The sequence below is a fragment of the Salminus brasiliensis genome, chromosome 24 (assembly GCF_030463535.1).
Source record: "Salminus brasiliensis chromosome 24, fSalBra1.hap2, whole genome shotgun sequence".
NCBI lineage: Eukaryota > Metazoa > Chordata > Actinopteri > Characiformes > Bryconidae > Salminus > Salminus brasiliensis.
The window spans coordinates 17525225-17667653 of NC_132901.1; the positions used below are offsets into that span (position 1 = coordinate 17525225).

The following is a 142429-nucleotide window of genomic DNA, read 5'->3' on the forward strand; positions in this document are numbered from 1 at the left end:
GATAATGGGGTAAACGTGGATATTTAAACAAGTATTAGCAGCATAATGCACTATTAATGCTAGGTCAATGGCTCTGTAAGTGTTTTAAGTGTGCTGTAATATCAGTGGAAAGTTTGGGCAGTGTCAGGATTTCCTCACCCTCATTACTCCCACGTTTCCTCTTTAAATGGTGGACTTTATGGGATTTGGCTAACTGAACTGTGTGTGTTGAGAGAGAGTGTTATGACCTTGCTTGCTTGCTTCCTTGCTGTACTCTTGGGCTCCCAGGGCTTATTGATGCGTTAGGTCTATCCCATCCCATTGCACAAGTCACTTGTCAGAATGCCCTTGCTAACCACTGTTCACTATTGAAAGCACTGTGGGAAGAAGACAAGCTGGTGGAGGGAATGTGATACCCTGATGAACTGTGGGGCCCTTAAAAACATTATGTGGATGGGCAGTAGCAAGTGACAGTCTCTTTAAGAATGTCCACTGGAGCCATTTCTAAACATCTGCAGATTCCAAGATCATCAGTTCAAATTATTGGGAGGTCTAGCCACTTTTCCAATGTCTGGGAAAAAGCAATCTGGCCCCCCAGAAAATCAGTTTTTAAACCCTTACTCTGCTCCATCCTAAGAAGGTGGGGTTACACTTAGGAATTAATTGATCAAAAGTCTTGGCTGGAAGAGTGCAGTCGTCTGCAGGACCTGCATGGCGTCCTTTCTGTCTATTACATGAAGTAGCTGAGTTGTAGTGGGACGTATCCAGGGGGAAATCTGCTCTGCTTCCTTGCTGTTAGCTCAGTGAGGGCGGTCTGAGACACGCTTGGTCCGGGAGAATGGTGGTGGGTCTATGCATTCCCTCGGATCTCCACTGCACAGGCTGTAGTTTTTAAGATTGAAGAAACATGGCAGACAGTTTTGTCTTCATTTCTATAGAACAGAAGGGAATGCATACACAGCATCCAATTAGGAAAAAAGTATATGTAAGAATGTTTGTTGTAATGTTACCAAATACACTGTAATGCAGTTTTTTGGAATATGAGGAATATTTGAGCTAAGCTTTTACTGCATAACACTGTATTTAAAAGGTACATCTCTTCTTACTTAAGCATTTAAAAAGGGGCATGGGGATGTATTAAACACAGATATGTATATACTGAATTTAAGAACTGACAAGTTTTCATATATACAGTAAGTTGGATCACTGGATCATATATATTTATTTTTTAAACCTTTTTTTTTAATAAAACCTAATATTTACTACTAATATAGTCAGTGGCCAATTTCATACATGACACATTTATGTATAAAATACTTTTTTTTTTTTAAAAACATATATTTATTATATAGCGTTTTGGCCATTTTCATACATTGCAAAAATAAATTAGAAATACATTTACAGGTAATGTTTTCTCATATGGTAATTTTAGCAGTGAAACAACAGGTCAAGCTGTTCTAGCAAGGTCAGGCCAAGAACAGACCCCAACAATTCTAGAAAGTCATCACAGGACCTACAGGTACATCTACCATCAGAAAGAGGTGGCCTGCCTGAACAGACCATATTGGCATCTTCATAACACACGTTCATTTACTAGAAACACGACTCTTATGGCCACTGTTGGAGCATGGCTTTATTAGAATGGACAGAGGAAAGCTTTATATGAAAGGTGTTCAGAGAAGAAACAGTACACACTACTATTTCCATTGTAAGCAGAGTAGGGTTTCTCTTTATTAGGAATACAAACGCAATTCATTAAATAACTACTGTACATTACCAAAGACACACAGGGCTGCCAACATGGAGAGATTCAAAAACCTACTCTCCTGCCATTCATTAAGGATTTTTTCAGTGTCTGTTTTTTTTAAAAAATGAGGTTTTATACTGTCCGAACAGGAACTGAGAAGCTGTGTGTGCTAATTCAGAGGTCTGGAAAAGTTGGCAGCCCTGGATTTGCTTTCTAGAGGTTTGTGGAAAAAAAAAAATACAGTATAAGAAGACAGACCATGCAAGAAGCTCTCATGCAAAAATACTGTAACTTTTGTCGTTAAATCAAGATGGGAGCAGAAAGCAGCTCCTCCTCAACATTCTCTTGTTTTAGTTAAAGGCGTTATTAGATATTCTACATACATACAAGATATTTGGTATGTTGAATAAGCTAAGGCTGGTAATAAGTGAAAATAACGCTGCAGTGAAAATCATTATAGTGGTCAGTGGTTTTAGATAAAAAGGAAGCAGTAAATGTGGCACAAAACCCTGTAACGTCTTCTGTACTTTTATACAAGACAAAAACCTTCCAGTCTATTCTCTACATGAGGGCAAAAACACAGCCGCTATTTGGGGGATGTGGTCAGTGTTTATATTAATGCAGTCACAAAAACCTTGTGTCTCCTTTTTTGACATACTATTTTGACACAATGTGAATTTGGCAGTTGTACTTTACACTGTGTCAAAATGTCATGATAAATAGACCAATAGAAATGCTCCAAAATGAAATAAATAAAATCTTTTTTACATTGACTTCCATTGAAAGTTAAAGTTGCCATTTTGGAGAAGACAGCTACGATTATGCAGAACGTTTGCAAGCTCTTGCAAAATTTTATACCAAAATTGCACCCATATTGCGCGAAAGGCTTTCCTTTGTCATAAAGATGGCCCGGGTCTGCAATATCATAGCACCTCAGCTGGGATTTCTGGTCTCGCTGGTAAGCTAGGGCTGGATTCACAACGCTTGACTAAGAAAAACTTAAGAAAATCGAATGGTCAAACACTTAAGAGCTCACCAATATCTTCTTAAGCATTTTAGTTTTAAACAATTCTACTTAAAAAAAATTTAAATAAAAAAAGGTTTGAGCTATTCAGACCTTTATGAAATTCTTAATGATTTATTTAAAATCTTCCTCCAACACCCTTTGTGGTTTTCTTGTGTAGTCATTTGTAAGGTAGCATACGAGTTTAATAGAAATAACGCAAAATATATATGTTTTGACATTATTCCATTAAATCTGTCAAGTGAAGGAAAACACGATGACGATGAAGGAAACAACCAAAGGGGGAAAAATTCTAGTCTGTCTTACTGTGTTCTTACAGCCTAAAATCAGCGCGAGACCACAATAAGGATAAGAAAATATTTACGTTTTTTTTTAAATAATGCCAATTGTTCCTAGATTTCTTAAGAGAAAAGATAAGAATACACAAGAAAGTTCTTAATATTACTAAAGAACTCAAAAATGTATCCTCAGCCGAGACAGTTCAGCACATCTTCATATTTAATCTTGGTAAATTAGGCATAGTTTCTAGTAATTCAACTATTTAAACTGATCAATGATCTGAGAAATGAATCTTCTGAGCTCTTACAGTCTACAAGACAATTGTGAGGTGATCTTACGGTTAAGAAAATATGTAAGAACACATTTTTTTAGACAATACCAATTGTTCTTAGAAAGACAAGTTATCATGTAATCAGGAAAAAAAGCACATCAAAGAAGAATTTCTGTAGATAGTTTTGGGAATCCAGCCCCGTCTCCCAGATCGCCTTTAACAACTATTCAACTTTTTCCAAATCATTGTAACATGAAGATCACCAGAAGCTGACAGTGAGCCACAATGTTCTGAGAAATGTATGAGTTATGAATGAATAACAATATTTCCCATCTCAAAGCTTTGGTACGTGCTATACACACCTTTTCCAAATGCTCATAAAGTAAAAACATAAAAAATAGAAAATAGAAAAATAGAAAATTCCTTTGACAAAAAAGAAGAAATTAAAGAATTTATGCAAATGTGCCAACAAAGTGGCCCCATAAGAAGCATTTCTCTGATAAACAAAAAAAACAAAAAACAAAAACAAAACACACACACAAAAAACAGTTCAATAGAAAAATATACCTCTAAATCTCTGTTCTCAACCTAATTCTAAAATAGCTACATGCTGGGCAACAAGAAAGACATCACTGAAGAGAAACATTAGCTGTAAATGAAAAAAAGAGAACTATGTTTACCATAATTTGCATAAACCAATCAGCAAGGCAAGTCCAGTGCAATCAAAAATGCAAGCTCAGGGATTCTTTTTCTCTATAATGTGCCATCATTGATAAATCACTGAAAATAAACAAATCTATGATATGAAATTTGCCCTAAATCTATGCAAAATTAAAGTTGCTTAGTGCTACATTCTAACAGTGAGAAGCGTCTTGCCATGAGCACTTTTTATAACAAATCCCAGTTTGGTATAAAACCCATAATATGAATGAGAGACAGTACAGTACTGAAGTATAAAAAATGTCTACATGATGTGCAGTATAAAAACAGCCACATACTTGCAAAGGGAATGGCTTCTCATCTCAGTAGACTTACAGAATTATTAAAATTAGGACAACAACCTTGAATATCAACTTTGAATAAATAAATAACTCAACCAGAAAATAAATGCGTAAGGTCATAGCTTACAAAGCTGAATTGATGTTTGTTTGTAGTAATAAAAAGTAGTTCATGCCAAATACAGTGGTCATAACAATACACTTTAATATATCTATATATATATATCTATTTTTCCATCATTCTGCTATAAAAGGTGCTTTTCTCTGGTTATGTCTAGAAGCAAGTATAAACATTTTGCTTAAAAGGTGCATTTAGAGATTAAAATGAAAATTTAAATTAAATTAATAGATAAATAAATAAATAAAAAGGGCTGACTGACTTCATGCTAGAATAATGGCAACGTTGTCTATTAAGAGAGAAAGCTTACAGTGCTCTAAAACTATTTGCCGCCCTCCCAATTTCCTCTATTTTTGCATATGTGTCACATTTAACTGTATCAGATCGTCCTACTACACTACACAGGCAAAAGCTTTGGGACGACTGCTCATTCTTTGTTTCTTCCAAAATCTAGGAGATTAGAAAGAGTGCATCCTGTTTGTGTTGGAGTAACTGTCTCTACTGTCCAGAGAAGTGTTTCTAGTAGAATTTGGAGGATGGTGATTGCATTCAGCAACAAATGCATTAGTGAGGTCAAGATGTTGGATGATCACCACCACACCTCATCACCCAACTCCTCATCTCCTCATCCCAAACATACTGGATGAAGCAAAGGAAAAACAGGTAAATCTTTATCTTTAATAAACTGAATCTTTTTAAAGCTGCATTGTGTGTTTAGTCGTGTTGCCTTTATATTATATTAAAATGAGTTCCAAAACATGTAAATGTGACAAATGACAAAAGCAAAAAATGAAGAAACTGGGAAGAGGTGCAGCTACATCTTCACAGCACTGTACCTGGATCAGTAGACCAAAATTTACTAAATATGAAAAAATGATACAAAAAACCTAATAATATCTGGTATTAACATTCTTTGGACAAATCCTTACAAAGTGGAAAAGATTACAGTCTGCAGTCAGTGGTGTAAAATAAATGGTGCAATACATGAGAAATAAGCCTATCTAGGCCCACTGGTCATTGTTCTGTATGTAGACATTCTCACAGAGAGGTGTTCGGGCCGTTTCCATGCTCTGCCTGGCCCTGCTGACCTTTTAACAGTGGGCTGGGGAAGACAGTGTTTGTGCTGCAGGTTGGGATTTTGTTTGGTTGAAGAGTTTTACTGTATGTGGACCTCCAGTCTCGTTCAAAGACGGCCTTCGCCTGTTCCACTACAGTGGAGCTCCTCTCGTTCACGTCGTCTGCTTTACTGATGACCAGTCCAACTCCAGCATTGTACATAAATTCGTTCGCCACCCAGTCAAAGTTCCCTGTAGGATGAAAAAGGGAAAAGAACCACAGGAGGACGTCTTTTTATACTAATTTTCAATCAAATCTAATCTACTAGTATAATATTATACTTACTAATATAATAATGACTTACTAATAATATTCCATTCTATCAGCTCCACTTTTCATATAGGAGCACTGTCTAGTTCTATCATTCCAGACTGTAGACCCTCTGTTTCTCTGCATACTTTGTTGCATACTACCTCCTTTCACCCTGTTCTTCAATGCCACAGGACTGACCATCACAGAGCAGGTAGTATTTGGGTGGTGGGTCATTCTCAGCACTGCAATGACACTGCCATGCTGGTGGTGTGTTAGTAGTGTGTGTTGCACTGGTGGTACCAGTGGATCAGCCACAGCAGTGCTGCTGGAGTGTTTAAACACTGTGTTCACTCACTGTGCTCTCTATTAGACACTCCCACCTTGTTGGTCCACCTTGTAAATGTACAGTCAGAGACAGAAGCTCTGCATCTGTTGCTGCACAGTCTGTGTTGGTCATTCTCTAGTCCTTCATCAGCGCTCACAGGACACTGTTAAGTGGATGTTTCTGGTTAATGGACTGTTCTCAGTCCAGCAGTGACACTGAGGTGTTTGAACACTCCAGCAGCACTGGGGTGTCTGATCCTCTCATACCAATGCAATACACACACTAACCATGTCAGTGCCACTGCAGTGCTGAGAATGACCCACCACCCAAATACTACCTGCTCTGTGGTGGTCAGTCTTGTGGGGTCCTGAGCATTGAAGAACAGAAGCTAACAAAGCATTCAGAGAAACAAATTAATACAGTCTGTAATTATAGAACTACAGAGGGCTCCTATATGAGAGGTGGAGAGTATATAAAGAAAAATGAGTGTAAAAACAGTAAAATGGTGTAAATGTGTACGGCCTCAAATTACAAAGCTGGGTTAATGTTTTTTAGTAATAATTACAACTATTTCATGCCAAATACATTAGACTCTACAGTGACCATAACAATACTCTTCTATATATAGGCATGTATATTGCTATACTACAAAAGGATGCCTTTTTCTGGTTGTGCTTAAAAGCTGCATTTAGAGATTAAATAAATGAATAAATAAATAAATATGTTATATTTATTTATTTTAAATAGTGGCAATGTTATCTATTAAGAGTGAAAAACTTACATATATTTTTGAGAACAAATATTATGTACGAAGAACCAACAGTAACAGAGTCCTGTGTGCTGATTTTTCATTATTTGAATATTAGCACATAGACGTTTATGATTTCAATTAAGGCAATGACCTAAACATAAATAAATAAACAAGTCGGTGCACTTCATGCTAGATTAGTGTCCATGTTGTCTATGAAGATGGAAAACTCACATACAGGCCGCCAAATATGATCAGTTTTAAATCAATACAAATTCAGTCACTGGAGAAAGTGATTGATCGCACCTATATACACAGAGTTGTCCGTCACCATGTATCTGTGATGATTGATGCCACTGAGAGATCCATCTTCCAGCAGTCGAGGACTAAAGAACTTCTGCACGAATATTAGAAACAGGCAAAAATGGTGACGTTCAGAGTGATCAACGAGAGTATTGTGTGCTCATTATTATTCGTTTCTTCATATTTGAGACTACAGAAATCTTCTTTTTAAAGGCTGGGCATTTTGTTATACACTATATGGAAAAAAGTATTGGGACACCTGCTCATTCAATGTTTCTTGTAAAAATCAAGGATATTAAATTAAGTTTCTCCAGCATTTGTTGAAGTAACTGTCTCTACTGTCCATGGAAGAAGGCTTTCTTTTAGATTCTGGAGCATTGCTAGGTCCATGTCTATCTGCTCCAGGGTATCTGTATCAGTATCTGTGTGTGTAAGTCTGTGTCAGCAATGGGTGCAGCTTGAAGTAGCTAAATGCATTCATTAGAAGGGGTGTCCGCAAACATTTGGACACGCAAATACAATAAGCCTCAAATATATTTTGACATTTTCGCTTTTGGACTTTTTGATGTGAATCTGGCAGTTGTTCTTTATATTGTGTTGTATTGGTAATAATAATGAATGGACCAATAGGAATGCTCCAAGATGACTGGACGCCATTTCCAGCTTTAATCACTAGTGGCCAGTGCAATGATCAGCCATTACATTAAAACCAGATAAAATGAATATCACTGATTGTTTGGTTACAATTACATAGATCTGTGATGTAAGAATCTGACAGACTTTGATAAATTGCCAAACTGTGGCGGCTAGACGACTGGGTCAGAACATCGTCAAAACATCAGGCAGGTCTTGTGAAGTGTTCCCAGTATGCTGTGGTCAGTACCCACCCATAGTGATATTACCATAAACCATTTGATAGGAAATGATCAGAACTTCTAAAACAAAGGCAGAATCAACAAACTCTTATAAAATAAGTTGAAGGTGGTTTTAATGTTATGGCTACTCAGTGTATGCAATGGCCATAAAGTGGTGGGTTAGCAGATGCACAAGGTAGATAGCTCTAATGAAGTGAGCACTAACAAATTTTGACCAATAGGTGGCACAGTATTCCTAGCTCTTCTAGGTACAGCGAGCACCACACTTATAAGCTTATAGGTGAAAATCTGAGAGACTACTCACCACCTCCATTGAGCAGTTAGACATTTCCATGCACAGGCTTTTCAGAGACCACAAGAAATTGAAAGTGAGGGGGTGCGTCTGCTCCCTGCAGCTTATCAGTAGGCGAATTTTGATGTGCTTCAGGATCAAGGCCTCTCGGAGCATCCCATCAATGCGTGACCAGTATTTTCTAAAGCACACACAGCAAAGAGCCTGAATACCACCTGCATATGAATGCTAGAAAAAACAAAGTCAGTAGAACTGGGTTCTACCTTAGTAAATATAATAAGTGCACTTATGGTGCGCATAAGTGCACCAACAAATAATAATAATAAAATAACAACAATCATAGTAATAATAGTTTAGCTAATTGAACTCTAGGTTAATTACTGACTTATTATTTCTTATGCAGAAACATTTGTTAATTTTATGGAAACAGCTGAGTTTAGCCTATCTTGTGGCGTCCCACTGGGTTCTATATTAGGGCCTATGAAGCTGATGTTAATTACACAGTATGGCCAAAATAATTGGGACACCTGCTCATTTATTGTTTCCTCTAAATTTAAGGATATTAAATAAAAGTTTATCCTACTCCTCCCAAAAGTATTGGATGGAGTACCATCATTCCAGAGAATGCAGTTCCACTGCTCCACAGCTTAATGCTGGGGGGAATTATACCCCTCTAGCCCACGCCTAGCATTAGACATGGTGCCAATAGAATCATGGTTATTTATCTTCTTCAGACAGTCCTATTCTATTGGAAGTACTTCTCTACAAGGACTAGACTAGCTGTGTGTGGGCACTTGGACATCTATGTCAGCAATGGGTGCAATGAATGCATTCTTTAGAAGGGGTGTCCACAAACATTTGGACATATAATGTATTGCAGTACTGTCTATCAGCACCTACAGGGTTTATGTTTTTTGAAATATTTCCTTTCATGCAAATCAGAAAAAATATACGGGACCGGTCAAAAGTTTTAGAACACTCCCAATTTACATGTCTACAACAAGTCTGCATAACCCTTCACCACCCCGTCACATCCTTTAAGACCCTGTCTGTCAAGCACTCCTGGCTTCACATATCAGACGGAGGACTGGCTGCCTACCACAAAGCAGAAGCCGCTCAAATTCCAGCCCAGTCCTCACAATCTTCTCCCAAATCATCATGAGCTGAAGGCATGGTCCGAACTAGCAAATTGACAGTTGGCCGTTCAGGTTTAGAAATTAAACTGTAATAGTATAAAAGTCCAGTGACCTCAAGTTAAGGTAAGGTAACTATCAGGGATTTTGATGGGGAAAAATGTACCTAACGAATGAAAATGTAAAATGTCTAAATTTTATGGAACATGTTATTAGTTGACAACCTTGTGCAAATATTTGTATAAAAGCAGCGTTGGAACCGACTGCGTTACTGCACTCTCTACCACAGTATTTACACAACATCACATTGTTCAGATTGCTGTAGAAAACTGGTACAGGCAGAGGTCTTTCACACTCCAAAAACTCCACAACAGCATTAGAAGACAGCTGTCTGAGTGTCAACAACACCTTGGAGCTCAGCTCAACGCTGGACAAAGTCCAGCAAAGTTTCAACTGTGAAGAGAAGACTTGGTGCAGCAGGACTGACAGGTGGAAAAGCAGTAAGAAAGTGGAAAAATAAGAAAAAAGGCTTGTCTGGGCCCTGCAACACTCCCAATGGATGACTGAAAGATTTGGGGGTGTTCTAAAACATTTGACCGGTAGTGAATATCCATGTTCATTCACATTCAATTAAAAAGCATAGCCCAAAACATTAGTAGCAGCCATCTAATGGCCCTTATTTTATCTGTAAATCCCATGTGCAGTGGTGGCTCTATAGTTAGAACACTGGATTATTGATCACAGGGTTGTGGGTTTAATACCACTGTTGAGCAAGGCCCTTAATCTCTGCTCTAAGGGCACCAGAACACTGAAACCTATCCTGTGCTTTGATTCCAAATTTCTAGTGGATACTTAGACAGACTAGGGCTAGATTCCTCAGCCTGGGCAAGCCCACCATGCTGCACCAATAAGAGCCCTAAAGCTATATTCTTCTATTCTGCTAAAAGCTATACTATAGTAAGAAACATAGGTTACATTTGTTGCTTAAACACACACTCAGATATATAGGATTCTGTGTATGATTGAGTATAGCTGTGCTTCTACTGTGCATTATTGCCGGCCATGTGTGTTAAAAGGACATGATATTTTATGGAGCAGACAGTGAATAGACTCACTTGTGTGAATTATTAATGATGAGAGGCAGATAGTCCGTTATGGATATGTAGATGAACCTCTTGGCCTCCTGAATGACGTGTAAAATAGACTCAATGTCTCGGTTCCTGTCTTTGGGACAGAAGATATCTGGAGAAGTCTGAGAGAATAGAACAATATTATTAATGATGCAGAATTTAACATTGTTACAAAAAAACTAGTGTAAAAAAACCCTGAAAACTTGGAGGTTACTGTTTTTTTACAGCTATTTTCTACCACCTTCCAGAAACTTGTTTTTTTTTTGTTAGTTTTCTTTTTTCTTTTGTCTATGAAAAAACTAAAAGTAATGATAAAAGCATAGATACACTATATTAATATACATATTCATTGTTATAATATATATATTTTTTTACTTTGCAAAAAAACAGAAATGTTTTTTTAAAAATCTGCCATTTTATCATTCAAAAACTATTAATAAACTGATAAATTAATAACCTGTGCATTTACAATTGTACATGAATGCATATTTGTAATTAATTGTACATTTAAGCCGTTCTTTCTTTAAAAACTATAAGCCACCAAAAAAAAGAATTCATATTACAGTAGGTTCCACAACCAGCACTGCTCCCAGCGGACCACATACACACACACTTAAACTACACACACATGTTCAGGGAACAGAGATGCATTCAGGGATCCCTCAATGCAAAAATACTATGTGCAATACCCCCCCCCCCCCCCACGTGCAATTAAGAGTCATTTGCAATAACCTGTAAATAATATTGTTATTGCTTTTTAATTCTTATTTATATTGTGTTTATAGTGCAAATTATTTATCTACATTTTTGTAACTGAGTGTCTTGCTATCCCTTTCTGCTGTGACACTGAGAATTTCCCCACTGCGGGACTAATAACGGATTATTTTATCTTATCTTATCTTATCTTAGTTTTCAATGTATGCTACTGTAATACTCAATAGAACATAAAGCTTTGGCTTTTTAAACAAGTGTAATTGAGAAATACAGTGACATACTATGCAAATACACGTATACATCACATCCAGTCATCTATGTCAAAAACTAAGGTTCCAGAAGCTTCTCCAGTGCCTCTCCTAAAGACCTTCAACCTTCAAGAGTTATGACAGCAAAAGTAAACACCACGGCTTTCTTAAAAAAAATAAATAAAATAAACTCACATATTACACATATTTTACATTTTGAATAAGTAGTATTTGTCAGTTATATTTCAGCATATCAAAAGTTTTTGTTAAATTATGAAACATATTGCTATTATTGTGAAAAGAATATATGTTTTTGTTAGTTTGTTAAAATTGTCATATAAAAACATTTAATTATTTAATTATATAAAACAATTAATTTATTCCATGTATACAGAATTACCTTGTAAAAACACATGACATTCGACACACAGTGTATTCTTGTCACTGTAATAATGTTCCTGGATTTTTTTTATACAGTGCATGTACACTACATGGACAAAAGTATTGGGGAGTAAATTTCCATACTGTCCAGGGAAGCTTTTGGTCGATTGCGTTCAGTGACAAGAGCATAAGTGAGGCCGGGATGTTGGATGATCATCACTCCACCTCATCCCCAACTCCACAGCTCAATGCTGGGACATTTTATACCCCTCCAGCCCACAACCTGGCAATAGGTTCATGTACTACTGTATTGGCAATACAGACAAGCTGTGTGTGTGTACATTTGCACATCAGTGTGAGCATTGGGCACAATTTAAAGTAACTAAATGTGTTAATCAGAAGGGGTGTCTACAAACATTTGTCATATAGTGTGTGGTTCAGAGCCCTTGGTTTAAGAAAAGTTTCAGGTACTTTCTAAGTACTCCAGTCTGAATACTCCTGCAAGTGGCTGTGTACTGCCATGAAGCCTTCAACTCTGACAGGCATACATTAGTCACTCTTTCTGGAAATGGAGAGAAACATTTTCAGTGTCCAAACATATCTCTCAGAAGAGTTCTCAATCATGAGGAGAGCAGCTCTGAATGTGACAAGAACTTTGATTGATTCTCTCTCAGGCTCTTCAGGCTCTTCATAACAGTCATAGCCCTCTCAACACTGTCTGCTCATCTCTAAAGACGTCATCGATCGCAGACAATGAGGTTCACCTACAGCCAAGTCCAGCAGCTTTCCTGAGACTAAGTTTTTTGGCTATGTACACGGGTGCTGGCAATACGCGCATGGAAGCGTTTTTAAAAATGGAACTGAGTAAAATAACAACCACACAAAACTGCACAATTGCCTCCTTCACCAAAATACAGCTAATTTTCACTAGAAATACCTCAACTCTGATACTGATTCCTGAACAATATTTTAATGCTTAATATTTTAAACAATATTTTAAGATCTTCATAAGATCTTAAGTCTTTATTATAATGATATTTTATTTAAAAGTTGTTGCTTAGATTAGAGTCTGCTAACAGTAGGCCACTACTGGGCCCTTAAACGAGACCCTTTACCTCTCTGCTGGAGGGAGGCCGAAGCAATGCTGATATATATATATATATATATATATATATATATATATATATATATATATATATATATATGTGTGTGTGTGTGTGTGTGTGTGCGTGTATGTAGATAGATAGATAAACAGACAGACAGACAGGCAGACAGACAGACAGACAGATAGATAGACAGATAGACAGATAGATAGATAGACAGATAGATAGATAGATAGATAGATAGATATATAGATAGATAGATAGATATAACGTTGGGCAGCAGCAATATATATATATATACATGGCCATTCATTTTGGACATAAGTCTGAAACCTATAAGTTAAGCACCATTTACGCAACCTGTTTGTATCCTACTGTATGATCAAGAGGATATCTTCGGCTTTCCAGTGAGATGTCAATAGTGGGGGTGTGGCAAACAGAGCACATGAACTTTCTCTTCAAAATTGCAGCCATCACAGCTTCCACTTGAGGCATCACTTTCTTATTATGTGTCTGTTGTAAATAATCCAATTGTTTCTTTAAAATTATATTCTTAACCTTTCAGAAATGTACCCACAGCTTTTATTCAATGTCCTCTGTGGACAACACAACATACTGCACCCCCATAATTTGCCTACTTTGAATGAGGCCAAATTGTGAAAGCAGAGATCAGACTTGGAGCAGTCAGGAGATGGAGAAGAGGAGGTGGGCCGGACAGTAGAGCAGGTAGGTCTGAAAAGGACCTATCAGCTTTTTAGGAGCCTGAACAGAAACTTCTAGTCTTCCGGTTACTCCAAACGACCATGTTTTTGGAAATAATTTTGAGCACACAAGCCAGCAGGCTTCATCTCTGGAGGAAGCCTATTAGTGTGCTTTATGTTCATGAAAAAAAACCCAAAATAATATATATTTGTATTTATGGCACCAAACCTGAAAACATCAAACATGGAAATCATCTGAAGCACATCATGTATAAGTGTCAGCAGGTCTTATGAAGATGTGGAGAGAATTTGGAGCCTGCCCATGCCTTTTTGTCCAGGAAACAATGTGTATGAATTAGGATAGTCCTCCTGCAGGGGGCACCGCAAGTTAGCAGGAAATTCTGCAGGATTAGGCAACCAGGTTAGAGAATTTGGATTTAGTTCTTTATGTAAGCTGCTGGATCCAAAGCAATTTTAATGTACCCATTCGCTCCTTCCAGTATGTGATAAATAAGCCAAAAACCAATGAAAATGTGTGAAATTATGATGAGCCAATGTTGCCTGTGTTTGTACTGACTATTGAAGGTCAGTGACAAGGTACTGAGAAATCATCCAGTGTTTATCTTTTCCAGTAAAGTTCTCAGGAGTCTTGAGAAATTGACAGAAAATGATGGACTTTTGTTGATCATGTAAATAAAATCTGTGAACCGAGGCCACCGGTGGCCCGGCTCAATGGGTTAATATCGATTATTGCCATAACTGGTAAACTGTAATTGACATTTGTGCTTACCGAGAAATAGGCTGTGGTGTTGGTGCCATTTAGGTGAAACTTCAGTGTCCTCTCTTTGTTGTAGAGTGCAGCCAGCCGCTTGGACCATATAGCTGGTACGAAATCCCTGTACTGCAGCTGCCTGTACAGACTGAATATCCTGTGTAGGTCGAGGACCAGGCAGCTACAATTATAAATAATGACTCCCAGCTCCTTCCTCTGTTAGGAAGGAAGATGTTTAAAGTAGTTAATAATGATCTATTGGTAATTAATAGACAATTCCCTTAATATCCTCACTTTGTTTATTCCTAATATGTAAAATCATGTAGAGAGCTTGCAAAATCTAAGCAAGAAATGGTGCAAAAATGACCTCTCGTACACATTAATAGAGCATTGAACAGCTTTCAGGTTCCAAATAGTCTCATAAAATCAGGCACTGAAAAAAGTGAAAGTCTCTTAAGATTCTTTAGTCTGGATATCTGACGATTCTCATTTGTACATTATTGTGAGAATACTATAAGATTAGTGGGCATAATTTTACATGTTTCAAGTAATTTTATGTACTGAAATTGTCTTAGTCCACTGGCAGATCGTTGTACTTGTGTCAAGAATGATTTCTTAGACAAAATCAAAATTACCTGTTATTTCTTGAATGAAGCAAAATCATCTGCTAGTAGAAAATCACTCTAGTAAAAATCACTCAAAATAAGCCTAAATAAGTTAAAAAAATAAGTTAATTAAGGTGGCTTCCAGTGGTCGCTGCCACCACCTGAGGATCACTGGTTTGAATCATGAGTCGTGCAGCCTGCCATCAGCAGCCAGAGCCTGGGAAGCATTACACGTGATGGGAGAGTACTAATGAGTGGGCTGGCTAATTGGAGAAAGATTAGGTGAGTAGAAAAAGGAAATAACTGACATATATATTATTACTACAATAATCTAAAAGTGAGAAATACCAGCTATTTAGGCTACATTTACAAGGATTTCACTTGCTAAGCTACCATTTTCTGCAGCGTGGCTGTATGAACATTAGTCTATTGCCCTTTGCCATGGGAATCAAGCATGGAGGGCAGGAGGATTCCCTAGACTGTAGTACTATAACAGGAGCTTAAGTGATCAGAAGGTGTCAGGAATTCATGTGTTTTTCCCTTCATGCCAGCACCCCCCCCCCCACCCCTTCAGCCTTATCCACCTCGCCTGTGGTCTTCTGGCAGCTGGCCCAGGCCTAGTGCACTCAAGGCATTTCCAATTACAAACTCTACGCACCCAACAAAGCTGAGTAGAAGATATTAATCAATGTTGTGAAGGAAACATTAAGCTTGATATATGATAACTCTCTTCGGGGCAATGTCGAGGTTATGGTGCCAGAGCAAAAACTGACACTTCGGTACCATAAATCTGGTGCTCTCTATTACCGTAGACAACGATCTCCAGTCCATGCCAGCACTGCCGATGTACATGTGTTTCCTGTCCACCACCCAGAAGGAGGAATGGAGTTCGCCTCTGGTGAGGGCGGTCATGTTAACATCATGCACTTCTGCACCTGGATGATGAGGCAAGATGTTACGAGAGACATGAGTCACTTATTCCAGTCTTACCTTCAAATAGCACATCAGACCATTTGGGATATATTGATGAACACATGGTTTTATCTGCAGATGAGAACGTTAGCAAAAAATGATATCTTAGCAACTGTAATCCTCTTAAATGTGATTCAAATATCTAGTATTTATGATTTTGAGATCATTATCAACTACATGTGTCTTATTCCTTTGGCAGGTAATTTTGCTTATTTCAAGAAAAAATCAGAAAAGGGCTCTGAGTGGTTCAGCGGACTAAAGCGAAGTCACTGAGATCTGGCACATGCTGCCTGCCATCAGCAGCCGGAGCCCGAGAGAGCACAACTGGCCATACTTTCTCTGAGAGCGTAGATGTCTCTCTTTTTCCCCACATCACTTCAGTGTGAAGTGGGCATCTGCTAGCTGATGCATCAGAGCTGGGTACTTGATGTTGTCCACCGGTGATGTTGCATTGGTGGCAGTTTCCCAGTGTTCCAGTGAGAATTACATGTGATAGAGGGAGAGTACTAATGATTGGGTTGGGTAATTGGCCAATTGGCTAATCTTCAATTGGGGAGGAAAATTGGGTAAAAATGAACACCCCCCCCCCAAAAAAAAACCCCAAAAATATATTTTAGCTTTTGTCAAGAAATGATCTGTCAATGGAATGAACCCCGTTCAGTAGTTGAAATTACTTAAACCCAGTAAAAATAAGTAAGATATAAGTTGCTTAATCCTGTAGTACTTTTTAAACAATCTAAAATGATTGGATATTTAAACTTGATTTACGAGGATTCCACTCCGCTAAGATATCAGTTTATTTTTTACGGTCTTACAGGGACTAGGTTGCACAGGAGGTAGCTATATACAGTAAAGGACTTCTGGTAACTGAAGCCATACTGTATTTCTGCTGATGTTTAAACAGCTAATCAGGATTTGTTTCCCTGGACAAATATTTTTTGGGGAGTTACGAACATGCCTTCAGGATATGATAATGAATGAGGGGACTGGGGTTCAGTTACAGGTGGCTCCCTTTTTAAAATTGAAGGCCAGACACTGACAGTGAGGAAATTGATAGGACGTTGGATTGGGAAGAGTAGAAACTTCAGGCATGTTCCCATAGAATTCTACTTGTGACTGACTGCAGATCACTGAAGATCAGCAGCTATTTTTTCATCACGAGGAGGCTAGACATGACTGAACTGGTGGACATGAGCTGTGGAATCGTCATAAAGGAACATAGACATTGAGGGTAAGAACTTATTGTGAAGATGTTAGATTGAGAGGAGGAGGGAATTCTGGTAAGTTCCTCCTCCCAAAATACATATTTCCACAAAGTGGAAATGATTTATGAACTGGTCGCCTAATTATGTGTATGCAATATTAAAATATGAGCAGGTCTCTCTGAACCATTTTTAGAGAGTGGGAGTGCTGCCTAATTTTCCTTTTTTGTTCATGTCCATCTCTTTTGAACTTGAAACAAATCTCAAGAACTTCAGGAACATACACTACATGGGCAAAAGTATTGGGACACCTGCTCATTCATTGTTTCTTCTGAAATCAAGGCTATTGCTTGAGCAACTGTCTCTACTGTCCAGAAAAGAAGGCTTTCTACTAGATTCTAGATTCTACCAGATAATCACCACCCCAGCACATCCCAAACACCCCAACTCATCCCAAAAGTATTGGGAGGAGCACCACCATCATTCTAGAGAACACAATTTCACTGCTCCACAGCTCAATGCTGGGGGGCTTTATAGCCCTCTAGCCCCCACCTGGCATTAGTCCATGTTTATCTGCTTCTCTTCCCCTGGGTGTCCGAACGGCAGAGTCGCTCGCTCTCTTTAAAAGCAGACTGAAGACCCTCCTCTTCTGAAAATACTTAATATCAGTAATATCAGTAATAGCAGAGTGGTCACCTTACTGACTTGTGTTTAGTAGTGTCTAAACTTAGAGGTATCTTTAAATTTTTTGCCTATTCAAACTAGCTGAGGTTTTTCTTGGGTAAATAGTGAAGCACTTTTGTAAGTCGCTCTGGAAAAGAGCATCTGCTAAAAGCCTTAAATGTAAATGTAAATGCTCCAGAAAGACCTGTTTTATTGGCAATCCTTCTCTAGAGGGACTAGACAAGCTGTGTGTGCGCATTTGCACATCAGTGTCAGCAATGGGTGCAACTTGAAGAAGCTAAATGCATTCATTTGAAGGAGTGTCCACAAACATCATTCCTCATTTAAGGAAAGCGTACATACTGTACACTATGCCTTGGAATGCTTTCCAGTAAGATATTGCACTGACCATACTTTTCGAGAAGTTTGAGCTCTGGCGTTATGTTGTTGTTTTGCATCCCGTAGGCCACCTTCAGAGAAACCTTCAAACCCATCAGCCGCTGGAGTAAGAGTTGACCCTGTGGGCAATATCAGTCATAAAAGAGGAGCCACAAAAAGCAGACAAACACAACATTGCTTTCAGCACAGAAACTCTACTGTTAGAAGAAGGAGGAAGTGTCACTGGTGAAACTACATGTTGATTGTTAATCTGTAATCCATGACTAGCCAGCATTGTTCGTATATATGTCTCAATATTTCAATCACTTTAGCTAAAATATCTAAACCAATGGGCTCCATTCTTCCTTCTGTATCACCTCCTACTATCCAACTCAAGTCTAACACACCCCATTCAGCCAAGAACCTCTGTAGGCAGTAATTTGTTGGATCTGGTGTGGTGGAACAGGATTGGATCCAAAGTTTGCAGGAAGGCAGCTCTCCAGAAGCAGGTTTGAAGACCACATTCTCTCAGACCTGTTCCTGGGGGCATCCTGCCCTGCACAGAGTGCTTTCTCTGCTCCCAACTCACTAAACTCAACTAATCACCTCATCATCAAGCCCTTTCAGAGTTGCAAGGGGGTGTGTTTAAGCAGGGAGTCCACTAAAATGTGCAGGGCAGGACCCTGGTTGAGAAACACAGCCCCGAGAACGTGGCAAGGAACAGTAATGCATTGTCAGAGTGAGATCTAGATGTTCTAGAGCAGAGGTGGGCAATGGGGCAGGACTCAAGCACAGTTTGCTAACGTTCCTGCTCTAACAGACCTAATAACTGGACTGGTCAGTCAACACTGCTGCTCTCTACAAGAAAGGCCAGAGCAGACTCTACCTACTGAGGAGACTGAGGTCCTTTGGGGTGCAGGGAGCACTCCTGTGGACTTTCTTCGACACAGTGGTGGCATCTGCCATCTTTTATGGAGTGGTCTGCTGGAGCAGTAGCACCTTGACGGCAAATAAGAAGAGACTGAACAAACTGATAAAGAGGGCCGGCTCTGTCCTGGGGTGCTTCTTAGACCCAGTGCAGGTGGTGGGAGACAGGAGGATGACAGACAAGCTGGCATCCATGCTGGAGAACAGCTCCCACCCCATGCATGAGACTCTGGCAGCACTGGGCAGCTCCTTTAGTGACAGGCTGCTTCATCCCAAGTGTGTGAAGGAGCGGTATCGCAGGTCCTTCCTTCCTGCTGCAGTCAGACTCCACAACCAGCACTGCTCACAGCGGACTATATACACACACACCTAACTACACACACATGTTCAGGGAACAGAGGTAGGAAAGGCAGGAAAGGCACAAACCTGTGCAGGAACCCAACCCACCCATAATCTAGATGTTTTTCAACCCTGTCACCTGCAATTCTGAAAGGGTTTGTTAATGAGCTAAGCTATTATTAAGTCATTTTGGAGCATTTCTATTGGTCCATTCACCATGAAATATAGAAAACTGACATGCCAAAGAGAGATGCATGTTGTTGTTTTTTGCATGACAGAAATAAAATCTGTGTGTAATGGAAATGTACAAAAGTCTATGATATTTTTTTTATGACAGTTAATACACATCTTGGATTTTCCATGTGTTTAGTGTACCCTCAATATAAATGAGCAGGTATTATCTACAGCCCATATACTGTTAAATATATGCAGTTCTAATATTTTGTTTACTAAAATAGAATGCAAAAATCAATCACATTGCAAATAAACCTGTCCAGAGACTTTATTCATTTTCTTGGACAGCCTTGATTTTTCCTGCTATTTCATTTTAAAACTTGCTGTCTAAATAGAAAAACACACTAGGAGGCACGTGTTATGTTAGGTTTACAAGCAACTGAACACACATGGAGTCCTTTCTGAAAAAGACATTTGTACAAACTTGTAATGAATGGTTCTGGGAGAGTATTTATGGTGAAGCAATTAAGCTTTTTAACTCAGCATCCAAACTACCATCTGACTGTGCTTCTTAATGACACTGTGGAAATGTCGACTGAATGGGAGCTAATTTGTATGTTTTGTACATCAAATGTGATGTAAGCACAAATGTGGTGCTAACATCTTTAGACACAAATTTTCCAGGAGTTATTGGAATTTTCCTGCCAATTTCTGGCAACTAAAACTATACAATCTAATCTAACAAAAGTCTGAATTCGACCAAAATGTTTAATGGTCTAATTTTGCCTGGTTTTCCTTCAGCCCCATTTGATTTTATAACCAGAGGCATACGAGAAACAACTGTATCTCACTGGGGCTATTAGATCTGTGCAACCACCAGCTGCCCAGAGAGCAATTTCCACCCTGCTGAAGAGCTACAGGGGGAGCCATTAGAGAAAACTCATCTTCATTCAGCAGAGCATGGAGCTGGTGCAAAATATGGAGCAATCCCTCCCTATCCCATAGTATGCAATCATTTACACTGTAGACGCTGTCTGTTGTGGAATATTCTGTTTAAGGCTTTTGTACGAGGACAAATGTTGAGATAGACCAGCCACAAATCTAATCGAATTTATACAATCTTATTCCTAATGCAGGCGATCAGACAAGACATGTTAGTGTTGCACTGGAGCTACGAGGCTGAACAGTAATGGAAGATTATATTTCCCAATCAAAATCATCAAACATATTTAAACCGGTGGAGATTTTATCAATATCAATATTTGAAAATATTAAGAGATAGAGGTAAAATAACGAAACGCATATAACTGAAATGTCTAACAAGAAATACGGTTTATAGGAGTTAAAACATTAAAATGCCTAAAATTAGAATCAAGATGGAGCAATCCCTCCCTATTCCACAGTATGCAATCATTTACACTGTAGACGCTGTCTGTTGTGGAATATTCTGTTTAAGGCTTTTGTACGAGGACAAATGTTGAGATAGACCAGCCACAAATCTAATCGAATTTATACAATCTTATTCCCAATGCAGGCTGATGATTTTGATTGGGAAATATAATAGCATTCCCAACAACATGGTTAAAGATGATTCTAGAGGATCATGTCTTATTTAAACCTCAGACTTTTAGTTTGCTTTGCTCCATTGGTAATTTGAGTGGGATTACCATGGCTAAACCGAAATAGCTTTCTGGGAAGGGATTTAGTATGAATCTTGAGTCTTGTTAAGAAATCATTCAAATCATGCAAAATCATAAGCTTGACTTCTATCTTCCTGTGTGGCTGGCTTTGAAAATCTGCACAGTGGTTCAGTTTCCCAGACAGAGCTTAAGCCTAGTCCTGGACTACCTAGCAAGGACCTAGTCCCTAGGCTTAGTCCCTGTCTGAGAAACCAACCCTAGATGTTCATTTAACCTGAAGGTCCTGAAGTCTCTTACTGGCTGAGGGTATGTAAACCAATAATCAGAAGAATAATAAAGAATGGCATGGTTACCTGCTTGCCGTGGGTAAAGTAGGAACTGTGATCTGTAGAATTCAGCTCCCACAAAGGTGACACAATTTCCACTGATCTCTGGCTCAGGCTCAGAAGCCGATGTAGCCCTACGACCAGAGGCACGGTACCCTCATGCGGAATTGAGATGTCTTCTGGAATGTTCTCCACAAGCACTGCCCTGTATTTGCAAAGGAAACAGTAACAGGGTTAGATTTAGGATGACATGTAACATTTACATTTAAGGCACTTAGCAGATGCTCTTATCCAGAGTGACTTACTAGTGCTTTGCTATTTACTTAAGAAAAACCTCAGCTAGTTAGAATAGACTAAAAATGTAAAGATACCTCTAAGTTTAGACATTACTAAACACAAGTCAATAAGGTGAGCATAGTACTCTGCTATTCGCCCAAGTATTCTCAGAAGAGGTGGGTCTTCAGTCTGTGTTTGAAGACAGTGAGCGACTCTGCTGTTCGGACACCCAGGGGAAGCTCGTTCCACCACTTTGGTGCAGGACAGACGCTTGTCTTCATTGGTTTTAAAGGGATGGCGGGTCGAGCCGAGACCTACTTGAAGCTCGAAGGGCTCTTGGTGCAGATCGGCTTTTGAGCATTGCCATCAAGTACGGAGGGGCTGGTCCATTCTTGGCTTTGTAGGCCAGAGTCAGGCTTTTGAATCTGATGTGGGCAGCAGCTACAGGAAGCCAGTGGAGAGAACGCAGCAGTGGAGTGACATGGGTCAGACGTTGAAGACGACCCGTGCCGCTGCATTCTGGATAAGTTACAGGGGCCTGATGGTGTGCAGAGGGAGACCAGCCAGAAGAGAGTTGCAGTAGTCAAGTCTTGAAGTGACGAGAGAGGAGAGGAAGGGTCGAGTTCTCCAGATGACCTTCTGATTTCACGTAAATATACTTTTCAGGAAAGTGCACTTATTCTGTACTGTACTTCTGTACTGCAGTTGGGACATGATCTAATGTGATGGTTTTGTTGGTATGTAAAATGTCTGATTTTTTATTGGGCTTCTAACATCAGGCCTAAGGGATTCGCTCTAGCAATCCTTCTGGGATCTGGAATCTGTTTTAGCAAACCTTAAGAGCATTCCCTCGTGAAGTATCCCAATAGGAACACATTTCACAGCAGATTAAGAACATTTGTAACAGAAGCAATGAAGTGTAGAGTGTATTCATCTGTCTTGCCTGACTGATTCAGTACACTTCACCATGACTATGAGAAAAGAGAAGAAGGAAATGTTTACACTGCAGAAAATGAAATCCTAATAAGTCGAACCCCCTTAAATGTTGTCTAAATACCTACTATTTCTCATTCTGAGATTACTGTGGAAATATTATAAGATTATTTCTGTTTTTAGCTTATTTCTTACTTGTTTTGAGTGATATCTAAGTGTCTTATTCTATCGGTAGATCATTTTGCTTAATTCACCAGATAATTCAGCTTTTGTCAGGAAATACCACCTAAAACAAGCAACACAGTGAAATATCTCTGCTAAAAAAACAGGATGGCTTACTTACAGTTAAAAGTTGTTCTTTATAATGTGTTACATTTTCATGAAATGGTTTAAAGTCTGATCCAAATCCAATGAAGACAAATAATTATCATTTACAGAATTATTGAGAAACTAAATTATCACAATATTTACAGAACAAATGAAACATATCGTTACTGTCGGACAAAAAACTTTTTTTGACTTTTTGACATAATGGGAATCTGGCATCTGTTCTTATGTTCTAATATATATATATATATATATATATATATATATATATATATATATATTGTATCAGAATTTCATGATGAACGGACCAATAGAAATGCTCCAAACAAAACTTGGAATAAATCATTTTAAATTGACTGCCATGGAAAGCTAATGTTTTTCCCTTCTTCTGTAGAGTTTAAAGATACAAGGTTTTTGTCAGAGATGATTTGGACATTGATCTTCATCAATCCCTTGGAACAGTATTGGAAAAATGAGTAATTAGACACATTTATTACTACTTAAAATCTTAAAAAGTAGAATCAGGTGCAGCACATCAGCTGCAGATGATCAGACTATGGTTAAAGAGGATTCTGGAGGAGTCTGTCTTATTCAAACCTCAGATATTTAGTTTGGTTTGCTCTTGATTGTTGAAGTGAGTGAAAACTTAAGATAATGGCGAGATCCGAAAAGCTCTCTGAGGCAAGGAGATGAGTCTGGGAAGGGATTTAAAAAGATCTCAGAACAATTAGAAATCAGCCGTTCCACTGTCCGCTAAATAATTTACAAGTGCAGAGCATTTAAAACAACTGCTAACATGGCCAGATCAGGCCGCCCTATTAGGTTCAACCCAAAGAGCAGACCGCGAGATGCATATAGAAGTCTCCAGCCATCCTAAAATGTCATGATGGGACCTATGAGTAGTTATCACCACAGTTATAGTTAAAGATAAAGTACAGCGCCTACCATCAGAAAGAGACTGCACAAGTTTAATGTTCATGGGATGTTTGCAAGGAGGAAACCCATTGCAAAGGGGAGCAACATCTGGTCTAGATGTTCTTTGGCAAACATTAGTCTTGTCCTGATGTTTTTGAATCAGTGTGAAAAATGGCAAAGGCTTTATGAGGTAAATTCTTTTAAGCTAATAATTTGTACTTAATTTTGGAAGAAGGACCACGCCTTTAACTCCTTCTTTCTCTAGGTCTTCATTCCCTTTATAAACCCAGACTTCACAGTCTATCTCTGTTCAAACAAACTTCGTGCCCACCTCCTCCCCATCTTCTCCCTCTTCGTCGAGTGACCACAGGGGGTGGTCAGGCTTCACACGCAGACAACAAAAAAAGGCCAACCCGGACTCCTGGCCAAAAATAAGCCTGAGTCCGCCCTCCTGCTTCACCTCAAGGTGTGGTCTGCTCCAGCAAATAGAGCAATATATGTCTAAACAAAGGCCATTCATGCACATTACATTCATAATATGCAACTTTAGAGACTGGGAAACAAGACCCTGGGATCAGGAAATTTCCTAGTTTTGAAATTTATTGCATTTGACATCTTTCAGGGTGACCTTTCTAAATTAGACCCTGCTGATTTATAACCGCCAGAGCAGTCAGTGCAGACCATTGCATTGACCTTCATACTGCAGACACATGGGTATGGCGTAGACTTTTTGACACAGTAATATTTTCGGTGGCGAGATGGTCCAGCGAATTCTCCCCTAGGAATGAAGACTTAGGCTGGCTAAGCCGAACAGCCACAGATAGAAATGCTGAGTGAATTATGCTCATGTTCCGTCAAAGGGAATGTTCAATGGAGTCCAAATCTAATTTGTCAAGAGGATTTTTTTCCCTTATCAACCAATTAGTACTTCAAAATGCACTAAACACAATTACCTATACATGAGGAAAAGACTCATTTTGCAATCTGACAGACAGACCAGGCCAATATAATGTTTCAGGGTAGGCATGTTGAGGTGACAGTGGTAACAGAAGCCCTAAAAAACCCTTTTTAAAACCAAATGACCAAGACCGTGTTCAATATTCAGTTACACGCTTCACCATTAAGAAGCCCTGAATCAATATTTCCCTTCACCAATGACATTCAAACCCACAGTTAGGTTAGCTGCTCTGCAGCATTGTCTTTAGTTGGAGCATGTACGGGAACAACAGCATGCCATCTAAGACTATGTAAACAGGCGCAAGTGTGTGATACTGACAATCTTTCGCAGATCTAACATCAAATTTGATATTATACATTATAAAAAATAAAAAGGTGTGCAAAAGCAATCTAATTATAGGTTAGCAATAGGCTTGGGCAGTGTAATAGTAATACTGTATAACGCAGTACTTCAAAATGAGGACGGTATTTCAAAATTACGATGTGTTTGTCGTGTCAGATTTCTATACTGTGCCCACGGCATGGCGACTTTTGCTGAAAACATTATTTTAAGTTTGATTAGCTACAGTGCCTGTGTTTTAATACTTTCCATAGCAACCACAGAGCAGCAACCTAGCAACAGTCTATTATGTCCACATGTTTGTGGACACCCCTTCCAATTTATGCATTCAGCTACTTTAAGCTGCACCCATTGCTGACACAGATGTCCAAATGCACACAAACACACACAGCTTGTGAAGACCCTGTAGAAAAGCACTGCCAATAGACTAGGACCCTCTAGAGCAAATAAACTTGAACCTAATGGCACCATTCTTGATGTCAGGCGTAGTCTAAAGGGGTCCCCCAGCATTGAGCTGTGGAGCAGTGGATATGTTTTCTCTAGAATTATGGTGGGTGCTCCATCCAGTACTTCTGGGATGAGTTGGGAAGTTGGGGATGAGGTAGGGTGCTGATCGTCCCCTCCAACATCCTGACTTCACTAACGCTGCTCTTGTCGCTGAATGCAATCAAATTCCCAGAGCAATGCTCTTGTAGAAAAGTCTTGTAGAAAGCCTTTCCTGGATTCCTTGATTTTTGTAGAAACAAATGACTGAGCAGGTGTCCCAATACTTTTGTCCATATAGTGTAGTAACCATATTCAAACATCATGGCAAACATTTCGGGTAAAAGAAACTACCTGCACAGACCCTCAACAATGAACGTTAACAAAACACTGGCAACCACCTTGAATACCTTAGCAACTGCTAAGCAACACCCTAGAAACCACATAAAATACCATAGCAGCGATCTAGTAATAACCTATCAATACTTAAGAACAGCTTACTCCTTTTTCCAGGACATTTCTAGCCTTTCTAGTTACACTATATTGTTTATTTTTAATTATTTGTGCCCTCAAGCAAGTTGAGATACAAAATAAAAGACCTAACACCAAATGCATATGTTTAAACTTTCATATTTACATAAATTATTATTGTGTATAAATTATTGTGTATGGTACCTAAGAAACACAATTTTACCTCTATATTATTTTGATTACTAACAAACAGGTAGCTGAATATCGCCTTTGTTTGTTTGTTTATTTGTTTACTGCAGTAACTTTCAGCCAATGAAGATCAATGCTGAGGCCTTTAAGCATTGAACCCTATCTGATTGCAACTGACACCTAACTGACAGCTTCCTGCACCCTTATTCCCCAGACTGTAGCGTACAGCGGTAAGTGGAGTGCTCTTAGCCTTCAGGGAGAACCTCACAATACTGTTGCAATACACAGACCGAAATTTCACAGCTAGTTTACAGTTTTCTGAAGCCCACTGTTGTCCTTCCACAGCACCAACAGAGTATACACTACATGGACAAAAGTATTCAGACACTTGCACACAAGTCATTCAGTGATTCTTCCAACATCAAAGGTATTAAAAAGAGTTTGACCTGCTTCTGTTGGAGTGACTGTCTCTACTGTCCAGGGAAGGCTTTCTACTAAATTTTGCAGAATGGCTGTGAGGATTTGACTGCACTCAGCAACAAGAGCAGCATTAGTGTGGTCAGGATGTTGGATGATCACCACCCCAACTTATTAAAAAGTATTGGATGGAGCACCATCATTCCAGAGAACACAGTTCCACTACTCAATGCTGGAGGGGTTGTATACCCCTCTAGCCCATGCCAGGTATTAGGCATGGTGCCAATACTTCTGTGCTGTGTGTGTCGGCAATGGTAGCAACTTAAAGCAGCTGCAAGCATCTTTATCAGAGGGAGTGTCCACACACATTTGGACATGAAGTGTATGAACTACAAACCATGTGTAAGAAATGAAAAACGAAAGCTGAGGACCATAATAGTAGCAGGTCTACACTGAGGATAAAGAGCCTCTTCCTAATGATACCTACATCCTCCATGATGTTCTTTCCAATACTGTCCAATACACTTTTCATGAAATTACACTTCAATGAGCGCTGATTGAGCAGCAGCAAACAAACCAATTTGCAGCTCTGATTTCATTCCTATATGCTAATGCAATCACGGTCGAAGACAATTAGCATCACGAAACATGATGTGGGCACGGGGAGGAGAATAAAGTTGGGTAGAATATTGCATAATGGGCGAGGCCGTCCCTCACCACCTGACATCTCAAAGCGTGGATTAGTTGAGTAGTTACATAAAAGCAAGCTGGGCTTTTCCATTCCTGTGAGTCAGCAGCTCTTCATTTTGTCAGGAGTTACCTCCTGATCACTCTGACAGGGGGCTGTCAAACAACAGCCCTCGCACCTAGCACCTTTTTCCTGGGGCAATTCGGAAGAACATCTACACAAGTCCCTCCCCATTTGAGGCAGGCTGACCAAATGCAGCTAGGAATGGATCTGTGCTTCCAAGTGGAGCTCACATTCGGAGCAAAGGGGAATCAATTTCAACCTCACTGTTCCAAATCGCATTTTCAACACTTATGAGGAGGAAATGGAGGGCAGATTGCTCTGGGGACTGTCGGGAAAAGGCTGAGTCTGGAACGTGTTCTTGGATAACAAGCTATGCACCAAGCACAAAAGTCAAGCACGATAACAGTAGGACGGGAAGGAAGGTAGCCAGTGGGCATTCTCATTTGGCTAGCCAATCCAGCTCTGAGATGAAAAGTGCTGAGTATAGTACTGTATACTGGAGCTTCCAGGGCATGGTTGTCTATATTGGACACTGCTAAAAGCCCTTTAAAGGTAAGAGCTATTGTATAAAGTCAAGTAAAAGGGCTAGAATGTCTGTAAAGCTCGATATCTTCACAAGCATGTTTTTGGTATAATGGTGAACAAAGGCTAAGAAATGCAAAGGCAAGTGCTGATGCTAATTTTAGACTGGCAGCTTACCAGAAATACTCTGTGCTGGGTGCACGTTTGTTGCCAGTGGAGAGTTTTTCAGGATAATTATAGCATCAAAGTCTTGTTCTGTTGTTTTCACATCACTCAGCTTATCTAAGCACTGTTCTTTGACATTATGGCTACATACACACTGATAGGGCTTAAGCATATACACGTTTTGGACAAAACAAGCATTAAACTTAATTTTCGAAAAATAAATAGCTTAAAATACCATATAATGGAAAACTGTATTTTCCTTGGCATAGTTGAATAATGAGAGTTCTCTACATATGTGACATACCCTGAACCTCAAAAAATGGTGGATCCTACTTCAAATGCAAAATTTGCATAAACAAAAGACAGCGGTAAAACAGGTAGACTCCCAGTTACAAACCCTGTTTGTCTTGTAACAGTCTTGTCTTATTTTACTACTGTTACAAATGGAATTTTGCATTTTGCAAGAATTGACAAAAAAGAACAGATTTCTAAATAAAAGTATTTAAATAAACATTTGAATTGTGAAATGAGTGATTGCATAAATATTTACCCCCAATTAGTCAATGTAAATGGTCTCAGCACTGAGCCTTAGTCAGGCTTGTACATCTGGACACTGCAATTTTACTCCATTCCTCTTGGCAAAACTTCTCATGCTCTGTTCTGTCTTTTTAGTTTCTAGAGTGTTAGTTTGCCTTTCTAGTGTATTTGTAGCCAGGAATACTGATTAACCAGAGACTAGGATCTTTATACTACAATCACTGGTGACATGTTCACTGCACTCACTTTACAGGGGGAGAATATTTATGCAGTCACTTTTTATTTTAGATAAAATACATTTATTTAACTGACATTACCTTGACTTTGAAAATATCTCTGGGGTAAATATTTGTAAAACAATTCCATTTATAAAAGGAGAAAATATCAACATTTAATATGCACTGTACGGAATTTACAAACACCAGTGTTCTTGCCCTAGTCCAAGACGGCGGCATGGTAAAAGGCAGTGGTCCATTCCTGAGAATATAGTGCTTTAGTTGCTTTTGTATTTAGATTTTTTGAGACGTTCATTCCCAGTATTTGTATTAGTAAGACTGGAGAGCAGTAGAACATCACCAGACTTTTGAAAATATTTGCAGCTTTTGAACCAGGCCTTGTGACTGCAGTAATTGAGGGGAAGGGACATGCATGAGGAAAAGAAAGTTCATGAGGCAAGTGGTTATCTATTCTAGGCTAACAGCTTACCCTAGCCAAGTAAGATTTCAGATGAGTTCACTCAGCTAGCCAACAGGATATCACGAGACTTAGGAATAATTACAAAAACAGCCTATTACAGCAGAGCTTATCAGACTTTTTCATGTGTGCACCATAAAGAGAATAATGGCCTGTACTATTCTAAGGCCAATAAACAGGGAGGTAAATAAGCTTGAAAAACTACATCTGGGCTTTTGCACCCCACCCAAAGTTCCGTTGGTCCTATGCAGAAATCAGAGCACACTTTAAAATATAAATACCTGTGCTTTATGGTAACTTTCAAGAAATTTGTGAAATAAGAGGTCCTTGTGGACAATCATCAGCCTGAAAATACCTCAAAACTGATTTTTCCCAATATAAATATTCCAGAACGTATAAAATTATCAAACATTTTGCTAAGTTACCAAACACTGGCTAAGACTAAGACTGCAACATGTAGCTGTATGACCACTGTAACACATCATGAGACTCAGATATGCAACATCTCACCTGTGTAGAACAGTCTACAGGCATAAAGCTTTCATGAATGATCAGGTATGCTGGGAAGACGAATGCTTTAGGCCATGTTCTTCTTTCAGTTTCCTAAAATGTAAAAATTCAATGACAGTAGTTCTCCTTACTCGCAATCTCTGCTGCAGTTCTCCTCGTTGATGCCATCTTCATCCTCCCCCAATACGTCCACAGCTGAGAATATCAAAGCCACCAGGACAGCGAAGCAGCACACCAGAGCAAAGATCACAATGCATTTCTGCTGAGACTGCGGAAAACAGGGCAAGAAAACACACACACACACACACACACACACACACACACACAGACACAGACACATTGATTCATAGTTATTTCAGTGCATTATACCTGAGAGACCCACTCGTACCTAAGCTCCACTGAACAGTTCAGTTAATCAAACTATGGGAAAACACGTTCTTGAGAAGCTGTAGGACCAAGTAAAATTGACAAAAAAGGTGCATTCCAACAACTGAACTACAAATCAATTTCCTTCTATCAAATCATCCAGCCAAGCAACATGACGGCCTAGGATTCATTGCCTTGGTTTATTGTGTGTCTCATCCAGATGTGTTCAATCCTGCTCCACAGTGAAACTAAAGAATTCTTAATGCTTGGGTTTAACAGTACAGGCTCTATTTGCACAGGACTCACTGTACATCAAGTCCTCAGCCCAGTTTCCTCTTTTATTATTTTACAGGTGCTATTTAATGATTTTAGTTACATCCAGAGGGAATGTGCTTTACACCCATGAAAAACAATTATGATATTCAGATGAAAAGGTTTTTCACTGTTCAAGCTGTTCTAGCAAACCCATCTCAAACCCTACCTGAATTATGATACACTAGGGGGCTGTGTACACCTGGCTTTACCATGCATTTTGCATCCAGATTATATCTGGATCTACTTTGACCAGATTCTGTTTACACTTGCATCCCCATCATTTCTGCTTTACTTAATGTAAACAATGACTATTCATCAAAATTGTCCTGCTCTGGGAAACTGTGAAGGGTTTAGAGGAACAGTGGGGGTTCTACAACGTGGTGGGACCATAGGTGGTTCTTGCATTCCAGAGACTCTATCAGAAAATATGACGGACCACTATGATCTGAGGACCATAGTGCCATCAGCAGCCGGAGTCTGAGAGAGCACAATTGGCCTTGTTCTCTTAGGGGTGAGTTGATGACACTTTCTCCCCACATCACTCCTAGTGTGATGTTGGTGAGCTAGAGGGGTATAAAGGCCCCCAGCATTGAGCTGTGGAGCAGTGGAACTGTGCTCTCTGGAATGATAATATCTTGGGATGGGATGAGTTGAGAAGTTAGGGATGAGGTGGGGTGGTGAATATCCAATATCCTGATGTCTAACATGATGTTGATGCTGAGTGCAATCAAATCCCCATAGCAATGCTCCAAAATCTAATAGAAAGCCTTCTGTGGACAGTAGAGACTTTAGTAACAAAAGCAAGACAAACTATTTTAGTACCCTTGATTTCAGAAGAAATAATGAATGAGCAGGTGTCCCAATACTTTTGTCTGTATAGAGTAATTCCATTGTTATGCATGGGTGTACTGATATACTCAGTGAGAAGAGCCAGATGTGGCAGATCTTGCAGACCTTTTCTGCACACTAATACAACAGAAGCTCTGCTGTTCTGTGGTAATTGTATCACTGTATGAATGAGATTGAATGAGATGAGTTTTATCACTAAAGAGTCACATAAAGCTTTTGTTACAGGCATCCCCCTGACAAACGAATGCAAGCTAAATAGGCCTCTGGAGCCCCATAAAGCTCTCAAATTCCTAACAAAACACTTTGTGGTTTTTAGCCCTTAAAAGTGAGAGAAGAAGGTAGAAGGTTTCATCACAAGGCAGTGTGATGGACAGGATTAAAGTTCAGTCTTCCCAAACCTGAAACAGTGAACAATAGAGAGTATGCACTGATGTCACGTTCCCGCTGAAACACTCCCCTTGGCAAATCATTCTGCAGCACGGCTGCATTTATTGGGGAAAACGGCCAAACCGGGAATGAATTACCCAAGAAGCAATGGTCCATGGACCATTTGAGGGTAAACCCTCAAATCTGAGAGCACAGAGTTAAGTGAAAGGTCTTAGGGGTGTTTTCCACTGTTGTCAGGCTCATTGAGTAGACTGTTTCATCCAGGTTCACTAGCTTTCCTTCTTACTTACTCAGCATGTCGCTAAATTCACAACTACAGTGGGCTTGATTTCTTCCCCACCTGTTTTCAGACCACTCAGTGAGCTCCCACACGTTTCAGTGCAGACATCCATTCATTTCTCTGCTCTTCTGTAAAGGAGAGCTCCGAATTCCTGCTGAATCTGTTCGTACAGTCAATCTCACAACAGCTCTTTCTAGTTTTTGTGTTTTAGCGGCATTCACACTGAACGCTAACGCTGCCACTCAGAGGGCATGGCGTCAGTGACTCCCACCACCTGTGATACCCTCTATAGAACAGCCTTTCTTTAATTATTGTGATGAGTTTTTTTGATAGACACTTTGTTAAAGCAGAATTATGTGATCATTGGTGTTTTTGCTCCCGGGCTCCCCCTACAGTTGGCAAGTGCAATTCACTTTCTCCCCACTGTTGTAAATACAAATGGCTATGACATGTGCATGTGCTGAATCGCTGAGAGATACAGAACCGGCTGCAGAAGGTAAAAAAGCATGTGAACTGAGGTGGTAGAGTAATATTAAAGGATCTTACACAAATATGACACATTTAGTTCATGCTTTAATTTAGTCCTCATTTCTCATAGCTGTTAGCCACTGTTAGCCACTAGCCTACAGCCCTGGAACCTTAGCTTTAGTTATTTCTTTTTATTCAATTTCTTTTAGTCTTGCTTTAACTCTGTTCTCGTTTCTCAAAAGCTGTTAGCTATCACTGCTAGCCCATGGCTTAGCCCTGCTTCCATTTCCAGTTAATGTGTTGAAGTATTGTAAATAAACCCTGCACTAGTATCTGATACTCACTAGTATCACTCATCAATATGATTTTTATAAAAAAAAAATGCCCATGCTGTTTATCATAACTACGTCACATGTTGGTTTAATGTGAAAGGTGAAGAGACATATTTGTTAAGTGGTTAAAAGACATTTACATAAGGATTATTTCCCAGTGGGTCAAAAGGTACAACACAAGAATTAATGTCAGTAAAAGTAGAGCAGAATGATTTACTGCTATTTTCCTGAAAGTTGTCACTAAATCAATGGAGCAAAGAATAAATCAGTGGCAGTGAATGGATCTCAGCATTCTCAGAAAGAGCACACAGCAGGGCGTAGGAAGCAGACAGATTACAATGGAAATGAAGAGTAATATTCAGCTGCACCAAGCACCAGGGACTGACTCTGCGTAAAACTGGATAAGTAATGATCAGTATCCAACCGTACATTTTAATCAATGGGTATTCTGCTCTGGAAATTTCATGAAGGGAAGCATAATATGTAATTCAATTCTGGCACACAATTCCCCATAACCATGCATCGTGTTCATATCTGTGATGGGAAAAGGAAATTACATTTAGTGGAAATTTACTAGACGAATGCTAAATAAAAGATTAGAATATGCACTCACTGAGCACTTTATTACTGGATAGATACTGGGTAGAGCCTCTTTTTGCTCACAGAACAACCTCATGAAGCCAGTTTGAGAAGACTTTGTGACATGATGCATTATCATGCTGGGAGTAGCCGTTAGAAGACAGAACGGTAAATTGTCTTCACGAAGGGATTTCATCAATCACCAATCAGCTTTAATGCTCAAATGGTGGCATTCAAGTAACGACTGGTATTAAAAGGCCCAAGGTGTGGCCAGAAAACCTTCCCCACACCATTCCAAGACCTCCACCAGCCTGGACTGTTGACACAAGGTAGGTTGGGTCCATGGATTCATGCTGATGGTGTCAGATTTTGACCCTACCGTCTGTAGTGAGGCGTCTCAGCAGAAATCAAGGTTCATCAGATCAGGCTATGTTTGTCCAGTTTTTGTTGTTGCTAGTAATTTTGGTCCCATCGTAATAGCCATTTCCATAAAGAAATAGAATTACAATATGCAGATTGTATTAATAAACAATTGAACAGTGTGTAGGCTGGTATAATTCCTTTTGTGTGAATCATTTATTGTTTACTCTGCTGAATAGTGCCCAGGAGACAGACAACATCAAACCTGAGCATCTGCCAGCACTGTTTAGGGCATGCGTCCAGAATCAATACTTCCAAACAGTCGTACATATCGTACACGTGGCCTTATCCTCTCAGGCTGAAGCACACAAAACCCAGCATAGTCCACCACCATAAATGATTATTACACAGGCTTCTCACCCCTCAATGGGGACCTAAACCACCACTTCTGCAAGCAAATCAATTCAAAAACACTGCTGGTGCAGTGACCACTGCTGGTGCAGCTTAACCACTTCTGTACCCACGGCGGTCCAACCTCACAGACATACTGTATTCACCATAAAACGACCCCACATAACCCAGACTCCAGAACTTGCAGCCTGTTCTCAGCTGGGGAATCCTTATGCCAGGTGAATGCTACTCAGCTTTCAAAATTTCGGAATCAGCACTATACAAAATTTATCACTATTTGCGTTATTTAAAAAAATCTTCGTTCACGGGTTTCCAAAGTGCGACAGGCTTGTTTAGATGTTATTTACAAACTTCTGACATTGGGTTTTGTAGATACAAGGTTTTTCTACTGACTCTTCTGTAAAAGTCATATTTGTTCAGGAGTCACTGCACAGTAGAACAGTGCACCATCATTTCAGAGTCTGCCACATCTTCCTGAGATCTTTTGCAGTCAAGCAGTGGTTTTAGATTATTACCCAACCCACTCATTAGTACTCTCCTCTATCACATATAATGCTCTCAACACTAGGGAGGTGAGGACTGACACATGCCTCCTCTGACACATGTGCAACCTGCCACTGCCTCTTCTAAATATGCCGCCAATTTAATGTCACTGGGTAACCAACACGCTCTGAGGAAAATGCGAGGTACCCAGCTCTGATGCATCGGATAGCAGACGCCCATGCTGATTAGCATTACATTACTCTTTGTGATAGTGTTCTTGCTATTCCAGGCCGTAACTCATCCTGTTAAGTCCCATTTCTTAAGTACTGAGTAACTGCAAATATGGCTACCTGGAACAACTTATGTCGTTTTGACATATAAACATGGCAAAAGAACATAAGAATGACTGATGCCTTGAATCAGTATTTTTATTGTTAGGCAGCTGCTTAAAGGAGCCCATGGCTCTTGATTGTTGGGATAGGGTTTGAGGAATCAGAGCAAACCTTTGAGATTTGTATCGCCTGGCCTTTCTAAATGATGGCTGAACAATGATGACCCTGACAAGCTAATTAAGCTCTGAGACCTTGGTAAAAGTTTTCAGAGAGCTCAAATCTCTTGCCTAAACGTTTGCATGCTCCTTTTTTACAAAATTTACAAAACCCAAATTAATACATGAATCTTGCTTAAATTATTTAAAGAATGTTTTATCTTTATTTTTATGCTTTTTGGAAATGGTTTTACTTTTCTATTCAGAGTATTAGAAATGTAGAACTTTTGCATGCCATGGGAAATCTATCACATGCCAAAAAGGAGCTTAACCTGAGAAATCTGCAGTATTTGATTCTGCACAACAAGAAAGCAAAGAAGGAAAAAAATCTATCATTTTCAAACACGTGTAAGCGCTTTCCATTTCGACAGCCTGGATCCATACATTGTAAATGACCATTACAGAGGAGAAAGCGGCTGCGAATGATCACTCATAGGCTCCAAACCTGTTCAATGGGGAGAAAATCAGGTAGTGTAAACTCAGCATTAAACGTTCCATGGAGGAAAAGCATGAATTGTACTTCATATAAGCTTTGTCGACTCATTCTTCTACATAAAATCCCTTGTCATTTATAGGCAATGCAGTGACATCCACACTGACAAAGTTATATATTTTAGCATTAACAAAATTAACAGAATTACTATGTACTATAATTTATTCATGTGTAAATCCAGATGTCAAGTCTGGCATTAAGTCAATGCAATGCATTGCTATTTTGTTATGTACGTTGTATGTAATGTTTTTTTTACATACAATAAAAGTAAGCTTTAAAAGGTTCCAAAAATGTACAATCAAAAACAGGAAATTCCACTGTTTCAGAAATTAGACAGGCAATGGCATAGTGATGAAGGTAACCAGTAGACTTAAGGAAGCCTCATTAGCACACAGATCAGCACCATGGACAGTAAACACCCATCTGATTTCAGCACCACTGCTGTGGAAAACACAAAAGGCAGCATCTATAAACCGTAGCTAGAGCCGTACACTGAGTTTCAGATGGTACACGTACCTTGTTGCTACACTCCATTTTATTAAGTACACCTACGACACAGGTGCAGTGTGTAGGTATAGAATTACTTACTGTAGTCAGCTCCCTTTACACTGTGAATCAACAGACATGGGCCACCATAGGAACATCTGTGACCAGAGTGGTATTGGACATTGTTAGCAACCTTTTCATTTCCCAGGAGTTTCCATTACTGGAACAATATGTTAAATTCATAGGTTCTCCAGATTTTCTGAAACGCATGGGAACCCTTAGCTCGTTGTTTTTTAAGGACATTCTTAGCCTTGTTTTTTTTCTCAATGGCTGGAAAAATAATCTCTTTCCATGATTTCCTGATTTCCCAGGAATATCACCCAATGCATGATAAGGCACACATGAAGAGAATCACAGAGCAAACAAATATGCCCTCTTAAACCACATCTTATCCAGCTTTCTCATTAGCAGGCGACAGAGCACCCAGTAATTACCTACGGGAACAGCTGTAGCTGTGATTTAGCAACAAGTGGCAAGCGGCACAATAACAAATGCAAATGAGATTTTCTTAACTTTATGGAAGTGAATTATGATGAAACGAATAAATTTAATAATTAGCTCCAGAAAATGCCATGGACCGGTTGTAGACACTGGAGTCTGAGGCCATTGGCTTCCCCAGTCTCCTCTCTCTGAACTCCCTATTTTGTTGCTATTTCCTGTATTCCACATGCTCACATGGCTATTTCCAGCAAGCTAATCCACCACGTCACAAAGCCAAACTAGTCTCATACTGGTTTCATGAACATGACAATGAGTTTAGTGTTCTTCAGAGGCCTTCCCAGTCACCAGATCTGAAACCTGTAGACTAGTTTGGAAAAGAATCTCACAAGTATACCTGCACAATAATGTCACATGTATGTCAGTATAAATTATTTGCATTTGGCAGTTAATATTTCTAACTGATTCATCTCATTAGTTTTAACCCCATAGCCCACATTTCTTCACTTTCATAACTACATTACTGTCATAATTAACGTAATTTTTAAAGACCCTAAAAGTCCTGGGGGACTCCACAAAAGATGAAAAATGTACGATAGTTTTTGCATAAGGATTAATAGGTGAAAAATAAACTATGGTTCAAGGTGTGTTGTGCCACTGACCCGATGGAAGAAATGAAAGGGGTATAATGCATAAAAAAGGATCCTCCAATATCGACAAAGCTTGACATGGGACACCATCGTCCTACAATTCTAGAAGACCTGACTAATTTCTAACTGCTTTTCCTTTCTCTCAGCTCCGCTGCTGGTTACTGAGCTATATGCAAGAAATTATAGTTTCTACATTCTCCAAGTCCTGACTACAGGCAAGGCATGTAGTTGGGATTCACATGGCATTCTGTAGAGGGGGCAGGCTTCTCCAGAAGGAGAGTTGATGCCTGGGGAAGTTGCCCAACCACGCATCCCGTTACAGAAAATAGGCAACTCGACAGAAAACAGATGCCCTGCGTCGTGATCCAGTCCACAACATGAGCACCAGATGGCCTATGAACCTGCCCAGAATCCCACTTCCTCCAAGCACACAACTTTCACCCATTAACCTCCTGCTGGAGGACTGATGAGCCAAAACTTCAATCCCCAGGCTGTAACTGCACCACACTGTCATGCCTATTTGCCGACGAAATGGGCTCAGCTCACCAATCAAGTGTCAAGCTCTGACCTCATTTTAGAAGACACATGCTGTACTCTTGACTCCAGGTCTTAAATTCACAGTACAGTTTGGATCACTGCATCACTGTTGGGGTCTTGATCTCTTCCAGCAGTGATATTGTTAAAGAGAGTTGTGAAACTGTCTCTGGCAGTCTCAAGCTTTAAAGGCCTATATATAATATACACCAGCCATAACATTAGTACCATTAGTTGACGTGATCTTCATGAAGTAGATCTTCATCTACAGTGGCATCTGTCAAGGGGTGGGATATACTTGGCAGCAAGTGAGCAGTCTGTTCTTAAAGATGATGTTGGAAGCAGGAAAAAATGCCAAGCATAAGGAGCTGAGACACTATGACAAGAGCCAAACTGTGATGGCTAAATGACTGAGTCAGAACATCTCCAGAACGTCATGCTGGTCTTGTGGAGTTTTCCTGGTATGCAGTGGTTAGTACCTACTAAGAGTGGTCCAAGGACAGGGCCATGGGCACCTGAGCCTCATTAGTGTGATCCATGGAGGCAGCACCTCATAACTTACAGCACTTTAAGGATCTGCTGCTAACATCTTGGTGTCAGATACTACAGGACAACTTCAGGGGTCTTGTGAAGTCCATGCCTCGAACAGACCACCAGAACGTTCTTCAGGTTTGTATCAATGCTTCTGCTACAACCTACAGTACTAGTCAAAAAGACTCAGCATCGAAAGACAAGTTTCTGAGAGTCTGCAGCTTGTGTAATTACATGACAACACCCTGAGATGTCCAGCATAACGCTGGACCAAGTCAAAACATGAGTAAAAACTGTAGAGTATGAGCCCTTTAATGGATCCAATTACAAAAGAGAGGAGGCCTGTTGTGATGCAGAGTGCTAATGGGCCGCATGTCCATGTGGACATTTTGCCTTTTAGCACACAGATGTTCTCGGGACACTGTGACTCACCTACGCCCGCTCAGTAACAACACATGCTCTCATCCATATGCCTCTGAATCACAGAGTTGAAATAATCAGCAGAGAGCCTTACGCAGGAGCAGAGCGTCTCTTCAATGAATTAGCTGAGAGTAGCCCAGCGTTCACTGGGAAAAAGGGGAGAACAGTGTAGGTGGAGGTAATTCTTTAGAGGAACAAAATAAGGGCTTTGATGGCTGTAATTATTGCAGATATCAGCTTATTACGCAACAAAAGTCTTGTGGGTAGTCACTCAGTAAAAAGAGAACTGTTAGGAGACTAAGATCAGAAAAATGAGCGTAGAAATTCACAACAAATGGACAGCATTTTTACTATACCCCAATGACCACAAGGCCAAACTCTTAACCATATAATTCAGGTGTTTCATTCAGTCCAGCTGCTACAGGTGTATAAAATTGAGCACCTAGCCATGCAGTCTGCCTTTACACACATTAGTGAAAGAATGGGTTGTGGTTCTCAAGAGTTCACCAAGTTCCAGAGTGGTACTATGTGGAATAGGATGCCACCATTATAACATTCCCTCTGAGATATTCCACCATCAACTGTGAGTGGTATTATTGAAAAGTGGACATGTTTAGAAACCACAGCTATTCAGCCAAGAAGTGTTGAAGACCACGTAAAGTTACAGAGTGGGGTCACAGAGTGCTGAGGAGCACTGCTGACTCAATAACTGCAGAGCTCCAAATATGATGTTAGGGCTGCAAAAGGAGGGGGGGGGGGGGGCAACTCCATGTTAATGCCTACGGATAGATTTAGAAGGGGAGCCTAAAAGCTCCTGTAGGTGTAATGTGTTGGTGTACCAATAATTTGGTTTATTTAGTGTTTATGTATATATAAACCAATAAAAAACATTAATAATCAATACAAATTTAAACTTTTAGTGATAACTGCAGTCTCTGCTGTTATGATCTGCTGCAAACATGATGCATAGCCAGACACCAGCTTCTGACAGCATTCCTGACGAACCTTAGCACATTGCACATGGGCAATAACCACCAGTTCACCAATATTCTTGGGTTTGCTGCTGTGACTGCCTTCTTCAAATTCTGCCAAAGATTTTCTTTGGGGTTTAAGCAGGTGATTATGACGGTTACTCCAGTAACTTCCAGGACTTCTTCTAAAATCAAGCCTCAGTGATTGTGTGATTGTGAGCCCCCACAAGATATATTTTCCTCAAATGAGTTTGTTCTCTAAAAAAAAAAATAGGCCAGCTCAAACTCAATGAGTTTTCTCTGTCCAAATGTCCAAATGTTTGTGGACACCCCTTCCAATGAATGCATTCAGCTACTACTGCATTCTTGCTGACACAGATGGGCAAATGCACACACACAGCTTGTCTATCCCCTGTAGAGAAGTACTGCCAATGGATTAGAACCCTCTGGAGAAGATAAACATGAACCGACTGGCACCATGCCTAATGCCAGTTGAGGGCTAGAGGAGTATAAAGCCCCCCAGAATTTGGGGAGTTGGGGAATGATGTGGGGTGATGATCATCCAACATCCTGACCTCGCTAATGATCTTGTGGCTAAATGCAGTCAAATCCTTACAACAATGCCTGAAAATCTAGTAGAAAGTCTTTCCTGGTTAGTAGAGACAGTTACCCCAACAAAAGCAGAATAACCCCTTTTAATAGCCTTGATTTCAGAAGATGGGCAGGTGCTCCAATACGTTTATTTACATAGTATCCGTACACACACACACACACACACACACACACACATATAAATATAAAATGATATACGAATGTAGCCATGTAGCCATTTGAGTACAACAGGCAAGATTTCACCCTCAAACAAGAAGACAAGTGAAAGCTAAAACGTCTCCTGACTCAGAAATAGTCTGGTAATAAAATACCTCAGTATTACGTTGCGTCTCTGAGGGCTCCTCTTTGTGCTAAATCTGCTTCCTTGCAAACATTTCGAGGCTTCGAGCTTATCCTTTAGACAAGTACAAATGACCCTCTCTGAGCGGCAGCTGTGGTGAAAAAGTGCAGATTGGTTTTCCACAGGCAGGTGCAAATAAGATCCATACGATCAATATTAGATACTAACACTACTGTGACAGTTTGCTAAACAAACCCCTCCCATCTCCTCTATATTCTGCTGTGTGACAGTAATTAGATTTGTCTGCTGCTTTCATATACATTACTTAGGCATAAATGTCACTGAGAATAATAATGCCATATTAAATATGTATAAAACATGGCACATCACATACATCACATACTCTGGTCTTTAAGACCCATGGTGCTTAGATGTCACATTTGTGCTGTCTGATATCTGATATTCAGGCCTCTTTTTTTATACAAACAAAGCATTCAACAAATATTTAAGGTACTGCATTAATTTCCATGGCAGCGTGTGTTTACACTAATCTCCAGTCAGTCTGAATGAGACTTCTTCAGTGCCCTTTTACACTACCCCATCACATTACTGCCCAGTTACTCCACTCTTATGTCCATCGATTTGAATACAATAACATGGCTGAAGCCATTCAGGGCTGTGTATCGCTTAATGGGCAAAAGAACAATGACATGGTAAGAAACGTCCTAAGTAGGAGTTAACGTTGGAAGTGCTTTTCCAAAATGGAGTGAAAAGGCATGAAAAGATGTCATTTTTGAATACAGAATTAGGGAGAATTAACTGTTTGAGTGAAATACTTTCCAAAACAAATGGCGTAAATGAATCTGTATCACTGTAAATTAAAGCTTTGGGTGAACCTCAGAACCTTCTGAGAACATATCTTAGGGCATTTTATGGGGCTCAGCGGTTAGAGCGCCGGGATATCGTTAACTGGGTTGTGGGTTCGATTCCCGGGCTCGGCAAGCTGCCACTGTTGGGTCCTTGAGCAAGGCCCTTTACCCTCTCTGCTCCCCGGGCGCTGGAGTTGGCTGCCCACCGCTCTGGGTGTGTGTGTGTTTACTCACTGCCCCTAACACATATGTGTGTGTGTGTGTGTGTTCACTACCAGATGGGTTAAATGCGGAGGACACATTTCGCTGTTCAGTGCACACTGTACAGTGACAGATACGTGCACCTTTACCTTATTTTTACAACTATAGTTGGTTTGGTTTGTTTTCACACAGGGAAAAAAACAAGAAACCAAATGAAAACATTCTCTCTGCTTATTGGTCAGACATGTCTGGGGTTGGAGCAAGAAAGTAAATACAGGGAAAAAGGTCCTGTGTTCTAGACTAGTGCATATTTCTGTGTAATTTAACAAGGAGCAATGGCAGAGATGGTGTTTGTTCATAGCTGTAGTAACTAATTATCTGGGCAGTATACCAGGTTAACACCTATCTATGGGAGCTGATTAGCTTAAACTTGTAGAATGCACCTGATAGTTGGGTCGGATTGAGGGTCAGTTGGGTCAGATCACATTCTCACCACAAACTAACCTCTCCAGATTTCATTTGGGACCGGACTGAGACCACCTTTTCTCAAGGGTCTTGGTGCAGTTTGTTTTGGTCCACATCCAAATGCAATTTCTGTGTTCATACCCCCCAAACGAATCACACCATGGGTCAAAACGAACCAGGGTCTAATTCAACTGGAACTAAAATTGCTGCTGGGAGAATGTTCTAATACTGCTCAACTGTGGTTAACAATGCCAGCTATCTAACTCAAGTAGTGACTGATGGGAGCTCAATACAAAGAACTATCAGCCAGCCAATACACTCAACTATTCTCACAGCAGCAGTCGAATTCAAAGTGTTTATAGTTTCTAATCTTTGCAATCAAGTTTAGATCATAATTTATTTAAAATTCTTTGCTATTAAGAAGCTAAATGCCGTAGTGAGCAACACAATGTATCTGGGGACGATGCTAACACCATTACGCCTAGGAGTTTGATGCCTGCTCTGGCTAAATGCCACTGCAATACCAATAAAGGTTTGTAGAGTACATGAATAGCATGATTAGACAATAGGTTTCTCTGAAATAGAGATTTTAGAGGTGTGTTCATAGCTGGCAATGAACGGCAGATGTAAAGAGAAAAAATGGTAGCAGTGTCACTGCGTTCATCGCCTCTTAACCTTTAATCAAGAATCTTGCAGCCCTAATCAAAAGGATGCTTCTTCCATCTTCCAGCTTCCATCTTCTTCCGCCACTTGCTCAGCAGTGGCTCTGCCTCACTGTTTAAGAGCAGACTAACTGACAGCTTTGACCCCACTGTGAGTCTCTGTGGGACGGTCAGTGGATTGAGGCAGGACACTCAGTTCCACTGAGCCTCAGCATGTTCTGCCAAGCCACTCTCAAACAGTCTCTTTCATTCCTCAATGGCCAGATGACACTCTGGATCTGCTATTTGGACTAATACAAGAAGCCATTAAATCCCCCCACACACACACACACCAACCATAACTCTGCTCAATAAAACTTTCCACAGCCTTTTATTCTCTAAAGCCACAAAGCCGGATTTCAGAAGTCATTTGTATTCATGGCCATGTGCCATGGCCATGTCTCTGGGCCTTCCCAAAAACTGCAAGGGAAAGGCTTATACTCTATATAAAAGCACAGATCTACACTATCCAAATATTTGTGGACACCCTTTCTAATGAATGCATTCAGCTCCTTAAAGTTGCACCCACTGCTGACACAAATGTCCACAAATTATGGTTGGTGTGGTTGGTGTGGCGCAACAGATAACACCATTACCTGCCACTGAGCTACCACATCATTCGATTCCCGGTCTGAGTGACTATGCTGCGCTACACCAATAAGAGTCCTTGGGCAAGACTCTGAACACTACACTGACCCACCTCTGTTATACGAGTTACCGTGTAAGTCGCTCTGGATAAGAGCGTCTGCTAAATGCCATAAATGTAAATGTGCAGGTGTCCTAATACTTTTGTCCATTCAGTGTATTTTGTTGTTATCTCCAAAACAATAACTTTACATAAGAAGGAAACTTTTAGTGTAAAATGATTTTATTTCATTTTCATTTTAAGTCATTTTGGAGCATTTCTGTTGCACATGAAAACATTCAAATTCTGATACAATATAAAGAACAACTGCATGTCAAATAGTGAAAAATTTTAAAATGGAAATATATGTTACTACAAACTACTACAGGAGCTTTTAGTAGTCAGAAATGATCTCTTGGTCTTAATTTACATATGAGGTGACTACTTTTACATTGTAAGATCTACGTAATATTGTTTTCCTTCACATTTTCAGCATTGTGGATGTTGATGGTAAAGTTAAGATGTTTCACACTTTCCTCTTTTTGGTGTTTATAAGTTTTATTAAAGTGGACACAGCGCATCTGGGATATCTGGGAAAAACTTAAAAATATATAATATATAAAATTTAAAGGTCAAATGTTTTTTTTCTTCATTTTTTTTTCATTTGAGACTGAAAAAATATCCTGACTGTCTAATAGTCAAATATTTGTTACCTATTTAATGCTGACAGATGGAAATAACAAGGATATCCTACAAGCCTGCATAATCCTGTTAGCCAGGAAGTGGCAGAGACACAGTAGGTAGAGTTCATGCTTCAGTCTTACACAAATTACATTATAATGGTTCTCCAAATAATAAGTCTTAAGATAATAAATAAACAATAATTCTGGGACCAAGTAGGTTACCTCAAACATTTTGAAAAACACAATGTTTCACTCATTGAATATTTGTTCTATTATCTCCAGCACCACCAGTGTTTTGACAGTGATGTATTGCTGCCTTGGGTCCCTTCTAAAACCACTTTCCTTGTAGAGGGTCCTTCACAAAAGGATGCTGCCCGCTAAGACACTGGCTGATTAAACAGCATTAGACAGCCACTCTCCCTTTTAGACACACCCAGTTTGCAGGGCCTGGCTGAATCGCTTACACCTTTTAGAGAAGGGCTAATGCCTCAGTGGGCTTTCCATTTGCTTTTATAGACTCTTGACATATTTTTTAAGTAGCTATTCTGATCATACAGCAATTAGCCATAACATTAAAACCTCTGACAGGTGCAGGGAGTTGCACTGATCATCTGGTTACGATGACATTTTACATAATCAGTCAGGAGGTGAGATTAGATGGTAATTATCTTTTCTTCTGGTGATTTCAGTAGTTTTGATAGGACTACTGAAGTAAACTGGTTTGTGAAACTGCTGAACCAGAATAAAGGGCTCTTTATTCCGCTGATTTCCTGCTTACAGCCACACCCACTTCAGTGAACAGCCAGTTCTTGGAAGTAGGAAAAAATAAATAAAATATATCCAGTGGTCAGTAACTACATTGTGAAAATTTGAGGAATCTTTTAATATTTAATAATATTTAATAACTGTGTTACAATGACAAGAATAAACAGTGTGTCAGATGATTTTGCAAGAAAATGGAATACATTATTTAAATTACTGAAGCATAAAGACCAGAACCAGCCGGTTCTGAGACAGCTTCTTCCCCCAGGCCATCAGGCTGCTGAACAGCTAGCAGCATTACATCACTTCTTTGCCCATTATACACACAACTCACTTCAATCAGCACTACTATAGACCTTGACAAAGCACACATATCCTCCCCCACATAACTCACTCTGCCCCCAGCCCTTTACAACTAGCAGTCAAGTCGTTCTGCACACCAAAGACTCTCACCCTCTGACTACTAAGTTAACAGCAATGTGTAACATCTGTATATTCACAAAGTGTATTAATAGCTTGTATATTTGAATGCAATAATATGTATGGTGTGTGATGTGGATAGGGGTGGGCGATATGATAAAAAAATGTACGTCATAATGATTAAAGACAGATACATTATGTGTATTGTGATATTCTGACATCAGATAAAACTCAGTGGTGATTACACTCTGTAATAAAGTTACAGTAATGATGCACTGACGATATCCCTGATGCACTAGTTTGTATCACAGTAACAAAAATCATCACAATTTTGATAAAATATGAGTGTGTGTTAATGTGTATATATTCTGTATTCTGCTTTCTATATGTTACGTGTTTTTTTTATATTTTATTTTATATCAGTGGTTTACTGCAAGGGACAAGCCCATGTGTTCTTCACTCACCCTTACACATGTGTTTATGTAATGTGATTAGTGTTTTTTTAGCTACACTGCCCTTATAGCTTTATATATACTCTTAAAAATAAGTCAAGTGATGCCAAAGAAGAACCATACATTTACCAACTTAAATGTTCTTACACTCACACGTCTCTATGACTAACATGGTTCTTTATGGAAAGCAAAATGGTTCTTCTTTTGAGGGCTATAAAGCCTCCCAGCACTGATCTCTGGAGCAGTGGAACTGTGCTCTCTGGAATGATGGATGGTGCGCCATCCAGTACTTCTGGGATGAGCTGAGGACGTTGGGGATGTGGTGGTGATTATCCAACATCCTGACCTCATTAACGCTGAATGCAATCAAATCCTCACAGCAAAGTTCTACAATCTAGTAGAAAGCCTTCCTTGGACAGTAGAGACAGTTACTCCAACAAAAGCAGGATCAACTCTTCTTTAATACCCTAGATTTCAGAAGAAACACTGAATGAGCAGGTGTCCCAATACTTTTGTCCATAAAATGTACCAAACCTTCCTGTATCTTCTACATTTGGAAAAAGGAAAGTTTGAGTATAATAGTTTTTTTCTTGCTTTAAGAAACTTCAACCCTTCTGCACACATCATTTAATGCAGGTTTAGAGTTAGGCTTGCATTAACTAAACGCCCATTTTTCATCCCACTTCGCTGACAGTGAAATGTCAGGGATAATAAATGACTCTGCACAGCGGAGCATACCCTGGCTGGTATGTTGGTGCAGCGGTTCTCTGATAATGCACCAGGGATGTCACTCACAGAGCCCGATCAATCAGGGTCCTCACTTCTCACCTGTCTCCATCTCCGGCAAGCTGATGGGACTGGAGATCAAGGTGCAGATCAAAATGTATCGGGTTGACACTTCCCACTAGTCTGACATAGAACTTAAGCCATGTGACTAAAAAATGGTTTGCCTTCTACAGTGTGTCTGACTCACTGGAATCGTATGCTAAAAACTCACTAAGACTAAAAGATCACATCTAAATTAATATAAATATAAGAGACACCTCATGAAATCCTTTGTCTTTTTTATATATTTAAACATATAGACATTTGATCTTCATATTAACAACACTGAGAGATGGAGGTAAAATAACTAAACACATAAAACTGAAGAAAAGATTCAAAGAGCTCTCCAAGGCCCTCAGAAAGAAGGTAGATTAACATGATTCTGTGGAGGGGACAAAGATCTCAGAACAGAAAAAGGTCAAAATGTCATGGTTTGAGACTGGCTTGCTGCAGCAAGCCCTGGCAAGATCTCCATCATAGAATTTACTATGATCAAGAAAATGCTATGAATGCTATGAGTGCTTGAGGAAAAACATCTGTCCAAAAACTAAAACTAAAGTGGAGGTAGAGCTGGACCATGCAACATGACAACAACCCAAAATATTCCAGTAAATCCACCAAGGAATGGCTCAAAAGAAGGAACTGAAGAGTTCTGGAATTACCAAAGTCAAGATAGAAAGCCCAGATAGGAATCGTTAAATGCAAATGCAAATTGGAGTGGATGCAATGGAGTGATTTACATGCAAGAATCCCCTTAAACATCACATATCTGAGAGAATCCTGCATGGAGGGGTGTACAAAATAAAGACTATAATTGGGAAATTATCAAATAGGTTTGTGTACTAAAATGAGAGTCACACGGTAGGGGTGCTGTGGGTGCTTACTGATTGGTAATTTCATGCTCTGAAAGCAGGAGAGAAAAAACAAGCCACCCGTAGTTGGTAGTTTAGCGACAGTGGAAACCTGGATGACTTCTAAATGTGCCTGAAACCATTAAAAAAAACATCCCTAAGACCATTCACTCAACTTTGTGCTCTCCGATATGAAGCTATTTCCTCTATTAGTGTGAGATTTCAGCCTGAGTTAGCTAGAGCATGGTCTGTGCTGAGGTGTTTAGCCTTCTAGTTAAATTGTCTACGTGTAGACAGCCGACTCCAAACACAGCAGAAAGGCAGAAAGTCTCTTTTTGCTTTTCTCCTAGTCTCAACACCAGTCGCTCGACTTCGCAATGGAGCAAACCAAAGTACAAATTCAGCTTTCTGTCCTTTCAACAGCAGTCGCGGGATCTGAGTCCTTCTCGTCTAGACATTTATAAGTGTGCTTTCTGTCAGACTTGAATCTGTGGTGAGCTGTGGTTAACTTAGCTAATGCTAACCAGCTTCTCTCTCCTGATTCAGAGCCGTTTTAATGTTGTATTTGTCAGGTTGACAGTTTAACAGCTATTCAAGAATTGATTTAAAATTGTGCAGTGTTCACTTTGTCACCCTGTGAGCAAACTTAACATTGCATTTGGTCATTGTCCGTTTATAAAATAAGGCAGGATGAGGTCTAAAGGTCAAAAAAACGAAATAGAAAAGTGGATACTGCCCAATCCCTAGCCTCTCTAGTGCATTATGAGATCTCATATTCCAGCTTGATTTGATTTAATACATTTTTACACATCTAATGGCTTTCATATACACGCTCAGCTCCATTTACACAGCTCACTCAAATACAGTAACCAACTCTTCAAGGTTGTCTGTGGGTTCTGTTTAGTGGTGGTAAAGCACATTAATGGATTCGTCTACGCTCTGATTCCCTAAAATGGTTTTTGAGAGCATGGAGTATATACATCCATCATGCCATCAATAATTTAACGCAGAAGCACTCATTTTTAATCAGCGGAGAAAAATGGCAAAGTCACTGAATGAAGGTATTCGTCAATTTCCTTTCAGGGACTAAGGGATTCTATAAAATCCAATAACCCTCAGCCCCTTACTGTTGAAGGTTAATACCTAATGTTTCGGGCAATTCATCACTTCTGCCAAATCTGTGTTGTCATGCACTGGTAGGGTTGGGTGGGATGGGGGGATTCGGCCTATGCTGAGAGATTTACAGCACCGATAGCAACTTGTTACCCGTGAAATACTGTCTGCCCTGCCGCCGAGATTAGAGTCCAATTTATGGCGTAGGAGTACACAGGCATGAAGTGGCTAAGGCTGACTCTAATGACCTAAGGGCCGATGGGAGATGCCAGGCTGTGTGAGATTCCTCTCTGCAGGCAGGTAGAGCATGTTCAGAGAAGAAACGTGAGCCGCAGTGAGTCCTTGTATGGCTGATGGACGCTGCATCATACAGCCTTCATCGATTTCACTCGCTCTGTGCCCTGTTATTTCAATTAAAGGATTTTCTGTTGGAGGACTTTCCTAGGATTTGTACATTTTGTCTCTTTAACAAGGAATTATGTTGGATTGTTAGAAATCAATCCTGCTCTTGCAGCATTTAAAAAAACACTGGGCCAATTTGGCTCTTGTTGGATTTGTTGAAACTGCAGGTGTACATTTCTGACCTGACAATGATGTGGTTTGATTACCATTCTTTAGAAAGGTGCCCCTCTAACTGGTCCCTCAGGGACCCCCCAGACAGTCCATGGTTCTTGCTCTGTTCCTGTTGGGAACTGGCTGTCGGGAGAGTCCCTGAGGATATGTTTGAGAACCATGTGCTTTAGGAAACTATGCAATGCGTTACCAATGCAATACCAAACTTCACCATGAATCTACAAGGATGAATACAAAAGTAAATGCAATTTTTAAATTACATGATAACTGTAACAAAAACGCAACATACGCACATTGCCTGTTGGATAGTTTGGTTATGCACAGTGCAGCAGCAACATTTTTATATATCACGGTATACATAATACCGTTGTACCGCCCAAGCACAGTTGTGAGATTGCACCATGTGCAGTAATGTGCAGTAATGAACTTTCTTTGGGCAGAGGGGGTTCAAATCTATGGAAATAAACCGTCCCGGCTCAGTATGGACGTAGCACCATGAGTCAATGAAAGGTTTATGAGTGGATAAGATAAGATAACACTTGATTGATCCTATAGAAAATTGCAGAAAGGTTCTGGTCGCCCATCAACATCAGCACAAACATGCCTTCATTAGAGAAGATTGACGAAGTGTGGTGTCTTAATTGGCAGCGTTGATAAACAATGCCTCAATAATGGTGCCATATTTGAATATCAGCTATGGATCCACATTTTGCATGATGCATTATGACTTGGGATACAGGGAAGTGTTCAATCACTCACAGTTACATCTATTAAAGCTGTTAAATGTCATTTGATTCGTTCAATTAGGTTCAATCATTCGTCAATAATTATTCAGAATCAGTTTCAGAAATTCATTGAATAACCACCCCAAAAATTACACTCATGAGCCAAAACATTAAGACTAGATAGAGGAAGTGAAGCGAATAAGCTAATATTGCTATTTGTGTATAACACCTGTAACAAAATGTCAAGGTCTGGCATGAATATTAAATGGTAATTGAATAGTTGGTTCTTGTAGTCTGTGTGCTGCATGTAGCGGAAATGGTCAGGTGTGAAGATCTGAGTAACCCTGCTAAGGGCCAAACTGTTATAGCCAAATTACTGAGTGGGGTATTGTGGGGTATTTGGGGTGCTCCAGGTCAGGTGTGGTGTGTAACTACCGACACTGTTCACCTGGTAATGTGATTTAAGTTTCATAGCCTGCATAAACCTGCGTAAAGAAAGCATGATCAATGACACTTTTTATTTTTATCACAAATGAAACTTTTTATTGCTGGTGTCATCATCAATCATTCCTTCTTTATGCATTAATGTGACCCAAGAACACATCACATCCCCAACAAGAGACAAAAACTACAAATACATTAGAAATATATAATTACATTACAAAATTAGATTTTCCTAAATCTCACGCTATTCAGTCTACAGTATCTATGGGTGGAAGTAAGCCATTAGCAGAAAGGGGTTTTGACTTCACTTTGATGGAGTCCTTTTTCTTGGCCTTTCAAATTACCTGCCTTCAAAACAAAAGGTCATCTCAGCTCAGATTTGACTCCGGAGACGTGGAGACATTCAGGTTATCATCTCAGAAAGGGTAAAAATGACAAAAAGGCATTATACACTTTTGAAAGGAGCGCTGCTTCAAAGCCTTTATCGGTACAGAGGTTCATCTCAGACGTGTGACTGATTCCACATGGAGTAGGCTGCACAGAGAGGCATATCAAATAGGACAGTAAGCATAGGCAGAATCGTCAGTTACTATAAAAAAGAACATTTATTCAAGGCCAGTCTTCCTCGCACAGGTTTGTATCCCTATCTTTGTGGGCCATTCTATCTGAATAGTGGTGTGAATAGTATCTCTCTGTCTGTCTATCTGTCTATCTATCTATCTATCTATCTATCTATCTATCTGTCTCTCTGTCTGTCTGTCTGTCTATCTATCTATCTATCTATCTATCTATTTGATATGTCTGTCTATCTGAGTTGTAAGGTTTCTCTTGTGAGTGAGGACACATGCCAGCGTGCTCACGGCAAGGCTAAGTGAATTATCAGAGTTTGAGTGAGGCCTGATAGTGGGTACCAGATGGAGGGCATTTAACATTCCTCGACCCACAGTGTCACGTGTGTACAGGGAATACGTCATAGAAGGCATTACCACCCACAGTGGACAGCGGACAGTGGGTGGTAATGATCGTGACCGGCGGTGTCTGGCTAGAATTTGCAATTCCCCAGGAGCTTCCTTCCACTGGTGGCACCAGTTTGCCAAACACACACAACTTACCCTGTCGTGTACTGTGAGGGTAATAGCAAAGGGATTCATGAACAGGGACTTCTGCAGGAATGAATTTCACATTCTACTATGATTAAGTTTAGGGTTAGGTTACGTTTAGCCCATGTTTGGGTTAGAAGTAGGTTAAGGTGTAGTAGGTTACGTTTAGGTGTAGGATAAGATGTAGGTTAGGTTAAGTTTAGGTCAGGTAAGTTTTTAAGAATTTTAGGCTGTAGTGAGGAAGTTGCTTTATCAAAAGAAAAAATGCAAGAGACGGTAATGGATTTCTAGAACTAGATTACTTCAGACAGAGATTTGGGCTGATTAACTATGTTTGGAGAAGAAGATTTTTTGCTAATCTGTTTGATTAACCTCAAGAACCAGTGCAAATCTCTGGGCTCTTGTTTTTTTTTTTCAAAGCTAGATGTATTAATTAAACAGTCTTTGTCCTTATCTGCAGCCCTAATTGCACCACAACACAAATTTGTCATGTTTTCCACTGTTCTGTCAATGTCTTGATTAATAAAAAAAAAATCTAGACACACAGAAAGGGTGTCATTTCTTTGTTTAAGTTGTGAGGTAATCTTGCTGAGGGTGAGGAGCCACTGTCTGTCCCAGAGCACGTCAGTCGATTGCGGACTGCACCCTTCTGATCAATACGTCAATTAGAGCTCCATTAGAGTGACATAAGAGCCAGGCCTCCAGATAATTTCCCTTGTGTGAAGGAAGAGCAAGAATTCCCTCCCAAACCCAGCCACTCTGGGCCTACTTATACACGCCTTCTTCAAATATACACACTACCAATTTTAGTTTGTTATCTGTTAGCTAATAAAAGCAGTGTACAATACCACTATGACACCAAAGGCCAACAAGCGCAAAAAAAACACATCCAAGTCGGCTAACTGCTCCACTTCACAGAGGCTGAAGGAAAGTGATGGCTTAAGCGTTATGCATTTTTTATTTCAGTCAGTCAGACTCACTTACTGCCAAAAAAGAAGTGTTGTCCTGCACTACAGGGACATACCAAACAGGGCTTAGAGTGCTTAGGCTTGCAATTCCACAAAGCCCCATCCTTCTCCTGCCCTCTCCATACAATGTCTGTAGTATCATATTTCCACTGCCATGTCAATTTCCACCACAAACCAGATTTGAAATTTTCTGCTGAATTACATAACTACAAGCAGTGTCTTGTTCAGGGGGGTCTGGTATTTTTATTGCACGTACCATGTGCTACATTCAATTCACAACTAATTAAACAAGTAATGTAACACTTTCAGCAGGACGTAAATCACAGAATACAGTATTTTTACCCCCCAAGTGAAACAGGCTCCAACTAGCCGTTTTTCAGGCCAGCAGGAGAATTACAGTGAAATTGATTGTTTCCTACTTGCTTAGTCCGCGTCCTATCAATAAACCATGCCTGAAACATAAAACCAGAGCTCAAGCGCAGCTCCTGGATAATAATAGACTGTGTTTTTTTTAATGAACAAACAAAAAAACAAAGAAGTAGCATTATTTTAGGCACAGAGAAATGAAATGGGACGCTTTAAATGGACACCTGCCAAATTAAAAAAAATCCCCATGTGTATATCTGATGTGTAAATATGCATAATTGTGTCTTTGGTGGATTAATATCCTTACTAATAGCTACCAATCCAGTGGGCTCCAGACTTCGGATCCAACCCTAATCCACCCGCCTGATCGAAGTGATTGCTGCCTTCACCAATTCTTGCCTGGTTCAAAGGGCTGGAGTAGGTAGCTCTCCAGAGCCAGATGATTGCTGGTTCAATCCCCTGGACCGTCAGGAAAGGAACACAGTAAAGGAACAGCACTTTCTCCTCCCTTAACATCTATGGCTGAGGTGTACTTTAGCAAGGTGCCTAACCCCCAGCTGCTCCCCGGGTGCTGAGGTGGCTGACACTTTTACTGCGGCCTGAACCGAACAGGTAATGGACAATAATCTGGGCTACATAAAGGTGAAGGCTGAAGAACACATTTATCTGCGTGTATCATTCAGACAGTGGAAAGGGCGAGATTGTGGGGGCATTCTCACAGAACTCACTCACACACTCACACAGTCAAATGGGCGGCACCAAAACACCAATTAACTTGAAGCACGAGGGCCATAAAGAGGGGCCAGGGGTGGGTCCATGCATAGAGTTTGTCTGTCAGTGCGGTTCATCACAATAAATAGTTAAACAGTAGGTGTGCCCCATTTCAGGGGCTGCATTCTTCGAAGGGTGCGGTTGATGAAGGCGTAGCCCAAACCGAAATGAGGCAGTCTACTCTACGGCGGATTTCCTGTTGCCTTTCCTGTTGCGTTATAAAACGAGACTCCTCATTTTGTAGTTTATCTGTAGTTTGAACGTGCTTGACTGTAATCTTATATGGATATACACATCCTCCATATAGGACATCCTCGCTGGCACGCAATGAATCTCAGGACATGTTGGCTGATGAAGGATTCACCCCTCGAATCCTTCCTAAGGAGCCTTCGTGATGAGACAGCCTAGTTGTCCTACTGTAATGCAATCAGCCTTTAAATACAGTCTCCAAAGGATACAGATGCTGAATTGGGACACACTGGGGAATTCTCAATACAAAGTACAGCAAGCTAAGACTGGTGCACTCTGTAGTACTGACCTGGAAAGTTGGACTCATTAGTACAAACTCTTCAATTTGTAGTTTATCTTTAGTTTGGATGGCCTTGACTGTAATGTTTTATCCATATATATTAGCAAAATAATAATACATATTAACTACAACAACAAATTTAAGCAAAAGTGTGTTTAATAATATTCTCACTGGCAAGCAATGAATCTCAGCATATGTTGATGAGCCTTCATTACAATGCAAAAGAAGGGTATATTTCTCGGTTGCATACGAACTGCGACAGCCTAGTCACGCTATAGTGACGCAATCGGTCTTTAAATACTTAAAGTTTTGCAAAGATCATTTTGGAACCCGTTTAAATCAGATTACTGAACCGAAGCTTAGCTCTGTTTGCTTTTTACTGAAGCTTTCACTGATTCAGAAACTGCAGGATTAAAAAAGTTACGTTAAATTTTAAAGTAACGAGTCTGTTCTGAAAATGTAGTCCAGATTTTAGTAAAAAGTATTTACTGACAGAAATACCCAGGTATAGATACTTTACAAAAAATACTTAAGTACAGAAACCAAGTACTTATAGTTCTTTACCTGCCAGCTCTGCTGAGTTTTCAAAGATCTCCACCTTAGAGAGCATTTTTTGAAAAAAAAAAACCAGTCCAAAAACAGCATTTATACAGGGATGAGAGGCCGAACCACAGACAAATCCTTTTTTTAAAACCGTGTGGATGGGGCCTAGTATTAAGAGTTAAAAGCTCTGGCAAATAGGTGTCTCTGTCTGTGTGATGCTTTCAGTAAGTGGAATTTATTTAGGTACATAATGTAAAATTTTAGGTTACAAATATTCATATTGTGCTTCAACACAACCATTCCCATCAACAAATCTTGGAATCTAACAAACAGGATTGTGTATTACTCCCAATTCATGGGGCAATGCATCCGGAACAGTCGGAAATGATTATCCACCCGAGCCTAGTCTGCAATATAATTACCAAGGAACAAATAACTAAAACTCTATTTAAACCATGACATTCTGCAGACTAATGAGGTGAGTACAGTGTACAGTATGCTGTGAAGACTAAGTTGGTGAGTAATGCAGCTCGTGCGCTAGGTGGGGGAGGCTTATATACACTAAGGCTTCAGTGTGTAATTAATGTGTTTATAAATGGGTGGCTGGCTCGTTTCAGGGATTTCATTATCGAGCGCACTGTTGGCTGTTTGTTTGGGACTGGATCCGGGGGCGGGTGGGAGTGATAAATGAGGCGAGCGCTCCCTCAGCAGAATTAGAGCTACAGGATATCACAGCACATCAGACAGGAAGTGATCCCAGCATGCACCGAGCGAAAGTAATTTCAGGCCCTGTTTCATTAGTGTTCATAACATGCATGTTAACCTACTCCTTCTTCACTCTCCCTTTTCCTATTTCTCCTTGGGGAATCGCTGTTGCCATCATAAATCGGCTTCCTTACTTTATGAATGTGGGTGTTCAGAAGCAACCAATCACATACAGACTACGTGATAAATGGCAGGTAGTAGACTTTCAATTAAAGTGAACCAGATTAATGCCAAAGTCCAGCTGTTTCTGTAGGACAGTTCCATGAAAAAAACTCTCTACAAATACAGTCATGTAAAAACCTTAGATTTTAGAAACATATTTAAACAGATGGACATTTGATCTTCACTTGAACAGTATTAGAAGATGTAGGTAAAATAACTAAATACACAAAACTGAATAAATTAATAATCAATAAATTATTTGTAAAATGTAATTAAGAGAAATTCTTTCTTGTGAGGAAAATGTTAGAACACCGCCATGTTTATTATTACTAAAATCAGTCTAAAATCAGAGTCAGGTGCAGATGAGTAGAACGAGGATTCTGGAGAAGACTGTCTTATTTTAACCTCAGACATTTAGTTTGGACTCTTGATTGCTGAAGTGAGTGGTAGCCCCATGGCTAGATCCAGAGAGCTCTCTGAGGCCTTCAAAAAGAATGTAGTACACTGTTAAAAGTATAAGATCCTATAGAAACTCAGTTTGAAACTGTAAAGGAACTTCTTAATGTGCTTTAAAGAACCTTCAAGGACAGGTTTTCAGAACTTTTTTTTGAAGCACCTTCAAGTTCCTTGTGGAGGAACCTCTTAAGGTACTTTTCTCAAGTCCTCTTCAGTTTCAAACTAAAGAACCTCCAGACGTTTCCCAAGAATCTTATACTTTTAACTGTGTAGATGCAAATAAGTCTGGGAAGGGATTTAAAAAATCTCAGAACAATTAGAAATGAGCCATCCACTGTCTGCAATATCATTTACAAGTGAAGAACATTTAAGCATCTGCCAATAAGACCAGGCCAGGCCGTGCTAGCAAGTTCAGCCCAAGAACAGACCACAAGATGTGTAGAGAAGTCTCCAACAATCCTAAAATGCCACCACAGCACTTACAATTTGCTGTGCTCTCTACAGGTGGGTAGATGACGCTATCTCCCCTATCACTCTTAAGCAATGTTGGCTGGCACAGGCATCTGTTAGCTGATGCGGTGTAGCTGGGGACCTTCTGGCATTGGCAGAAGTTTGAAAAAAGCTTTGGGTGAACTGGCAGTACCAAATTGTGAAGAAAAGAGAAAAAAAGGAATGAAACACTCAAGGTTGTGTGTTATCATTAATAACATTCGTAGAATGTCACAGTCGTGTTGTTGTTTCTTGATAACATCGCAACCTTGAGAGTTAAATTGCTTTTTTCCCGCCAATTTTTCTCCCAATTTGGTACTGCCAATTAACCCACCCATTCGTAGCTCCCCGTAGCACTAGCAATGCTCCCCCCTTGTAGCACACTACCCCATGTGTTCTACTGCTTAAGTATATACAACAAAAATGAACAACACCCACTGGGACTAGCAATGAACACTGTCATTCCTGTAGTCAAGTCAAGTCAAGTCAGATTTATTTGTATAGCGCTTTTTACAACTGTTGTCGTCACAAAGCAGCTTTACATAAATAGTGATTAATAAAAGACAGACAAAGAAGAAAGAAGAAAATAATGTAAGACATGATGGATCAAAGACCCCTAGTGAGCAGCCAACGGCGACCGTGGCAAGGAAAAACTCCCTCAGAGCTGGAGGAAGAAACCTTGGGAGGAACCAAGACTCACAACAGGGACCCGACCCATCCTCCTCTGATCAGAACTATTTAAACATTAATGATCAAAAAGACCAAACCAGATACAACAGATAGTTGATAATGGTGGTATTTATAGTGGCAGATAGTTAGAGTCCATTTTTTAAATTGGGTGTGTACTGCAGAATGGAGGCAGAAAGTTTTGGGTGATAACGGGCAAATTCTCTCACCTTTAAATGACTTTTTTGGTTGGCTGCCCGGAACGCGACAGGGACGGATAAGGCACTCCCAGCAGTTTGGATTTTTGCCATGTGATAACATGTAAAAAGGAACCAATAAACCATCTGCCTCAGACAAAAGTTACTCTGGCTGAATCAATGACATTTATTTTGACTGCTGATTAGATCAGATGAACGGCTTTTAATATTCACACATCCATAGACATAAACAAACGGTCAGATATTTAACCAGAGACAAGGAGACAGGCCCTCAAACACCCTCACAGTATTCTTTTAGCATCTTATACAACTTGGGGAGTTTTATCTTTACCCCATCCATGTGGGAAACTGCTGGATGAGCATGTGGTCAGACAATTGAAAAGCTGCCTGGCTTGTTTCTGTGCTTCTTAGCTGGGGCCGACAGGCAGAGCAGGTCTATACTGTAGGTTAGTTTGCCTGTGCAGGCAATACTGTCACTGCAGAGCCATGGATCAGTGTGAGTGACGGTGTACGCCAGCCTCCAGTGGCACTTTTCAGCCCTGAGACTCACACTGACACGATAGAAGTGCTGCACTTTGCACTTTTTCCTTTCGCTAAGTGGGACATCTATACACGGCAAATAGCATCTAACTACCTATCAGCTGGTGCCTAAAGCAGCAGCCAGTGGACATGAACTGTGAGCACTGTCATGAATGCCAAACACTGCCGGATACCACAGTTATTATCACTGCATTATTCTGCTGAGAACATACACATACACATAACCAAAAATAAAGGTTACAAACACGGCTCTTTAGGGAACCATAAGTGGTTTGTCCATGGCATCACTCAAATAACCTTTTGTAGCACCTTCTACAGAAAAGTCTTGGACAGGGGACCACCGGCATGTTTCACAATTTGTGAATGAACGTCGCTTCGCTTCCAGGCAGGAACTGCTTCTAGAAGTCAACGCAGGTCCTTCACCCCCAACTTCTAAAAAAGCACTCCACAGGTAACTGCATACCATCCATATATGAAGCAGAGGGGCACGCAAGAGGCCTTTGCTCACTTCTGCTTAAGAATGCAGAGAATACGGAGCACTTCCTGTAGACTGGGACTGTAGACTCACTGCTGGTAGACCAGTATGACTGTGTGCTTTTGGCTACACTGGCAAATTCATCTACTTCCTTCATGCCTTTGGCCCATTTTCCACACATCCAACGAGACCCTCACTGCACTGTAGCACCTCTTCTCAATCTATGAATCCTGTCACACACTCTACTGATATTTATAGCCAGATCATATTGTGCAACTTTGTTTGCAATAGCCTGAAGTTACTACCACCTTAAACACGCAAGGTTTGTTCACGGAGCTTATACAGCAGTATAATACTGAAATTATACCCTTCACCATGCTGGTAACATGCGAGTAAACACAAAGGGCAATAGCAAGGATCGAGAAAGGATCTGAAAATGTTGTGCTTTTAAGCAGGACGGCTATTAATCGTGTTAATATTGAAAATGCCAGTTCAGGGGAACTGTGGAAGTTGAGTCAAGACCTCAGATAGATCAGACAGGACAGCTTATGTGCTTCCAAAGCAAACCCCCATGTGAGAGAAGAGAACCTGCAGAATGCTTTAGCTGACACAGCAGTGGCGGTGTGCCGATCAACTTTGCTCACAAAACATCTGAGACACCCATAATTACCATTAGTGTTGGACACAGATGGAATTTGACCTCTGCCTTTAACCCATCCGTGCAGTGAACACACACATACACACTAGTGGGCAAACACAAATACAGTGACAGTGAGCACACATACCCAGAGTGGTGAGCAGCCATCGCTGCAACGCCCAGGCACAACAGTGGCAGCTTGCCGAGCCCAGATATCGAACCCACAACCCTGTTATAAATAGTCAATTGTTCTAACCGCTGAGCCAACACTGCTCCAAAACTACTTACACTCAACGTGGGGCTTGAACCTACAACCCTGCGCTTAAGAATCTCATGCTCTCCCGACTAAGCTAGCCAGGCAACATTCTGGTCTTCTGGATGAGTCACCGGAAGGCCTTACCTGCGACCTCATCACAAACACAAAAATCTTCAGTTTACAAAACAACATTTAGAAGAAAGAGACATTTTAGAAATTTTAGAAGTGCTGTGGACAAATGAAGCTAAAACTGAACTCCTTGGCTGCATCACCAAAGATACGTCTGGATAAAACAGAGCGGCATTTTTAATGAAAAGAAACCTTTACCAACTGTTTAGAGTGAGAATGAAACACATAGCCAATAACATGACTTACATGCTACATAACACTGCTGCATTGTCTATCACACAATTCTATGACAATTCCTTTTCCCCTTCAATAATCAGTAATTATCAAATCAATTAACCCAGTAATACAACCTGCTACTCATGCTTTTCTCCAGATATTGATTACCCCTGCTTCACATTCATAACCCTGTTCACCACACGTATTTGATGTGCACTACTGTTGTAATGTCTGCACTACCACAAACACACCAAAACACCTACATATTCTATTTGTATATTTATGTATTATTTGTCTGTATACTGTTGTCCTTACATAGTCTATATTGTATATTGTGTATTGTCAGTAAATGGACATTGTCTGAATATTGCAGAGAGACTCCAATAGTAGTCGAGAGACACCACCAAAGTCCTTTGGTGTCAAAGCATATTTAGCCAGTAAATCTGATACATAGTTCTGGTTCTGATATCAGATACAGCTCCCTGATAGACAGTGCATTAGACCAGTGTGATTTCTATAATATACAATTAAACAACCTTCATAATTACTTTCATCTTAATATTGTAAACCAGATTGATGTTCTGATATTAGGAGCTGGCTTCACACATTCACACATGCATTATGGCCTGCATTGCTCAGTCTGAATATTTTTGAGAGTAATTGTGTACAGAAGAAAAGAAATGCATAGTTTATCCATTCACAACAAATGTGGATATTGGTTTATTACTCATAAATTGTAATAAGAACATATTAAATCATATAGCATTGAAACATCATATATATACACCAATACACCAAACAAAGATGAATGAAAATGAGTATAAAGGCCCTAATGACAGCCTCCTGTATGCAAAGTCCATCCATGGGAACAGAAAACACAGACTAGCCATTTGTAAAATCTCCAAGCTAACCCCTCTACTACTGACAACAGCCTGGTTTACTCTTAAAGTTCTGTAGAAGCATTTCGCTGATGCAGCGATTCAGGCCTACAGACTAGCTACATCAGCTAGCTAGTGGGATTGTTGCGATGTGTGCTATATTGTGTATATGCTGTTTAGGGTGCTCTGCCGTATTGTGAAGCTGCTAATTGAACATCACTATTTGTTCCTAACAGACTCCAAACAAAGTCCTAAAAGACTCACAGACCCTTTTTTTTTACAAAGTAGCTTGCAGTTAGTTCCCTAACAACATCCGTCCCCAACATCGGCACTTCCGTGTTGTTAGCGATGTTTACATAGTGTTTTCAGATAGATTTATTTTGCAAGAATAAAGCACAAATGCCGCTCTAGGGTGATTAGGGCAATTGGCAAAGAGAGAGAGTGGAAATGGATGTATTCTGCTCTGGCATATCTGGCTGGAGATGTAGGAGAAAGCCAGCCAGCTAACTGGTTAATGCTACAATAATAAAAACACAAATTTCCAGTTTAAGCTTTTAAATTAAGCGTTATCTAAAAACTGAGACATGACTTGTGTCCGGACCAGACTTGTGTGTCTGACTTAAAAATACTATATAAACTATATATATATAGTATTACTATATATATATATATATATATATATATATATATATATATATATATATATAATATTTAGATACAGTGTCGAGCTACCTTGGCTAGCTTGATGCTACCATAGCTAGCTACCAAAGAATTACCAAAAACATTATTAATACCACAGATTCTTTACCTAACTCTCATTATAGATGGCTTTGAACAAACTAACCTGTTCAGTTAACGTCATTTAGAATCTGTAAACTGAAGTGATGGTGTTTTGTGACATCCCCAGCTACAGTTTAGTGGGGGAGCTGTGGTGGTGGAACATGAACCAGGTACCAGGTACCAGGTACTGAGAAGCAAGGCAAGTTGTGTAGTGTAGTTACCAATCCAGTACTGTGAGTTTTTCTCCATCTGAGCATGTCATTTAAAAGCATGTATCTCCACAATAAGAGAATTTTACTGTAGAAATTCCAGATCCCTTTAGAACAGAGGTAGGAAAACACAAATACAGTAAAAAAGGACAAGAAGTTCTCATTCTGAAGAAGGTAGATGAGATCTTCTGAGCTAGTCTGAAGAACTAAGCTTAGTTCCAGGTTTCTCCTGGACCCTCTTTATCACCAGCACAGCGTGGATGTGTTCAATTCCATCAGCAGCAGCAGCAGCAGCTCACCTGATTTACCATCATTAAGCACTGATTTACCAAACCAGGTGTTGGATGATCACCGTTAATAACACTAGACTTCATGAGGAGAGCTTTGGAGATGTTTTAATGAACTCAGTGATGTAAAATCACGACTTTTTATATGAATGTTAATATAAATGTATATTAATGTTTATTCTAAGACCCAGATCTGGAGCTTTCTTACACTCTGATTTTCACAGCTGCCTCAAAACCTTTCTACAGTGCTGTACATCAACTGTGCAGTCTAGACTGACAGCGTCTGAAAAAGCCCACTGACAGACTCCACTACAGGAGCACTTCTGGATGGATCTCATGCTTACCTTCATGATGGTTTCTCAGGGTGGTCTGCTCCGGTGTGAATTCACTCACTCTTCCTCTGCCTGCTGCCTTTTACGAGCTGATAGGTTTCCAAGCGAAAAGCAGACCGTACAGTTTTGCAACAGAGAGCTACTACATCCTGGCATGGTGCTATCAATTTCTCCCTGTGTGTGTGTCTGTGTGTCTCTCTGTCTCCCCCTTTCTCTCTCTCTCTCTACCTCCCTACCTCTGTAAGAGAGAGAGAATGAGTGAGACACAAAGACTGAGACTACACTTCCTTATTCATAAGGCACACCCACTAGTCCACTCTACCAATGTGAAGATTTGCTGAATTTAGCCCCTCCCTCAAGGAGATACAACATACACACACACACACACACACACACACACACAGACACACAGGAGCTGGACACACACAAACACACACCTCGCCTCAGACAGTGGTAAGTCAGTACGAGACATGAGTCTCTCTCTCTTTTTACATACACTGAAACCACACATCTTGTACAAGGTACCTGTCCTCACACACACACACACACACACACACACTTATGATATAACTAGACATGGTAGACATATAAGACATGGTAATCTGTCTGACGGAATACTGAAAGAAAATATGTCAAATTATCAGAACATAAACAGCTGTCACATCTTTTCTTTACCAGGCGAGCTCCACACACTGGCTGCTGTGTGTGTGTATGTGTGTGTGTGTATGTGTTTGCACAGTCAGGAGAGACGGGCAGCATCTGTTTGTCTGACTGGCCAGTGGAGCCGCTGAATTTCAATGCAGAGCTTTCCACACTTACCAGCAAACACGCCGGACATGTGGCAACAGACACACAGACACACAGACACAGAGAGAGAGAGAGAGAGAGAGAGAGAGTGTATAAAGAGGAAAATAGAGAGGCAGGGAAGGAATGAGCAAGGGAGGGAGTGAGAGAGAAAGACTAAGTGAGCGATGAGAGAAAACAGGAAAATGATAATGCATGGAAGAGAGAAGGGGAGAGAGAGAGAGAAAGAGAGAGAGAGAGAGAGAGAGAGAGAGAGAGAGAGAGAGAGCGAGAGAGAGAGAGAGAGAGAGAGAGAGAATATGAGAGATGGATAGAGAAAAACCCAGAGACAGAGAGAGAAAGAGAGAGTGACAGAGAAGAGAAAACAGAAAAAACATTCCGGCAGGAAGAGAGAGAGAGAGAGAGAGAGAGAGAGAGAGAGAGAGAGAGAAAGAGGGGAGAGAGAGAGAGAGAGAGAGAGAGAGTCTTTAATAATGCACTGTATGTAATGCATGTGTGTCGTCTGCGGCCTTGTCTGAGGAGAAGTGTTCCCCTTCTTAATATTTTATGGATGTATGTTCTGCTACTCACTCGCCACGCCCTTCTTCAGGTTCATCTGATTGGCTATGAAATTCAGGTCTGCCTTCATATTCATGCCTATTCAATTACCCCGTGCTCGGGACTGGATAAAGCAACCTCCGCTATGCTCAGTGGGCACAGCAGTGGGAGCTGGCCATGAGCCAAACAAGCTGAGCAACGGTGTCAAGAAATCTGAAGCACAGAGGCAATGTGACTACATAATCATCATCATCATCATCATCATCATCTTTACCATAACCTAACATTCCAACAGATTGTCATGTAATACTCAGTATGTGCTGCTGTTGAACACATACATACACACACACACACACACACACACACACACACACACACACACTCAGTCATTTCAGAATATTTTGACCACCTACCTAAGAGTGGGAATAACCACTCTTGGCTCTGTACCAATCGCCAGAGTTGTCATTACCCTCTGGCGTCATTGGCCCTTTGCCCACTTTCACGGTCATATCAAAATATTTTGAACATCCCTGCTTTGCTGCACATATTAATAAGCGAGCGCGCCTTTCAGTTTGAGTGCCAAAAAAAATCGGCATGGGCAAAGGATGCGATTTGACTGATAATAGGGTACCGGATGAAGGATAGTACCATCTCGGAAACCTTAAACTTTGTGGGATGTTCTAGAGCCGCCCGAGTCAAGGTGTACAGAAAAATGGACTTCTCGCATGTTGAGTGCCTCCCAAAGCCATAACATTGAGTGCCCCACAGGCCAGTGACGCCAGAGGGGAGGGACGACTCTGGTGAGTCTTACAGTGCAATCAACGTGCCACTGTGGAGCAGTTAACCTCTATAATGACCACCTTCCATCATCTAATACAGTCCATGTCACGATGTCTCTCTAGAGTCATCTAAACCAAGGGTTGAGTAGTTACTCCCACTGTTAGGTAGATGGTCATAATATTCTGAGATGACTGTGATATATATATATATATATATATATATATATATATATATATATATATATATATACTGACCAACCGTTTTAGGCAGCTGTGAATGTAGAAAGTAAGAGAGCTCCTTATCTGGGCAGTTAGTGTTTATTTAAATATGGATATTAGAGCAAACATTAATATTATTCCTACAGAAAGTCGTGATTTTTCATCACTGAGTTCATTAAAACATCTCCAAAGCTCTCCTCATGAAGTCTAGTGTTATTAATGGTGTTCATCCAACACCTGGTTTGGTAAATCAGTGCTTAATGATGGTAAATCAGGTGAGCTGCTGCTGCTGCTGCACTGGCTGATAAAGAGCGTCCAGCAGAAATCTGAAGAATAGCTCAGAAGATCTCCACTACTTTCTTCAGCATGAGAAATTCATGTTCCTTTATACTGTATTTATATTTCCCTGCATTTGTTCTAATGTGATCTGGATCTTCTACAGTAAAACTCTCTTATTGCTCATTGCTCTAATTAAATCATTGACTGTTTATAAGAATGGACAGCATGTCCTTGTTTAGTCCCATTGTGGCTTCTTTAGAATCAAAAGGTGAGCTGAAATAGAAGCTGCCGTCTTGTTTTCGCTTGTGCATTGGGGGACAGCATGCGCAGTAGAGACATGAGGCGAGGAGAACCCCGCCCATTTATCTCAGTGGCAAGCCCACCACCTGTCCCTGTACTGGAACTTGTACTGTACTGGAACTTGACGTTTAGTGAGTCAGTATTTGCTGTCTATCAACTTGCCCACAACTGGCAATTACCTCTTTGCCACACCTCTTTAAATATTACTTTTTAAACATCTGTCCAGCTTAACCTTTTAGAGCTGAGCAGAGCTGCTAGCATTTCCAACCTGGGTCAGTACAATGCAGAATTGGCAACAAACCTTTCCTACTGGGGATCAGTATCTGCTGGCAAAACTGCAGACAACAGAAATGTGGATTTTTTTTTTTGATGAATCCTGGCTGCATTTTATAGAGATTCACAAGTAGCTTATTCACAAGTAGCTTATTCAAAGTTAGCGGTGTGAGCATGGTGTGCAGGCTCAGTCTGACTTACAGCCCCGTCACACAAACTTGTTCTGTCTATTAATAAGGCACTGATGCTTTAAATGACATCACACAGGAGACTTCCAGGAACACAAAAGGCAAGAGCTGCCATTCTTTTATTTTGTTGATTTTTCATGCTAGACAGGAACCGTCAACCCCTACCCAACCACCCTGTCATGCCAAATATACAGTGAAAACCCTAGTAAATGCTTTACACTATGAAAAGTGGTCAGGAATTGGACCACATGAAGAACTGTGGTCATCTTAGAATGAGAAATTTACCATCCTGTCACTTCACAACACTGTATTTATTTTTTTTCAACATACTTTTCATGTTTTAATTTTGCTATTTAAGAAAATTCTGAAAATTGCATTGTGGAAATGGTATCTATTTCTGTCCATCTTTTATCTGTCATTTATGTTGTGGGTTGTGGGTTCGATTCCCGGGCTTGGCAAGCTGCCACTGTTGGGCCCTTGAGCAAGGCCCTTTATCCTCTCTGCTCCCCGGGCGCTGGAGTTGGCTGCCCACCATTCTGGGTGTGTGTGTACTCACTGCCCCTAGTTCATGTGTGTGTGTGTGTGTGTTCGCTACCACAGATGTGTTAAATGCAGAGGACACATTTTGCTGTACAGTGACAAATACGTGCACCTTTACCTTTTGAAATTCCAGTCAGTCTGGATGTTAATTTCATCATAAATGTATTATTGATATTATTAGCTAATTTAGGATTGCCTACAGTGTGCTGGAAGGTTTGTGAACCCTTTAGAATTTACCATTCACCATTCTGGACACATTTCCTGTTTATAGCTTCTAGTAATCATTTCATACCTGTGGAGGACCACAGGTCCTCATCTCACGCAACATCATGCAACATTTATCTGCAGCCACTGACTCTAAACTGTTGAACAGTACTGTCTCAGTTTCTCCAAGAAGATTAATGCACCTGCCTTGTCCCCGGGGGAATGGATGTACCTAAAACGGGTCTTTAGGGTTTTTTTAGAAGGCTCTGTCCCTCAGCAGAAGGAGCTGTACCTATGTGGGGAATAAGCAGACACATGGCTGACCCTGCAGCTGCTGGAAGGGAGAAAACAAAGACAACAGAGTGTTCGGGCCAGTCGCCAGGAACATTTACAGCAGAGATTAGCAGATACGAGAGGCGGCAATACAGCAATACAGCGGAGATGAGAGAGGCAGGGGGACTAGAGAGGCAGCGAGCACTACTCTGAGTGAAGTGAGCGCTACATCATACGGATGCATCCGCCACGGAAATTGGCTGTGAGCTGAATACTGAGCTGCTGCTACATCACAGATTCTCTCAGCAGCACAAATGGCAGCATGCCAGCTGTTCTTCTACTCGCACAACTCATCGCTGGGTTTTCTTGATCTGGATCAAACGTTGCACATTAGCACCACAATCCCTGCTGATGTTAGCTACGCTGTATGTCAAATGTTTGTGGACACTCCTTCTAATGAATGCATTCAGCTACTTCAAGTTGAACAATAGAATAAGATTTACTGAAGCAGAAATACATGAACCTATTGGCACCATGTCTAATGCCAGGTGTGGGCTAGAGGGGTATAAAACCCCCAGCATTGAGCTGTGGAGCAGTGGAACTGTGTTCAATGGAATCCACTACCATCCACTTCTTTTGGGATGAGGTGAGGAGTTGGATATGAGGTAGGGTGGTGATCATCCAACATCCCGACCTCACTAATGTTCTTGTTGCCGAAGGCAATCAACGTTTCACTGCAATGCTCCAAAATCTAGCAGAAAGCCTTTGTTTTTGGCCACCAAAAGAAGGACAAGTGATGTGAAATAAAAATTTTGGGAGGAGGAACATGTCTACAGCCCTTCATCCCAATCTACCATTCCATAAGAACCATCCCTACCTTGTCCATGTGTCTTTTGATGTCTTCACAAGCCTCCACCACCCGGCTCCTCCCTTTTAACTCTGTCATTTCTCATCCCTGGTCCCACTTACTAGAGAGAGGGGACTGGCTACCCACCACAAGCAGAAGCTGTCTGAACTCCAGCCCACAGTTCTGGTAGAGATCTTACTAGGGCACCCATGGTGACACCACACCAGGTCTGACCATTCAAGGCATGGACACAACAAAGGTAAAGGTGCAGGTAAAGGTGAAGGTGCACGTATTTGTCACTGTACAGTGTGGACTGTACAGCGAAATGTGTCCTCCGCATTTAACCCATCTGGTAGTGAACACACACACATGTGTTAGGGGCAGTGAGTACACACACACACACCCAGAGCGGTCTTGCTCAAGGACCCAACAGTGGCAGCTTGCCGAGCCCGGGAATCGAACCCACAACCCTGTTATCGATATCCCGGCGCTCTAACCGCTGAGCCACCACTGCCCTCTGCCTCTGCACAAGACCTCTGAAGGCATCCTGGGGTATCTGGCACTAAGAAGCTGATACCAGGCAGATCCTTTAGGTCCTGTAAGTTGTGAGGTGGAGCCTCCATGGATCACCTCCATGAGCATTAGGTGCCCATGACCCTGTTGTCAGTTCACTGGTTGTCCTGTCTTGGAGCACTTTTGGTAGGTACTAACCACTGCATACCAGAAAAACCATCAAGACTTGCCTGATGTTTTGGAGATGTTCTGATCCAGTCATCTAGCCTCACAGTTTGGCTCTTGTCAAAATGGCTCAGATCTTTCTGCTTGCAGATGTAGATGTCTTTCACTTCACCCATAAGTGGTAATAAGGTTATGGCTGATTGGTGTATAGGACGCTGACTTTACAACTCTGCTGAGCTGGTGTCAGTTTTTGTATCTTCATTATCTGAAAATTGAATACATTTCCAAACTTTGAGAACTGTGGAATCATCAGAATAACGCCTTCAAGGCTGTGCCATACTGTAGACATTTGCATTGGTTTTCTCATGGTGCAGCCCAGCCTTCCATGTATTATTATGTAAACCTTCAGGGATTGTGCAATATTCTTGCTCAAATCTCCAGATTTGTGTTCTCCACATTGTGGAAACTTATACGGCCCTACACATCCCTACAACAGGGACAAGAGAACTGAATAATGCATCACCCAATACCCAAAGCCAGCTCAACAGCAACAGAGAAATCTCATTGCACAATTCAAAGGAAACAGGCATTCTTCTTCAGTTTCATTTCAGACCATCCATGTGTTCAGCCCTCATGCCCAAATCTCTTTACTCTTTACCAAGAAGTGCCCAGCAGTGCCCAGTGCAGTTCTCCAAATACCCAAATAAAGCCTATGCTGTCACCCCTTCCTGATTACTTAGTAGTATAAATGCTTTATAGCAGGCAAGAATCATCTGTCATAAGGCTCCGGCCTTTGGTGGGTCGTTTCAGCTGCCTTGGCTCAGAACAACTGATAAATGCTCTGAACAACACTAAAGCTCCCTCGTTGCTATGCTAGCTGTGCACTGCTTCAGCATCATTATGCTAACTAAGAGATAGAAGAAAGGCCAATTGAGTAATAATACCCTTACTATGTCATTGTTTGCTGCCAGTTTTTGGGGATGCTGCTTTAGAAAATGATTACTTTCATTACTTCTATCATTTTTAGCTTGTTACAGCATTCACTGAGAAGGACATTTTGACACAAGCCCAGCAGCTATTGCCTCTCCGCTTCTCCACCTACTCGGCCATCTACATGCTCTGCTGGGTATAGGTGGATGGCGGGCAACGGTGGTGAATCGAGGTCCTTCCATCCATCCCGGCACCCAGCCACTAAATTCCACAATAATTGCAATGGGCTCCTGATGTAAGAGACGACGGGGCACACGGTGCAGCTGATCCCCCAGTCATGGCTCGAGTTTTAGCCCTCCAGGTTCAGCTTTAACTCAAGCCCACTTTCAACCTTATGTTAAATTCCAGGATTTTGTCCTGATAATTATTTCAGTTAATGAAGGTATTCAGTTCTAAGGCCAACTTATCTCTGATTATAAGGTATGTACACAACCCATTAGCTTACCCAGGCAAGTAATATTGGTAGCAATATTTATCATGTGACTGTCTATATGTATTCAAAAACGAAAGTTTGTCTTAGCCTAAAGCTTAGTATTGTGCTCAGTTTAAGCCTGTTTGAGCTAAAGTTTTATTGTACAGTGTACACATAAAGCCCACATATCAGCCAACTATCACCAACTAATTGAGCGATATGTCTACATAACCCATTAGCTTACCCAGAGGACATCATCTAAAGTATGTGTAATATTTACCCTGTGAAAGTCAAAATGTGTTCAAACTAGTTAGTTTTAGTCTAAACCTAAAATATTACATTAGCCCAAAGCAAATCTATCACAAATATATTTACTATATATATATATATATATATATAGCAAAATATTGATTAGACTCACTAAGATAAACCAAAACTAGTGTATGCTGCTGCAGTCAGATATTATTGGGACAGCTGTCTTTACACTACAGTCACTTGAGACAGGGCAGTGGTGGCTCAGCGGTTAAAACACGGGGCTATTGATGACAGGGTTGTGGGTTCAATACCTGGGCTAGGCAAGCTGCCACTGTTGGTCCTTTGAGTTGTGCTCCCCGGGCGCCGCAGCAATGACTGCTTACTGTGTGTGTGTGTGTGTTCATGGCACGGATGGGTTAAAAGCAGAGGCCAAATGCCGTCTGTGTCCAACACAAATGACACATTAAGGGGGTGAACTTTTATGCAGTCATTTTACATTATAAATATCTATATATGTAAAATTTGTAATGTAAAATGACTGCATACATATTCACCCCCTAGTTCTCCCCAATTCATAGTGATTGATCTAATTCAATACATTTTTACATTATATTTTTTTCATTAAATTGACATTTTAACTCCTCAACTTTTTTTAGCCACCCATTCGTAGCTCCCCATATTAAGGACTTAACTTGTCTTCTCCAACACATGTGAAGTCAGCCACTACCTTTTATTGAACTGCCACTGTTGAGGCATCGCTATGCAGCCGACACACACTGAGTTAAGCACCAGGTTTCCAGCTCCGCCGCTCAAGCTAACAGACGCCTGTGTTGGCCATCACTGCTTTACAGAGTGATATGGGGAGAGAGTGCCACTCGGAGAGAGCTTTAGTTGTATGAATTGTTCATTATTTTACCTCCAGCTCTCAATATTGTTTAAATGCAGATCAGATGTCCATATGCTTAAATACGTTAAACAAGACAAGGTTGTCACATGGTGTCCTAATTTGTTCACATGACTGTAAATGCAGAGAAGGCCTGTTATGCTTCGAGGCGTCTACTCACATGCAATGTCCATCATGATCATCACTGTTGCAATATATAAACCCCTTTAGCAGAGTCATGTAGTTACATCAAGGACGTCAGACTCTAGATGTGGAAGGCCACAGCACTCCAATACTCATTTAACACACCTCATAAAACTGACCAAGGCCTTCAGGAGTTCAACCAGGTGCTCTACATCTGCAGTGCTGTGAATAAGAGTTATATCTGTTAGTCCAAAGGAATGTCCCAAATGTACACAGTCATATAATACCATTCACAGTGTAAAGGGCCATCTGCTACCTTTTGTAAAGGCACGTATGCATGTATTTGTCACTGTATAGTGTACACCACTGTAATGTGTCCTCCGCATTTAACCCATCTTTGGTAGTGAACACACACACACACACTAGTGAACTAGGGGCAGTGAGTACACACACACACACCCAGAGTGGTGGGCAGCCAACTCCAGTGCCCGGGGAGCAAAGAGGGTAAAGGGCCTTGCTCAAGGGCCCAACAGCGGCAGCTTGCCAAGCCCGGGAATCCAACCCACAACCCTGTTATCGATAGCCTGGCGCTCTAACCGCTGAGCCACCACTGCCCCTTTTGTATTATTTATTTATGCTTACCTTGGAGTTCATTTTGTTTTTGTGTTGGGTTTTGTGACTAAACAGTCTTAATTTATGCATTTTTTTATTTTCCATTTCCAAACTCCATTAGAATGAAACAGCTTGTTTTCTGAACTGTCTTTACTCTTTTTGGGGTCGTCTTCAGTGCTGATGAGCTCCTAAACCATTTTTCATTGCATAACCTCCTACCCAACCAACATATCCTACATATCCTCTAAAGTATGGGCAGTGTTAAAGTTACCTACCCTTGATTTCAGCTGCCTCTGCACTTGGGATGCTGGGATGTTCTGAAATCTAAAAGCTGGCTGACTCAGCCACATTCAGAGTCCTTCTAAATACTTAACATACACTGAAGTGTATCAGTGCGCCAGGATGCTTACCAACTCATTCGACTCATTCAACCGTTGATGAACTGCAGCGTTTGATGGGACCATTTTTAACAATTCATTTTTTATTCAACCTCCTTTTTCATTGTATCACAAAAGCCAAACTGCCTAAAACCCAGTCCAGATGGGATTCAATTTACATGAGGTCTTGGGTTTTGTGGCCCAGTGTTATATCTTTTTATGGGGCCCAAAAAGAAAGGGTAATCAGAGACATCATGAATGAGGAGACTGGCCTCAGCTTCATACAAGGGTTGTTCGTAACACTCAATATGACATCTGTTTACAGTTCACAGCTTTTCAACAAGAGCCTAACAGCTTGCTGGTTACGCTGCGAGTGGAGGAAGGTCGATGTAGAGCCATGTAGAGAGTTCCGGGTCAGTGTGCAAGTGGGAAAATCCCCCCAACCAGATGTGGGAAACGAGCAGCCAGAACGAGCCGAACAATCACGTTAACGTGCAGTATTGAGCCGAATGCTGTAAACTATTCATGAGGTTTTTTTCAGATTTGATCAGTTAAACTATGTTTTTCAGATGGTAATTTGGTCGGAGCCTGGTCTTGTGAGACTGGAAATAACTGCCGAGCATAACTGCAAAGATGGCCGTTGAGTGAACAGACTTTCCTGTAAGGACTTTAGGTTAATGTAGCACGCAGCCCCACTCTCATTAGTCTCAAGAAAACCACTGATTGGTGCATCTCCATTTATAATACATCACCAATATTTTTAGAAAGGCATGGAAATTCAGCTTTCTTTAAAACAGACCTTTTAGGTAAATACGCCACTTGGTGAGTTGGTGAGGGCTGCAAAAGTGTTAACTCTGAGCCAAGCTGCTTTAAGGATCGCATAACGAGAAATCGACTGGCGACAAGTGCCAAGATACTGAGTAAGCAGTATTAAGATGGCTTAGAGCACACACATACACACCAAGAGAACAAAGACCCCCAGTCTTAGCCTTGTAATGTTAAAAAAGTGCAAATACATCTTACTCAGTAACCCACAGATAATTCTAGCTTTTATTTCAATAGAATTAAACAGACAAAACAAGCAGTACATGCTTTTGGTCATCTTCCCATAGTCTTGTCATCTGTGAATTCTGTCCATATTCTGACCAATTCTGACAGATAATTCTCAGGATAGTTTTTTTATTAAGAAATTCCAGTATCTCCTTCTTGGTGGCCGCCACAGGGCTGTGCTATTTTAGTATTTTGACATCCACTATAAGGACAGAAGTATTGAGACGCTTGTTTATATATAGTTTCTTCTGAAATGAAGAGTCTTGTTGGAGTAACTGTATCTACTGTCCAAGGATTGGTGAGGTCAGGATGTTGGATGATCACCAGCCAACCTCAACCCAGCAGTATTGGATGAAGCACCATCCATCATTCCAGAGAACACAGTTCCACTGCTCCACAGCTCAATGCTGGGGGGCTTTATACCCCTCTAGTCCACACCTGGCTTTAGGCAAGGAGCCAACAGGTTCATGTTCATCTGATTCAGAGAGTCCTATTCTATTGGCAGTACTTCTCTACATGGACTAGACAAGCTGTGTGTGTGTGTGTGCATTTGCACATCTGTGTCAGCAATGGATGTGACTTAAAGTATCTGAATGCATTTATTAGAAGGGGTGTCTAAAGACATTTGGACATCACAGTGACCGTAATAACTACCCCCCAGTTATTAATATTAAGGTTTGAGCATCATCTGATGCTTGTACATAAAAATATATTTCTATTCTTTAAATATCACTAAAATTATTGAGAAAAAAAGCCATGCCCTGCTCGCCACTACTGAGTTTGACCTCTCTGCAGACCTAATCAGATTATGTACATTGGGTGCTGTGAAAAATGATCATATCCTTGCTATGAATCTAATCAATGCTCTTATAGTCCGACTACAGCTCAAAATCAATGCAGTGCAAAAACATAAAACAAATACACAGAAATGACCTACAGCTATGGGAGAAGATACAGGGTGTTTCAGCAGCAGTGGATACTGGCCATTGTAAATTACTGACCAGCCAGCAGAAAATAATGACCAGCACACTGATGGTGTAGAATTCTGTGCAGGGACTTGACAGTCGTATATGATGGCACTGCACTCTACTGCAGGAGCTCTGTATGCCAGCAATATTGACTTTTCTGTTCTCTTAGAAGATTGAGTTTCAGCTGTGGAGAAGCAGACAACAGCGCCCTCTGCTGTCCAAATATCTACTAAGGCCTTGTTTGCCACAATCACAGAAATATATATATATATTTATATTCTTTAAATATCACTAAAATTATTAAGAAAAAAATGCCATGCCCTGCTCGCCACTACTGAGTTTGACCTCTCTGCGGACCTAATCAGATTCTGTACATTGGGTGCTGTGAAAAACGATCATATCCTTGCTATGAATCTAATCAATGCTCTTACAGTCTACAATCTGTTTCCAGTCTTTTGGTATTTAATTTAATACAAAAAATAAATATATATATTTCTATTCTTTAAATATCATTAAAATTTAAGAAATTCCAGAAAGTCTTTTGGTATTTAATTTCATAAAATATATATATATATATATATTATGAGTATCTCCCATGCTTGGGGTGCTGTGAATGATTGATATTCAACACAGTAAACTTGGATGGTCTATCTCACTTTAGGGTCTGGGAATGATGTTGAAGTGGTAACTTTTGTTCAGCTATGGCTGTTTTCCATCACGTGAAAGCAGTACCTCTGTTGCTGTTCCTCACTTAGGGTGCTGAAAATGACGCCAGCACATCATACTGTCATCCCAAGCTTTCACACCATTTTCAAATTAAACTAGAATTTAACTGCTGGAATTTTTACATTTTGCTAGCATAGATATCTCAGTGATTGGCTTACAACTTAGATAGGTAACATCCTTAAATGGTGGCTCAAGGACAAGTTATCCTAAGCCCAATCAACTCCTGGACAATTAAACATCTTGCTAGCACAGGTATCCCAAGGATCAGCTCCTGAAAGTTTTAAAATGATGCTAGCATGAATATCCCAAGGATTGACTAACAGCTTAGAGGGTTGTTTCTGTTTATCACTCAGGACACTGGAAATGATCCTAAGCCTTATCACCTTCTGGAGATTTGAAATGTTTGCTAGCATGGATATCTACTAAAGAAGGATCAACTAGTAAAGGTTTTTAAATTATGGTAGCACAGGTATCTAATAGATCAACTCCTGAAGGATTTAAAGGATTTTGCTAGCACATATATCCCAAAGATTGATTAACAGTCTTACTTTTGAGGTTCATTTTTGTTTAGTTACAGCTGCTATCCAGTGAAAAAATGGTAACCATTCACTTTACATTCAAACTTTACATTGAAACAACAGGGCAAGACTAAAATCGTCTGTGAACACCAGGACAAAGACTGGGACCTCCTTGCTAACCTTCTCTTAAGATCAAACTTGTCCGGTCTCTTTCTGATGGTAGATGCTGTACACTGGTGAAAGTGTAAGATCATTGAGGAAGTTTTAGAGGTTCTTCTATTTGAAACTGTGAAGGAACCTCTTAAGGTGCTTTGAGGAACCTTCAAGAAAGGGTTTTTAGAAGAAAAGGGTTCATTAAAGGTTCCTCAAAAGCATGTTAAGAGGTTCCTCCACTATTTCAAATTAAAGGAACTTATACTCTGATATCAATTTTTGCCAAGAGCTACCAGTAGATCCTGTGATCACTTTTTAGGATTGTTGAAGACGTCTTTACACATCTTGTGGTCTTGTGCTCTTGGGCTGGACTTGAGATGGACATGCTGTTTTACCTGTAATATATGTAGCGGACAGTGGAAGGACTGTGGAAGGACTTTTCAAACCCCTTCACAGACTCATCTGTATCTACAGCCTTCTTTCTGAAGGCCTCAGAGAGCTCTTTTGGTCTGGCCAGTGTGATCTTCACCACTCATTTCAACAATCAAGAGCTAACTAAACTTAATGCCTGAGGTTTCAATTAGACAGGCTCTTCCAGAATCCCCTCTAACCATGTTCTAATCATCTGCAGCTGATGTGCAGCTATTCACCATCTCCTACATGTGAAAATCCAGATCACTATCCAGAGAACTACTATAGGGGACAGAAATGGAGGCAGTGAGCAGTTTCGGACTCCTCGTTAGGTGTGTGAGCTCACTGCTTTTGGACAGGCTGAACGTTGGTCTTCCTTAGAGAAGCTGTGCACAAATCTTCAAACCAACCAACCCAGTGGATTATGGGTATTCCATGTCTGTTCAGTGTGTTTTGCTTAAACACTAGATATTTCGGTGCATTGTAGGATCGCTACAGCGCACTGAAAATCCAGCACTACTTTTTCAGACACCACAAAAAAATAGCAAAGCCCCATAGAGGCACAGCTTAATATAGTAGTAATAAATGTTGGGATAAATGGGTGTGTTCTTACTTTTTCCTCACAATAAATTAGTTCACTGATGATTTATGAATGTCATGGCTGGTTAGGCCAGATACCGAACACTTGCAGAGTGTACTCGCAATGCAAGTACTTTTATTAACAAAAAAGGGGAGTACAACACAGAGTAAACCAAGCAAAAAATGCAGCAACTAAAGGGACTAAATATTAAAACAACATAAACTCGACAACCAAAACAGGCGAACACACCTGAGACCAGGGGGCTCTGGGAGCACAGCTAGGTTAGCTGGTGAGAGAGAGCTGGGGAACCAGCCACTGAACCCTAAACGGCTAGGCCGACCAAACCTAAAGAAGAAAAGTCGAAGAGGGTCGCCTAGCTGGAGCGAGAGTCGCGGATAGATACAGGGATCGAGCGAAGGTGCCCCTGTGAAGAAGCAACTGTGAACCAAACTGGCCTAAACAAACCGTGATCTGAGTCACGAGTCTCTCGGGCTACTTCGAGGCTCTGAACCTACAATTCTCGGCGAGGAGCTCTGTAGACGAGCTCCTTAAGTACCCCCAGCCCCAGGTGCAACACATTAACTGAACTTGACATGATTCACAACACTGAACCGAATCATTGAATCAAACATGACCAGAGTCCTCGTGTGAGCCTATGGGCGGCGGCTCGGAATCACCCTGGGGGAGGGCGCGATACCGAGTACAATGAAAGATGTTTCTTCAGTTTTATACGTTTAGTTATTTTGCTTTCATCTCTTGATGTTGATTCAAGTGAAGATCAAATGTCCATCTGTTTAAATACATTAAAAAAGACAAAGGTTTGCATGGGGTGCTCTACACTTTACACATGACTGAAAATGGACTGAAGGAGTGAACTGCTGTCCAGTGAAAACCATGTATTTCCATTTGTGTCCATTTTTAGTGTTTTCCATTTTTTGAACCCTGCAGCTGCTCTGAACTCTCTGTAAATGATTCTGGGTGAATGGACCGATAGAAATGTTCTAAAAAAGTGATGATATCCTAACATTGACCTCTTTGATTCCAAGAAAACAATGGAACCGTTGATTTTCCATCGTGTGACAGATGGAATGACTAGCTTTCCCCTGCATGGTCCTGGTGCCACAGTTTTGAGACAGGTGTCTGCTATCATTCAGAACAACCTCTGCATGTTTGAAATGCTGCATCGTGTCCCAGTTTAACATGAGAAGTGGCATACATGACGCCTACGCTTGGTTCATGTTCGATAAGGCTACCTCTACGACCCAGCCAAGGCCCACGTTTCACATGGCGGGCTGCCGGACGCTTTTCCGATACAAAGCCACCTCAATTGCCTCTGGAGCGGAGACTGAGGCTGTTAATTAAGCAGAGCTGAGGCTGTGGTGAGAGACTGGCAGCTGCCGGCTGTTTGGCAGACACGACTTCATTCTCATTCACAGCCACACGCCCTTCATTCCCATGATTCAGAAGACATCCATCCGCTCTGGTGCTAAAGAACTTAAATGTGAAACACATTTAAATCATTCTCTTTCTCTCTCTCTCTCTCTCTCTCTCTCTCTCTCTCTCTCTCTCTTTTGCCCCCTCGCTTTCTCTGGTTTGGGTCTTCAACTCATTTCCATGGCAACAGGGCATCTCAGCTTTGGAGCAGGTCCACTGCAAGCTAATAGCCAGTCAGCATTTCCGTGCAGAGCAGAAAAGCAGTCAATGAGTCAAAACAGCTTCAGCCATAAACAACAAACGTTCATGAAACAGGCAGATATGATTGATCAAGGTTCTGCAGGCCCTCTCAGCACTGGATTTCTTAGCATTGCTCAGTATAAGTGTCACAGCGCTTGGTGGTTTATGCCTTTATAGATTTATTAGTGTAATTATAGCATCACTGATGAATGACCTAATAATCTGACAATGATAATTACACAGTTAATGAACTGATGAACAGTAATGATGAATTGGGACAGCTATGAATCAAGGCAGCTTTACCACTGCAATGACATGGTCCTTATTTTAGCCATGTTCAACCCTTTCCCCCTATCTGGGCAGTAGAGGGGTATGTGCTTCCATACCTAACCTCTTATATATATTAGCCCATTGACTCTGTTGTATTACAGTGACAGTTCTGTTTTACTTGTTAGTTCATGGCTAGAATTACCCTAACTTGGTAAGTCAACCAGCTGGTTGACGTGTGTATCCGCTTAACGAGTGAGTCATCTGAGGAAAGAAAAAAATAAATGGATCTAGGACCACAGTTTAAGCTATTTCTTTTTGTTGCTGTTAAAGGCTTTACTTAATAGTCCTTAGGCTTTCTGAATGAGGTTTAATGCTCCAGCAAGTTGTCCTCATTTCTCACTTCTACTGCATAGCACATTATGCAGCAGCAGAGATCTATCACTCACCGTGCTAGTACGGTAAAGAGACAGATTCCTAACACGGCGATGCCTGTGGCATGTGTGCAATCAATTAAAACGCATAGCAGTGGTCAATATCACTACAGAAGAACAAGCTCATTGAGTTTCACTAACATGAACTACCTAAAAAACTATCAAAAGCATTGTTCCCCAAAGCATGTACAAGCACACCTCTTCTGATATTCTGTTCAAATGTGTAGAATTTGTTTAGAACCGAGTTTAAATGAAGATTTGGACACTCTGGTACACTTTATTTAGTTTAAGCAGCGTGAAGGGGTGAGATACGAGCACTGAGCCATGAAATGAGTTTGCAGAGAGGGGCTTGCTGAGTACACAGTGTGACAGTGAGTGGCTAGCAGGCAATGTGGGGGCTATCAGGAGCTGCAGAGTCAGACAGCGTCCCCATGCAGGTAGACAGTACACAGCAGAAAGCCAAGAATTTGCTATTATACTAGAACAATGAAGGAATTGGGCCATGTTGATCATATAGCTTGGGCCCTTAGTCATTTTTGGGCAATTTGCATTTGAAATGCCTAAATCGAAACAGTAATAACTCAGCAATGACAAGGACTGTTTTAATAATCTTGGGGTCTATGGGTAGATATTATCTATGTCAGATTTTTTTATAACTATTTCCAGGCCAGAGTAAATGTAGATAAAACGAGCAGACATCAGGAAAATCACCACCACCTATACAAATACTAAACTACAGACATTACTTCTTTACTATAACAGTATCCCAGTGATCAGTGAGGCTACAGAATCAATTCCACAACTTCTGAACTGCACTTCCACCAAGTTAGATGATAAAGCAATGAAGCTGAAACAATCTACAGCCATTTCAATAAAGCTGGCACTAGACAGCCACTCCATTTTAGCTATTTGGAGAGTCAAGGTCATTGGCTTTAGGGACGTAAAACATGCAGTCGGTATAGAACATGCTGCTATTTTCCATGATAGTGGAATAAACTAACACTCTGAAGTCTTTGCAAGGAGAGAAATAGAAAAAAAGCATACACTATATATATATATATATATATATATACACCACTACACACCACATTCATAGCAAAGTCAGACAGTCATTCCTAAGAGGAACTTCACACGCACCTGGATAAAGCCTGCCAGGAAAATGAACCAGCAAGTCAGTTTAAGCAAATAGATACTAGACACTATACTTTTACTGTGTACACCACACTGACAAATTGAGGAGCAAGCCCCAAGTACACCAAAACCGAGTGGAAACTGATATGAAAACGAGTATCCACACATCCTTATACACTGAGGTTTTTGTCGGTGTTTGGGCCTCCCGTCCATTGGAAACATTGATTTTGGTGTTGTCACGTGAACGAGGTAAACTGAGCTTTAGGGAGACCCTGACGTCACACCGTATGCATGTTTCTGGCTGAACCTCAAATACCACAAATACTCCCTATACAGTGAACCATAAGTCATAAACTACAGTGTCTACATGCACACAGCACTAGAGGTCAGATTTCCACATATGAAAATATGAAAACAATTACTGTTCTAATACACACACACACATTATATATATATATATATATATATATATATATATATATATATATATATATAGAGAGAGAGAGAGAGAGAGAGAGAGAGAGAGAGCTTAAATCCGCATTTTGTATAGTGCGTTACTTAGGGTGTAGAGTGTAATTTGGGATTATTTTTCTTTGCTGTGTTTTATCTCATTCCCTGCATATGAAAGCCCTTTAAAGACGTGGAGAACCTGCAGCTTCATCTCGGTGCCTTCCTGATTTATTTATCCCAGTGCTCAGTACTTACTTACTTACTTATTTATCTCCTTCAGTACCTTCAGCAGTACCTTCATCACCGTTTATGGACCTTCTAGGGTTATAGCTCATTCCCTGCTCACTTTTAGGAAGCCACACAAATCCTTCACTGTATTGAACTGGTATTAGTACTTGCCCTTACACTCACTTTAAATGGTGCCCAATTCCCATTGTATGAATTGCACATCATTGCTGTAATTCAATAACCTTGTATCTCTCCCAAACAGCAACTTTACAGGAGAAGGAAAGAAACCTTCTGACCTTTTAATGGAAGTCAATGTAAAGGATTATAAAGATATAAATATTATTTCTATTGATTTGTTCATCATGGAGGTCTGACACAATTCTAGACTCTTACATTATGTAAGAATGGAATGTATGTATAGTGTGTATACAGATGGGCGTTAGGTGTATATAGGATATACACTATATAGGATTTTCAGTAGTAAAGCTGAGGTAATGCAGAGCATCTAGTTAAAGACCTGCCCAACCCTGCCTCTGTGATCTACACTGGGTCATTAAACTACAAAGGTGGGAAACAAAAAGCATATGATTAACCCTTCAAATTCTGACCTGTTGATGGGTCAACACTTCCACCCTTCACTCTCACAACTGCAGGACTTACATATAGTACGGTAACACAGTAACTTGTAGCAGTCACTGTATAATAGGCCTGAAAAATGCATATAGTCTCTTGTATAGGCGAGTGGAAAACCCAAGTGTAAACAGGTAGACACTGTCCACTAGGGAACCTGACCACTAGGGGTTATATACACTATATGTCCAAATGCTTGTGGACACCCCTTCTAATGAATGCATTTAGCTACTTTTCATTACACCTATTGCTGCCACTGATGTGCAAATGCACACATACAGCATGAACTGTCAATAGAACAGGACTCTAAAGCAGATGATCATGAACCGATTGGCACCATGCCTAATGCCAGGCATGGGCTAGAGGGGTGATGATCATCCAGCATCCTGACCCTAGTAATGCTGTTGACACTGAATGCAATCAAATCCTCACAGCAATGCTCCAGAATCTAGTACAAAGCCGTCTCTGGACAGTAGAGTCAGATAAAATCCTTTAAAATCCTTCATTTCAGAAGAAACAATGAATGAGTGGGTGTCCCAATACTTTTGTCCATGTAGTATACATACATGCATATACAAAAAGAGAGTGAGAGAGAGCGAGAGAGGTTATCTTAGCTTACGTGCTCCAGCTTCTTCTCTTTCTTGCTGAGCCACACACTGGCCAGGTAGTCCTGTTGCTGGACGGTGCTGTAGATGGAGGCAGCGGGTCGGGCCGTGGCGGGGGCCAATTCGGGGCGCCCCTTCAGCTGCTCAAAGCCCCCCGGGGCCAGCCGGCCGTGCCTCACCTCCATGCTCCACCTGACCTATCCAGTGTACAGCTTCAGCCTTAACACTCTCCAGACACAGACATGAGGGTGTGTGTATGTGTGTGTGTGTGTGTGTGTGTGAGCGCTGCAGATCCACAGCGCTCCTGCCGCCCCCCCCCTACTAGGCTGGCCCGGGGCTGCCCGAGCAACCAAGTGACACACACATACACACACGCTGGTACAGTCAGCAGTGTGGGCAGAGCCAGCTGGCTCCCTGCACCCTGCTCTCTCTCTCTCTCTCTCTCTCTCTCTCTCTCGTGCGCGCTTCTGTCAAGCCTCACCTGTCTCTGTCTCTATCTCTTACTCTTTCTCTCTCTCTCTCAGACACACACACATGCACACACACACACACACATACAAATTCCAACTTACCTCACACTCTCATCATTACCCACACTCCTTCTTGTAACTTCTTTCTCTCCATGCTCTCTCTCTCTCTCTCTCTCTCTCTCTCTCTACCTTCTTTACTCACTCACTCACTCACTCACTCCCTCTCCCTCTCTATCCTCCAGACAGCGCGTGTGTGTTCAGTGGGGATATCCCTGACATGGGAGGGGCCCTCCTAGACACACACAATGCAGAGAATGATGCAGTACAGAGAATGCTGCAGTTTATCCTGCTTGGTCTTTAACTAACACACACACACACACACACACACACACACACACACACACACTCCTCTTAGGACTCTAATCACTCACAGCATGCCGACAAACAGCAGTCTATTCAATAGTAAATCAGGTTATGCAATGGGGCTTTACCAATGTACTGTTAGACCTCATTGGCCACTTTATCAGAAACACTCACTGTATAGGTGCAACTTGGGGCAATTTGTAGGTTAGCTGAGCACTTTATTAGCGACTCTACACTAGTACTAGGTATGGTCTCCTTTTGCTCTCAAAACAGCCTCAAATCTTCATGGCATGGCTTCCACAAGATGCTCCTCAACATTCCTAGAAGATTCTGATCCATGTTGACATGATTGCATCCTGCAGTTCCTCCAGATTTTCCAGGAGCACCTTCCTATCTTCCGTTCCACCACATCCCAAAGATGTTCTATTGGATTCAGAGGCCATGTGACATGGGGCATCATCATGCTGGATGTAGCCGTTAGAAGATAAGTCAATTGTGATAAACCGAGGTCATGAAGGGATGCACACGGTCAGCAGCAATACTCAAATAGTCTGTGGCACTGAAGTGATGATGACACCATTACACCACCACCTCCACCTGACCAGACTGTTGACCCAGGGCTGGTTGGGTCCATGGATTGATGTTGTTGGTTCCAAATTCAGACCCTACCATCTGTAGTGAGGAGCCTAACACATTCCCCAGTCCTACGTATCCCCAGTCTTTAGCTGTACAGCTTCGGTGAGCCTGTGCTGAGCCACTGCAGCCTCAGCTTTCTGTGCTTGGCTGACAGAAGTGGAACCTGACATGGGGCACCTTCTGCTGTCTAGGGTTGGACCATTATACAGAGTGGTCCACAGCTCCAACCAGTCTGACCATTCATTGTTGACCTCTGACCTCTGAGAGTTTACCATTCTGAGAGACTGTTGTTCTGGAAATCCAGTGGATCAGCAGTTGTGGAAATGCTCAATACAGACCTTCTGGCACCAGCAATCGTGCCACGCTCAAAATCACTGAGATTACAGGCATTGCACTGATGCCAGACGATTGGCTGATTAGATAATGGCATGAACGAGCATGTGTACAGGTGTTCCTAACACTAATTGGCCACTTTATCAGAAACACTACAATATAGTAGGCTATTTTGTGGTTGTACAGATGCTGATTGTAGCTCATGACTGTCTAGCTGCGCACCAACAAAAGTGTGCCAACAAGGTAGGCGTTTCTATTAAAGCGGCCAGCAAGTATAATGACCGCGCACAGTACATGACCGTTACAAATGGTTCTAATATAGTGGCCAGAGTGCAGATATAGAGCAGACAGAAACGCCACTCTCATCCAGAGTAATTTACAAGATGAGGAAAACACTGGAAGCCAAACAGCTACAAACTACCCAGAGAATCTGCAAGGATTTAGGAGCAAAATAAAACAGAGCATAAATCACAGCAAGAATCCCCCAGCGTCAGAATAACACTTCAGGCTGCTGATCGAATGACAGCTCATCTGATGGTCATTTTTTGCACCAATATGCAGTAGAGTCGTAGAAGCCTCATATGAAACTCTAAAAGCGCTGATTCATGCTTCTAAGCTCATCGCTCAAAGCAGCTCAAATAAATTCACATCACGTCCTCCGCCGGGGAAGACTATCAAGAGAATCGACCGTCCACACATCTCACAGTGTTCCACTGTAGTCGTTTAAGCAGAGCCGCTCTACGTTTAGCCCCCCGGCCACACTTCATTAGAAGCAGTGAACCTAATTATTATAAGAGTTATTAGAATAGTGTGTTCTAACAATCCTCCAGCTCTCCCCGTTACAACTGTGGGAATATTCACTGTGTGATGTGGAGAAAGACACTGATTGAGAAACATGCTGTCCTCATTCTAACTGTGTAGTCCCCATACATACACTCACTGGCCACTTTATTAGAAACACCTACTACCTTGTGCGTCCACTCACTGGCCACTTTATTAGAAACATCTACTACCTTGTGCTTCAAATCAGTGGCCACTTTATTAGAAACATCTACTACCTTGGGCTTCCACTCACTGGCCACTTTATTAGAAACACCTACTACCTTGTGCTTCAAATCAGTGGCCACTTTATTGGAAACACCTACTACCTTGTGCTTCCAATCAGTAGCCACTTTATTAGAAACACCTACTACCTTGTGTTTCTATTCACGGGCCACTTTTTTAGAAACACCTAGTACCTTGTGCTTTTACTCACTGGCCACTTTATTAAACACCTACTACCTTGTGCTTCCATTCACTGGTGCAGCTCAGTGCAGTACAGAAAGATGATGATGTAGGAAGGAAGACTGGATCTCGGCAGAGTTGAATAATGAGAGTTTAGTACATGGAACTGAAATCGCATGAACTCTGCTGTGTCCTTCAATAGATGATTACACAATCAAAAGAGACCTGTAAACTGGGCAAATTCCAAAATCCCAAAATTGGAACATAATCTTGACTTATTACAGCTGTGGAAATGTGTTTTCTGAAATGATGGGTGGTGCTCCATCCAATACTTTTGGTATGAATCATCCAACATCCTGACCTCAATACAATGATTTCAGAAGAAACAATACACGATCAAGTGTCCCAATACTTTTGTCCATATAGTGTGTAATATCTGAAAAATTTTCATCTCAACCCCAAACCACATAGCCCTTATTTTTACATTAAATATCTTAATAAATGCTACAGATCCGATCACTCAAACCACTTCAGGGGGTGGTCTGATCTGAGACGCATTTGAGCCTCATGTTACAGCAGTGGAGACGCAATCGACACAACCAAGGCTCCTCCCAGTAGAACTCAAACACCAGTAACAAATGCAGCACAAGGAGCTAATTTGCATATTCCATCCCACACTTTGATCAGATTTCAATCTGACTATGACTACCCAGTGTGAACGCATGTGGCTGAAATCTGACCAGGATACAATCCAGATACTGGTCACATGAAGCGACCAGGAGTAAACTGGGTGGGATAGAAGGGTACAAACAGGGTCAGGGACAGGGTCTAAAAGCTGAACCCCGCTTAATCTAGTTTGTGTACCTGGTGTGCTGGGGTTTAGTAGCAGTACCTCCACCTCCCTTCTACAGTATCAGCAGCAAATCAATACAAACCACATAACAGTGCACACACGAACACGCAGTCTAAGAAACTTACCGGTCCTTGAAAAAGCTACGCAGCATAAAGCACTCACCTCCATCCCTGCTGCTTGGTAGGATGCGTCTGAAGGTACAGCAGTGGAGCTCTTTAATATGGAAGCTTCACAAGGCAAGTCGTTAGACTCTCATGAACACTGGTCCACATCAGCATAGCCCATCCTCACCCCGATTTAATGAAGGTTAATTGGCAGTGCACTTGGCAGAGTGTGTCGGGGCTTAGGTTTTGATTGTCACCTCATTTGCGAGGTAAAACCTTCTTAGGTGGCCTGCGGTCCTTACAAAAGGGAGGAACCCGTCTGAGCTCTGATTTCTAATCTTTGGGTCATTGATGGTTTTACCTCTGACCACTTACACTTCCCATTCCGTCCTCTTCCATCTCTTCAGACCCATCGGAATCAGAAGGCAGCCCTGCGTGACCTTCAGAGTCCCTGTGGACGCATTATGGAAAAGGTATTAAGAAAATATAACCATAAACTCTGGATGCTTTAATTAAGTGAGTTCCTCGTGGGAAACCATCCAAGAGTAACATAAATGAATGGATGGATGAGTGAATGGAGATACGTTGTGGTCCATCACTGGATTAAAAGGACAGGCCGGGAGGACCATTACGTTAAGAGCAGCACTTCAACAACATCCAACTTTCTGGTTCATCCTGAACTAGACGTTCACTTTACACTTCAGGTTGGATTTTGTTGGATTTGACAGCGTTTATGTTTATCTTCTGCTGAACGAATGGGGAATTTCCCCATCTGCATCGCATACAGCTATTGGATTTGAAAAATAGTTAATCACAGACATGAAGGTCATGGCAACACTGGATTCAGAATAAATGAGGGACAACATACAACGATGGAAAAAAATAATAATAATTTTCTTAAATCAACACAGGGTCAAATTTATACATACAAGCTGAAGATTATACATACAGTACATCACTTAGATGGTTAATTTAGTGGTGCTGAAACTCATTGTTAGTGATCATGATGGACTACACACTGTAAACCTGGTTATGTTCACCTAACCTAAAAGTTCGGTTTTGTTGAACAAATTGAAAAGGTTAAGTTGAACGTACAAGACATGACAAGGTTGTGGGTTCGATACCCGGCCTCTGCAAGCTGCCACTGTTGGGACCTTGAACAAGGCCCCTTACCCTCTCTGCTCCCCGGGTACCTCACGGTCACTGTGTGTGTGTATGTATGTATGAGTGAATATGGGGGTCTTGTCTTGTCTTAAACATGGCATGCTAGAACATCTCAAATACATTAGGCAAGTATAACTCATAGGGCCAGTTTTATAGACCAGGATTAAGCCTAGTTCTGGATGATCTTTTTTTATTTTTGTCTGGGAAACATTTAAATACTTTTAATTAAATCTTTTGAGCCAAAACCTGACACCAAATCTTATCTGGGATGAATAAGCTTGTCTTTTGAAATATTGTTTAGTCCTTCATTTCTTAATTCACTCTTATTAATCGATCAGAAATGCTGATATAATCGTATAGTATAATCTTGTGGTAATGCTAGAGTGAGCACTACAGTACTTGATCTACTACAGTATAAAGTATAGTACTATATGATGGTTGATGGTGTTTGGTGTGGCGCAACAGATAACACCAGTACCACTGTGCTACCACACCATGTGGGAGACGGGGGTTTGATTCCCGGTTTGGGTGGCTATCCTTCACTACACCAATAAGAGTCCTTGGGCAAGACTCCTAACACTACATTGTCCCGCTCCTGTAATACAAGTAACCTTGTAAGTCGCTCGGGATAAGAGTGCCAGCTAAATGCTGTAAATGCCATAAACGTCTGACCCAGATCATTAAAAGATCATTACTGGATGTCTGCTATTTCTCACACCTAGTGTCCACTGTATAGACTAGAACATTCAAATGCAATCTTTTCATTTCATTGACCAAGCCTTCAGAAAAATGCACAGCATGCACCTGTGGTCTTGCGTAAAACCCCGGTCCCGGTCATAAACCACTAGGGAAGGCATTAATAGTTGACAACCCTTGATTTATTTGTAGATATGAGATATTCTATGCGTTCAACTTTAACCTGTATCCAACAATTACGGACAACATGAGAGGTTCACTTAATAGGGCTTCTAAAACTGCCAGCATTGCAATTCACTGCATACCACACACACACGCGCACACACACACGCACGCACGCACATCAACAAGTATCAAAAAAAGAACACTCCAAAGTCCCACTGAAGGTTAAGATTTAAGAGTGGATATATATAATAATATATTTGTTTATTAATACGCATTTGTAATTATACATCCAATGTACTATACGGTTAAAATGGACAATACTGTCCTACCCAGCCCAAATTCTCTGCCTATCGTCCTTTTCCCAACCCCTCACAAAGGAAGAAAAAAAGAAAAGCTTGGTAAAATAACATTTCAAGACCTTTCTGAAGCAAAGGCACATTTGTCAATAAACATTAAAAAGGAAAAAAAAAAAAAAACTAAAGGTAGGCAGAAAAGATCATCGGTCGTGGAAGCAGTAAGCGGAAGTGAAAATCCACCACGACAGCCGAAACTAGCCTCTCTGTCCACGCCTTCCCAGAATTCCTCAATTGCAGAACTGAGGAGTTGACGAATTAGCAAGAAGCTAACCAGCACTTGGAGGAGTTGAGGAGCACGCAGCACTTGGGGCTAAAAGGGAGGGAAGACCGGGAGAGACAGGAGTGTCGCTAGCTCTACACAACAGCCACACACAGTAAACACTACTCAGGCTGAAAAGTGCTTGGGCCCCGGCATGACTCTTCTTGTTTACACCTGTGGTTGGCCATGGTTCCTGCTTGTGGAAGTGTCTGTTGTACAGTTGCCTTTGTGGCACAAAGGTCATGTGCACCCAGGCCTGCCTGGATCGTTGTAGAGGAGGTAAGTTGGGAACCAAGTCACCCTGGACAGCGCCCTCTCCCGTCAGGCTTTCCTGCCACAGACTGCCCCGTGGCGTGTCCGGTCCGATTGGTCTTGGAGAGCCGTGAGGCTGCTGAAATCGCGGCTTAACCATTTTGAAACAGGAGAGGAGGGGTGGAGGTCAGGGAGCAGGGCGGACCACTACCCACTCCAGCCTAACGCCGGCTCTCTGTCATTGGCCAGTCTGTGCCGGTGGGCTGGGCTAGTCGGAGGCAGGCCGCGCCCGACTCATACGAAGACTTTAGCGAGGGAGTCGGCTCCGGCGCTGGCGATGTAGCACTTGGACGGATGGAATGCCACGTCGTGAATGGACTCGTCAAACTTCTTGCGGTGTGCTGTGAACTCCTGGATGCAGGTCTTGTTCTCTAGGTTCCATAGCCTGATGGAGCAGTCATGACCTAGGAAAAAGACAGACGGCAGACAGAAATATTTATATCCTCTTATGTATTCATAAGCTACTTTAGATTGCACCCATTGCTGACACAGATGTGCAAATGCGCACCCACAGCTTGTCTAGTCCCTGTACTATACAAGTACTGCCATAACAACAAAAGAAGACTCCACCATGCCTCCTAATTCCAGGCGTTGGCTAGAGGGGTATAAAGCCCCCCAGCATTGAGCTGTGGAGCAGTGGAACTGTGTCCTATGGAAAGATGGTTGGTGCTCCACTTTAGGTATGAGTTAAGGAATTGGGGATGAGGTGGGTGGTGATTATTCAACATCCTGACTTCAACATCTTCCCTGGACAATAGAGACAGTTACTCCAACAAAAGCAGGTTAAATACCTTTGATTTTAGAAGAAGGAGCAGGTGTCCCAATACTAGTCCAATATAATATATGTAGATTAGGCTTAGGCTACTTGCTACTTTTGCCTGATATGTTCACGGCTGATTTCAGTTAATGTTCGATATCCTCTCAAAACATTACTGAACATCACTCTGGAAATCACTTTGAAATGATTTCTAATCATGGTTTTAAGGACGAGTATTCAGGAACTCATTTGGAAATACTGCAAAATGCTACCTGGGCCAGTCCTAATTAAAATTATATAATAGTAATAATATGATGTAATAATCTATTTGCAGTCTTTTTCTGTGAAATGTACCTCCGGGAGATGTGATCACCACACTTCAAACCATTCTGGATATCAGTTTTATTATAACTCCATTCTGTATTATGCTCTATAGATTTTTCAATTACTATGGAAATAACCATACAGCTAGCACTCTTTTGTTTTTGTATTCACAGCTAAATGATTTAAAACCCAGGTTGCCCAGTACCAGTACATCACATTAAAATAACCGTATGCAAGCATTTGCAACCTATTTTGTTTAAAATTGCCTTCAAACATCAGTGCCCTCCCTGAGGTGTTCAAGGGAAAAAGCAATCTGAGAAAGACATTGGTTTACACTTCCAGTAATGATTCGCTCTCAATCCAGCCCATTTAAACTTCCATAAAACTGAAGCGATGTGATGTCCTGGCACTTACTTCCAGACATCAAATACAGTCCATTTGGATCCACCGCAAGGCTTGTAACAGCGTCCAAGTGGGCCACCATGGAGTGGATCAATTTTCCTGTGGGAACAACAAGAACAGAATCAAAAGGGTCAGCTCCGGCTCAAAATTGTGCTCATTAGAAATATTAACTAAAACCTGTCCTCTGACGGACCAATCCGATAAGGCTACCATGCTGCCTTAAAAAAGGAGCCTGTAAATAATGCACGGTTGGAGTGAGTCATAACTGCTATAACCGCTTCCTTGGCTACCACAGTGACCACAGCGAATGTTTTTATAGCCGTGTCTGTTCACTGGGCAGCCATCTTTACAATGCTGTCGGGCCACTGACACAAGACCAAGCTACAATCTATGTAAATAAAACTGATAACGCATAAATAAACGGCTTGTTCTGGCTACTGCACTTGTGCAGATCTCCACATCGAGGTGGGTTTTCCCCACCAACACATCAACCCTCCTCTACTCGTGGCATAACCAGCAAGCTGATTGGCTCCTTTTGCTCAAGGGCTCAGTTCTTTATCCATAAACAGACGACATGAGAACTCCCATTCATATTTCAACCAGTGGCCGATCTCCTCATTTATAACATCTCTGACTGTACCTGTGTTGTTGTCGTAGAACTTGATGTGGCGGTCCTCCTGAGCAGTGATCGTAATGGGGAGAGTGGGATGACTCAGCACTTTGTTGATCTGACAGGATGCCCCTACAGAGGAAACACAAGAAGAATGGCTTTGTCTTCTTGAAAGCATAACAGCTAAGTTCTATTGTTAATCTAATTTCTCTAAATAACTGACCGGAAAAAAACACAGCGCATCCAACAAGAACGAATGTCTCATTTTACTATGTGAACCTGCACATGCCATATACCTTCTGACAGCTGATTTAATCCAGGAAAAATACATTAATAAATAAATAAAAATTCCACTAGTCAATTTCCATCAGCAGAATGACTGCTAAGGGCCCTGTAAAAAGGGAACAGGTTTGGATCGCTGGCTAGAGTGTCGAATGCTAACGTTTACCCATTGAGACATAATCAGCCATAATCCTGTCACCGGTTGATCGGTTGTCCTTCCTTGGAGCACTTTAGGAAGGTTTTGACCACTGCATACAAGATGTGCCTAATATTTTTGAGATGCCCTGAGTGAGTTGTCCAGCTATCACAACCAGTGTAGCTTTTATGAATCTCCACTGCACTGACCAGAAACTCTGAAATGAACTGGTCTTTCTTTAAGGCAGCACTTTTTCCAGGTGTAATCCATTGTAGCACTCATCTCTCTCAGTGCAGTAATGCTAATCACCTGCTGTGCCTAACCTGCACAGTTTGAGAGCAGAGAACGTCCACAGCCACATTATGCCAAGTGTTCTTGAGAATATTCAATGTCAGAGCAATACAGTTCTCATGAAATTGGGAATTAGTAGAGCATGAATGCCAAGAAAGGCCATTATCCAGTTATAATTTCATGCCCAAGTCTCCTTATAATGAATTCTTTGGTCCCCCTCCACTGTGTTTAGTGGGTGTGTGAGTGAGAGACTTTACCAGGCTCAACGGTGGACTCCATGTTGAGGACTAGCTGGCGGGTCTCCATGTTGAAGAGGCCTATTCGGCCATTATTGAATGAAGTCACCATGTAAGCAGGATCGCTGCAGACCAGATCTACTGAAGAGGGCAGGCCCAACTCTGGAGATAAACCACACAAACACACCAGTTCATCACCTCATACAACTATCATTTTTGACTGAACTATTCCTGAGTGTTAGAAGCTTGCTTTCTCTGGGTGGGTTTGGAGTGCTGGGGGGGCTGTGTATATGTAGCCCAGCATGTGGGCATTGTAAAGGTCCTATGGATTCAAATGTGTGAGCTGTTCAACAGTGTAACATTAGAAGCAATTTAAAAAGATGGGGGTGTTGCATGCAGATAGCCTTCACCCCCAGGATGGTAACATTAATTAGGTAATTGGGGTGAACTACCTAATGGGTAGGAATTGACCAAATTCATCCCAGAAAACGCATAATGTGGTATTCGTTGCTTTCTTATAATAACTGGAAGCTAATTAATAAACTTGCATAACTAACTGGTTTCCATTCAGATTAGTCAAATTGGCATATATTGTTGATAAAACCAAAAGTCAATTTGTGCCATTTTTCACTCGGCCAATTTCAATCTGTTGTTCATTATACTATGTCAAAATCCTTCTCTGATCATAGTACATGGACCAATAGAAATGCTCCAAAATGACCTGAATTTAACTATTTTTATATTGACTTCCATTGAAAGCAAAGAAGCTTTTTTCCTTCTCCTGTAAAGCTTTTGGGAGATATGAGGTTTTTGTGCGACGGAGACAATTTTCTTAAACACAGAGTAAAAGAACAGAAATGCATTATTTGCTTTTACCCTTGTTCTCGTTGAAGACGGCGAGGGCCGCCTGAGGATTAGATGCGTTCCACAACCGCACTGTCCCATCAGCCGAGCAGGACAGGAGGCGCTGGTGAGCGCTGCTGTGGACCAAACCCCACACTGCATCTGTGTGTCCGCACAGCGCCCCTCGGAGGACTGATGGCTCTAGGACACAGAAAATTACACTTACGTTATTTCCCTTGGTTTACATTATCATGACGTTAACGGACACAGTTATAGGTGTAACACGTACACCACTGACTACGGAAAAAGCACAACACACACATCAAGATGTTTTTTTTTTATGCCAACAGATTACTCCATACAATAAAAAAAAGAAACAGATATAAACTTAATTGGCTACACTATATGTCCAAATGTTTGCAAACACAGCTTCTAATACATGCATTCAGCTATTAAGCTGCACTCAAATCCTTACAGCTATGCTCCAGAACGGAGCAGAAAGCCTTCCCTGGTACAGTACGGACAAAAAGAAAATACCCTGGATTTCAGAAGAAACAGTGAATGAGCCATTCACAGTGTCCCAATACTTTTGTCCACATAGTGTAGCTGTGTCCGTTTTGCCAGAACAATCAATCAGCTCAGCTTAAAGTAATGTTTTAGTTTTGCACATAATTAACACAGCTATTTCATCAATTGTATAACATTTGGTTAAATGTTTATATTCAGCGTCTGGCAGTACCACCTTTTATGTCCCACAGACTACAAAGCCTACTTTAGGACTTTATATTGCAGCTGTATTGAAAGGGAACAGACACAAAGATAAACACATCTGCTAAAAATAACGACAAGAGAATAGTAATGGAAGAATAGATTTACGGTAGGAGTCGTAGGGGTCGATGTTGGGGCTGGGTGTGTTCCAGCACTGAATGGTGCCGTCCAGCCCACCACTGTAACACTGCTCTCCTGTATTGCTCATCACCACACACAGCACAGCACCCCTACAACACACATACCAAACAGACATACAAACATTACATATAGAACTATATAACTAGACTTGCAAACGTGTACAAACACACATACACACCTTACACTTCTTAAATAACCACACAAATAAAATCCCAAAGCCCCAAAACAAGAGTACCTCACCTATGAGCTCTGAAGGTGTAAATAGGTTCCACATCCAACGAGGCATTCCTGTTCAGAGCATAGGAGCGTCAATCTCTAATCACAATCACACGTCAATAAAAGTCCTATAGCAACAGAGTGAGCACCAGAACCTTTGTATTTTGCGTCTGGAACATATGTCCATGCAAGTACATCGAACATACTGGCACATGTGAAATATCAGTGATTTGCAAAGGTCCTCCAACCACTAGAAAATGCTCCTACTTTTTGGCAGGGGTCGTTTTCTGCAGGTTCCACATCTTCAGTGTGTGGTCCTCGGAGGCTGTGATCAGTACGGGTTCTACAGGGTGAAAGGCCAGGCCCCGGATGCCGTCGAAGTGGCTGCGCAGCGTGAACTTGGGGTTCCATGTCTTGCGCAGGGCGTCCTTGTTATTGGTGATCTGAGGAGGCCAAAAATGTTGAGATGTCTTGGCATGAGTAATGCATAGTTAGTTACAGTGGTGGGCAAACCTCACCAAGGTGCAGCTCTATGACGTCATACAGTACTGCGCAAAACCTTTAGTGAGCTGTGAAAATCAGAATGTTAAATAGGCATTAATATGGAGTTGATCCCTCTGCAGCTCCTGGAGCTCTGCAGTCATTGAGTCAGCAGAGCGTTGGAGACTTTAATGCACTATGCTCCTCTGTACTATGCAACCCTGCTCTGACCCCTGCTCCGTCACTCCATGGCTGAGTTTCTGTGGGTCCTAAACGCTTCCACTTTTTAATTACACCACTCACAGTTGACGGTGGACGAAATTTCACCAACTGACTTCTTGTTGCAATGACGGCTCCTATGACAAAACCACGCTGGAATTCAGCGAGCTCTTTAGACCCACCCACATATTCACTAATGTGTGTAAAGGCAGACTGAATGTCTAACTGCTTGATTTTATACACCTGTGGCAATGCGACTGAATGAAACACCTCAATTCAGTGAATAAAAGGTGTGTCCAAACACTTTTGTCCATATTGTGCATTTCCCCCTTTGGCTGAAATAACCTCAATTAGAGGTTTCCTACAACCATCTGCCCATCTCTGGTGTCGACTGGGAAAGACTTTCAGATGATGTTTGAAAGATTTCTAAAGTCACTCCAACGCACCTCAACAGGATAACAGAATACCAGGATACCAGAATACTTTGGCCATTCCATGGTGGATTTCTGGAATGCTCTGGGCCATTGTCATGGTGCATGGTCCACCTCTGCTTAAGCATTTTCAGCATTATAAGTACTATTAAATGTGTGGAGTGTCCAAACATTTTCCTCACGGGAAAACTGCATTTCTATTCATAACATTTTACATTTTTTCTTAAGTTTGATGCATTTATTACCTTCATCTCTCAATATTGCCCCCCCTCCCCTGTATACAGGTTTAACTCAAATAGCAAATAAAGTAATCTACACCATCACTGGTGGCGTTTGAGAACACATTTTAAGAGCCACAAGCTTTCACTGCCTGTAAGATGTGTGAGACACCACAGTGAGGATAAATTACTAAGACATAACTGCTTCAATTTAAGGAGATGCTCCTTTTAATTAAGTACAGTTAGCCCACCGCGCTCCTGCTGCTAGGTGTGCTATAAACACTGTTCTTTTCACTAATTATGCCCTCCATAAAACTCACATCATATGCAAGGTTATCAGCCTCATTGGCGACAGTCAGGCCGGCCAGCTCGCCTAGTCCCAGCTCCCCTGTCTCCATAGCCTCGTCTGTTCCGATGATGAAGGCTTTGCCTGAGGAAGGGGGGAAGGTGATGGCCTCCACTGCAACATAAACACATTTTTATTAAAAACATTTTTCTCTTAGTTGAGTCGTTGATAATCTGTGCTGTCAATTTCAAAAAAGTGAAGCGAGTTTTGAAACCCATTAACCCAAAGTTCAGGGTCCCCTTCCATAATTCAGTTTTCCTCTTCTAGAAGAATGCTTTTTCCAGACATACTCAGACAAACGCAGGGTGAGAAACCTTGCCGGGCAGCACAGTGGTCATCCCTGCCTGAATATGAGCATCCATCAATCACAGGCTTATTATTCAGCTATGACTGATAAGACATTTCATTCAGTACCTCCTAAGATTTAATCAATATATAAACTATATGAATTGTTCCATATCTAGTGTATCAATTCTTTAGTATCCAATATGGAGTAACCACTATAAATAATTTAGTCCAATATCACCTATTCAGTATCTACTGTACTGTTATTCTAAGTTATTCTAAGACATTTAGTATCTACCATGTTAAATTGTATAGTATCTACTATTGGATCCATATCTAATATGGATGAAGTAACCACTATGAATTATTCAGTATCCACTATGGATTAAGTAGCCACAATAAATGACTTGGCACCAGTGTGAAGTTTACTGCATCTACTATGTATCATCAGTATCTACTATGAATTATTCATTATTTGCTATGAATTGTCCCGCATCTACTATAACTTAGGTAACCACTATGAATTATGCAGTACCTGTATTAATTATTCAGGACCCCCATATACATTATTCAGTATCTAATATGGATTAAGTAACCACTATGAATTATTCACAAATGTATATCTTCTATAAATTGTAAAATAACAAAACAAAACAAAAAAAAAACAAACAAAAAAAACAGCCATTATGATTTATTGAGTACCAGTATGAATTATTCAGTATCTACTACTAGTTATTCTTAATTACTGCATGATTAAAAATAGAAGTGATGTAGAGTGTGGGCACATATGACGCCTTTAGTCTTTATATTAAACTTGTGAAAAGTGTTTTCATTATGTAATGGCTTGTAGGGTCCCTATGGAATCGGCTTACATCTATTTTGTCAGATTTATTATATTGTTATTTGGATTTTTAGGTTTTCCACATTACATAAAATTACATATTTAACTATTACCATTTAACAAATGCACAGAATTCCAAAATGAAAATTACATAAAATATATTCTCTGCACTGATACTCTATATACTCTAAAAACCTACCGGACACTCTTCAGGACTTCAGTAACAGGTATAAACAAAGCAAGATTTAACTACGCTGTCTGAAGAGACACATCTCAACTAAAATCCTTATGAATAGTGTTCGTTGTTTTGTATTTGCTGAAGCTCTTCTAATTTAACTTCTCCACTTTCACAGTTTTGATGTCAGATTCTTTGTCCTATCATGTTTGTGAAGCTAGCCTGCTGCCTCTAAAACAAAAGGCAAAGTGATTTACAAGCCTGCTGCGTAGTTGAGGCCTGCAGCTCTTGTGGATCTCAGTGAAATGCAGATAAAACAGGTGTTTACATCAAACTATAGGAGCTAATGATGAAGTGGAGGACGATGCTGTGCTGTTCCAGTTCAGCGTGAGAATTCTGTAGAGCGATTGTGTGAAAACAGGGCCCTACTGCTATCCTTAAAAGCTTTGCCAGATGCTGGGAAAAGCAACATTTTGGTTTCTGAGCTGGAGTTAGAGCACCTTCTTCAGTGTGACTGCTCTCGTGTTCATTGAAGCGGTTAGCGTTGGGCCGGGGTGGGGGCGTGATGGACGGCTGCAGCGAAGACTGCTCCTCCGTGTCCCGCAAATTAGCCAACATATCCTGCAGCTTAGTACGGTTCGGCCCTGGGAGAGAGAGAGTGAGGGACAGAAAGAGAGCGAAAGAGAGGGAGAAATTAGTCAGGAATAAACAGATATTAAGGAAAACAGTGACATCTATAAAGGGCACTGCCAAAAGTGAAAGAGAAAGAGAAAGCTTTCTCTGGATGAATGAGAAAAAGTGCAGCTCTTGCAGCAAAGAGCACAATATTCCCTTTATAACAGAAATAAATATATAAATAAAATAAAACACAATCTATACGAGCTTGAGGCTTTATTAGTAATTTCATAAGTAACAGGTAATCTCCAGCGAGGAGTAGCTACAGAGACTGACTGCTGGTCATTAGCGAGCTTCAACGAGATGGACCATAGATACGGTTTGCAGGACTGCAGGAAATAGCCATGTTCTTAAGCACACTTCTAAGAATTTAGCCTCATCTGTGGTTATTTGATTAAGCAATATAACACTTCAAGTTCATGCTCTAACGTAAGATATTAGCACCACAGTTTCGTTAGCACTGTTTATTGTTAGGTTTTAAGATAAAGAGGACAGAAAAGGCTACTGGAATGAAGCCCAACCCCAAACCCAACATTCCAGGCTACTTAATGATATTTACAGCTATTTAGAGCAGAGCTAACTAGCTTTCCACAAGACAAACAGATCGGAGTGCTGTGGGACACCATATCCAGAGAAGAACAGGACAGAAGCAAATGATAAAACATCCACCCAGATGTTTACCACTTGCTCTTGAAGCTCTGGTGAGGTGGACGGGTCAAGGGCTTGTAAGGCGGTCAGGTAAGACGCCAGCCTAAGAGCTAACCTAGCTAAGAGCCTCACAAGCACCAGACCAAAAACAAGCTTCATAATCGAGCCATCTTCTTTGGGTAAGGGTGTTCTGGTGTTGGTTTCCCTCCACAAAGTGGTAAGAGCAGACGTGTGGATGTTAAAATTTTGCACCTTCAACCACAGGCACAGGTCCTCTTCTTCTTTGGAAGGTGGTGGGGGGATAGAAGTTAAATGGTGCTCCACAGCACTCTGCTCTCTTTGTGTTGTGTTGATAACCCCACTGTTATTTGAGTGAAATTCCCTTCCTCTTCTTCTTATCACTGTAGCGCCTCCTAATCGAGCACTGTGTGTTCATTAGCACTGTGATTGGATCAGACTCTGGGTAAAAAAATTAAACCACAAAACTCAACACTACAGGGGAGCTTTCAGGCCCGGAGTCAGGGGGGGAAAGAAATGGCATATGCTCTAAACCCTCAAAGCCCCACATGATTTCCCTAATGAGCTCCCTTCTTTTCCAAGAAGGAAATGTACTTAGCAAAATCAGCTGCTGTGAAGAACATGGGTGTAGTCAGTGAAGCCATTGGTGATTGAAAAAGCAATCTGGAAAATGAAGCTTCAGCTTCAGACAAGATCAAGGCACAGTGATGGAGGTTTAGCAGTTAAAGAAATCGTAATAAGCTGTAGTCATTATTTAGGCAACATAACATGTTAAATGCAAAGTGCACCTGGCTAAGGGTGCTGTTTAGCTCAAACTTGCAGAGTACACTTGATAGTCTTGTCTGATCGAAATCAGATCAAGTTCTCGCCACTACCAAACTTCTCCGAAGGTCTTGATGTGGTTGTTCTGGTCCATATGTGTTTCTGATTACTATATTCTAGGGATGTCCCGATCCAGTTATTCTGCCTCCGCCCTCCCTGATTAAATCAGAGCCGATCTTTGTGTTTGTATAAATAATAATACAGCCCCACAGTTTAGAGAAGAGCTGCTGATTAATACTAATGAGTTTCACTAATGAGACGTTCTGGACTGATTGATTTAGTTTAATCGAGGCTTTTCTTAAAACAACTGTTTTATAGTGATTCATATCTTATAGTCTAGTCAGACTCTCCTCCCTGACCAATCAGCTCCCAGCTCCTTTAAATACTGCAGTCTAATCACTGTGTGTGTGTGTGTGTGTGTGTGTGTCTGTGTGTAGTGGTACACACTCGGGACTGATAACTGTTGTTGGTGGTCTACTGATGTGAAACAACTGGGGTATAGTGGGTGCATGCTCTGTGATTCAGGTTTCTACAGCAAGCGTTTGAGTATTAGCGTTTGCATTAGTCTCGTTCTGAATGTAGTCCAGTGCAGGTTTAAAAATAAAGAAAGGGGCTCGGTTCTCCTACCAGTAAAACACTACTTTAGATATTTTCATATATTTTCATACCACAATATATTTAATATGGTCTGTTTTCATATTCCACTGTAAACTAGCACCACACTGCAGACGCTAAACACCATTATCTGCCTTCTGAGAATGTCCTCAGTGCTGCCAGCTGGGCAATAACGTCCGTTAATGGCACCCTGAAGACACCAGGTGGCATTTTACCAGTGCAGGTAGCTTAAAGCCCTTAAAGTAGCTGAATGCATTCATTAGAAGATGTGTCTACAAAGATTCGGACATACAGTGTTGCAAAAGCAAAAGCCTGTGTGAGTAACTGGATCCCAAAGCAAAGAGAAGAAAGAAACGAGCTCCAGAAGAAGGTAGGAAGGAACAGAACATTCAGACAGACTAACTGAACTAAACTCACCGGCAGTGCAGAGAAATGCAGCTTTTAAAGAGGACCTTCCAGCAAAAGCAAACAAGCTCATCAAGGAAGAGCATAATGTACTGAACAAGCAAAGGCAGGAGGCAATAAAAAAAAGTCGACCAGGGAGGAAAAATAAATAAACAAACAAACAAATAAATAAATAATGCAAAGTGAAAAAAGGCAGAATGAGAAGAACTGTCACAGGACATAAAGAGCCGTAGAAGAAAAGATGGATGAAGAAATGCAGGTAAAAGCACGAACAGACACAAACAGAGACAAAAGACACACACACACACACACACACACACACACACACACACACACACACACACACAGAGACAACGTCCTTCCCAACACATAAAGAGCTAACTGAGGAAAAAGAAGCATCAGCAAAGAAATCGAGGCGACAGCGAGGAAACGCCAAGAACACGGCCTGCTTTCATGAAGTACCGCAATCTTCAAGATTGTTCAGACTGAGAGAGAAAAGAGGAGAAAGGAGAGGACAGAGGTGGCCAGGTCCACTTACTCTTCACCCCCTTTTTGCCTTTGCGCTCCTTTCTGTATTGCTCCTTGAGTTTGGTAATCAGGCCCTGGTCCACGTCCCAGGCCTGCCTGTCCTTCTCTACACGGGGAGGAGAGACACCACAGCAGGCGATTCAGTCGGCTGTTTTAGCCAGAAATGGGTTGGTGTCTACATACATGATCAAACAGAAGGCCTGGCAGAGTCCTGGCCTACAGAGCATGCTGGAGAATCTACGATTTGGGAGGTTCTGATTAGGGCTGGGCGATAAAAATGTTGACAATCTTTGTGCACTCCATATTAATTATTATTAATATTATGATAATTAACTTGTAACTCTTTTAACATGCAGTTGTGGTCAGAGTCAACATCCACTCATCATAGACATAAAGCTCATGCCAATATTGGGCTTTCTGTTCAACCTACAGATTCAGACATAGGCCAAACTTATACATATAGGGTCAAAAACATTCATATAGCTCAGAGCATATGGTTAAACGTCTCTTAGAACGTGGCAGCTCGACCAGACGCTTTTGGTAGCCATCAACAAGCTTCAAGCAAAGATCTGGTTCCAACGTTCCACTACTTTTGTGAAGCGAAGACTTTGGTGAACCCTTTTCAAGCACCAAAAAAATCATCCACATGAGTAAATGTATGTTTTACAGGAAATATGAAGAATTTTTAAATCAGACTAAAATATTTCAGGTTTAGGGTTTGAGTATCTCGTCACTGAGTGTTCCATGTCACATGGTGTCTCGTAAAATAGAGAGCTGAGCTTGTTGTGAATATTTTGATATAAAACATGTGGGTATCATCTTACATGCAAGTGCCTTTTAAGGCCAATATAAGAAAACCCGCAGAAATCGAGAAAACTGCTGTTAGACTCCAGAGAATTAAGGTTAGGGTTAGATGTGGGGTTATGTTATGTTTAATAGACCACCACTTAAACTGAACTTGGAGTATTTAATACATATTCAGGTGAAGGGTCAGGTGAGCATCTATGAGGCATCTATAACAGACTATAATGAGTATAATGACACCATCATAACTATAATTATTCAAATGATTTTTATCACCCAGTCCTATTTCTGTTTTTCACAGTTTTTTAGTCAATATTTTTTACTAAAAAATTTTAATAGACTAGAAAAATACATTCCTGGAAGATATTAACAGAAGTGGGTCAGTGGGAGCATGTACGACTAAACACAGAGACACAGGACAAGGCAATGACAAATGGACACAATCACACAAATAACAGTAAAGTAAAAACACAGGTGATGAACACTTCAGTTTGTCCCAAACAAGACTCCTCTGGATCATAGCTGTTGGCAGACAATTGTGGAAGCTGGAGAAATTCACATAGACCTACACCACTGCTTCCCACATCTAGCATAAGAGGCCCAGTTGTACTGCAGCTTCCTCTGATGATTCAGCTCATGGAGGACTTCAATAATAACGCAACACTGGTGTAATGGTACTGGACGGGGAAGCAAAGCTGCAGTGCAGGAGGGTCTTATGGACTGGATCTGGAAAACAGTTCTACATTATATATGAAGGCCCAGTGAGATGATGCAAGATGCAGGAGGCCCATTTCTCAGATCACAAGTTATAATGTTTGCAACACTGGTGGAAAATATATAAGAAAACATATGATTTCATGGATCGCCATGCCTTTCCTTGTCTGTTCTAACGCAAGGGCATTAAATTCATTATAATTAATAAACCTTAGCAGCACAAATCTCAATATTACAGAACCTAACGAACAACAAAGAGAGCTAAAGAATTTAGTATTTAGCTTTAGGATTTAGTATCAAGTATGAACTTTAATATACCCAAGTCCACAAAAGTAAGAATAATGTGTTAATTAATAATGTTTTCTAGGTGGTTTGTGAAGCAGTGGCTAATCGGCAGGCTGAGAGAAATTAGCATAGTTCATTTGAATTTGCTGGACGTTTTAATCAAAGCCATGCGTTCAAACACACAAGAAACTCAATTAATATTCCAGGCGAAAACCTCCTTGCCTTGAAGGCAAACAGAACACTATGTCACATTTCCACCCAGTGCTGTGAATGAAAATTATTGGACACAACTACTTCTGTGCCATTTAATTCACCTTAAATAAACTACAGCGTTTGTGTTGCAAGACATGTACATGCAACTGTGTGTTCTGCGTGTCTCACCCCAGTCCGTGCCATCCCCCGAGCTCCTGGACTCGGGCGAGGTGTCCATGTCCTCAGTGTTGGACAGGAAGTCGAAGCCCTTCAGAGCTTCCTCTGTATCTGGGTCATCACTTGCATGTGAGAGAGACAAAGATGACGAAGGCTTCTTCCTCACAATCTGCAGACAAACAGAACAGACCCCACGCTGATAAGAACAGAATTTGAGTTTCAAGACTCCAGTAACGCTGAGGGGTATTAGGGATATATTAGGGATGTCCTGATCAAGGTATGTTGCATTTACATTTGCGGCATTTAGCAGATGCTATTTACTCGAGAATAACCTCCGCTAGTTTAAATAGACTAAAAATGATAAAATACCTCTAAGCTTAGACACGACTAAACACAAGTCAATAAGGAGACCATAGTACTCTACTATTCGCCCAATGAACTCTCTGAGGTGGTGGGTCTTCAGTCTGCGTTTGAAGACAGTGAGCAACTCTGCTGTTCGGACACCCAGGGGAAGCTTGTTCCACGACTTCGGTGCCAGAACAGAAAAAAGCCTGGATGCTTGCCTTCCGTGGATTTTAAGGGATGGCGGGTCAAGAGAAAAGAGTTGCACCCGGGCAGCCTCTCTAAAGAGGAAGGGTTGAATTCTCTGGATGTTGTACAGGATAAATGTCGAGTCAGATTTGCAACATAACTTGAGAACGATAACTATTCATCCAAGACTACACCAAGGCTTCGAGCTTCTGTAGATGGAGTGACCAGTGAGTTCTTAAAGGAGATGGCAAGATCATTGTGACGTCCAGCAGTTCCCAGGATGTACAGCAGCTCTGTCATAGCAAATTCTCCTAAACCAGAGTATCCCATCCGATCTTAGTGTTTGTATATACAGTAATACAGCCTCACAGTTTAGAGGACATGAGCTGCTGATTAATACGTTCAAGTAAAATCCCTTTACTTTTAGTAGCAGTTTCTATAAGGAGACATTCTAGACTGGGTAGAACAGTGTTTCAGTGATTGCCTTTATTAAATAAATAAATAAATAAATGAAAAGCTATTATGATCTGTTCTCATGTTTCAGTGCAAACTCAAAATGCTTTCATTTGCCTTTTATTGTCCACACTGCTGCTGGCTGGGCAATAATGTCCATTAATGGCACCTTGATGGACACCAGATGCCCTCAAAACAAACACAGTGGCTCAAAACAAAAGGTTCTAAATTATACTGGAATTAACACAGCCAATACCCGATCCATTGAAATGTGCCTAGATCGGATAAGGACACCCCCAGGTTATCACACAAGCCAGATGAAGCATCAGATGAATCCAATAAACGTAATTTATAAATCATTTACTTTAGTCTTGCACCCAAACAGAACTAGTTCTGTAACCATTAAAATGCTCAGAAGTGAGAGATGGGTGTGTGTTCAAACACACAGTGCCTTTAACTTCTGCTCACCGTTCTGGAATCTACCATGGTCTTTTCTTTTCCTTCACTGTCGTCTTCATCGTCCTCATCGCTGAATTCAGCAGCAGCGTTCTCAATAAAAAACGCCTCGAGCACAGCGGTTGAGTCAGACAGTTCCACTTTCCTACAACACACACACACACACACACACACACACACACAATCAAAGAAAAGAAAGAAAATAGATTACAGATTCCAATCCGAACTGCCTCCAAGGCCAAAGGCTTATTAACTTTCTGGCTCAGTTTGTGTTACTCCTTAAAGCCCTGATTTCAGTTTGATTGTATTCAGTGGTGTGTAATTAACACTTGGGCGACGTAATATTTCGCATGTTAATTACCCTCACAATACAGGTCTGCACAATACTAATAATATAGTTATCTCACACACACATACACTATTTTTTTTTTCATACATTCCACTACTTTTGTGAAGCTGGTAAACTCCTTTCAAGCACCAGAACAATTCGGCCACATGAGTAAAGGTATGTTTTCACAAGAAATACAAAGAATTTCTAAAATCAGACTTCAATTTTTCAGGTTTAGGGTCGGGCTATCGCTTCACACAGTGCTCAAGGTCACATGGGGTCTCCACACACACACATAAGTTGGACATGTTCCAATATTCAGTAATAGGATAAAAAGAAATACCACAAAATTGAACACACATACACCAATCAGCCATAAGATTAAAACCACTGACAGATCGATTATCTGGTTGCAGTGGCATCGGTCAAGAGGTGGGATGAACATATTAAGCAGCAAGTGAGCAGTCAGTTCTTGAAGGTGATGAAGGTGTTGAAAGCAGGAAAAATGGGCTGAGACACTTTTTATCGTTAGTACTTTCTCCACCATGTGGTCATGTACAGTCCCGCATGGTCCCACACAGTCCCACACGACCTCATGTGTAGTCACATGACTCCACCCTGTCTGGTCAGCGACATGGATGCTAACCCAGCAATCAGAGCAGCTTGTGTAATCGTACATTAATCATTAATCATCATGAGCTTCAGATTCAATAAATCTTGATGTTGATTTGAGGTCATACCGCCTATAAATATAATCTCCTAAACATTTGACAGGCCTTGTGGGGTTTGCAGCGGTCAGTGTCTACCAAAAGTGCTCCAAGAAAGGACAACTGGTGAACTGGCGACAGGCTTATGGGCACCTAAGACTTAGCCATGTGATCCACGGAGGCCCCAGCTCACAACGTACTGCACTAAAAGGGTCTGCCACAGGATGCATTCGGAGGTCTTGAGTCGAGACCTTAACAGGTTAGAGGTGTTTGACTGCACAAATAGATATTTTATACTTGATGTGCTACCTAGGGTACCATGTTTGCGTCTTAACACAATAATAATAATAATAATAATAATAATAATAATAATAACAACCAGCATCAACTGTATATCAGTCAAGTCTGTCTGATATTTGATTAATTCAAAAAGACTGCCATTTGTACTGACCCTAGTAACCTCAATGCATAGGACCGAAGCACCACAAACCTCACCACGCTTGATCAGTGACTGAGTCACTTATTATTTCTTCTAGTTGATTGCTCCTGACTTACCCTGCTGTGTTGGCTCCCTTGGGTGCAGTGTCCGTCCCATTAAGCAGTGGCTCCTGACTGGACCGATCACCTGCGACGTCACTGGCCAAACCCAGCAGGGCCTTCACTCTCTGAGACTTGACATCCAGAATAGTGTCTGTGTAGCCCACCTCCTGCAGGTACCTAAAGAGGCAGCCAGAGGGCACTCTGTGAGCAAGAAAAGCACTAAACCTCTCTCTCAGCATCAGTCAGCCATTACTCATTTTCACCTCATAAATAGACTAGTCTTGATGCTGCGAAGATGATGTAAAAAAAAAAAAAAAAAACAACAACCAACCAACCAATCAAAAAACACATTATGTGAAAAGGCATAAACAGAAAATGCATACATATTGGAAAACACAGGACAACAGAACATAACAGCAGTTTAAGTGGACTTAAATGGAAGCTTTTTTAAAAAAATAAGTACTGTTGTGGTGCAACGTTTACATCAACTCATGATGAATATCATGGTAATATTAGAATTCAAATGGTTTCTGTAACATAAAAAAACTCTTTAACAGAAAAACCCAAAACTATTGTGTGTAATTTTATTCTTTTGGGTTTCAGAAAATAATGCAAGGTTAGACTTACATATACGTCCACTTAGATTAATAATTCAGTGGTTCTAAAAGCCTAAAATGTACTTTACCTTGCCAAAAACCAAGGTACCTTAACTCTTGGCTAGTGATCATGATTGACTACAGTTGGCAGGATCACTAAACCCACATAAAAATCCCAACTCATCCCAAAAGTATAAGATGGAGCACCATCCATCATTCCAGAGAACACAGTAGTTCCACTGCTCCACAGCTCAATGCTGGGGGGCTTAAAACCCCTCTAGCCTCGCCTGGCATTAGGCAGAATGGTGCCAATAGGTTCATATTGATTATGTTGATCCAATACTATTGGCAATTCTTCTCTACAGGGACTAGATAAGCTGTGTGCATGTGTCAGCAATGGGTGCAACTGAAAGTAGCTAAATGGACGAATTAAAAGGGGTGTCCACAAACATTTGGACAAATAGTGCATATGCAGTTCATGATCCATCTTTTAAATAGAATTAATTTGTAACAATGATGCCTTTCAGTTTCATTTTTCTTATTAGAACACATAAATCCACCCAAAATCAGACCATCTGTGAGGACGGGAGGAATTCGACATCCGAGCGCTCGCTGTTCGTGTGCATCTAGGCTGCGAGAACGTGGGGGTGGATTACTTTAACAGAGGCACACTAACACAGATCAATGAGCCTCCCATTGCCAGTGTTTCCCACTCATCTCACGCCTGCAGTGCTGCACTAAACGGAAGCTCTAATTGGCTTGAGGGAAAAGGGTAGTGTGTGTGTGTGTGTGTGTGTGTGTGTGTTTGGCGGGGGTGGGGGGGTGGGGTGTCACTCAGTTGTGAATGAAAGGTTAGGAGTGTATGTTAGGGATGCAGGAGTGCACGCCGTTTACACTGTGGCTGACATATGTGTGTGAGGAACGCACGGTGCTTAGATCAAAGAAAGTGGCGGATTTCTGTATGATATGCGCATAATGTCCTGAGGGGGGCACTGGCGAGTCACACAGTAAACATACAGTGGTCTACAGTCACGACTAAACTGGCTGTTTAAAACTGTTTGCACTGTTAGTAAATGGAGAAATGCTTTAAATGTCAGTGTCTTTTACAATAGAGGCCCCTAAAACTGTCCTCTAGGCCTCTCTGATGGCCCACACCTTCACTCCAACACTGTGTGGGGAAAGTGTGGACTTCCTGGAAGGCCCGGAGGACTGGTTTAAAAGCCGCTTGTTGGACAAGAATCTTTAGTTTTAGGTAGGAATGGATACAATGGTGTGTCATTTGCATACTGATCAAAGGAAATGTTGGATTTACTGATTAACCTCTACATGCTCCCGTTAGCCAGGGTAAATAGTGCTGGTCCCAAGATTGAACCCTGAGGCACTTCACAGGTAAAATTCTGAGGTTTGGATGAAGAATGTCCAAGTTTTATATAACTATACTCACATCCACTGAAGTAAAACCAACACATCATCAAAGAAATATTCATAATATATATATTATATATATATACACAAATTTTCAATGCCCCCGTCACCAAGTGACAGCGGACCAAACTACGCCCCCTCCGATACGGGGCAGTCAAGCCGCTAATTTTTTTTAAATGGGATTCGAACCTCGGCGATCCTCTGATCATTGTGACTGTGCCTTAGACCACCCATCTATTTTGCCCAGGAAAATTAGCAAATCATCGCTGCCATGCAAAAAATCTTGTATTTTTGTTTTTCATTTTTTTGACAGTCAATTGTGCCGTCAGTTGTGCCTTACACAGTGTCAGAATTCTTGACAAATAGACCAATAGAAATGCTCCAAAATGACTACAAAACAAAAATGTTTTTACTTTGACGTCCATTGAAAGCTAAGAAGGTTTTTCCTCCTCGTATGAAGTATTTTTTTTATTATTATTTTTATATACAATATTTTTTACAGTGATTTTTACAATATTTTACAAAATAAAAAATAGTTTACAAAATTACACCACCTTCAGATTAACGCATCATACTTTTTGGTGTAATTTTTGACAGTCATGGTCCACCTCCTTCTGTCTGACCACCTCCTTCCTTTAACCCAACCGTGAACAGCCAGGAAACGGCTTCCAGTCAAGATGACCTAATTGTTCTAGGGACGGCACAGCAGCATGTCATACTTGCTCACTGAAAAGATCAGCAGAGCCCACGTTCACTCAGAAGTTTCAGACCCGGATGCTCCAAATGGTCACTCTGACACAATAACCCACCGTGTTCTGAGAGAGAACGTTTTACTGGAACTGGACTTCAATAAGGTCAGCTAGAGGGCGGTACCATTGACCAGGGCGTGAGGGAGGAGAGGGGGGAGGGGAGGGGAGGGATGTTGCGTCTTTTACAGAATCGCCTGGCCACAATTGTTTGAGCTGACCACGGATGTTTTCCCACAGTCATTAGATTTCACAATCAAATGATTATAACAGCAACCAAACATAATGAGAATAAGGGCAGGGGGTCTTCTGGAGCTACGAGGCTAATGTAGTCAACAAGCGGTAGTGCACAAATGAGCACTTTGGAAAATCCAGTTGTCATCTCTGATTATTATGTGGTTTCTGACTCTGTATTTTAAAGTGGTAATACAGTGTGCTATTCACTGTACTACTATTACTCTTACTACACTATTACACACTGAAAAGTCAAGTAGTTGCTGAACGTGTTTGTTGGAATTATATGTAGGCCAATTAATCGCCAGCTAAAACTTCATGACCATGAAAGGCCTGGAGGGAGGTTTGTACTCACTGTCTGAGCAGCTGCCGCCCTTGCTTCCAGGAGAGCTGATTGTTCAGGGAGCCGGAAGTCTCCTTCTCGTTTGCCTCATCTGTAACACAAAGAAGAACAGAGGAGAAGGAGGAGGAGGAATGAGAGAGTGTATGATATACATGTGCAGAGCTGTTTATCTGGGGCAGTAAGCACGGTCTCAAACGCACCAAAACGTCAATGCTTAAATGCGATCAACATCCCAACACTCCCTCCATCCTTTCCCTCATTAGGCCAGTGAGACAAACACCACACTGGTGCATTCTACTTGTAGGAAAGTCAAACTCTGCATGTTAACGGAGGGACGGCCAATAGATAGTAACTATTCTATGAGATGCGTGGTCAGGTTTGGAGAAATGAGGCTGGTGGAAAAAAAATAAAAATAAAAAAATAATATATATATATATATATACATACACACACGTGCAAGCTGAAGGTTTCGGGATGGACCCCACAGGCCCCAAACTAAACATCACAGATTTCTGAGGGTTGACCTCATTATTAATATTATTACTAGAATTAGAGCTGCACATTTATCACTTCAGCATCATCATCATCATCATCGCATGCAACGTAAAATTCATTGAAACACGTCAGCGCACAACGTTTCTGCTGCATGCTATGAAAGGAATATTCCCACTGTAGCTCATTTTTCAATACAAAGCTATCAGAGACAGATCACATCTGCCCAGGGTCATTTATTTATTTATTTATCATGACATGTTGAATCACTGACTTCTGGTGAAATTCCGGTGGAAATCTGCATTTTTAAAAATATCAATATATATGACCCCCCTCCCCCAAAATACCATGCAGCCCTATTTATTTATTTATTATTAATAGAGATGGGAAAATATGCTTTTCTCTAGCTGATCTGTTCATAGTCATGAGTTAAGGATTACAGCAGCTCTGCGCATGGCTCCTCCGTCACAGGACGCTGCAGTTCCTTGTTTGAGCATCAGATAAAGCTATGGAGCTTGTCTGCGGCGCCATGTGCTGTGTAACCGTATCGGACTCAAACGCAAGAAAATGTGCAGAATGTGTAAAACTGACTCCACTGCCTTGTGGAGTTAAGACCATTAACACCACTAACTGGATTCACACTCAACCCAGCCGAGAACAGCGGGTACTAGAGCACTGCACTAAAAACCACTCACCACGCAAAACAGCAAACAGTGCAGACCACAATAAACCACCACCAAAAGCACAGCAGCGACAGTCAGAAAGCTGAAGGGACCCCGTCCAAAGTGATGCAGTTTTAGAGCTAGATAGGCAACCTTTTACGGTTGTGTATGGGAACGCACGGCTCTCTGCAGTGTTTTAAATGTGGCTGATTCTTAAAAGTAAAGATTTCAAATTTACAGACAGTGAGGGAACATTACCCTGCAGGATGATAGGTTTCCAAGTTTGCCTGGAAAGGTTAATGTAGCATCCAGCACTGCAATCGATCAGTATTTACGATCTGCCAATGAAGCAGAAAGACGACTGCCCCAAAAACACTGATCGGCCCATCCAATAATGCTTACAACAATTAAATAATCATTAGTTTTATTTTTATGATTATTTACATTTTTTGCATATTTTCAGCTGATTTTCATATTTTCAGCTCATTTTTAATTGAAGTTTATGATGATTACACATTTTTATTGCTTTTAATTTTTATTTATTCAATCCCTGTTCATTGTTAATTCTCGGCTACAATGATAAAGAGGATCACCCTCAATATACTTCTGAGTGCAAGTAAAGACTGATTAATAATCAGCAGTAAATTATACAAAAAAAAAAGCAAATAGCAATTTTTTAACTTGCCCTATTTTTTTAATGCCCTATGGAAATTAGGTCATCCCTTACTTGCTTAGCTATTCGCAGCGACCAGTATTTTGATCAGGGGTCAAAAAGGTTAAGCTAAACTGAGTGTGTGTGTGAGAGTATGTGTGTGTGTATAAAAGACTGGTTCTTCAAATGTGTTTTACAGCTGTTTATTGAAGTCACAATTCACGTGGTATCTTAAATATTCCTTTATTAGTCTGGAGAATGGGAACGGTTTAGAAATACTGGGTTGCGGTTCTGAGCTGTACATGCAGTGCTTTGCCTCACTGTAGCAAATCACATGAGCAGTCACTGAAAACACAGATGAAACAGCTGTGGAAAATACAGCTCGACTCAACCTGTACACTCAGATAAGAGATAAGTTGGTGTGTGAGACGTCTCTTGCATGTAGAGATGACAAAGCCTGGCTGTGTCACAGAGCAGCCAAGCAAAAAACACACACATACACACATATACATGCACACACACTTCACACTCACTTTGATATCTCAAATAATGAGCTGAGCGCTGTGTGAGACTGACTGCTCTCTGAAGGCTTCTGGTGTTTTATGAGTGAGGAAGGGCCGGGCTGTGCCAATGACATGCAGATGAGGCCTGTGTTTGTATGTGTGTGTGTGTGTGTGTGTGTGAGAGAGAGTGAGAGAGAAACACACTCACACTGACTCAATCATGTCACACTCCCACCCACATCCATGTTCAGTCAGGACTGAATTAAGGAGGAGAAAGAGGGCAGGTGTGGAACAGCACACCCCCCCCCCCCCCCCCCCCCAACCTCCTCATCAACACTTCAACCACTCTCAGAGAAAGATGCCTTCATGCATACAGATCAGTGTATAAGTGCCTAATAAGACAATGTCTCTGACGGCAGGAGAGACCCCCAAAAGCAGGGACGAGTATTTGACCACATTTGTGGTATTTAAATATGAAAGGTCGACGGTTCGAACATCTAAGCAAATCTGATGCATTTTGGAAATGTTTATTAAGAATGTTTTGACTGCATGAATAAAAGGTATGTTTGGAGGAAAATTGGGTGCAGAATTTCATGAAAAGAACACCTGTCCAACTGTTAAGCACAAGCATGGGCCAATCAGGCTTTGGAGGTTGTGTTGCAGCCAGTGGTTGCAGAACATTTCACTGCAGAATGGACTCAAGTAAATACCTGCAACTTCTGCAGGAAAGGCGGATGGCTTCTACAGCAGGATAATGATCCTCTGAACGCACAAATTAGTGCTGTTTCACTACAAAAATGTATCAAAGAATGGACTACATGGGTTATTTCATGGCATAAACTGTGGGGAGTGGGCTTTGCACATGCAAGAAAGACCAGTGCTGCACTAGAATTAATCTCATCATTTGCTTTATTCCTCAGCTTCGGTGTTGCAACGGTATGCGATTCTCACAGTTTAATGAGTCTCAAAAAGAGCTGCTGATGTTCTTTATTGTTTTTAATTATTATTATTATTATTATTATTATTATTATGCAACAACTTGAAAAGAATTTAAATGTTTTTTAGGTTGACAGTTGAACTAAATATTTACTATAGTTAAAATAAGTTATTAATGGAAGTAGATATGAAATACCTCCCTTTTAAAAATAATCTTTAGCTGGAAACTATATAATTTATTTTCAATATGGATTAATCTGCTGTATATATTTCATTCTGATCATTTACATTAATTGACTGATTTTCAACTCTGAAAATAGTTCAAAATTTATGGGATTTTGATGGGATCAGCTGTAACTCTTAACCTCTTCATAACCAAAATAGTTTGAGGTATTTTGGAGCGTTCTAGAATTAATTGTATCCATACGCCCATTATTATACAAGTAGTATTTAAATGACGGCCTAATGGATTTCAGCGGGACGACTATCAGCTGAGATCGTAAAGGACAGCAGAGAGTGCTCTGTTAGAACACAGCAGTAAAAACAAAGGATCGGGACTGGACTGGGCTTAAAATGGCTGATACTCAGACCATTTAAATACACCTGGATGGAGTCTGATCCCTGTCCGCTGAGTCTGACGGGGAGATTCCCAGACTTAACCAAACATAACCAACAGAGAATGAAAGGCTCACACTGAGACTTACCGGAGTCATAGCTTGGCGCCTTCATGTCCCCTAGATTCAGCTCTGTTCCATATTTTAACTTGTGATACTTCGCCCTGAAAGAAGGAGAAGAAGACGAACATCATCATGAATATCTGAATGACATTAGACATCTTGGTTGTTCTGGGCGTGCTTCAGTGATATTAAAATCATAACCACACCCCAATAAAACTAAACAAACAGGAGCAATACATGCAAGCTTTGCATCAGCATCATCATCACCACCATCACCCACTTTCTGGAGCGGTCGCAGAAATTCAAGTCATGAGGTTCACACATTGCACACGCGCTCTGAACACGCCGACCAAGAGAACAGACACAACCTGAGGAGCTGACCCACCACTGGGCTGCCACGAAATTCTATTAAATTCCATTCAAATAGGGAACATCCTGCATTCCACTGCCCAGCCAGGCATTCCTTCCCAAGGCTTTAAAAAGAAAGCATGTTGCTAGGCAACCCAACACCTCGATCGTCATCTCTGAGAACGGGGTGAGGTGGGATAGAGGGGTGAGGGTAACAAGGTCATAAGTGAGGAACTTCCCCCAACCCCTCTGGAGTGCCTGCCCCCTAAGATAGGTGGGGCGATTCATAAAAAACAGGAGAGAGAGGGAGAGATGGGGAGAGAGAGAGAGGGAGAGAGAGAGAGAGAGAGAGAGAGGGAGATAGAGAGGGAGATAGAGAGGGAGATAGAGAGGGAGATAGAGAGGGAGAGACGCCACATATAATCAGGATCTCATGGTCATAATGAGAATTCACTCTATTTTCAGCTGCCACACTGACGTCAGCAGCATCAGTGCCACTGATGTCTTCTGCATTTCTGAAGAGGACGTTCTCCTGAGGGTGTAGGACTGTGTAGAGAGGACATATAGAGGCATAAACTGAGAAGCACAAACACACTGATAGATTAGACATGTTCAGGCAGGCTTGCTGGTGCTGTCCGAATTACTACGCTTAGCATCTCCAGAGGTATGGCTGACTGACCCAGCTGACCCAGCTATGAGCTCTGGTCATTAGGATCTTCTCAAATATGCTGAATTTGGTTAAAAATGTGTTTTACAGGTTTGGCAAGCAGTTAAGTAAGTAGAATTTATTTCTTAAAGCACATTTACACTCCAAGAATAAAGACAATATTAATTCTACAAATTTCCTGATTGTTTTTATTCTTCTAGTATAAATGTGCTACAGAAATAAATTCTATAAATTCTAAATATGCCATTAAAATTCACAACACACAGAATTCAGTCATAGATCTAAGTACATTTTCAGTTTCTACTCAAATCCCAGCAATGATGGGGCACGTCCAATCCAGAATGCAGGTGCACATGTTTTTTTAAACATTTCTATAGTTCAGCCATGTAGCTCCTCTACTGCTGTGTTCTCTTCACTGGCTTTCTGTAGCTGCTGCCCGGATCAGATTCAAAACCCTGACTCTGGCCTACAAAGCCACGAACAGACCAGCCCCTCCATACTTGATGGCAATGGTCAAAAGCCGATCTGCACCAAGAGCCCTTCGAGCTTCAAGTAAGGCTTGGCTTGACCCGCCATCCTTGTGCCCCCCCTAGTACTAGCAATGCTCCCAACACTAGGAGGGGAAGGACTTAACATGCTTCCTCCTTTCGAACTGCTGCCAGTGCTGCACCACCAGGTGCCGGGTCCCACCCCTTCGTAGCTCCCCCTAGTATTAGCATTGCTCCACTAGGACTCTAGGCAGGTAAGGCACAGCCAAGAACGGACCAATGGTCAAAAGCCAAATCAGTACCAAGAGCCTTTCGAGCTTCAAGTACATATCGGCTCGACCCGCCATCCTTTAAGCTCCAAGGAAGACAAGCGTCCAGGCTTTTTTCTGTTCTGGCCCCGAAGTGGTGGAACGAGCTTCCCCTGGGTGTCCGAACAGCAGAGACGCTCACTGGCTTTAAACACAGACTGAAGACCCACCTCTTCTGAGAGTACTTGGGCGAAGTGTAGTGCAGAGTATTATGGTATGGTCTTCATACCGACTTTTGTGATTAGTAGTATCTAAGCTTAGAGGTATCTTATGGATCTTATAAACAGTGAAGCACTTCTGTAAGTAGCTCTGCTAAACTCTGCGTCTGCTAAACGCCTTGAATTTAGATATAGATCTTAATAGGAAGAGCCTTGGGGTCACCAACGGGAGACTTCTGTCCGAATCCGGAGGGGCCCGAGAAGTAGCTGGTCAGCAAATCTCAAGAGCCTTAACTGTGTGTTTATATTCAGTGAAATAAGAGGCAGCCAAACTATTTAGTGCTTTAAAAGAACCTACAAAACTTCAATCATCCTAACATTGTAATGTGCTCATATGCTTCCACCCCAGCGAGTAGTCGAGCTCATGCAATCTGGACAAACTGTAATCCTGCCACTGAGGACTGACTGGCCCCAAAAAGCATTGAGTTACAGTAGTCCATACATGATGAGAAATGCATAACCGTTGCAGGTTGAGGAATATCTGGCTCAATATGAATATGAATGGCTCAATCTTGCAGATATTTCTCAGATGAGCTGCTTTTGATCATGGAAGAGATCTGCCAAACTAAGCACACTTCAGGTCCTCATCAAAAATCCCTCCTAATTGTTTTTACTTGTGGCTTGACATAGGATGTAAGACAGCCTTTTTAACAGCCAGCCAGGCAACAAAAATGCCACAGGTGGCCAGTCCCAGCGGAATGCAATTCCTAAGTGAGTAGAAGTTGACCTGATTCTGTGGGTAAGGACGTTGTGGTGTTGGTTTATCCTCCACAGAATGGTAAGAGCAGGTCTATGGATGTTTGGATGGGTGTTGGGTGTTTATTCAGCGCCTTCAACCACAGACCTGGGTCCTAATCTCTGGATACTTTGGATACTCTTTGGAAAGCGGAAGAAAAAAATCTTCAAAATAGGGTGGTTTGTTACCGTGCCTAATGCCAGGCGTGGGCTAGAGGGGTATTAGAGACCCCAGCATTGAGCTGTGGGGCAGTGGAACTGTGTGCTCCATCCAATACTTTTGGAACGAGTTGGGGATGAGATGAGGCGAGTGGTGATCATCTAACATCGTGACCTTTTGAGTAGACGACTGAAAGAGCAGGTTCAACTGCAGTGATTACCAGAAAACATCGAGGGCTGGGTTCGGTTGTAATGCCACCCTCAGAGGAAGACGCTTTCTCAGGAAAGGGCGGCAGCAGGTGGGAGTAGCATACCAGACTACATCAGGCTTGGATGTGTTCAGTTCTTCGGAACACACACTAGGGAAGCTGGATAGCTCAGTGAAAAATGGCTTCTTTAACCACCTGGAGTCTCAATGTTGCTATTAATATCTGTGCGTTAATACAGCACAGAAATACGGTTCAAACTGAGGCTCGCATTGTTGAAGGCAATCAAATTTTCAAAGCAAGGCTCCAAAATCTAGTAGAATGCCGTCTTCCCTGGACAGTAGAGACAGTTACTCCAACAAAAGCAGACAGACTCTTTTTAATAATAAAAAGAAATAAATAAATACTAGGCCTACAGTCAGACCTGAGCATTTGATTACGGTCTTTTGAACTTCCCATATTTTCATGTAATTTAGACTGATACAGATTACTAAAGATAATGATAATAGAGGTAGTACTAATTATGCCATATATTATGAGCATTTTGCTTATACATAGGAGGCTACAGATAATGTGATGTAAACGCGGTAATGACATGACTGGCCATTCTGTGGGATTTTGGGACTGAAAAGGGACACTGAGCGAGTCCAATGATCTTTAGTTCACATATATATCCTCTCTTCAGGTGGATGGGTTGTGAAGTAGGCTGGTCTGGAGATCTTATGTTAAAGCGTTTTTCCATTCACTTCTATTTAAACTTTAAATAATGTTTCCTGCACGAGGAGCACGTTTTCCCCTCTGATGTACTGTGCATCTACCGTCACGCACTGCATAAGACAAGAATCCTACACTGTCCTCTGAAAACCAATCATTCAGGAACGCTTGGAGTCGCTCCAACAGAGCCTGAGAAACCTATAAAGAGCGAGACACGGCTGCTGAAAATGAGCAGCGCGATTCTGCTCTCCAGCCCTTGTTAACCAAAACACTGCTGAACTTCTGAGAAAACGACAGAAAGAGCAGGTTCAACTGCAGCATTACCACGAAACGTCAAGGGCCAGGTTCGGTCGCAACGCCACCCTCTGAACATTTTGAGGACTGTTACTGGCTGCAGTGCCGGGGGCGAAGCAGCACGCAGCTTCAGAGGAAGAGGCTTTCTCAGGAAAGGGTGGCAGCAGGTCGGAGCGGCATACCGAACTACATCAGGCTTGGATGAGTACAATTCCTGGGAAAACACACCAGGGAAGACTTTTCCTCAGGCTGGATAGCTCGGCCTGCGAAAATGTTCAAAGTTACTAGTAATTTCCATTCATTTCTATTAATCCCTAGATTGTATGTGACCCACATCTGGAGTTACGAGGCTTTAAAGAAGAGTCAGGATACTCATCTCTGCTTCTCGCCCTGTGCAACTTCTGGAATTGGTGGATTTGTGTGTCCGTCTAGGGGTTTGTGTGAAACTGGCCACTTAATGGACACTCCCACTTATCGCCCTCTTGCAGTTTCTACACACTTTTATTCATACATTCCTCTCCTTAACTTTGTGAAGCTAAGACTCGCACCAAAACTATTAGTCCACATGAGTAAAAGGTATGTTTTACAGAATATTTTGATATAAAACAGGTGGGTATTAGCTTATATGCAAGTGCCTCTAAAGTGGAGCTGGGCAATATGATGATATTTTATCGTATCATGATAAATTTTGTTATGGTGAGAACATTATGCTTTTCTAAGCATATCAGGGATACCGTTAGTGCTTAATAAACACTGATCAGCTGCAGGTTTTATTACAGACAGTGTAATTAGACTGGTTTAATTAGATAAAGTGCAGCAGATGTTGAATAGAAAAAAACCCCACTGTATTTAGTATGGGATCATCTGAACAGTAGTTTTTTAAAAATCTGTCGGTACTCATGTATTTAGTCTGTAGTTACATGTATTGTGATAAATATCATGTATAAATATTGCAAAAAAAATCTTTTTTAAATATCATGATGTCGTTTTTTTTTTTACCATATCGCCCAGCCTTACTTTAAAGGCTAATTTAAGAAGATTGCAAAAATCAAGAAAAAAATGACTCGGACCAAAAAATCTAGAAAATACCAGCAGATTAAGGGTTGTTTAAAGAAGCCATTCTTTAATGATTCCTTGTTCGCTTCTAAATAGTTCCTTTGCAACCAAATGCATCAAATGTATCTAATGTATGAAAAGGGGATGGCTTCTACAGCATGAGAACGCCAACGATCCGAAACACACCTCAAAATCTACATGGGACTACCTCAACAGGTGCAAGCTGAGGATTTTGCCATGGCCCCTCCAAACCTCCTCGAAATATAGCCCCCCTCAAAAGAACAGTGCAGAGTGCGGACTGTTCTCAGGCACACCCGATCTCCAGGTTCGAAAGCTCTAGCTTACAATTGATCTCGGCATGTCGCTAAATTGGGCTTGTTTTTTCCCCCCACCTGTTTTAAAAGATCACCAATCAGTGAGCTCCCACAGCGCCCCCCCCCCCCGTAGCTCATTTAAATGCACATTGGGGGGAATGAGCTTATTTGGTGGTGAACTAAACAGACATGATCCAGTTTAACGCTTCTTAGCATGCCATGAAAGAGGAAAGACAGGAAGTTGTAAGTCTGTCTTTTTTTTTTGTGGATCTGACTCATGACTAAGGATGTGAAATCTAATGTCACCAGACTAAGAGACACCATTTGTTGCCATAGCAATTGGTGGAATCAAGGTCAAAGCGAAGTCTCCTCAAGACTGAGAATGGGCTTTTATCAGAAAGGACAAGAGGCAGTAAAACGGCAAACACAAAGAGGGCAGGACTCCATCAAAGACAGCTGGGGTCGTAAAATGCGGCACTGTGGAACAGACTTGGCCAAGACTACAGTTAAAGAGAAACTCGTTCACTGAAACATGCCAACAAATGCCAATGGTTAAGACATTCCTTTCTGAGTAATGACTGACTCTTCTGAAGGTCTGTAGGTTCCGCATACACCACTGCAGTCGGGGCGACATTCTGGAGTTGGCGTCGTGCCCCTATTAGGGTCTAAACTGTATTTTTGTGTGACAGGAATGATAGAGCTTTTTAGGAATTGCTGAAATCTAGGACTTTTCAATATTTTCAGATGTTTGTCTACACCATTAAAAAAGCCACCGGACACTCTGAGCTCTGAAGTTGTAAATGAGGTAATAAGCTGTGTTCCTCAGCAGTACGGTACATTTTAATGGCCAGTGTCAAAGTTGAGTAGACAACTTACTTCCACATGATGTTATTTTAGTGTGCAGAAGTATTCTGACTCATCACTGACCTTGTAATTCATAGAAATAGAACAATTTGGACAAAAGTATCGGGACACCTGCTCATTCATTGTTTTGTTTGAGTTTCCCCTGCTTTTGTTGGTGTAACTGTCTCTGCTGTCCAGGGAAGAAGGGTTTCTACTGGATTTTGAAGCACTACTGTGAGGATTTGATTGCATTCAGCAACAAGAGTGTTAGTGAGGATGGGACGTTGGACGATCACCACCCCACCTCATGCCCAACTCCCCAACTCAACCCAAAAGTATTGGATGGAGCACCATCCATCATTCCAGAGAACACAGACTCCCAGCATTGAGCTGTAGAGCAGTGGAACGTTCTATCCCTCTAGCCCACACCTGGCTTAAGGCATGGTGCCAATGGGTTCAGATGGGTGCCAGAGTGGTATACTACTGACAGTACTTCTCTACAGGGACTAGTGTGTGTGTGCGCACATTTGCACATCTGTTTCAGCATTGGGTGCAGCTTAAAGTAGCTGAATGCATTCATTAGAAGAGTTGATAGACAAACAGACAGACAGTGATATTTAGCCAGATGTGCAGCATTCGGTTAGTGAGTGTGTTAAGTAAACAGCTGTTTGTGTGTGTGTGTGTGTGTGTGTGTTTGAGTAAACGAGAGGGCAGGAACAGCAACCGGTGACATCCTTTGTTATTTTTGTCTTAGAGGTCCGTGGTCCGAGTCATTGCACGTTGTTGCTATAGAAATCCAGCATTCAGGACCATACAGAACATGTACAGTATATATTCCATATACTTTCCCACAGCACTAAAAATAGTCTAAGGGTAACCATGTCTACAAATAAATTAAATCACACCAACAACACTGAATCCAATTTCCATCTCTACAATACACTCCTGCAGCTTCAGTTTCAGAGTTACTCCAGCTTCAACCTATAGTCAAACAGGCCAAAGACGAGTCTAGTCTCTCTGCAAACGCTGTGATTACACCTTTAAATCCCTCTTAACTTCTGCACCTGTAGCTTCAAATCCCTGTTGATAATCCTTGGGCCTAAGGAGATTCTAAATGAACCAGACAGAGGAACTACTCCCCCCTACCAGCACAGAGAATAGTGACCCAAGCTGATGGCACTGCACACAGACCTACTGAGAAGCATAGGGCCAGCTATGTTACAGGAATGGAGTGCATGTATTATTGAAGGGTGAAATAGAGAGAGTGTGGGTTCTGACCTCTCCTGCTTCAGCGCATACTCCAGCATCTTTATCCTCCTCACCAGGTCCTTCTTGAGGTTCTCCTGACCCTTCCTCTCACCATGCAGGAAGGCAACCTGAGCCTGTGGGCAGAGAACATATGGCAATGAGTCCAGCACAGCCAGAATTACTGTTCAGATCATCAACACTGACCACTCTTATGTTCACATCGGATTGACCAAAATTGGCGGTTTCATGGTGCATCCCGATTTTTTCATTTAGCCATGCATTATTTCATTTTTGCCAGTAAAACTGACTGACACCTGCCTTCTTTTTAAACTGGAATCCTATTAGAAACAGTAGGCCGGTCTTTAACAGTGTTAACAGTGGCTTACTTTACTACGAATACACATATTTAACCACAACATATAGTGTATATTATTTTTTTAGCATGAAAAACAACTAAATAATAAAGAGAGATGAACCTGTAATGCATTCATAAACTGCATTCATATCTTTAGAAAGTTTCTGAACCATACTTTAGACAGAAAACAAAGCATTTAGCCACACAGAAACCCTGAAAATTGAGTTTTCCCCACCCTGGAGAGCATTTTCAACCAAAACAGTGTGATCTGAGTTTTGCGCTCATGTTCTCTCATAACCTGTGAGAGAACAGTGGTACAGTGGCAGGGGTAGGTCAATGGTTAGAGCCATGAGTTAGTGATCACAAGGTTGTGGGCTTTACGTGTCATGGCGGACCCTGCGCTCTAACCCCGACTTTCTAAGCCAGGACATGCAAAGAGAAGAATTCCATTACACCGTACCAGTTACTCTAATTATTTTATATCATTATATAATTTTATAATATGATTTCTGCTGTGTAACTAGTCCTCTAAATTGTCCAGTTTGATTACGCAATTCAGGCTTGCATGCAGTGCAATGCATTTTTGCAGAATTTGTCCGCCTTTAGGAATGAATGGGGTGCGGAATACAAATACGCTAGTAACATCCCACAAACCACTTGTAGTACCGCAGCAACCGTTTGACAACCACCGGAGACACCATAGTAACCATCTGGGACACCACAGCAACTGCCTAGCAACCACTGAGCAACACCCTAGCAACTGATGGAAATACCACTGCAATCACCTTGCAATACTGTAGCACCTATCTAGCAAGCAGTGAGCAACACCATAGTAACCACACGGGATACCATAGCAACCATCTAGCAACACCATAGCAGCCGCCTTGGATACCATAGCAACCACTTACTGACCACATCAACCTTCACGACCACTTAGCAACACCATAGCAACCACCTATCCATCCAAAAGTAGGCTATTCATCTCAAGCCACTCGAACACTACAACCCCATTATGAAAACTAAGGAAGAGTTATTTCAGGATAGTCGTGCAGCAGTTTTGCTCTTTTTTTGGTTCCAGCAACTGATTTTTAGAATTTATAGAATTTTTAAGAATTTATAGAACGCCAGTTCACCAGTTAAAAAGACATACAACCATTTATATTGCAACCGTTGTGTAATGTAATGTGCCAAGTTGGTCGTAAAGTACCTGGAATTGTCTAAAACAACTCTGCAACTCTGGCAGGAGAGGCACATTTGAGAAATATCAAAATGCACTTGATGAATGCAGCCAGAATACAAGGCGAGATACAGGCTGTTGCAGTAGGCAATCTAAGTGCGTGAGCTAAAGCCCAACACTAGGCGGAAACAGCCCATCCGTGGTAGTGACCACCATTCAGTAACGACACAGTTCCTTTATTAACGCTCGTCCTAAACATCCTCCACTGCTGGCTTCCTTCGTTACTGTACCTCCTCGTTCTCTCCGAACCGTTCTCTCGCCACAGAGAAAGAAGCTAAAGCTGATGCTGACGCACACAGACTGAGTCACGCGTTACACACAAACCCACACAAACTGCTCTGCTTTCACAGAGAACACGATGGGATGAGTCTCAGGAGTCAGGAGAGCATGGGCTGGGCTAGCAGAATCAGGACAGGAGAACAGCTCAGTGTCGCTTTTTTGGAGATGGTGACCATACTGTTTTCAGAACCCTGCAGTAAGAACTGCCATGATCACTTAGCCTTATGGGTAATTTGTCTCAGCGATTACAAACAAAGAGGTGAGAAGATGCTGAGCTGGTGCTGAAAAGACTGTAGGTCCTGAATGACAGGTTTCCATACATTTGTCAGTATCGTCAACATTTCCAGATATGGACATCTTGAGTTACAGACCACCGGACTGACTGACGGACTGACTGAGCAAGCGAGTGACAAGACTACCTGACTGACTAAGCAAGCGACTGATGGGGCTACCTAACTGACTGAGCAACTGAGGGAGCGACAACCTAACTGAGAGACTGAATACCTGAGTGACTGGTCGACTAAGTTACAGACCACCTAACTGACTAAGCAAGCAAGGGACTGACGGGACTACCTAACTGACCAAGCGACTGATTGGCTGAGTAACTGAGTGATGCACCACCACAGCAACAGTGGCATAGCTAACTACCTGAGCCTGACAGACTGAGGGACAGACTACCTGAGTGACTTACTGAAGGACTGACTGAGAAACCTGGCCTTGCTTGACAAGCAGATACTACAGATCCAGTGTGAACATCCATGCCACCATTTTCATACCCACTTCTCAGAGCCAAGGAGGGAATCCCCCAGGACAGGGTGTCAGTTCATCACAGGGCACCATACACACCTACTTGCTTGAACATTCCATTCACACCCAGGGACAATTTTGTATTCTTGGAAAGTGGGAGGAAACTGGAGCCCCTGGAGTAGCACACCACTCTTCACACACCTGAGTAACCTTCTTAGCCACTTAAGACTGTTGGTCCCTCAAGAGCCCAATAACCCAACAACCCTTCAAACCCCGCAAGCAGTCCAGGTGAGCTCTACGACGACAGCAGAATGCCCCGGCACCACGGTCACCCAAATCATCTCCATCATCTCCATCATTCCTCTTAAGCTCACTTACAGCAGCAAGGACATGGTAAGGCTTTGAGTGCGTCCGAAATGACTCACAACCTACCTTTAATATCCCCCCATTAAAACACCACATGCTTTATTCCTCCCACTCCCCTCCCAGCTCACCCATCATCCTTTCTATTTACCCGACGCATGGACACAGGCACCTCACGAGGCCTCGTGAACCACCAACGTCCAGCTTTTCTTCTTTTTTTGGTTGGAAATTCTCTGAAGAGGTCTCAAATGGACAGCAAAAAGCAAACAGCTTATTAAATCGTACACTCTGCCACTCAGTTAAAACAGTGCATTAACCAGAATCCACTGCGAGTCCACAAAGAAAGGAGCACCCAGAGGCCGGAGCCATTCGATTAGCTGGAGTTATTGAGAGAAGGATAAGCTCCTAATAAAGCCTCCAGCAAGATAAGCCTTTAAAAGTCTGTACCAAAGGCCAGCACCCAACACACACCCTTAAACACAAACACACACACAACCAAAGCATTTAGGCGTTTCACATTAAATACAGCAGGCAATGTAGGGGTAAAAACCTTTTTTTTTAAATGGGTCTTTCCATCTGGAAATATCCCATTAAATATAATAACTATATAAGTAAATAAAATCGTTACTAATTATTATGACCATTGTCTTTACCACAGTTAGCACCTTGCAATGGGATTGGCTGAGAGGTATTTTGAGCTCCACTTTTCTGAGGGGTGGTTGGTGTGGCACTACATGCTACGGAGCTGCCGCGCCACATGGGAGACTGGGGTTCGATTGCCGGTCAGGGAGACTATGCAGTGCTACACCAATAAGAGTCCTTGGGCAAGACTCCCAACTCTACATTGGCCCTCCTCTGTAATACGTCACCTTGTAAGTGGCTCTGGATAAGAGAGTCAGCTAAATACCGTAAATGTAAATGTGTAGGGGTGTACCCTCCTAGTGTCGGGAGCATTGCTAGTGCTAGGGGGAGCTACAAAGGGGTGGGTACCAGTACCAAAGGGAAATATTTGATCAATTATTAAACTCAAGATTATAAAATATCTTAAAGAAGACCTAAAAAAAAGGGGCTATGTAGTTCTTTGGATTATAATAGTGGAACCATTATAATGAAATATAGAAAGATTTTAATACAAAATCCTCAACAAAATGTGAGGGACACTTCAGGCTTCCGAATAGTTCTTCGAGCTGCCATTTTTCTATGTCGAATCACCGCCTTTACTAAAGAACCCTTGAAGAACCTTTTTAAGGGTTAAAAACAGGGCATTTTCATAAAGCACTGCTGTTTCTTTAAGAGCAAAATGCAATACTCAACTTGGAAAAATCACAAAAAGGCCAATTAGTTTCGGTAATTCCTTGCAATTCGTTGTATGGCCTGGTTCAGAGGCTGCAGAAAGCTCAGTGCCGTCTGCACTCAAGCCCTGTCCGCAAACAGAGCGCTCTCAGTCATGTTCTTCCGCTAACGGTCACGTATTAAGCAAAGCGAAGAATGTCTCCACATGAGGCAAGGACAGGACATGTTCTATTCCGGGAAGACACTGACTGCATTATTGAAAGACAGAGTATAAGGGGCTCTCAGTCTCTCTCTCTCTCTCTCTGGCCTCACTTGGGAACTGCCTGCCTATTAACAGCAAATTAGGCCGGCCTGGCTGCAAGCAAAAGTTCAGAGAGACGCCAGCAGGGGGTAGAACTCCGAATCATCCAAGCCCCTCTACAACCAGACAGCCACCTCCAGAAATATACTTCCAGGCTTCATTCATTAGACGTGTCTCTGGGCGGCATCGGGTCCGAACCTGCAACTAATTCGCTCCTAGTAGGACTCTCCAATTAAAAGCCGCTCATTTTAAAGGGCAGTCATCCGTAAGAAGATCCATAAACACCAGCAGGATGCACTCAACCACAAAGTCCTCTAGATCTGCCAAACCTGTAAAAGCCAACAGGCAGGGGTACAATCCCCTATAATCCGTGCATTTCCAATGCAAAAAAGCTGGCTGCTCCACAAACAAGGCCAGTTCTCTCCCAGACAGCCCAAACACACAAGCGCACAGATGACTGGGTTTGATAAGCAGCCAAGAGGATTCCATGCATTCCGGCTTACAGGCAGATACGCAGAGAGACGTGTGGGCGTGCAGAGAAGCCACAGATAGTGTATCTTCAGTGCGGCCGGTGCTTATCGAAGTGCAGGGAAAAGAGACAAACCACCACACAGAGAACCTGTAGTGGACCTTTATGAAGAGCATGGGATATGCAAAGCACCTACAGACGCTGATCGGGAACAGGATTGCCTTTTATTTGAAGGTAAACTCAGCAGTGACTCGCTGAGAGCAGAGGACAGTAGTTTAAACATGGTGTAGGTAGTGCTGATTATGGCTGATGGTAGCTTTCTCTGGGCTGGACGAAATTCGTACTTAGCTGGGAGCGTCTTTCTCAACCTCAGACTTTCCAGAAGAATGTTCTTTGATCTTAGGTCAGAACAAACATCACAACGTAAACACACCTTTATGGGTTCAGCACTGTGTTTCAATGTCAAACATACCATAGACCAGGCTAGTAATTCACTCACTCACTCACAATTAGCAAGCTACTCTACAAGGAGTGCTTAAAGCACTAAAATAGCTTGCGCTGTGTGTCCTTGTCGACATATCGCAAGGTGTGGAAGTCCAAAGGACTAATGCATTACATCACCGTCATAAAAACCCTCCTATCTCTGAAATGATAAGTTTACTGGAAAAGGAAGAAACCGTCTTAAATGGGACCCAAATAAATAAAATAAAAAAGGTATGTGCACAATCGCTGATAACATATGTGGAGTGTCCATCAACCCACAAACTGTGAAACCCAGTCAGTTATTAAATGGGCTGCGCAGGTCAGAAAACAGGACAGATGTGGATGTGGCCTGGCTTCCTACGCCAGAGTAGCTTCCCCTACTACCTGAGCAGCCAGGTGGGGGTTTACTTTGAATTTGGGGGGGCAGTGGTGGCTCAGCAGTTAGAGCGCCGGGATATTGATAACAGGGTTGTGGGTTCGATTCCCGGGCTCGGCAAGCTGCCACTTGAGCAAGGCCCTTTACCCTCTCTGCTCCCCGGGCGCTGGAGTTGGCTGCCCACCGCTCTGGGTGTGTGTGTGTACTCACTGCCCCTAACACGTGTGTGTGTGTGAGTGTGTGAGTGTGTGTTCACTACCAGATGGGTTAAATGCGGAGGACACATTTCACTGTACGGTACAGTGTACACTGTACAGTGACAAATACGTGCACCTTTACCTTTAAGTACCTGGAAACCTAAAACAGAGAGAGAGAGAGAGAGAGAGATGAACTCAAGGCGAAGTAAAGTAAGCTAACAGTGCTGGGAGGGTGAAGGCTAGCATGTGCTTGCACGCAAGCCCCATGAAACCAACCACTGCAAACGCTTGAAGGAGAACACGAACACGTCATCAACAGCAGATCCATTGATCTAGAGGGGGAACCAACATTACCATAGAAGGCCCAAAAATTCAGAGCTTTTGTAAAGTTACCCTTTCAAAGATACAGGTTTTTCATCGGACAGAAACATAAATAAATAAAAAATAAATAAGAATCAGGAGATGCATTAGTATCCATTTCCCTCATAATAACTCTGATGTAGCTTTTAGAGGCATTAGTGTTGGGGCTCAGTTCATATCTGAGGGCTTTGTTGACTACTGGGTTGTTTAATAACGCAGACCTCCGAAAACCTTTTAAAACGGATCCTTCTTCATTAACGCAGTTTTAAGAGAGAAAGAAGGCAACATCTGGAATGGTTCTCCGTGTTCTTTCATGCGCTCTGCCACTCGACGCTTTGTCACAGTGCTGAGAGGAGTAGTGAGAAAGCGGCCTCGGGAGCGAAGAAGCGAAGCTGAGAGGAACCAGGCCGGCGGAGGGAGGAAAGAACACGCCACATTTTCTCGGCATTCCGTTTCCACAGGGCTGAACTCCCAATACTCCCACCGCTAACATCAGGAAAACTCCCCCCCCCGGCATTCCACAAACTGAAGCAACAAGCCTGAATGGTGCAGATAGTTCTGGTTGTAAAGCTACAATATGCAGCGATGTAGCGAGCGCACCTTGAAATCGGGAAAACGGGCTGGGACTTTGGCGGAGCTGCACGAGACTCGAGTCAAAGTGAGGACTCCTTGTGTTTCCTTGTGTTGTATTCATTACTATTAAGCTGCTCTAAATGCCCAAAAGTTTGTGGACACCTCTTCTAATGAAGCTATTCAGCCAATTTCAGGTGGCACCCATTGTAGACACTGATGTGTGAACGTACACACACACAGCTTGTCTAGTCCCTGTAGAGAAGTACTGCCAATAGAATAGGACTCTCTGGAGCAGATACAGATCAACCTATTGGCAGCATGACTAATGCCAGGTGTGGTCTAGAGGGGTATAAAGAGCCTGAGCCTCAAGTTGTGGAGCTGTGGAACTTCTCTGGAATGATGGCTGGTGCGCCTTCCAATACTTTTGGGATGAGCTGGGGAGTTGGGGATGAGGTGGGGTGGTGATCCTTCAACATCCCTAAACCCACTAACGGCTCTTGGCGCTGAATGCAATCAAATCCTTGCAGCAATGCTCCTCCAAAATCTAGTAGAAAGTCTTCTCTGCACAGTGGAGAAGGTTACTCCAATAAAAGCAGGATAAACACTTTTCTAATGCCACAGATTTCAGAAGAAACAATCAATGAGCTGGTGTCCCAATACTTTTGTCCATACAGTGCAGCTTACTACCAGCATGTGAGTGTAAGGGTTAAGCAGTTAGGCAGAAGGAATGTACAATACTTCACTGACTGCCAGATATCTCAAATATTTCATTTCACATTTTTCCTTTCAGCAGAACCAAGAATAATATTTTTGGGTCCCTTAGGAGAGGAAGAGTATGTGCAAAATGTGACGGGCTAGGAGAACCCAAAGGTTTATAGGACGAGGGTGAAACACCACACTACACCACTAAACCACATTAACCCACACTGAATCACTGCGTCACTTTCCCAACTGGATGCCTTTCTTCAGCCTCTTCCAGAGTCTATAACTAGAATGGAGGTTTTCTAAACTGGTCCTCAGAACATTTGCAGCTTGTGATTAGCTCCAGTTCCTAACACACCTAGTCCAAGTTTCCAATATCAGCGCTCCCTCTCTTTACTGCACATTTCAGGCCTGTCTACACCTGCTATTAACATGCGTTTTAGAGATCGGATCACGTTCGGATTTCACTCGCCCGCACGGAAAGCCAGGTGTAAACTACCCAAGATGAACTGTCTTGTAATCGGATCACTCAAACCACGATGGGAGGTCAGAGGTCAGAGACAGATCTGTACCACTGTGACCGGATTTTTCTGTGAGCGGATTCCGTCAGACATGCGGAAACATGGTTGTGGGGAAAACGGTAATAATAATCACTGTGGATCTTGGTTTTTCTTTCTCTCTCGCTCCATCTCCTTTGCTCACTCGCTCTTACAGTGTGTGTGTGTGTGTGTGTGTGTGTGTGTGTGTGTGTGGACACCCTCACGCTCATCCTTAGGTAGGTGATGGCAGTATTAACAGGGTTACAGGGTTAACGTTAGTTCCCTAGCAGTTTAAATAGGCTTTCGCATTTTCTGATAGAGCCGTTATGGGAATGCGAGAACCCTCACCATTCCAATTTTGATGATAAACTAGAGCTGGACGATACTGGAAAAATTATATTACGATATTTAAAGACTTTTTTTTAAGCTATATGATATTTATCACAGTAAAGGTAAAAAGGTAAAGACAAAGGTGCATGTATTTGTCACTGTAATACATACAGCAAAATGTGCGCGCACACACACACACACACACACACACACACACACACACACACACACACACACACACACACACAGGGTGAAGGGCCTTGCTCAAGGGCCAAACAGTGGCAGCTTGCCGAGCCCGGGTATCAAACCCACAACCCTGCCCGAAGCTCTAACCGCTAGGGATGCACCGATCCGACATTAGGATCTGATATCAGCCCCGATATTAACAAAATTACCTGGATCGGGTATCGGATAATTAGGCCGATCCTTGGAACGGATCCTTTTACTTTAATTTGGTGGTGTGAGACTGCACTAAATATGCAAATAAATACATGACTAATGACAATTTAGTACATTTATATCTGTGTGTTCATTTGTTATATTATATAAACTAATGTTTAAGTCAATCCTGATGCCTTAAGTCTCTCCCACATGGTGAGGTGTACGGTTTATTAATTCAGCAATAGCATCGGACTGGTATTAGGTATCGAATGATATGCAAAGTTTATGTATCATATTGGGAGTGAAAAAGCCAGATCGTTGCATCCCTACTTACTGCTGAGCCACCACTGCCCCTCAATATTTTGTCATGTAGACAAAACGCACCAACAACATAATATTTTTAAAAACTGCTCTATAAGCACAGACAACATTCACGATACACTCATGAAAGCATAGCGTACCACAATAACCAAATGTATCACAATACAATAAAATATTGTCATATTGCCCAGCTCTATGATAAACCCTCGTTTACAGGAAGTAAAATGGAAACGATGTACGTGTTGGTGTGGGGATGCATTTTAATACCAAACGTAAACAGCATCCGGTCAAAGTAGATCCAGATACTGTTCAGATCTGCAATGCACGTGAACGCCAGGTGTAAACAAGCCCTTCATTTCTGAAAGTGTGAGGAACATCACAGATTATGGATTAGTCGAGTTTGCACAGCGCCAACAAATCGCTTCTCAAAAAAAAAAAAGTGACTCACTCAACTCCTGCCTGACTCACGTAATTAGGTGGAAGACTTGCGGAATTACAAACAATTACAAACAGCTTAAAGGGAGAAAAAAGAATAATAATAACCACTCTGGATGGCATCCAACTGTCTTGCTAACAGTTTGGCATGGGGAACAAGCTGCCAGACAATAGGTCAGTCTGCCTGGATTGTAGACAAATCAATCTTCACACCACTCTTCAGCTCCCTGCAGAGCCTCCGCGAGACAGCAGGAGAATGAGGGATGACTGACAGACTCCGAGAAAGCTGGAGGAAAACAAAAAGCAGCCCAGTTTACAGCCACTGTAATCAATTTCAATCTAAAACACAATGCAGGACAACATTAACTGCATGTTTATCAGGTAATTTGAGTTTTTTAGCAGATGAATTGGGTGTGATGGACACAAAGAGCACAAAAGTGAAAATAATGGGGGTTTTGATTGTAATATTAACACCATATAGCTCATTTTACATCGATCTGAACCAAAGGAATTCACTGTGGAAATGTTCTGAAAAATCTGAATTATGCTACTAATGGACAACAACCACTTTTGGTCCCATAGGGACCTTAAAAATGGTAAATAAAAGGACCATTACACCTCATATCTCTACTACTACCAAGCATGGTTCTTTATGAGTGGTTCTTCTCTTATGTTTATGAGTGTACAACCCTCTAAGAGTTACCCTTTCCCTGACAATACCGCCATCATCAGTGGACAGGAGTCCCAGAGAGCATTAACGACCCTTCCTCTCGCCCACTCACTTCAATATCTGTGTCTGTTAGCTGATATAATACAATTGGCAGTTTGACCCCATTTACACCTGGTCTTGCATGCGCTTTAGGTATGGGGATTATAGCCTCAGAAGGCTCATTTTCAGACAGATTTAAATCCGATCTCTCAAACCACTTCAGGAGATGGTCCGAGGCGCAACTAAGCCATGTTATAGCAGTGCTTCTCTCCTTGATGCATTAGACTACCAATACCCCTCCCAGTACAACCCAAACACCAGTAATAATCGCCGCACAACCAATACATTTGCATATTTTGTTCAATACAGTGATCAGATTTCAGCCAGACTAACTAGAGACGCATTTGAGAACGGAGTGCGAACGAACGTGGCTAAAATCTGATCAGGATCCAATCCAGATACTAGTCGCATGAAGGGACCAGGTGTAAACAGGGTCCAGACATAGAGAAGGTCTTCGTGATCCAGCATTGTTACCTTTACCTGCTCTGTGAACGTAGCCTCAGCAACTCGACTGACCGTTGCTGCAGTGTTGCCTCAATGCACATTCCAGCACAGTGAATGTGTTTCAAGGAACGTAGCATACAGTAAAAGTGCATTCACAGAGTCCAATTCTGGGAATTGTGGATTGATCTTACAGATCCATACATCATCTCGGCTTTCAGGTTTTGCACAATGATAGATACCAAATATAGACTTTTAGATTTTTTTCACTACCCAAGTAAAAGTCAATACACCCTTATTCAAAAAATAGTTCAGGACCACCTGAGTGGCGCAACTGCCTAAGCGTTACACTACCATACAATCATGTAGCTAGGAGTTTGTTCCCATTGATGTATCAGAGAGCACAAATGTCTTCCCTCTCTACTTGGCGATGCTAGTGAACATAGGCCAGAGCACCAAGTAGACACACTCAAACAAACCTGAGCACTGTAATGTTGGCTAATATCCTTAGAACGTTAGGTCTCAGAAGACGCAAATGCTATCCTTCACCCTCCCAGCACTGGTAGCACCACGAGATGGGGGACACCTAATTAGAGGGTAGGAACTGGAGAGGACTCCACTGACTCAACATATTTTGACTCTAAATTCGGCATACTTCCAAAGATGCAAGCAAATAAATGAATAAATAAATGAATTCATTTGCTGTCAGAACTGTGGCGCTAATGTGTTTCCATATTTTGAACCTTTGAACCAACCAACCAACAGATGAACAGGTCTACAGCAAAGTGAAGTTCCGGTTCCCCTTGAGAGCTTCCACTGTAACAAGAATCCACGAGCTGTATGAACAAGATCCAGAGCTTAAGGCTTCAACCACAGAGGAGATAAACCAATGTACCAAAATCTTTTTAATTGAAACGAGGAGAAATCTGAGACTTCGTGACACACCGAATCATTTCTGAATCACTGTGAAGACCTAGATCTACACCCTCGTGTGGAGCGCCCATGGAAACCACACAGACCCCACTGCCTCGTCCGTATACCTTGGGAAAGGCTACTTTCCCGCTGAAGCTCAGTCTGGTAGAAATGTGCCAGTTGTCGCCCTGTGACCCAAGTGTGACCTTCAACTTATGAAACTGGCTCCAGGTCAGGCCACCGCCTGAGGCACACACGCAAAGGACATGCTGCCTGTCAGTCGACCGCACGGGGAATAAAGTCAGTGCCACACCTTAGTAATAAAGGCTGCCAATATCAATGTCATTTCCCTGTTCAAACAAACTGCTGCCTTCAAAACAGCGTTCACAAGCACTGCCATTTCATTCTGCAGAGCCAACTCGGGGGAGACACCGGTGCAAAGCCATTGAAATAGGGTGGTACTAGCGCACAACTTCAGTTTTCAAAGAAAACGATCAAATTCCAGATCCAAATTATACATACAAGCACCTAACATCAGGTTAAATATCACTTAAGCAAGTTACACCTGGAGCAGACGCTCAGGACACCAATCAAAAAGCTTCTGGTAGAATTCTGGTCTGAAGCTGCCTGCAATCAGCAGCCGGAGCCTGAGAGAGCACAACTGGCCTGGCGCTGGCTCTTTGGGTTGGGTAGATGGCTCGCGCTCACCTCAAATCACTTCAGTGTGATGCTGGTTGGTTTTCTTGCTGCTCGTCATATTAACTTTTGCTGCTACAAACAAGATGCCATGTCAATGTACTCTGTGGTCTTTAGCTGATGTAACGGAACTGGCGGTTAGCAGGAGTGTCATGATAGTCAGCTGAAGGTACTGGGCCCACGATTTGTGGACTCCATACATATGCTGTTGTATTATCTGCTAAAAAGGCTGGAGATGCGAGGTGGGAGGAGTGTGGCGCATCACCTGACATTACATGCTGGAGGGGGCTGATGTCATCAACTCAAAGTACACTGTACCAACTGTTAAGCATGGTGGTGGTAGCATCATGCCCTGGAACTGGTAACACTGCACAAAGTGGATGCAAAAAAGGAAAAGGAGGACTAGCATGACAACAAATGAACTGGGCTGGTGGCTTGGTTTGTTTTACAATTACCGCTGGGTCAGGCTCTATATTTTTAGCGGCAAGACAGGAAATGCTGTGGGCAGGGGCACCAAGCAACAGGAACTCTCCAACCCTGATAACAGGCTCATCATTTTACTGTTTTTGACAGTAAGGAAACAGCGACAGGCCTTCAATAGGCTACAGACACTCAAAACCTGGACAAACAGTGGTTAGTGGACGTGTGGCGCATTTCCTGGCGCAGGACACTGCAAACAAAGAGCTGTTTACACCTGGAAAGGCTTTCAGCCACGAGACAGGAATCACAATCGCTCACCGATACATGCTGAATCGAATTTCAGAATCTAAACCCGAAGCCCCAAATATCACCTACAAACTACAAACACCCACCATCCACAGGTCTCAGCTTCATCACTTACACAATGACTCTGCTCCTGTTTTTAGGAGTCCCCCTCCTCCTGTGTGTTAGTTTAGTTTATCTGAAAAATGTATCTGGAAGGTAAACTCCTGCCTCCACAGTCCCGTCTACCAGGTTCCGGTCTCTGTATAGCAAGCTTTAGCTGCTGGTCAGTCATGCTGAAGAGGTCAGCGGGGAATCATTAGTGCATCCAGACAGACAGACGTTTACAGGCTAATGAAAAAATAATTGGCCTGCTTTGCAGTCGGTCAGAATTGCAGTCCAGCGTTGCTGACCAATCGAATGATCCACCGCTCGGTTTCAGACGGGACGAGACACTGGTCTGGGAACCTAGTTCGTTACAGGATCAGGTGCCTGATCTGCACTACCACAGAAAGCACACCAAGCAGAGCAGATTCTACAGTAGAGGCTAGTGGCAGGTCACCCTCAGCAGAGAGGAAATTCGGAAACTGCCCACCCCTGATCTACAGTGTTTCATCACGTCTTATTATTATCTCTCACTATTAAACGACCAGGTTCTCATTAGCAACTCAGAAATTCCTCAGCAGTTTATCCCTAAACCACATAATCTACCCCTCCTCTCAGACTAGAGCGGTTTACTGAGTGTAAACGCTGATCAATAACAGCTGTGCTGTACACGACCGAGTGCTAGAAATCACTCGCAGTCATTCCGGCTGGGACAGGAGGTGGCGGCTAATTAGCCCTTGTTGGCCTTTGTTAGTTGAGAGCTTCCGGCTGGCTCTTATCTTCAACACGTACAACAAAGTCTGGCCCAGTTATGACCAGTTACTTCACCCACACTGCCCTTCAGTACACTCAGTACACAGAGCAGCAGTCTGAAGATGTAGCCTTCACGGTCTGGACTAAATGATGGGGATGGGAGTCGATACTTGATTTATGCGCTGTCTCCACCTTCAGAAAACATCATAACCAGGTTGCATTATATATATATAGCACATGTACACAGTAATGATAACCATCAATTTCCATACCATGGTATGCCTACAACGGTACACTACGGTATACCCCTTCACCCCAAACCAATTTAGTTCAGTCCATTTCAACAGGTGTGACCACACCACCTGCACTTGGGTGCAATCCAAACTAACTCAACCATGGTCCACCATAAAAACACAGGTCTCAGTTGGCTTCCAAGTGCACTCTACTGTTGGAAACTTTTTTTTTGAGGGAATTATAATTTCAGAACCCTGATTTTCTCAGTGCAGATCAGCGCTGTACTCTTCACATAATCTCCATTCTCATTTTACATGTATTTGCCCGGTGTGGGGACCAGATTGGAATTGGATTGGAATTACACACTTGATCTAGAGTATCCTGCATTTAAGGAACTCGTAATGTTGTGCTACTCTGGTAAGAAGTCCCCTTCAGGACCTTCAAACATTGCAGAGACAACCCAACGGAACCAAAAGAAACCCAATGAAAGTCTGGTCCAGACTCCAGCGAAGCGAGTAGGTGTGAAAAGAGCTTCAGCATCCCGAGTGAACGGCTGCTGTGGGAAAGGAAGTCGATCTCAAAGTCTGAAAAGTGGCATGAAGCAGGTCTGCCTGAGCGATGCAGAGTGAGTGAGGCCTTTGATGAGCCTGTCACAGCTGGCTTGTTTGCGCTGTGCTGCATTTCATAACAAGGCCACACGCTAACCGAGCTCATTTCCTGTTCGCTAGACTATGCCTTTATGTGCAGGGCACGATCGACGCGCCCCCGTCTTACGTAACGGGGCTGTTCTGCCACTACATGCTCACATGCAGACTCAGGCGGCTCATCTGACAGGTTTGGTTGGAGGATCCCTGACACCTCGGGAGGTTTAGACCTGAGCTTCCTGGGTTTGGGGTTACACACGACGAGGACGGGTGGCTGTGTCGGTCACGTGACCTTTAGGCGTCTCTACTTTTAGTTGCTGTGGCAAGTGCTGTCTTACATAGTGGGGGTTAGTGATTTAGAGCTTGGCCTATGGAGAAATAGATGAATCAGCAAGACCCCCCTGCCCCCTTTAAATCCAGCACACTAGTGCTGTCATGAGCAACTTATTTATTATTTAAAAACACAAGCAGATCTTTGATTAATGGACCAACATAAAATATTGGTATGAAGTCGCTTAATTGGAGCGTCCAGTTCTTTGCTTATTGTTTAATTAAATGTGAGAATGAAAAACTGTATTAGTGGCTTAATTAATATTTGGTAGATTGAAGTGATATACCATGACCCTCAAATACTATCTTTCATAAAAACCTGGAAAACAAGCCACAAAACTGTCTTGACTCATTTTATTTACACCCAAAATTTGCATAAACCCAGCCACCTAGAGGAAGCTCGTCAAAGCTGATCAAACAGAGAAACGGTGAGGTGAGACTATGGTGTTGTTGAGACTGGAGAGCAGCTCATCACCTCTAGACTCTGCTAGTTACGGGAATACAGCTTAATACATAGACCAGGCCTCCTGACCACAGCATTTCCTGTGCCAGTGCCACTTAAGTGAGAGCCTGAGAAGCTAACGAAGGCTAAACGCTAACGCTAACCACCGCTAACGACCTCTTCGCGCCCTCATCCGCCCACCCAACCAGTAAGATCTCTTTTGCTTGCTAACAGCACATCATGGTGAAAGGACACAGAGAGGACACAGAGAGGACAGCAACAGTATCCAGTAAAGCTACGGTATAACAGGGGCTCCATGTGGCTCAGCGGACAAAGGCACTGCCAGTACGACCCAGGGATCACTGGTTCGAGCCTTGCTCTCTCCGGATGGGTAGAAGTGTGTGTGTGTGTGTGTGTGTGTGTGTGTGTGTGTGTGTGTGTGTGTGTGTGTGTCAGCATGTTTTAGTCCGAGTCAAAAATAACAGGGTGGTAAATAGGCTTCATAAACACTACTTGGGCATTTTTCACCCCAGCCCAAGTCATTTACCTACTATTTACTTAAAATACTCAATAAATGCATAAATGACAACTATAAGCTTGTTCCAGATGTTGTTGTTTTTTTATATAAATTCCAGTTTTATTATGAATGCTTTTTGCCACCATACCCAATGCCAAGCACCAGCTCCTTATTAACATTCTTCATTTCAGGAGGCATCTGCATCTGTCTGAACATACAGGGTGTTGTGCAGCAGTGCTTTAACCTTGATTATATCAATGGGCTGTTCAGGGAATTCAATCCAGCTAAAACGCTGACCACGAGCTTCCTTCACGAGCCCTCCGGCTGCAGCCGCTCCCGAGCGAGTGACATCACCACCCCAGCAATAATAGACTGCAGGAAACACACCCTGCCCGTGACCGAGCAGGAGGAAGCAGGAAGTGTGTCACTGAAAAGGTCCTACGCTAAGGGTTTGAGGTGAGGAGGGGGGAGGGGGGGTGTACACAGGATAAGGAATCTCCATCAGAGGGCAGGAAATCCAGCACAGGGAGTAAAACACCAACCAGCCTGAGGTGTGTGGAGTTCAGTCTGGAGCGCAAACCTGATTAAACTCTGTGGAGCTCGAGTGCATCTTCTATTACTGCATTACAGCACCTCCATCAGCAGAGTCACATTACGAGAGAGACACAGAGCGAGAGAGAGAGAGAGAGAGACACAGAGCGAGAGAGAGAGAGAGAGAGACACAGAGCGAGAGAGAGAGAGACAGAGAGAGCGAGAGAGAGCGAGAGAGACACACAGAGCGAGAGAGAGAGAGACACAGAGCGAGAGAGAGAGAGAGAGACACAGAGCGAGAGAGAGAGAGAGAGACACAGAGCGAGAGAGAGAGAGAGAGACACAGAGCGAGAGAGAGAGAGAGAGACACAGAGCGAGAGAGAGAGAGAGAGACACAGAGCGAGAGAGAGAGAGAGAGACACAGAGCGAGAGAGAGAGAGACACAGAGCGAGAGAGAGAGAGACACAGAGCGAGAGAGAGAGAGACACAGAGCGAGAGAGAGAGAGGCAAAGAGCGAGAGAGAGAGAGGCAAAGAGCGAGAGAGAGAGACACAGAGCGAGAGAGAGAGAGAGGCAAAGAGCGAGAGAGAGAGAGAGACAAAGAGCGAGAGAGAGAGAGAGGCAAAGAGCGAGAGAGAGAGAGAGGCAAAGAGCGAGAGAGAGAGAGAGACAAAGAGCGAGAGAGAGAGAGACAAAGAGCGAGAGAGAGAGAGACACAGAGCGAGAGAGAGAGAGAGACAAAGAGCGAGAGAGAGAGAGAGACAAAGAGCGAGAGAGAGAGAGCGCAAGCAAGACAAGGAAAGACACAGACACAAGAAAAGGCAGAGAGACAGAAAAAAAAAAACAAGAGAGACAGAGCAAGACAAGGAGGGACAAGGAGATTCAGAGAGAGGGAGAGAGAGCCACAGAGAGACAGCAAGACAAGAAGAAACAATGGTACAGTAAGAGAAGGAAAGATAAGAGACAGAGAGGCAGAACGAGAGAGAGAGAGAGAGAGAGAGAGAGAGGGTGAGCAAGAAAGACAAAGCAAAGTGAGAAAGCAAGAATCAGGGACAGACAGAGGGACAGACAGAGGGACAGACAGAGGGACAGACAGAGGGACAGACAGAGGGACAGCGAAAAAGGAAAATGGAAAAAGAGTGAGCAACAAAATAACGAGACAGATAGAGCATGAGAGCGCGAGAGAGAGAGAGAGAGAGAGAGAGAGAGAGAGAGCGCGAGAGAGAGAGAGAGAGAGAGAGCGCGAGAGAGAGAGAGAGAGAGAGAGAGAGAGAGAGAGAGAGAGAGAGAGAGAGAGAGAGAAAGTGTTTGTGAGTATCTGAGTCTTGTGGTTTACTAGGAGAGGAAGTGTTTGAACAGTAAATGCCGCTCAGTTTTGCCGCCGAAAATGTATCGACCAATCAGAGGAGAGCGTTCAGCTGTAGTTTTTTTTTGTATTTTGGTTGAAACAGTAGAGACGCAGAATTGCCACACACACACACACACACACACACACACACACACACACTTCAGCTTACCCTATCTGGGGCATCACAGGCTGACTTAGACCTGCACTGTCCATCACCAAACACCTTTCACCAGCAGCACAGAGAACACTGCTGCACCCCAAACTGCCCACATTCACACCCCATCTCAGGCTCCGCGACTTCATCACTGAATTAAAAGGTTCAGACATAAACGCAGTCGATCAGAGGGGTCTGCTGTGGACTTCACTGATCTACAGAGGCTTACAAGGCCATAACGGTTCACAGTGCTGGAGAGTGGAAGCAGCCCCTTGCTTCACCGACATTCTGCAGCAGCTGACCAGATGTACTGAACAAAGTTACAAGGCGCGCTACTGACAGGCTGTGTTCAGTGGGACGTCTTACACACCAGGCACAACAAGAACTGATGGAAACAAGGCAGTTCGATTCGACAGCGATCCATCAAAATTACCCCATGTCCAACGCTGCATGGACGGCCAGGAATGTCTGGCTAACTGAGGCTCAAATCTGAGCTGAGGCACCTGTTTAGAGGATAAAGCCTCAAATCTGAGAGCACAGAGTTGAGTGAAAGGTCTTAGGGGTGTTTTCCACTGGTTTTAGACTCATTTAGTGGACTGCTTTGGCCAGGTTTGCAAGCTTTCCCTCATACCTGAACTGAGCATGTCACTAAATTCACAACTACAGTGGGCTTGATTTCTTCCCCACCTGTTTTCAGACCACTCAGTGAGCTCCCACACGTTTCAGTGCAGACATCCATTCATTTCTCTGCTCTTCTGTAAAGGAAAGCTCCGAATTCCTGCTGAATCTGTTCGTACAGTCACATCTCACAACAGCTCTCTCGCTTTTGTGTTTTAACGGCATTCACACTGAACGCTAACGCTGCCACTCAGTCTGCCTTTTCACCACAGGAACCCCCAGCTCACAAATTAGAATCACGGCTCCTACTCAGACATGACGTGAAAATATCACCACTCTGAATATTTTGTCCGTGCCACCACCAGCAAGATGTCACCCATACCCACATACGCCACTTTTCAAGGTGGAGGGGTACGTGCAGGGTGCTGTGAGGCTAAACAGTGCCTAAAGAAATCAGATTTTTTCAGATTCGCCACCGTTTTACCACAATCAACACTACATATAAAACTCGTAGGCAAAAGTTCTCTGTTTAGTCGGACAACCTGGGCGCAGAGAAGTGCAGAAGAAGGGCTAAGAGATTGGACAGTCCTCAGGTTTGGCTCAAGTTATTCGGCTAGCTGAGAAATCTGCTTCGTGGACTTGAATTGTGGGGCAGTGGTGGCTCAGCGGTTAGAGCGCCGGGATATTGATAACAGGGTTGTGGGTTCGATTCCCGGGCTCGGCAAGCTGCCACTGTTGGGCCCTTGAGCAAGGCCCTTTACCCTCTCTGCTCCCCGGGTGCTGGAGTTGGCTGCCCACCGCTCTGGGTGTGTATGTGTGTGTACTCACTGCCCCTAACACATGTGTGTGTGTGTGTGAGTGTATGTTCACTACCAGATGGGTTAAATGCGGAGGACACATTTCGCTGTACAGTGTACACTGTTCAGTGACAAATACGTGCACCCCCCCTTTAACATCTGCACTACAGTCGTTAAAATAGCTCCTGCTGCCATCAGCACTGAATTTTCATATCAGTGCACCCTTCTGCAATGGAGAAGTGGCTGAAAAACGCAATCGCTGATGAAACCGCTCCACAGGACATACACAGCCTCACCTGTCCGTGTTTTAGTTACACGTTAAGATTCTAGATCAGTGTGTTGAACTCAGCACACAAGCGAACAGAGACAGTGGGAGAAAAGAAAGGAACTTTGGAGGAAAAGAAAGAAATTGAGAAAGAAAAAAGAATCAATAAAAGAAAGAAAGAATGACGGTGAAAGAAAGATAAAAAAAAAACACATTTTATCATTTCTTTCTCTTAATTATTGTAGTTTTTTTCTTATTTATTGTTTCATCCTTAATTAAATCCTTGTTTCGTAATTTCTTAACTCTTTCGTTCATTCTTTTAAGAAAGAAAAGAAACATAATTAAGGAAAAAAAGAACAAAAAAAGTGATTACGAAAGAAAAAAGAAAAAAAGAACAAATATTAAGAAAGAAAAGACAAAGAATTACTTCAGAAGAAAAGATAAAAAGAAATAAATTTTTTCTTATTTATTGTTTCATCCTTAATTCTTTATTTTATTTTTCCTTTCTTAATTTTTTGTTTCGTCATTTCTTAACTCTTTCGTTCATTCTTTTAAGAAAGAAAAAGAAACAAACTTAAAGAATTAAGAAAGAAAAAAAATAATTACAAAAGAAAGAAAGAAATTAGGGACAAATATTAAGAAAGAAAAGACAAATAAATACTTAAGAAGAAAAGATAAAAAGACAAAGTAATTAAGAACTTTTTAGAAAGTAATAATTAAGAAAAATGTAAAAAAGAAAGAATTAAGAACAAAATATTAAGAAACAAAAGAAAGAAGATAAAAACAATAAAGAAAGAAATGATTAAGAAATAAAGAAAAAACAGAGAAGGGGGGGGGGGTGCTTTGTCATCTCCCTGCTGATGTTTTTTAATACCTGAGGAAAGTCTGGTTCAGAGACAGAACTGGAGCACTGAAACATCACCACTTTTCAGAAACCGGGTCCATCTGACATCAGACACGTCCTCATTTTCAATACCACAGAATACGGTATCGCCATTTTATCGTCCAACCCTGATTGAGACCACTTAGGTCAGAACGTCAGACGCTGTACAGCAGGTGGTGAGCTCGTCAGTCAGTCAGCCACCACTGGTGTTCCTCTGGGTCTATTCTTCTCCTGCTCACGACTCCCACTCACAGGTATTTTTACTCTGTCTCAAAGGAAAGCAGCACTTTCATCTACTCTTCCTCCTCACTTCTCACAGACAGATCTCCCGCCCTCCACACTCTTACCGAGGACGCTTCAGGGTGACCAGCTTAGTACAGGTCAGAGCTAACAGACTAGACACTTCTCAACAACTCACACACACAAAGATTCGCCTTCACGAGGATTTCAACAGCCAAGCATCATAAAACACCTGACAAACAGCAACCCGGGACAGCAAAGTGAAGCGCCACGATACTTCACAATGGCCAAAATAACCAGTCTGACACTGCCTGCTTCAGTTAGCGGTCCCGTATCGTGGAAAACCCAACATGCCTCCCTTCTTTATACAGTCTGATATGCTGAAAAATATGCTCCAGAAAAATAAAACAAAAGACAGAACGAGTAAAATAAGAGAAAATCGAGACAAAGGAGGGAGAAATGAAGGCAAAAAACCCAAAACAAACGAACAAAAGAAAGATGAAGAAATGAGAGACAAAATGAAAGAGAAAGAAGAAAAGAGGGAAGGAAGGAAAGTGGTTTGCGAGATGCTACCACCCCTCGCCCTGTAGCTCATTTTCATGCCTTTTTGGACATCGGTCATATCGCGTCCTTCGCC

At 41.8% G+C, this 142429-nt stretch overlaps 2 protein-coding genes across 4 annotated transcripts in view; both read right to left on the reverse strand.

The window, feature by feature from the left end:
- Window positions 1-1499: 1499 nt before the first annotated feature.
- LOC140547159 (inactive phospholipase D5-like) lies at window positions 1500-82171 on the reverse strand. 2 transcript variants are annotated; one of them, XM_072670746.1, is made up of 10 exons: window positions 81988-82171; window positions 30353-30489; window positions 21763-21940; window positions 18361-18469; window positions 15922-16049; window positions 14528-14725; window positions 10576-10712; window positions 8340-8508; window positions 7164-7254; window positions 1500-5723 (listed from the first exon to the last, which is right to left on the reverse strand). In XM_072670746.1, exons 1-10 carry the CDS (start codon window positions 82156-82158, stop codon window positions 5455-5457), a joined length of 1587 nt encoding a protein of 528 aa, XP_072526847.1. In that variant the 5' UTR covers window positions 82159-82171; the 3' UTR covers window positions 1500-5454. The 2 variants fall into 2 exon arrangements, with proteins under 2 accessions (XP_072526847.1, XP_072526848.1); XM_072670747.1 differs by lacking the exon at window positions 81988-82171 and adding an exon at window positions 62567-62789.
- Window positions 82172-87980: 5809 nt separating this feature from the next.
- LOC140546436 (striatin-like) overlaps window positions 87981-142429 on the reverse strand; it is a 58680-nt gene continuing 4231 nt past the window's right edge. The window contains exons 2-18 of one of the 2 annotated variants that reach the window (XM_072669656.1): window positions 120702-120805; window positions 113101-113174; window positions 109164-109242; window positions 105823-105984; window positions 104245-104377; window positions 102805-102961; window positions 100631-100726; window positions 97410-97553; window positions 95583-95722; window positions 94182-94357; window positions 93939-93986; window positions 93666-93787; window positions 92823-92990; window positions 91968-92108; window positions 91032-91133; window positions 90404-90490; window positions 87981-89312 (exon numbers count right to left, since the gene is read on the reverse strand). In XM_072669656.1, the coding sequence (XP_072525757.1) occupies window positions 89143-89312; window positions 90404-90490; window positions 91032-91133; window positions 91968-92108; window positions 92823-92990; window positions 93666-93787; window positions 93939-93986; window positions 94182-94357; window positions 95583-95722; window positions 97410-97553; window positions 100631-100726; window positions 102805-102961; window positions 104245-104377; window positions 105823-105984; window positions 109164-109242; window positions 113101-113174; window positions 120702-120805 (2103 nt within the window). In that variant the 3' untranslated portion in view covers window positions 87981-89142. The remainder of the gene's footprint in view (window positions 89313-90403; window positions 90491-91031; window positions 91134-91967; window positions 92109-92822; window positions 92991-93665; window positions 93788-93938; window positions 93987-94181; window positions 94358-95582; window positions 95723-97409; window positions 97554-100630; window positions 100727-102804; window positions 102962-104244; window positions 104378-105822; window positions 105985-109163; window positions 109243-113100; window positions 113175-120701; window positions 120806-142429) is intronic. The other variant, XM_072669657.1, reaches the window with a different exon arrangement.

What these genes read in the sequence shown, in the direction of transcription:
- LOC140547159 (XM_072670746.1), bottom strand. Translation starts at nt 82,158, where the DNA reads ATGGAGGTGAGGCACGGCCGGCTGGCCCCGGGGGGCTTTGAGCAGCTG. An exon ending in CTAACTGCTCAATGGAGGTG is followed by an intron (nt 7,255 to 8,339) that starts GTGAGTAGTCTC and finishes ATATTCGTGCAG; the next exon opens with AAGTTCTTTAGTCCTCGACT. An exon ending in GGACAACTCTGTGTATATAG is followed by an intron (nt 5,724 to 7,163) that starts GTGCGATCAATC and finishes TTCATCCTACAG; the next exon opens with GGAACTTTGACTGGGTGGCG.